The sequence below is a fragment of the Dermacentor variabilis genome, chromosome 3, assembly GCF_050947875.1.
Source record: "Dermacentor variabilis isolate Ectoservices chromosome 3, ASM5094787v1, whole genome shotgun sequence".
NCBI lineage: Eukaryota > Metazoa > Arthropoda > Arachnida > Ixodida > Ixodidae > Dermacentor > Dermacentor variabilis.
Window position 1 is genome coordinate 132,653,491 of NC_134570.1, and position 144,179 is coordinate 132,797,669.

Here is a 144,179-nt window from a genome sequence, read left to right on the forward strand (position 1 = left end):
CAAGAGTCTAGGAGCACTGTTAAGAGAAGAGGGTTCGATGGGGCAGAGCCAGCACAATAAAATATAGGATGACGAGGGTGGTGCCGGCGTCTGCGATTTGTCCGCGACCCCTTACTTAGCTTGCGGTGGCAAGCTAAGAAGGGCTGGCAGAGCTATGTCATGCGCGGGCTGAAATGGCTCGGTAACGTTATACCGCTACTCGAAAATTCTTCTTATACGTTAAGAAATCCATGCTCCCCAGCAGCTCCGAGCAACTAGTGCTAGAGCGATCGGCGGGCAGCCATATTCTATTACTTTCGGAAGGGTAGTCTCCGGCTATTAAAAAATCTAATTGTGTTCGGCATGGGTCTTTGACGCGTACACCCCACTTTGATGCAGTGAGGTTTCAAGAGTTTGTGACGTCGCGTGACAAACAGGTGATGTGGGCGAAGCGCAAGAACGTTTGTGTTCAGTCTAATCATGCGAATGAATGTGCACATGTAATTTCAGATTGGTTGTTTTCGCGGTTTACGGGATTTCACGTGAAACACAGGCGAAGACGGGGTGGCCTGAAAATTTTTGGACCTATCGTGGTTGGCTGATTGAGGAATGGAAGTAGACAAGTTTGAAGTAGCCTTACATTTAGGCACCCCTTAAAGCATTTGTGGTTATAGCGTCCTATGATAGGAGAATGAAATGCTAGCGTATGCAGACGAATTTTTTTTTTGCCAGTACAAAGAAAGCATTGAACAAATTGTAACAGCTGTAGAGCAATTTGATATTGTTTATGGTGAACTACTGAAAAATATTCGGGAGGACTCATTAAGCTGCGCTGTCCGTACGCAATTTCTTAGCCCAAGGGTACGTACGCTAAGATATGGGAGCAACCCAGGTAGCAGCACATTAAATGACGGCATCGTATGACAGCGAGGTAGAAGAAAAGCTCGGAATAAAGGATAAGAAACGAAAGAAGCGGGGTAACTGATTGCTTGATTGCACATCATGTCTCTGTAGTTGAGGCTATATTCTTACGGCAAATAACTTCCCACCCCTATTCGACAGCTTCTTTTTCGAGGCGTCTGCTATAGCAACGACAAGCGCAACCGTGCTCGCCCTTTCACCGCACAGCAGTAAAAAGAATGACAATAGTGGTGTCGCGCATTCTTCTGAATTTCTGCGTGAGACAGGACTGATGGGTACATGGTGACATATATTGCGCAGAAAGAGGCGAGCAATTGCCGGCCGGGTCTGCCAAGCTGTAAATCCTGCCTGTAGCAACATCTCCACCTCCACTACCACCATATTACAAAGGGACTACATGTCTTTATTTTGTACTAATTACGAAATTTAAAAGAAAGCTGCATAATAAATAGTTCATATGGTCTGAAGCCAAGGCGACCAGCATGCATTTGTTTATTGGTATTGTATGTGATCGCGTTTCGAACGGCTGTAGGTGTGGTTCTAATGCCGGGAATAGGCTCAGTACTACCTCCCTCGCCAGCCGGTACAGTCTAAAGTGCTGGTGGGCACTGTCGTCGAAGGCCAACCGACGATGAAACCTGTCTAAACGTAACAAAACCTGTAGGATCCCTGTCAATGGTACGGAGAGCTATGAAAGCACAACTGAAAAAGAAATGCTGAAAGAAGCCATGACTATACGACTAAAGAACGTTACTACGTAACACTCGCGCGTGCATGTTGCGCTGCCTATCACACTTCCATGTCGTATGAGCGTTGATCGCTTCTTCTTGGCTTCTCCTCAAATGATAAACCACGATGATGCCTCGCACCAGGCCAAGAGTTTGTTTTGCAGGTGGAGGCGGCTGTATTCCCACAGACGCGAAATACACAACGGTTCACCTAAATTTTCGAGACCAGTAATCAATTGAAGGTTGAATACGTCAGGGCCTGAAGCCCCTGAGTACGCTGTCTGCCAGAGCCCAGGCGGCACCTCATAGAGGTCACAGCTAATCAGTCAATGCCACCACAATTATTAGCGCCAACGTTTCAATAAGTTCACCAGCCTCATAAGAATGCATGCTGAAGTGTACGTGATAATACTGTGCACCACAGTACGCAAGCACATAATGCTTAAACATTCAATCTGGTCTCCGATCAAATTGGATCAAGTCGTGGATCTTGCGACACTGACGCACTTTGTCCGGAGCCGTCACTGCACATATAGTGCGAGGACAAGATGGGGGTCGGGGTATCCAACAGGTGACTGGCACCATTCTGTAAACACGCGAATGCGACCTCTCACTAGGAAGCAAACTGTGCCTCAAGAGCAGCAGTGCGTCGAAGTTCTGTAGGAATTTTGGATATTGTTAAATGTCATCACTGTATATTTTTGTTTTCTGCAGGACGAATGCCTCTGCCAGCGATTATCCTAGACCTGTGCTAGCTGTTTCCATGTTGGGTCTGCAAATTTTCTTATTTCATGACCCCACCTAACTTTCTGCCTTCCTAAGCAGCGCTTCTTTTCACCCACTCTATGTTTCCAATAGGCACCTGCTCTACGAAAAACAAGATCTGTCCAGCTCCAATTTTCCTTCTTAATGTCAACTACCGCTACCCCCGTTTGCCCCTGATCCGCACCGCTCTATTCCTGTCTCTTAACGTTAGCTAACATATTTTGTTCCATCTCTTGATGGAAGGGTGCTTAACTTGTTCTCAAGCTTCTTTGTTAACCTCCAAGTTTCTACCCCATATGTTAGCACCGGTAGAATGCAATGATTCCATCGTTTTTTAATGACAGTGGCGAGCTCCCGGTCATGATTTGGTATAGCTGACCGTATGCCCGCTCCGACCCATTTTCATTCTTCTGTAAATTTCCTTCTCATGATCAGGGTTACGTCTGAGTAATTGACCTGGAGAAGCTTACTACTGTACAAACTCGAGGATGAGTGCCAATCATGAATTCTTGTTCGATTGACAGGCTATTCAACATTAGCTTTGTCTTCGGCACATTGTCGCGGTTCAAAGTGAACACGAGACAACAACAAGTTGAGCAAGACGGTGGTACAGCCTGCTGCAAAACCACCAGAACAAAGATGTCTTCTCCATCTCAGCATTTCCTCAGTCCCACTACACGGAGTCCGGTAAAGCACTAGCCTCATCGTCGTCTACATGTCTACATACAGCACGCATCGTTTGCCCTCTCTCTAAAAGAGCATCTCCCTGATGCTAAACAATAAAGTTCGCCTGGTGAAAAGGAAAGTCCATAGTACAGTCACTCGCTGACATAGGGCTGCATGCGCACGTAGTGCGCAAGTTCAGCACGATGTTGACGGCGCCTTGTGCAGTAAGAACTATCTGCAATGGCGTCATATGGGGCGTCACTTAGCCGTCGTAGCACTTTATAGAGTCTGAAATATTGTCTGAGGAGCTTATCAGATAGCCCCCGTTTTCGTACAAGTGTCCAGACCCATACTCGGTCACCGCGTTCGTAAGGTAAAGGTCTATGATATGCATTATAGCAACCTGTGCCGGAGTCTCCTGCTGCCAGTGTATTCGCACACGTGCGATCTGCCTGGCTTCTCCTGCACGTTGCGTAAACGCGTCGGCATCGTGTCAATGTCGTCAGGTTCGTGTGGTAGCATGGCATCGAGCATCGTCCTTACTTCATGTCAGTTGTGTCATCCGTCTGGTTTGTTAAGCTGTGTTATAAGCAAACGTGATTTAAGGCAGAATCTCGTCCCAATCTTTGTGCTCTATACTCACGTGCATTGAAAGCATGTCATCGAATGTTTTGTTCAGGCGCTCTGTTAGTCCATTTTTTTGTGGATGGTAGGCTGTTGACTTTCAATGAGTCGTGCCACTGAGCATCAGCACGTGGTCTAAAAGCGCGGCTGTGAATGCGGTGCCTCGGTCTGTTATGACAATGGTAGGTGTGCCACGTCTCAGGACAACATTCTCAGTGAAAAATCGCGCCACCTCTGCTGCTGTTGCTCTCTGGATAGCTTTTGTTTCGGCGTAGTGAGTAAGATAGTCAGTTGCTACAATAACTCAGAGGTTACCCGTAGTAGAGGTAGGAAGTGGACCCAACGGGTCCATTCCGATCTGGTCAAATAGCGTTTGCGGTACTTGAACGGGTTGTAGCAAACAGGCCGGTTTTGTTTGAGATGACTTGCGCCGCTGACAATGTCGGCAGGTCCAAATGTGGTGTTTCACGGCAACGCGCAGTTCAGGCCAATAGTATTTTCATCGCACTCGGTTCAGTGTTCGCGTGTATCCTAGATGCCCAGAATTGATCTCATTTTGACATGCTTCTAGTACTTCACAACGAAGAGCAGTAGGAAGGACGAGCAAATAGTTGGATCCGCTGGAAGAGACGTTCATTTTGTTTAAAGCTTTGTTCCTTAAGCAAAACGATGACAATCCTCTTGCGAAAGCCTTAAGTGCAGTCGGAGTTTGTCCGTCCCAAAAATAATCAGGCCAAGCAGCTCAGGGTCCTCACGTTGTTGTGATATGGTAGACATGTTGAGAAGACCTAGGAATACTATCTCCTCTTCACCGGAAGGAGCCGGCTCTATGGGCGACCGAGACAGGCAGCCGGCATCGGTATTGCGTTTCCCCGACTTGTACATGACCGCCATATCAAACTCTTGCATTCTAAGGCTCCAACGTGCTAATCGCCCAAAAGTATCTTCAAGGTTTGTGGGCCAGCATAGCGAATGATGGTCGCTAATAACTTTGAAGGGGCGACCATACAAATATGGCCGATATTTCGTAACCACACATACGACGGTGAAACACTCCTTCTAAGTTGTATAGTAGTTTGTTTCTGTGCCTGAGAGCATTCTACTTACATAAGCGATCACTCTTTCTGTGTCCTCCTGGCACTGCACAAGCACGGTTACGAGACCAACATTGCTGGCATCAGTGTAGGAGCCGTCTCCTCAAAGTGGGCAAAGACAAGAGGCGTTTGTAAGTGGTTCCGCAAATCGGTAAATGCAGCTTTATGTTCTTCGCCCCATACAAAAGCAACGTCATCCCTCGTGAGGCGAGTTAACGGCAAATGCAGTGCAAGCAAAGTCTGCAATAAAGCGCCGATATTATACGCAGAGACCCAGAAAGCACCTTACAGCCTTGTTATCTATGGGTACTGGGAAATGTGCGAACGTAGTAGTTTTGTTAGGATCCAGGCGGACACCTGCGAGACTGATGACATGGCCATAAAACTCTAGCTCCTCAAAGCAAAAATGAAATTTCTCCGGCTTTAGGGTGAGGCCGGCGGACCATATTCACGGAAGAACAGCTTTAAACCGGTCAAAGTGCTCTTCAGACGTTGCGGAAAACACTATGATATCGCCGGGATAGACTAAGCAGGTTTTCGATTTCAGCCACGAAAGCACGGGGTCCGTAAGCCGTTGGAAAGTAGCAGGTGGAGAGCACAAGCTGAAAGGCAAGACCTTAAATTCGTATAGTCTATCTGGCGTGAGAAAAAAGCGGTTTTCTTGCGGTCCCTCGTGTCTACCTCAATTTGACAATATCCACTATTTAAGTCCATGGAAGACAAATAACGAGCGTTTCGAAGCCTATCAAGTGAACCATTTGGATGGGGAAACAGATACATGCCTTTTTTTGTCACTTGATTTAACATTGAATAATCCGCACAGAAACGCAGGTTGCCATCCTTCTTCTCGAGCAAAACTACAGGTGATGTCGAAGGGCTCTCGGAAGGCCTAATCACATCGTCTTCAAGAATTTGATTTACCTGCTGTTGTGTTCCCTTGCGTTCATCTGGGCCACACGATAAGGGATTTGATGAATCGGTCTCGATGCGTCCTCTGTGATTATTTGGTCTTGGCTAAGGGCGTCCGACCAACGCTTGAAGTCGATGCAAAGAAGTCAGGGAACTCTGCCAGGAGTGCAAGAAGCCGTTGTCGCTCCTGTTGCGGTAGTGTTTGCGCCAAACACAGGTGCTGGGTCTGGTTTAGATGGTTCCTCGACTACAGAAAAGCAGCCAGAAACAACAGCGACGTCGTCAAAATAGGTCACGGCCATGCCTCTTGGTAGGCGCCGTCGCTCTGTACTAAAATTGGTTAACAATAGGTTCGTTCGCCGATCGGTGACATTTACAGTGCCTCGTGCAACGCTGATTCCGTGAGTAAATAATAAAAGTGTTACTTGGTCTGCAACTCGTTCGCAATCAAACGGTACGTCACATGCCGCCGAAACAATGATACATGACCGAGGTGGGATGACCACGTCGTTTTCGATGAGACGAAAAGAGTTGTGTTGCGGCGATCAGCAGGGAAATAAACCATGACTCTTATAAAACGTAACCTAGCGGTCCGGGACGCTGATTATGGAACCATTTTTCAGTGGAAAATGTATGCTTATGATTGAATCTTTACAACACGTTGGAAGAACGACGAAAGTGGCCACGCAGGAAGAAGCTCCGATGGCGATTCTCGCAGTAAAGCTTCCAGCAGGCTCGTGTTTTTGGCCACCCCCAGTATTTATGTGGGGTCCCGTCCAGGACGTTTTTACTTTCTTAAGGGGAACGGCTAGACCTTGACTCATTATGGAATAATCGGCACCAGTGTCGACTAGTGCTGTCACTTGCTGTCCGTCAAAGTAAACAATGAAATTTGCACTAAGAATTTCGTCGGTATTCACAATTTCGTTGGTATCAGGGTTGTCGGATTGACGCCGCTGGTGTGCTCATTGCCGATGTCCGGTGCTTCTGAAGTTATTCGCGAATAAACTCCCGAAGTAAGCCACGGAGGGGGAGTTGGGATCGCTAACAGTCGTTGCGGCGGCGTTGATCGGAATGTTGGTGGGCAAGGGATCGTACTGCTTGCATCTAGATGGAGTGCACCCTCAATACCCGTGGCATCCTTTGTAAAATCAGCCACGGTGCTCGGGTGATTGCGCACAAGTCTGGCGAATAGTTCCTCTTTGACGCCACGCATAAGGTATCGTAACTTCTTTTCCTCAGGCATGTGAGGGTCAGCTCTACGACACAAGCGGGTCATGTCCTCGGAGAACATTGCTACGTTTTCGTTCGGTGTCTGCGTGCGCAACTCAATTAGTTGCTGGGCACGGTCCCGTCGATCGGCACTCGCAAATGTTTGCATGAGCTGACGCTGGAAATCATTCCATGTAGTGATGTTGGGCTCATGGTTGTCAAGCCACGTGCGAGCACTACCGTCAAGGGCGAAATACACCTGGGAGAGCTTTTGTTGAGCAGTCTGCCCACTGACGTTGACGACAGGTTCGTACTTGTCAAGCCAGTCTTCAGCGTCTTCATGTGCATCACCATGAAAACAATCGGGAACTAGTGGTTGCAGGAGGGTTACCCGAGGCTGACTGTGAGTAGAGCTGTCTTGTGAAACTCGTGGAACCTGTGGCGGGCTGGCGGTGGCCATTGTCAGAGGCATACAGCGCCCAGACGCGTACCTGTAGGGTGTGGAGCTCGGGAGCAAGGCCTAGCAACCGTCGACTGAACCTATGCACAGGGAGACGGGCTCGATGAACGGCTTCTAGGAGGAGTTCGGATCATCAGGCGAGGTTGTGTACGCGGCACCTCCACCGGTGTCGCGGTTCAACGTGAACAAGAGGCAACAACACGTTGAGCAAGACGCCTGAACAGCCTGTTGCAAAACTACCAGAACTAAGACGTCTTCTTCGTCTCTTCATTTCCTCAGTCCCACTACACGGAGTCCGTTAAAGCACTAGCCTCATCGTCATCTACATGTGTATATACAGCAGGCGTCAATATTAATTTTTAAACTACAGTTGTACTTTGTCGGTTAAGGTCCTCAGTCAATTGTGGCAATATTTCCCCGGCATTGCTGAAGAGTACAATGTCATCGGCAAGCTGAAGGTTGTTGAGATATTCGCCACTGACTGTCGCTTCTAATCCTTACCAGTCTAACAACTTGAGTATTGTAACCATTCGGTAACCTCACTGGAGGGATTGTGTCTTGTTGCCTGATTGCTTTCTTCAGAAGTATTTTTTTCATCTTTCTTGTGGATAGTTAAAACACGTGAAGCCGGAAGTATCACTGAGGCAGAGTCGAAGCGCGTCAGAGGATTTGCAGAGACGTGCCCTGTGGCTGAACGTAAATATGGAAGTTACACATAAACTAAATATTTTTTTTTCAATTGTCTGCTGAATGGTTCAAGCACCGCTGCTTTGTTGTGAAGTTCGTTCAGTCCTTCCGTGCAATCCATGCGATATGCATTTAGATCGCTAAATACAAACAGATGTGGTAGCTTTGTCGAGATACACTGAATGAGGTAATCGAAATGTGGCACTGCCGTGAGAACACAAAAGACAGCATTATTCGAGCGGCGCGAATGCTGATCTTGCCGACACGACGCATTTTACTGACGGCGCTTAGTGTCTTGCACAGTTCACATTGTTCACTTCGCGATACGAGGCCACTGTGGCCGAATTATTCATGCCCTCATGTTGACCTGCCTGTGGCGCAGCCGGCGCGAAGCACCGTAAAACCGTCGCCGGCTGGGCGGAAATTTTCGCACTAAATTTACAAACATCTACGAGGGGTTTCTTAAGTTAGAGGAGGCAAAGATAGAAAGAACATCTCACGAAGTGACTGAAAGACATGAGTGACGTCATTTCGCCAAGAACTGATGTTAGCCGGGGGTTGAGGATAAAGATCTCCAACGAATTTAAGACGACGATGAATTTTTCAGTTGATGTTCCCCCGTCCTGTTGCCCTGTCACTGGCTTTGCGCATGCAAAACAAAAACGTAGAGATCTCCAACGAATTTAAGACGACGATGAATGTCGTGTGCTCTCTTTTTATTTTTCAGTTGATGTTCCCCCGTCCTGTTGTCCTGTCACTGGCTTTGCGCATGCAAAACAAAAAACGTAGTGGCGTCTTTATAAGCGTTATGCTTCACGCTTTTAGACCGCAGCTCTTAGGCGCCGGTTCCTGCGGCGAGCGTCTGCGTCCCTCGTAACCGAGCAAACGAGCACAGCGAATGATGAAAGAGAGAATTCAGAGCGCTGCGGGGGATGAAAAATGGTGATCGCGAATAGAGCGTGAGGAGGAAAGCGGTTGAGGAGGGTGCAGCTGAACCATCAGGCGGAAGGCAGAGGAGGAGTGTAAGGAGAAAGCGTGAGAAGAAAAGCGCAGTGGCGCATAAGACGGGCCCTGCAGCGATGATGGCTACAAGATGGCGCCAGAGTAGCTCGCGTGGTCTGTTCACCGATGACGCCACCGATACGATATATGGAAACAAGGCGCTGCATGAGCGGAGGGCTGCCTGCAGCGGCTGTGGTGAATCACGCCCACGCGTCACCGCGTGCTGCCTCGCGATCTCCTTATTAACGGGGCCGCGCACCACACTTCGCTCCGTTTGCAACGTGTCACATGAGAGAGGTTGTCAGCGCCAGTCAATACAACGCGAATGCGCTCAAATTCCGCGAAGATATTATTATCATCATCAGCCTATTTTATGTCCACTGAGGGACGAAGGTCTATCCCTGCGATCTCCAATTACCCCTGTCCTGCGCCAACCGATTCCAACTAGCACCCGCAAATTTCCTAATTTCGTCGCGCCACATATCTTCTGCCGTCCACTACTGCGCTTCCCTTCTCTTGGTACTCATTCTGTCACCCTAATGGTCCGACGGTTGTCTAATCTACGCACTACATGACCTGCCCAGCGCCATTTCTTTTTCTCTTAATGTCAATTAGAATATCGTATATACCCGTTTGATTTCTGATTCAAACCGCTTTCTCTATGTCTCTTAAAGTTATGCCTAGAATTCTTCGTTCCATCAATCTTAGTCAGCTTCTTTGTCAGTCTCCAAGTCTCTGCCCCATATGTCAGCACCAGTAAAATGCACTGATTGAATACCTTCCTTTTCAATGATAACGGTTAGCTTCCAGTCAGGAGCTGGCGATGTCTGCCGTATGCAATCCAACCCATTTTTATTCTTCTGGGAATTTCCTTCTCATGGTGAGGGTTCCCTGTGATTAGTTGAGCTAGGTAAACGTACTCTTTCACGGACTCTAGAGGCTGACTGGCGATCCTGAACTCTTGTTCCCTTGTTCGGTTATTCATCATTATCTTCGTATTCTGCAAATTTATCTTCAACCTCACTCTTACACTGTCCCTGTTAAGGTCCTCAATCACTCACTCGTCTGCAGTGTTGCTGAATAGAACAATGTCAGCGGCAAACCGAAGGTTCCTGAGGTATTCGCCATTGATCTTTACTCATAAAGCTTCCTAGTTTAATAGCTTGAGTGCTTCTTCGCAGCACGCAGTGAATAGCTTTGTAGAAACTGTGTCTCCTTGTCTGACCCCTTTCTTTATAAGTATCATTCTACTTTTCTTGTGCAGAATAAAGGTGGCTGTGGAATCTCTGTAGATATTTCCCAAGATGTTTACGTAAGCGGTCTCTGCACCTTGATGACGCAATGCCTCTACGACTACTGGTATCTCTGCTGAATCAAATGCTTTTTCGTATTCCATGAAAGCCATATAGAGAGACATATAGTGCTCTGCGGATTTCTCGATAACCTGATTAATGAGATGCATGTGATCCATTGTAGAGTATTCCTTCCTGAAGCCAGCCTGTTCTCCTGATTGACTACTGTCCAGTGTCGCCCTTATTCCATTGGAGATTGTTTTGATAAGTATTTTATATATTACCGGGAGGAAGCTAATGGACCTTTAATTTTTCATTTATTTAGCGCCTCCCTTTTTGTGGATTAGTATACCGTTTGCATTCTTCCAGTTTTCTGAGGCCCATGCAGTTGATAGAAACTTCGTATACAGGGCTTCCAGTTTATCAAGCATTATGTCCCCTCCTCCTCCTCATCATCATCAACAGCCTGGTTTCGCCCGCTGCAGGGCAAAGGTCTCTCGCATACTTCTCCAACTACCCCGGTCCGGTACTAACTGTGGCCATGTTGCCCCTGCAATCTTCGTAATCTCTTCCGCCCACCTAACTTTCTACCGCCCCTGCTACGCTTCCCTTCCCTTGGAATCTAGTCCGTAACCCTTAATGACCATCGGTTATCTTCCCTGCTCATTACATATCCTGCCCACGTCCATATCGTTTTCTTGATTGCAACTAAGACGTTATTAAACCGCATTTGTTCCCTCACCCAATCTGCTCTTATCCCTTATCTTTAAACCCATCATTCTTCTTTCCATAGCTCGTTGCGTCGTCCTCAATTTAAGCAGAATCCTTTTCATAAGCCTCCAGGTTTCTGCCCCATACGTGAGTACTGGTACGACACAGCTGTTATACACTTTGAGGGATAATGGCAACCTGATGTTCATGATCTGAGAATGTCTGCCAAACGCACACCAGCCCATTATTATTCTTTTGATTATTTCAGTCTCATGATCCGGATCCGCAGTCACTACCTGCCATACGTAGATGTATTGCCTTCCCACTTCCAGTGCCTCGCTACCTATCGTACACTGCTGTTCTTTTCCCGAGATTGTTAAACATTACTTTAGCTTTCTGCAGATTAATTTTTAGACATACCTTTCTGCTTGGCCTCTCCAGGTCAGTGAGCATGCATTGCAATTGCCCCCCCCCCCCCCGAGTTACTAAGCAAGGCGATATCATCAGGGAATCGCAAGTTACTCCATTAACTCTTATCCCCAATTCTTCCCAATCCAGGTCTCTGAATACCTCCTGTAAACACGCTGTGAATAGCATTGGAGAGATTGTATCTCCCTGCCTGACGCCTTTCTTTATTGTGATTTTGTTGCTTTCTTTATGGAGGACTACGGTGGCTGTGGAGCGCTATAGATATCTTTCAGTATATCTACACACGACTCGTCTACACCCTGATTCCGTAATGCCTCCATGACTGCTGAGCTTTCGACTGAACCAAATGCTTTCTCATAATCGATGAAAGCTATATATAAGGGTTCGTTATATTCCACACATTTCTCTATCACCTGGTTGATAGTGTGAATATGGTCTATTGTTGAGTAGCCTTTACGGAATCCTGCCTGGCCCTTTGGTTGACAGAAGTCCAAGGTGTTCCTGATTCTATTTGCGATTACCTTAGTAAATACTTTGTAGACAACGGACAGTAAGCTGATCGGTCTATAATTCTGCAAGTCCTTGGCGTCCCCTTTCTTATGGATTAGGATTATGTTAGCGTTCTTCCAGGATTCGGGGACAATCGAAGTCATGAGGCATTGCGTATAGAGGATGGTCAGTTTTTCCAGAAAAATCTGCCCACCATCCTTTAACAAATCTGCTGCTACCTGATCCTCTCCAGCTGCCTTCCCCATTTGCATAGCTCCCAAGGCTTTGCTTAGTTCTTCCGGCGTCACTTGTGGGATTTCAAATTCCTCTAGGCTATTCTCTCTTCAATTGTCGTCGTGGGTGCCACTGGTACTGCACAAATCTCAATAGAACTCCTCAGCAGTATGAACTATCTCATCCATATTAGTAATGATATTGCTGGCTTTGTCTCTTAACGCATACATCTTATTCTTGCCAATTCCTAGTTTCTTCTTCACTGCTTTTAGGCTTCCTCCGTTCTTGAGAGCATGTTGAACTCTACCCATATTATACTTCCTTATGTCAGCGGTCTTACGCTTGTTGATTAACTTCGAAAGTTCTGCCAGTTCTAGCTGTAGGGTTAGAGGCTTTCATACATTGGCGTTTCTTGATCAGATATTTCGTCTCCTGCGATAGCTTACTGGTATCCTGTCTAACGGAGTTACAATCGACTTCTATTGCACACTCCTTAATTATGCCCATAAGTTGTCGTTTATTGCTTCAACACTAAGGTCCTCTTCCTGAGTTAAAGCCAAATACCTGTTCTCTAGCTTCATCTGGAATTCCTCCATTTTGCCTCTTACCGCTAACTCATTGATCGGCTTCTGATGTACCAGTTTCTTCTGTTCGCCCGCAGGTCTAGGCTAATTCTAGTTCTTACCATCCTATGGTCACTGCAGCGCAGCTTGCCGCGCACGTCCACATCTTGTATGATGCCAGAGTTAGCGCAGAGTATAAGGTCTATTTCATTTCTAGTCTCGCCATTCGGGCTCCTCCACGTCCACTTTCGGTTATACCGCTTGCGGAAGAAGGCATTCATTAGCCGCATATAATTATGTTCTGCAAAGTCTACTATAGCTCTCCCCTGCTATTGCTTGTGCCTATGCCATATTCCCCCACTGACTTGTCTCCAGCCTGCTTCTTGCCTACTTGGCATTAAAGTCGCCCATCAGTATGGTGTATTTTGTTTTCACTTTACCCATCGCCGATTCCACATCTTCATAGAAGCTTTCGACTTCCTGGTGATCATGATTGGATGTAGTGGTGTAGACGTGTACAACCTTATTTTTGTACCTCTTATTAAGTTTCACAACAAGACCAGTCACCGTCTTGTTAATGCTGTAGAATTCCTGTATGTTACCAGCTATATTCTTATTAATCAGCAGTCCGACTCCTAGTTCTCCTCTCTCCGCTAAGCCCTGGTAGCACAGCACGTGCCCGCTTCTTTTAGCACTGTATATGCTTCTTTTGTCCTCCTAACTTCACTGGGCCCTATTATATCCCATTCACTGCCCTGTAATTCCTCCAATAGCACTGCTAGACTCGCTTCGCTAGATAGCGTGCTAGCGTGAATCGATGCCAGGTTCAGATTCCAATGGCGGCCTGTTCGGATCCAGGGATTCTTAGCACCCTCTGCGGCGTCACAGGTCTGACCACCGCCGTGGTCAGTTGCTTCGTGGTCAGTTGTCTCCTCCATCTTTTATTAAATCGACTGTTATTCCATCCTCTCCTGACGCTTTTCCCCTTTTCATGTCTTGCAAGGCCCTTATGACTTCATCTCTATTTATAAGATGAGTTTCTGTATCCTGTTCATTATTGTTTGGAATGGAGTTCTCCCGAGTCCTCTGGCTACTGTACAGATCAGTATAGAATTCTTCCGCTGCTTTTATTATACCTTCGACATTGCTGATGATATTACCCTGCTTATCCTTCAGTGTATAGTTCTTGGTTTGTCCTACGCCAAGTTTCCTCCTTACTGATTTCAGGCTGCGCCGATCTATTACGGCTTCTTGAGTCTTTCTCACGTTATAGTTACGAATATCTCCTATTTTCGCCTTGTTGATCAGTTTTGACAGTACTGCAAATTCTATCTTATCTCTTGAGTTGAACACTTTAATTCTTTTTCGTTTCCTTATTAGGTCCTTTGTTACTTGGGAGAGCTTGCCTACTGGTTACCTTGGTGCCTTGCCTCCTACTTCAATTACTGCCACTGAAGCCAGTCTCGTTACGGTTTCATTCGTTACCTCGATGTCATAATCATCGTCTCTCTCTTTTGAGGCTGCATATGTGTTTGAAGGTAGAAGCCTAAATTTTTCTGCTTTTGCGGTTATTGCCCCCAAGTTGACCTGTTTCTTCTTGACCAATTTTACTCTTTCTCTGTTCAAATTGAGATGAATCCTAGCCCTCACTAACCTATGATCACTGCACTTTACCCTACCTATCCCTGCTACATCCTGCACTATGCTTGAATCAACAAAAAGTATGAAATCAATTTTATTTCTTGTTTCACCATTAGGGCTTTTCCAGGTCCACTTTCTCTTGCTGCGTTTCCCAAGAAAAGGTCTTCATTATTGCCAGCTTATTCCTTTCTGTGCGCCGTGGTTGCTCACTGGCTACGGTGTTGAGCTGCTGTGCACGAGGTCGCGGGATGGAATCCCGTCCACGGCGGCCGCATTTCGATGGGGGCGAAATGCGATAACACCCGTATACTTAGATTTAGGTGCACGTTAAAGAACCCCAGGTTGTCGAAATTTCCGGAGTCCTCCACTACGGCGTGCCTCATTATCAGAAAGTGGTTTTGGCACGTAAAACCTCATAATTTTGTTTCCTTTCTGCGAATTCTACCAGCATCTATCCTCTAGCATTTGTACAATCGACGCCGTAGTTGCCAATCGTCTGTTTACCCGCCTGCTTTTTCCCCACGTTTGCATTGAAGTCACCCATTACTACCGTATACCGAGCTTGCACGTTTCTCATCGCTAATTCAACATCTGAATAAAATTGATCTACATCCTCATGGTCGTGCGTGGATGTTGGAGCGTAGGCTTGTACTAGCTTTAATCTATACCTTTTATTAAGTTTGATTACGACTACTGCTACCCTCTAATTATTACTGTAGCATTCGTCAATGTTACCCGCTATGCTCTTATGGATTAGGAATCCTACCTCATATTGCTTCTTATCAAGGGAGACCTCTATAGCAGTGGACATGGCTGTTATTTCGCAATGTAAAAGCCTCACAAGTTCTTGTAATCTCTATAAGGCCGATAATATCCCACAGAAAGTCTGGTAGTTTCTCAAAGAGTCCTGCTTAGCTAGCCTCACTCGACAGAGTTCGGCTCTTACAGGTTGACAGAGTCAGTTGCCATTGGCGGCCTGTCCGGACCCAGAGATTCTTAACACCCTCTGCTGCGGTACAGGTCTGACCGCCGCCTTGGTCAGATGCTCCGCAGATGCTGGGGACTGAGGGCCGCGGGTTCATTGAAGACATATCGTAATCGGAGGTAATTTTTTTTTACCGAAACCGATATGTATCCCGTGACATGCGTCAGTGTGGTTATTTATACAAACGCATATGCGCGCCTGTGCGTGTGCGTGCGTGCGTGCATTTGTACGCATGTGTGTGTGTGTGAGTGAGTGTGTGTGTGTACGAGGACTGACGCTGCCATTATTGACTGCGTTAGTGAAGTGTATTTTATTTCATAGCATCACTCTTGTTTGGGCAGTCTACATGATTTTCGTATGAATGGTGGTAGGTGATGATATTCGCGATTTCTGTTTTCTCTATAAGTCATCGTATTGATGTCCTACTTGGTGTCACATACAGGATTGCGATAAGTTTACGCATATCACAACAGCGGGAATAGACACTACGCCCCTTCGACTTAGTGCTGAATTGAAACTACGGTTAACTTACTTTACTTATGGAGTTTTACTTGCCAGAACCACGATCTGGTTAAGAGGCACGCTGCACTGTGGGACCCTAGAATAATTTGTACCACCTGCGCTATTTTAAAGTGCACCTAAATAAATGTTAAGCACTTTACTTAATCCATGGTTGGACGGCAGCACATAGCCAACTAAAGTTATCTTGGACAACCATTCCCTTTCTGGTGATCACCCTGTCGAGGCTTTTCATAAATTCTTTACGTCCATTGAATAGAGCTCGCATGACAATAATTTTAGGTGGTTATGGGCACACAAATTAGTCAAAGTGCATTTATGCTTCTTCTAACTACACCTGAGGGTACGGCTGATTTTATGTCGCCAAAGAACAGCAGTAGCAGTTGTTGTGATGCAGTCGGCCCGGAAGCCCGGCCAATTAGACATGCTATTCACATTGTAGCATTTGCTTTAGAACTTGTCATTAATTTAACCTTCTCGTTAGGCACTTTTCCCAGACGTCTTCCGATAGCCAAATTTTCTAATATTTTCAAAGGTGGAAACAAATATAGCATATCAAGCTACAGAACCACTTCAGTTCTGGCGGTATTTTCTAAAGTAATTGAAAAACCAATACATAGAACTGTGGTGTAATTCTTAACAAGCCCCACCTTATGACGCCTCAGTTTGGTTTTACAAAGCAGCGTTCAGCAGAAACTGCTCCACTATTCCAAAAAGAAATCCTACTGGATGCATTCCAAATGGAAATGTGCACCCTTGGAATTTTTGACTTCTCGAATGGATTCGACAGAATTCGCCAAGTTAAAGTAATTGAAAAATCGGACCACTGTGGGTGGATTTCGGAGCAACTTCTTAGCGTTCACGAAATCCTATTTGTGATACCAGCTGCACAAAGTTGAAATTGACGGCTGCACATCTAGTTTTAAAGGATATCACATGGCGTTCCACAAGCCCAGCATCCTGGGTACGATACTTTTTAATCTTTACGTTCGCAGTTTTGTTTTTATCTACTTGCTCTCGGCTCAACCGTTTGCGCGTGACCAAGTCAGATCGTTCGCGATACGTTGTCTGGAGGTACAGGATGTGCTTCTGTTCGTGAATTCAATCCGGAATCTTGATGTCAGCTCCTTCTTGCAAATAACTGAACTGTCGTGTGGCCTCTTTCTCTACTTCGGCAAGACTTTTCGAATCTCATTCGTTTTTGGACAGCTTGGACTTGTCCCCTGTTCTGGTCTTGACCTGGTGGCTCCTGTCGGCGATCACCTTCTCGTTCAGGAAGAACTGACGCTGCATCTTCACGTCGGTCTGGAGGTTTTGTTGTTCTACGCGCGAAGTCAGTTATCTGGCGTTGGCGGTGACGTTCACCTGCTTACCGGATCGACAGACTGGATGTACTACCTACTATCTTAGTAGAGGGCGCGCGGCTGTGGTTAATGATCCAATGTCGGAGCGAGAATACAGACGAAAACGAACCCGGCTGACGCGGTGGCGGATCTTTTCATGGTAATCAAGTACCACGGTGAATTCGGCATCGTGTTTGTCATAGTCGGTCACGAGCTCTCCTATGTTGACGTTAATTACAGCGAGGCAACGGTCTTTGCAATCAAGTTTGTTTAAGGGAACATGCAAGTCGGTGGTTGTCAGTTCCCTTCCTTGCAAGGCTTCGTTTGCGGCGACGATGGCACGGGTAGCGGCACTTCTAATGACACCGCGCTGACGGCGTAGTTGGTCCATGACCAACTGCGCGGATGGCAGCTTCTTTCCCGGATGGCGGCACCACAATGCAAGGAACGGAGTGACTGCTCGTGTATCGGTTACGGCTGGCTGCTACGACTGCTTTAATGGATCCCAGCTTTTCCTGGCCCCTGCCTTTCGTTTTCGCGCACTTCTACTTCTGTTCGCAACACCATTACAGTTACAGAATGGGTGCCAATGAAAAGTAATCGCAATCCAGGACGCCCCAAAGTTAGGTGGGGCTATGAAACTATGAAATTTGCCGGTGCAAGGTGGAATCAGCTAGCGCAAGACCGGGGTAATTGGATGTCGCTCGGAGTGGCCGTCGTCCTGCAGTGGACATAAAAATAGGCTATTGATGATGGTTATGTCATGTGGCGGTTGGTATCTCGCTGCTTTTATTTCGTGACGGTGCTCACCCTATAGACGGAGCTTTCTTGTAGTTCAACCTGGTGCATGCTTGACCAAACCTCGTGGTTTCATCAAATTCTTCTTTGCCGCCATGTCTTTAGGGGTCTATACGTTAAGTGTACTTCCCGCTTGGCTTTCTTTAGATTGGGCCGCAATCGTACGTACACGTTTCTCGCGCCAACACAAACTGCTTTAGGTGTTTGCAATGTGTTGATTTGTTGCCATCATTTTCATACTATGGTACAAACCCACAACGGAGGATCGACAGCGAACCGGGTTGTGCATATCAAGCAAGCGCCAGCTGTCTTTCTTATGTGACCGCCACGTATTGATAAAAATTTCAAACTGCTCGCTACAGGCTCCTGATATTCTCAAACATGATAATTTCTTGCTTACGAACATTAGACAGCGTTCAAGCGCAGGCACTCGAAATATGCATTGGCTTGCCTCGGTGTTCCTCCAAAAAAGGCAGAATTTAGGAAGCCCGTGTCGTCCCATTATCGGTATACATGTCCCACGAACCGCTTCGTGTGTATTCGCGCTTACTCACGCGGCACCGTTACCATTCACTGATGTCAATTCTGCATAGTGGCCGGACAGCAGATTGACAAGTGCACTCCGCTGCCATCTACCCGACAAAACTTCAGGCTATGCCCTTAAATATCACCAGTCAAACCTCCCTGTGTAATGATTGAACCTTCAGTGTGCGTGCATGTCCCCGGCATCATAAAGAAATCATTCGTTCCCGTTAGCGGACTGCTGCATCATACGCTGGCATACATCTAGTCAGAATACCAGACCTATGTTCATGTGTGCACTGACGGGTCCGCGTCACCAAAGGCGTCGACACCAGCTGTGGCGATACTCGCCTAGCAAACGACTCGAAGTTTTGTTTTAGACCATAATTTTACATCAACCGCTGTAGAGCTTGTGGCCATTCGGGAAGCGATTCGCCGATTCTGGGGGGAACGACCTCAAGAGTGCTGCATCTTCATGGGCTCGAAACCCGCGTTGCAAATTTTGGGGTGCTGCCTGCGCCACACCGCCTGTCAGGCTCTGGCGCTGCGGATCACCGAGCTCCTTTTATGCACCGAAGAAAAAGACCACCGAATAGCGTTCCAATAGATCCCGGGACACTATGTGCTCAATGGTAATGAGACGGTCGATCCTGAAGCAACGTACGCCCTCAAAAATGGCTTGCGAACTGCTGTGCCGTTCTCTAGACCGGACATCACGTGCCTCCAGTCGGAATCAATGAGGAGTGCAACGAGAAGATACTGGGCACAGCCAGACGTTTGCCACGTCCGCCTTAGAAAGGCTGGATCCCTCTATGCATTTTTCTGTTCCGAGTGCAATTCCACACCCTCATGCCTGCCTGATACACAGCGTTGGCGTCGCTTTCTTGCGCAGGTACTTGCATATCATTGGACTAGCGGGCTCCCTGGACTGCTCAGCGTGTGGCGTTGTTGAGACTACAGACCATGTGCTCGTGGAGTGCCATGTGCATGCAGGCGAAAGACTGACACTTGCAGCTACCCTGCGGCGTTTAGGAACCAGAAGACTATCGGAGGACCTACTGCTAGGCGCATGGCCAGAGTTTTGGCCGAGGATAGAGGTAATGCACACTTCTTCGCGTTTCTTAGGCCACATGGGCCTGGACTGGCGCTTGTGATGGTAGCGCTTATGCGATATGTTCTTTCATCTTAGTACTGCCATCATCATCGCCATTGTGAGCCTCTTTCTTCTGCTCTTTCCCTTCCCTAGCACAAAGTAGCAGGCCAGATGCTCCATTTCCCGGCCGACCTCTATGCCTGTTCCAGTCAGTAAACTTAATTTTCATACTAGGGCACATACCCGCAACGGAGGACCAGCCAAGAAGCGAGTCTGCTTATTGATTATGATGAAAATTTACTTTCTGTGGCACATACTTACAAAGGGCCCAAAAAGCGGGCGGTCCATATCTTGAGAACGCCACGTAGCTCCGCAATGGTCGCCGTCGTGTTGATGATAATTTCTATACTATTGCACATACCTACAATGGGGGATCGTTCAAGTTGTTGCTGGTACATATTAAATAAACGAGAAACGAAGAATTACGAGGCAATCTTGACACGTGCAGTTGTCTTTCTCGGTTGAGCTCTTTTCACAAGACAACAAATTTTAAGCGTTACTGCTCATTGCAAGGCACGCCTGCATGAATCGGAAGTTGCTTGAATATTATCGATGTCGCTAACCGTTGTCTGTCATCACCAAACCTTGTGTATTTCTGAATGTATACGCGACGCGAATCGCGTAGTACTCTTTGAAAGGCACGCGGGCATCAGCGATTGCTCTGGTAGCTTCGACCACTGATGTATAAAAGCCGACGCGCTTGATCCACCGATCAGATTTCGATGATCGCCGACTGTGTTCCCGGCTATCGGTGTGCTTTTAGCGTAGCCAGTTTTTGTTGGCTCAGGTTCGCCTAATAAAACTTAGTTTCGTCATTCACCGCTTCGCTACTGTGTTTTTCAGCGTATGTACGTGTCACCTGGTGGAGCTGCTTACGCGTTCATGTACTGGACGCTTCCACAAAGCCGCGATTCAAGACTGAAACCAGAAAATAACACCAGCGCCGCCCCGGATCATCTAGCAAACAGCGGACTACAAAACGTGCCCCCGGAGAACTGTCTTCTACCTGAGCAAACTAGAAAGATCAACGCGAAGTCAGCAGCAACGATGGCAACAGCAGCACCGCTATCAGTGATGGTGCTTCAGCAACACATGGAGTCACCTGCATTCCGTAGAGCTTCATCGGAAGACCCGGAGACCTGGCTCGAGAAAATGGAGAGGCTGTCAGTCTATAACAAGTGGAACACTGAAGAGCAGCAGCATTACGTCTATTTTTCATTAGGAAACTCCTCCAGGACATGGTTAAAAATCGAGAGTCCTCGTTGACGACATTACACCAGTTCTGCAGCGAGTTCCTGAAGGCTTTCACAAGCGTCGTCACGAGAGAAGGCCCCACTTCTGCTACAAGCCCGAGTGCAGCTCCCTAGCGGAAACGGAAAACATGACGTGGTGTAAGATAGAAACTATTCGCCAAACTGATGCTCAACCCACCCAAAACAGTAGCAGAATTTTTGTCAGAGGCAACGAAGATTCAGAAGACGTTAGAACTGCGCTCTAGGCGATTCAATCGCCGCTCAATGCCAGACTCAACAGTAGTTCAAGCCGTCTGCTCCGAGGTCTGGCGGGAGACAATAAGAAAAGTTGTGCACGAAGAACTACGAAAGTTGTTTCCTGCGAGTCTGTCCCAAGTGGATTGAATTTCTGACATCGTCCGCCACGATCCCCAGCAATCACTGCGAGTTCCTGAACCACAGTATCCCAAGCCAGAAGCAATGAGCTACGCCGCCGTCGCCCGCCGTGACGCTATCCCTCAGCGCCCGTGCCATGGGCCGATAACACCACAGTTCCATCGTTCACTGCCACCGTCGCCGCCAGCGGGACAACCCGTCGTTCACCGCAGCCTTCGATGGAAGACCGACGTTTGGCGCGCCCCTGACCACTGTCTGCTGTCCTTTCACTGTGGAGAAGAGGGTGACGTCTACCGCCGGCGCCCATACCACAAAATGAGATTACGAGGGTTCGCTGTCAAAGCTCCGCGCCCACAGCTAGGTGAACGCGTTCGTAATATGGCCGACTACTTCGCCGCCATTCAGTGAAGCCCTCGACGACCGTCCCGTTCACCGTTACCAAGCCACTAGGTATCGCCGTGGCGCTGTCTAGTGGCTAATAACAAAAGGAAACACACAGGAAAGGCGCGGTGTGTTTCCTTCTTGTCCTTTGTTCTTTGCGCGGTTACATGATGCATTCCAATATCGACCACCAAGTAGCCCACTTCTCCCTGTTAAACATACACTGGCACAGCCCGGGTTAGTCCGCAAGCCCTTATGCGGAATACTTAAAGCAGCAAGCGATGGAGGTGCAGTATCTCTACTTTGAAATGCCGAAGATCCACCGCCGACAACGACGATTCTTCAATATCTAGCTTAATGACGTAGCGACGATACGCTGCGATCCCGGCGAAGACTAGAGGCACATAATACACCGACAAAAGAACATCTGACGCCGTGACCTACCAGCCACAGGTCAACACGACACAGCCATGACCGACACCAAGACCAAACTGCAACGCAAGACAAGGAGCCGCCGACCTCGACGGAATTCTTGCAAGCCATGCAGTCACCGCCTAAGTGGGCACTGGAGCTGAATACTCCGTCATGAGTGTACCCATTGCCGCCTAGTTGAGAAAAGTTAAGACTGCATTGGAAGGCCTTCAAATTCGGACAGCTAGATGACACCTAATGTGTCCTGGCCAGAAACTGCACGGGAAGCATTACCGTTAATGACCGAACCTACTCTGCCGCATTTGTTATCCTCCAACAGTGTTCACGAGACGGCATTCTGGATGTGCAGTTCCTGAACCAACACGGCGCAAGCATTGACCTGAAGTCGAAGTCGATAACGCTATCCACAGACCAAGCGATACCACCGGAGAGCCCTCGTAGTCATCACGCCTTGAGTGTGCGCGAAGATCAAGTGAGCATCCCGCCTCGCTCCATGATTGTCCTTTCCGTCGGTATCAAAACTCTCGCAGATGCAGAAGGCGTCATGGAGGGCGATCAACGTTTACTACTTGATCGTGAAATTCGCGTCACAAGAAGGATTGCTTGACTGCACGGAGGAAAAGCGGAAGCGATTCTCACCAACATCAGCCAGGAGTTCAAGCACGTCAACAATGGCACGGCGATCGCATATCTCGACGAAACTGTGGAAACTAGCAATGCGTTTGAGTTCTCTGATTTGGCCGCACCTACTTCGACGACCATAGTTTCCGAAGCATGAATCCAAGCCTACCTATGAGTAAGCAACATCTGCTCGAAAGTCTTCTCCGACGACGCAAAGACGGCTTTTCTACTTAATCGAGGATTCAGCAAACACCAGTTGCAAAACATCGCATAAAAACCAAAGAATCCGCTGGATGACTCCACCAGAGTCCCTGTCGAGTGTGGACAACAGAGCGAGAAGCTATAAGGGAACAAGTCGACGAAATACTGCGCGATGACATCATTCAGCTGTCGAAAAGCCCGTGGGCGTTTCCTGTCGTCTTAGTGAAGAAGGATGGAACTGTACGCTTCTGCGTCGATTATCGCCGCTTAAACAAAATCACCAAGAAGGACGTATACCCCCTCCCAAGGATAGATGACGCATTAGACCGACTCTGCAATGCCAAGTACTTTTCGTCTATGGTCCTCAAGATTGGGGTTTGGCAAATTGAAGTCGACGAAAGCGATCGATAGTATACCTCGTTTATCATGCGAAATGACCACTTAGAGTTCAAGGTGATGCCACTCAGACTGTGTTCTGCACCTTCAACGTTCCGGTAGGTGGTGGACCCAGTCTTGGCAGGACTGAAGCGGCAGACTTGTCTCATCTACTTGGACAACGTTGCAGTCTTTGTAAGGAATTTTGACGATCACATTAGGCGGCTTGCGACAGTACTAGAGGCCCCCAAGACATCAGGGCTCACTATGAAACCGGAAGAGTGTCGTTTCACTTACCTCGAACTTCTGTGCGTAGGCCACGTCATCAGTAAGCCTCGAGTCCGCCCCGCTCCGCAGAAGACCGCTGCCATCGCTAAGTTTCCGCGACGCGTCGACAAAAATGCAGGGTGCAGATTCCTTGGCCTGTGTTCATATACAGGTGCTTTGTAAGAGACTTTTCAAGCATTCCAGAACCATTAACACATCTCGCGAAATACGACGTCGACTTTAAATGAGAAATACGACAAGATGACACCATTGAGGAGCTCAAATGGCGGCTACGGTGACCGCCGATGCGTTCACACTTCGACGAAGAGGCCAACACGAAAATCCACACCGACGCAAGTAGCGTAGACCTCGGCGCTGTGCTAGCTAAAAGGAAGGACGGGGTTGAAAGCGTCTAATAGCTTACGCTAACCGATCACTGTCAAAAGCGGAAGCGAATTATCCTACGACGGAGAAAGGGTGTCTTGCGATTATTTGGACTACGGCGAAATTTCGACCTATATATACGGCAGGCAGCTCAAAGTGGTAAGCGACCTCAACGCATTCTGTTGGTTGGCAAACTTAAGGGATTCCTCTAGCCTCAGGCTACACGAATTTGATATCATCGTGGTGTATAAGTCCGGGAAAAAGCATTCTGATGCCGAAAGCTTGTCGTGCGCTCCTGTTGACCAGCCACAGCAAGGCGAACTGGACGACAACACCTTCCTAGGAACAGTAGAAGCAGACGAATTCGCCGAATAGCAACGAACAGATCCGAAGTTACGCAGCCTTGTGGAGTCCTTAGAAGGCAAGGCGGACGTATTTCGACATGGACTGTCTTTGTTTTCTTTACAGAATAACGGCCTCGTAAAAAAAGGTTTTCGCCAGACCACCCAAACTACATCCTCGTGCTGCCCGCGGCACTTCAGCCAGAAGTCCTACATGCCCTGCGCTAGGATCAGATAGCCGGACGCGTCAGCTTTTCCCGTACGCTAGCAAGAATACAAGTGCCCTTAGCCGCGCCAGTTCACCTACGCCGTCCGTTAGGTAAAGATACGCCGTGACTGCCAGTGACGCAAGACACCACCGAAAAGGCTAGCGGGATTACTACAGCTGATCGAGTCTCCTTACGTACCGTTCCAGCAAATAAGAATGGATTTGTTGCAACCATTTCCGGCACCAACATCCTGAAAAAAGTGGATCTTCGTGGCGACGGACTACCTGAATCGCTTCGTTGAAACGGAAGCTCTGTCGAATGGTACTGTATCCGAAGTGGCGAAGTTTTTCAAGAACATCGTGCTGCGACATGGTGCTCCAGAAGTCCTCATCAGCGACAGAGGTACAGTCTTTACAGTAGACCTCACCCAAGACATTCCGCAATACAGCCAGACAAACCACAGGAGGACTACTGCCTACTCTCGCAGACGAATAGTCTTAAGGAGCGGCTGAACAAGGCCCTCGTCGACATGCTAGCAATGCACGTCGACGTGTAGCACAAGACGTAGGATGCCGTCCTGCCTTACGTCACCTTTGTTTATAACACGGCAGTGCAAGAAACAACGCAGATCATGTCGTTCAAATTGGCTTACGGCAGGAACCCGACGAGGATTTTGGACGCCACTCTGGCACACGTCACCGACGGAGAGAATCTAGGCGTGGCCGCCTATCTCCAGCACACCGAAGAAGCCCGACAGCTCGCTCCCCTGCGGATCAAGAACCAGCAGAGGACCGACAGTCGACACTACAACCTTCAACGACGCTACGTGGACTACCAGCTGGGTGACCGTGTTTGGGTCTGGACTCCGATAGTCCGACAAGGACTCAGCGAGAAACTGTTACGACGCTATTTCGGACATCACAAGGTCATTCGACGTATTGGTGCACCAGACAATGACGTCGTGTCAGATGGTATTTCGTAATCACAGCGGTGCCCAGCACGATCTAAAGTCGTGCACGTGGTGCGTCTTAAGCCTTCCCACACCCGCTGACAAACTGATGAACTTCGCTTCTTTGTTGCTTTATTGCTCTTCTTTCTTCATTATGGGTGCGTTTGTTCTCACTTTCGTGTCTATTTCTAGCATCAGGGCGATGCTTTTTAAAAAGGGGGCATTGACACCTGTGCTCGTTTATCTTTCTCGGTTGACCGCTTATTGCCAGCTAACAAACGTTAAACGTTATCGCACAGTGCAAGACGCGCCTGCATGTATCGGAAGTGTGTGGTTTCATCATATTCTTCAGTGCTGTCATGTCTGGGGCTCTACGCGCAAAGTGTACTTCCCGCGGTTCGCTTTTTAAGATTAGGCCACAATCGCACGAACACGCTTCTCGTGCTAAGACGAATTGTTTTAGGTGGTCGCGATGCGTTGATTTATGATGATCATTTTATACTATGGTACATACCCACAAAAGGGGATAGGATAACGAAGCGGATTGTACTGTCGGCCAGAAAAGCAAGCAGAGCAACCGAACGGTGCACTAGAAATTTATGAAGCGTGATGAGGCCCGCGTGTGAGTGAAGGCGAAGTCTGACGTCACGCTGGGCACTCTTGTTGTCAGCGCGCTGAGGTACGCTGAGCGAGATAGCAGCACCCCGGTGCGGCCCCGCAGCCACTCCGGCCGCCCAAGCCGTGGTCTGTTTACTTTTTGTGGCCGATAGTATGTATCGGGTGAGCGCCAACAAGGTCTTGGACTGATCGCCGCGTGTTGATAAAAATTTTCATACTATGGCACACACCCGCAACGGAGCATGAGTTAAGAAGCGCGTCTTCGTATTGATTATATTGAGGTTCCGAGCAGTGCAGACGTATCCACGTCGGCTCCCGCGTTCTTAAATATTTTTGAGCGTCTTTCCAAGAAGAAGCCTGGATATATATACCTCATCGGAACCACCAAGTTTCAAGGAATCCAACGATGCCAGATTTTTATCGGTGGGTGGACTTTTCGTCATATTCTGAGGCTTTTGCTCTACGATCACGCCGACGAGCTAGCTAGCCCTAACGGGCACAGCCTGCTCTCGGTGCGGCGGTGCAGGCAGGCCTGCCTGTACAGGCAGTCCCACGCTTGCGTTTTGCCGTCTCTGTGCTCGACTGAAGCGACGACACGTGCGTTCATCGAAAGCGACGCCATGCCCGAAGTCGTAACTGTGGAACGCATGGACGTAACCCAAGAAGATCTCAACGGTGCGGGGTGGATCACTGCCCTCAGCAACCGCAAAAAGCAGGAGACGAAGAGGCCGCCATTGCGAGATGGCCAACGTGGTACCGTGAACAAGACGGCTGGCTACCGCACTGTCAAGGGACCGGCTAAAAGTCTGTTGTCACAAGTAACGGCAGCTTCGCGACTTCCGAAGCTCCCGAAGGAACAGATCAAGGTTATCGTTCGCCCCAAGGGAGGCCTCGACGTATCAAAAGCCGACGTAGTACTGCTCGCTCAAGCCCTGGCCATGGCGGCGGCCCTGCCTGAGCATCAAACGAAGGAAGACACCGTGTGCCCAAACAAGGTACAGAATATTTGAATCATCGCCACTCCGCACGCCTCTAATGCGAGGGCCTATGCGAGACTAAATAAAATCCATACCAAGTACGGCGCCTACGAAGTCTCGGCGTACGTCGCCGCCCCCGAAGATACGTGCAAAGGCGTAATAAGACACATCGACCCCTGTCACGATGAAGGCACGCTTAGAAACATGATTGTCAATGAAAGAAATCCCACGGCACTAGAAGCCAGACGAATCAAGGACTCGCACGTAGTCGTGATTTTATTCAGAGGCATGCGCGTGCCCAACCACGTCATCTGCGGCACAGCCTTGTTGCCATGTTCTTTATACCGACGCCAAGTCGACGTTTGCCATGCTTGCGGCCACGTAGGCCACCGTGCCGACGTCTGCATCAGCAGCGAGGAAGAGAGAAGTAAATGTCGCGGTTGTGGAAAAGCAAAATCGGACAACGAAGAACAACATCAATGCACCCCCAAGTACGAGGCGTGCGGCGGGCCCCACGTCACCGGGGACCGAACGTGCAAAAAGCGCTATCAAATCCCATACATCGTACGACGCCGACGCCGAAGACGCCGACAAAGAGCAAGGAAGGCACAACTGGACGAAGAATCCGACGTCACCGACGTAATTGGCCACATCTCGTCGACTGCACCAGCTGCGCGGAGCGGTTCCATCCTAGGTACCCGATCTCTATCCGGAGGGCGCTCACGCTCGAGAAGGAGAGAATCCAAACCGAGGCAAGGCTCCTCCAGATCGAGATCCCGGTCTCGCTCTTAGTCCGTCAAGCGGGCCACGTGGGCCGACAAGGTCAAGGGAGCGACGCAGCCGCCTGGGAAGAAGAACGCATCAAGCAAAGAAACGACAGGTGAGGCACAGCCAGAGCATAGGATCGATCCCCGTATCCAAGCGCTCGAAGCAGAAAATAGGGAACTCAGACGCGAGCTCGCAGAGCTTGAGGAATCCTTTAACAGCATGAAAGGAAAACTTATAAACCGGCATGAGGTTAGCAACAGCAACCCAGGCCCGTTAGCCGGGCAGTCGAAACGCAAGGCGCGCAACCCGGAACCTTTTAGCGACACAGAGGAGGAAGAAGAGGGCGACATAACTGAGGTCAACGAGACCCCGTCCGCCGCCTCGGCTTCCCCCGTCAAAAACGAGGGTAAACTGGAAAAGACCCTGAGTAGGATTATGGAAATGCTCTCCGCCATAGAGTCGAGAGTAACGCTATTAGAAAGACGTAGGGCTCAGCCCAAAAGCAGACAAACAACACATACTGAACCGCTCCCGACCGGATCAAATCCCGACGGGGGCGCCAAAGGTTTCTAAAATTTCACAGTAAACAAGATGGCTATCACAAATAACAATACCGTCAAAATTTGGCAGTGGAACTGCGCTAGCTTTCAGAGGCGCAAGGCTGCGTTAGGTCAGCTCGTCAGATCGGTGACAGACAAGCCACAAGTCATTTTACTGCAGGAGACGCTCGCGGAGAGGGAGATTACTCTGTCGGGGTATCGTGCAGTAGCGTACAAAGGCGAAACGGGGAGAGGCATCGCCGCCTTAGTTAAAAAGAACGTTTCTTTTGTGGAGCACACCGTTCCAAAATATCGTAGCGGACTAGAAGCACAACTGATCGAGCTCGTGCCCAGTAGATCGAGCAACGCGAATGTCTTTATTCTTAACGTCTACAGTTCGCCTGCAGATAAGAACAGGGACTTTAATGCACTATTCCATTCCGCAGTCAGGGCAGCCAGAGACGAGCCCCTCTTAATTGCGGGGGACTTCAACGCTCTGAACACGGAATGGGGATACGGGTTTAACAGCAAGAAGGGCACTAACTTAGCCGGATGTGCAGCCTATTTTAACCTCACGCTTATTACAGATCCTAGGTTTCCCACTAGAAGGGGTAATTCGGTCAGTAGGGGCACAACGCCAGACCTCACATTCTTCCGAAATATCGAGGGCACGTGGGATAATCTCCAAGAGGACTTGGGTAGTGACCACTACGTTCTCGATATGGCGGTGCGGGTCCAACCCAAACCTCCGGTCAAATACGAATACGTCGATTGGGATCTTTTCCGGAAAATTCGAGCCGAAACGGCCCCCTCAAGCGAATCCTACAAAGAACTAATTACCAATCTTAAACAGGCCGTCAAAAACGCGACCAAAGAAATTAGCACGGAACTTGAAGTCCCCAAAATGGACTCGCGGTCAGCGCATCTCCTGGAGGCTAAGCACGCTCTTAGAGAGAGGTGGAAAGTACAGAAATTAAATCGCCGACTGCGAGCAAAACTAACGGCACTAAACAAGGAAATAGTGCTATTCCAAGCAACTGGCCCTGCAACAGTGGGACGAAACGTGCAACGAAACGGACGGTCGCATGAGAAGAGGTAGTAAGTGGAATCTGCTTAAAAGCCTCCTAAACGACAAACAGTCCCGGAATGCGCTAAATCTTGCCGTCGATAGGCTCATATATAAACAGGTCACCTCGGGCCTCACAAACGATGTAATTGTCAACGACCTGGCGCGAACTTACCTACCCGTCAAGGAAGGAGATTCGCAAGGCATAAGCGCGAGAGCGATTTACACGGGGCTAGACAGGCCAGAATTAGACGAACCTTTTACGATTTCAGAAATCAGAGACGTACTCTTTAACCTAAATGGAAGATCGGCCCGGGTCCAGACGGGGTCACCAACAAGCTCCTCCGGAACCTGGACGACAAGGCCATCGAAATCCTAACGGCAGAGATAAACGGCGTGTGGAGCTCGGGGCAGGTCCCATCGGAATGGCGCACCGCCAAGGTGGTGCTTATCCCCAAACCGGGAAAACCTCAGCACATAAATAACCTGCGTCCCATCTCTAACATCGTGCATTTGCAAAGTGGCAGAACATGCAGTGCACAATCGAATCGTCGAACTTGTAGAAAACCACGAACTATTTAGGCATAATCTAATAGGTTTTAGAAAGGGACTCTCCACACAGGACGCAATGCTCCTCCTGAAAAGATCTATATTCGATAACGAGACGCGGGACGTACGAGGTATCATTGCACTCGACCTCGCTAAGGCTTTTGATAGGGTGGCTCACGAACACATCTTGACCGAAATTTCCAATCTCAACCTCGGGCGGAAATTCTTTAATTTCACCCTCTCGTTCGTATCGGAAAGGAAAGCGTTCCTTCGACTGGGCACGATCTCGGGCGGTCCTTACGAACTGGGCAACTGCGGAACCCCTCAGGACTCGGTCCTATCCCCGCTGCTGTTTAATATCGCCATGCATAAACTCTCCGAAAGGCTGGCCGCACTCCCAAAAATAGGCCACGCAATCTATGCAGATGATATTACAATCTGGTCCCCGGGGGGATCTCTGGCCGATCTAGAGCAATCTCTCCAGGCGGCCATAGATGTAACGGAAGAATTTCTTACAAGCACGGGTCTCAAGCTGTCACCTACCAAATCCGAACTCCTCCTCTACAGACAGTCGAGGCAGGGCGTTAGGAACCTCGAGCCTCTGGAAACGCTGCCAGTCGAAATTACAACACGAGAAGGGCACCCCATTCCGAGGGTGAACTCCATCAAAATTTTAGGACTTTTAATCAACGCCAAAGGCTGTAATGCAGAAGCTCTAAACAAGCTGGGTGCGCAGACGAAAAACGTATTAAGGCTCATAACTAGAATCGCAAGCAAAAGGGGGTGACTCAAGGAGGACAACCTACTCAGGGTCTTCCAAGCTTTCTTCATCAGTCACATTACTTACACGGCACCGTACCTCAAATGGAGCAAAATTGAAAAGAACAAACTCGACACGCTCATCAGGTCCGGCATCAAAAGAATACTCGGTACTCCACAATTCGCTAGCACAGTAAAAATACTTCAACTCGGCATTCACAATACCACAGACGAATTAATTGAAGCGCAGTTTATTGCACAGATCTCCAGGCTTTCGTCAACTAAGCCGGGAATTTAGATTCTTGATGAAGCTGGTATACTCCCTATACAGGCACCGCTCGACAGACACCCCCTGTCTAAATTAGCCCGTGAAGGTATAAGGGTTGAGCCCGTGCCGAGGAACATCCACCCAATATATAACGAAGGTCGCAGAAGAGCGCGGGCTAGAAGCATCCTTCGACGAATCGATCCTTACGGGGCAGATGCATTCTTCGTCGACGCCGCCAAATATGGCAGCGAAGACAGGTTTGCAATCACGGTCGTTGACGCGCGCGGAACACTCATCAGCGCCGCATCAATTTACGCGAAACACGCGAACGAGGCGGAGGAAACCGTGGTAGCCTTGGCTCTTCAAGCCGCAAAAGGCCCGGCGACCATTTTCTCCGACTCGCGCACGGCGGTCAGGGCTTTCTCGTCCGCTCTAGTTTGTAAACACGCAGCCGACATCGTCAACAGATCCTTTCGTATTACTACGCGAGAAGACATTGGAGGTCATACATTAGCGTGGTTCCCGGCGCACATGAACGATGTAACTAACCATGCGGGTTGCAACCCTAACGAGCGGGCCAACTGCCTGGCGCGTGAATTCACGAACCGCGCCCGAGCTAACGGTCCGGCTCTCCCGCAGGATTGCCCCTTCAAAGATAATCTTACGACCTTTCATGAAATTACATCACATTACCGACACAGCAGGAGAAAATTCCCTCCCCCCAGCCCGAAACTGAACAGGGCTCAGGCTGTTACTTTCAGGCTTTTACAGACGAGATCCTACCTCACCCTGAGAGCGCTTAGTTGGATAGACCCGAACTTCCCTCAATCGTGCTCCAAATGCGGTCACGCGTGCTGCTCCTTCGACCACATGCTCTGGCTGTGCCCGTACAACGCGGGCTCCGACTTTCATAACAAGTCCAAGTGGGACGCCCTGCTGAAGAGCTCGGATTTCACAAACCAACTACAGGCCGTCCAGAGGGCCCGCGACGTCGCGGAGAGTCACCACCTCTCTGTCCCGTCGTGGGCGGAGCCACCAACTTGATCGGGGAGCCTTCGGTCCCCCCAATCGAGTTCCTCAGGACACTCTAATAAAGTTCTTGTCACTGTCACTGTTACACTATGGAGCATACCCGCAACGGTCCAAGAAGGGAGCCGTATATATCGTGCAAACATCAACTAGCTCCGAGGTGATCGCGGCCGTGTTGATAATTCCTGTACTATTGCAAATAGAGACAACGGGAGATCGACCAAAAAGTTGCTCGTAGATTTTAAATAACGAAGAAGAACTGAAGATATGCGATGCAATACTGCCACGCTACTCGTTTATCTTTCTTGGTTGACCGCTTTTCACCAGCCATCAAATGGGAAGCGTTATACCTCAGCGCAAGACGTGCCTGCATGTATCGGAAGTTTCTTCAATCTTATCGAGGTGGCTAACCATTGGCAGTGTTCACCGAACCTTGTGTAATTGGATTGCATTCGCGATGGTAATTGCGTAGTACTGTCTGGAAGACACACGGCCAAGAGCGATTACATTGGAATCTTCGACGACTCATTTATAAAATCTAACGCTTGACCCGCTGATCATTTTTGTACGATCGGCGACTGCGTTAGCCACTATCGTAGTGTATCCTGTTTTTGTGGGCATACTTCGCATTATGAAAGCTTAGTTTCGTCCCGTCCCCCCCCATTCACAGTTTCACTACTGTGTTCTTCACTGTCACTACAACGGGAAAATAAAACGTTTGTCATACGATGTAGGACTAATACGGGAGAGAGCACGCGCGGGCCAATTCCGTTTACGCCAAAGACGCAGGACAAATCTATACCATTTCATTACCGTCTTCACAGAAGCTTCGCTTCACGTAGCTTCCAAGATGTGCGAAGGGCCGGATATTTGTTTCTTTTTAATGCGGCTTGATGCATTTCACACTCTTCCTGTTACAACCACAATGAAGTTAAACGAATGAACTTAAGGCTGGCTACAGCCATGCATTAAAAATTGCAGCTCTATATTCTGGGCCAACTGACAGTCCGCGAGCTTAAGGTGCGACTCTTCGTCCAATGCTGAATATTAGATACGTGATCGTAAGGGTTTACAGAAAAAGTGTGTGCTAAACATAAGTTACCGATGTGAGGAAACTTGATCGTGCGCCCATATGCGCGCCCTTATAAGGGCGCACATATGGAGGCCCATGTTACCGTGTGTGGGTGTGACGCTCAATTTTCTGAGACTACCATTCTCGGCAGGAGCAGAACACCTCTTCCAGACTTGCACTGGAGGCCTTCTTTATCAAGAAGAACAGACATCGGTGTTTATGTGAGCCTTCTATGTCATTACTTGGTGCTGAATTTGACTTCTTGCTCAACCGCCTTTGATGTACATGGGCCCAGTCTTATTGCTCGGTATGCGCATGCGTGAGAAGAGGATATATGTATAATTCTTTCCTTCCGTTAAACAGTTGTGAGTAGCGCTTGTCTTTGTCCACCTTTCTTGTGTCTGTGGTTTTTATTGCGCTGAGTTACTTGTTCAGTTATGGCGACAAGAAGAAACCGCATTGCGGTGGCATCTTACCATTTCAATACCAGAGATCAATACATCTGGATGATCGTTACCGGTAGCTTTACCATCGATATTTCGAAGCGACAGAAAAAATGGTTTTCGGTGTTTACGAAGGAGACTCTGGGACCGAACCTCGTAAATTCAGACACAATATAAACAACACGCACAAGTGGTGTCATTTATATTGTGGACACAAGCAGAGTTCACAATGGGAGGATCCACGGCTACATTTCCTACTTCAGGGTTCAGAGGCCGCTACACTCGCACATTTCAACGCAGCACCCAGCACCGCACCGTCGACCTGTGTATCTCAATATGTTCGCGTCGAGTTCGTAGCGTAGACATGACAACGCGTTAATAGAGAACGTTTCAATACATCAAGTCTGTAGTATTTCAGGGGCTCTCAGGTAAAGAAACACGTACTGACGACATCAGGCTTTTCCGTTCTCCCATATCTTACGCAATTCCGACAGTCAAGTTACTTTATTTGGCATTCCTCACAGCATCAAAACCAAATGAATGCGAGGAGAACAAAAAGCTGCTAACTAGCAGCTTGACAAACGTTCTTGCACCTATCCTAGGCATTGAAACACTCGCATACAGACATGTTATACAAATACGTAGTTATTTCGTGCACATATAGATTAAGCGTAGTTTTCTACATTACTTGTCGGCGAAAGAAGCATTGTTAATTGCATTTATTCACTTGCATTGTACGGGCAAATGCTCGTCAATGGCATATCTTCCATAGACGTACTGCTTGGCTTTTGGCAAGTATTTTTCCAATCGCAGAAAGAACGAAGTCGGCCATTTAGTTCCCGTGCGTTTTTGTTTAAATGACTGCGTGCGCATTTTTTCAATAACAGGTTTATTGGCGCAATGCACTCATTCGCCTCCTGGTATTGTACTCTATAGAGAAAAAGGTGAAGCCATTACAGAATTGGAGATAGCATTGTAGCCAACGAGAAGCTACGCGGTTTTTTGCGGATGCATAGCGTTTTACCCATTGTGACATACAGATGTGCCCACATTGAGCGCAATGAAACCATCTGTAGATGTGCACATCGCGAGTGGGCGCAGCGCGGCAGAAGCGAAGGTCAGGGACAGCAACCGACCGGATGTACTTTATCATTGGTGTGCGACGAAGTGACTTGCGGATATTCGGTCTGCACAATTTCCCGTACGACCTTCACCAATACCACCGCTGTCCGCCTGTGTTGAAATCAACTTGCTTTCTACATGTGCAGAATTTTGCTGCTGCGTGTCTGTAGCCGGGTACAGGGACGCGCCAGAGAACGTTGACTGCCATGCCGCCGGCGTACTTGGCGCACAGCTGCGCGAATGCCTGAGGTTCGCAGCTATCATTCTGTTCTACAATTACCAAACATAAAAAAGGCTAACGGCACAGCGGATCACATCAGCTAGTAGAGAGAATTACGTGACCGCATGCTTTGGTCAGACCACTGCCGTGACACCGAGTGCTACAGAATCGCGCACATAGAGAGTAATTGGGACAAGGCAACCGCTCTTGCGGTCTCTTTACTAACTTGTGCTGGTTTAATGGGATCTTTCACTTGGCAAACGTTGATGTCTCGACAAAAGCGTGTTTCCGCAAATATCACAAATTAATCATATCTCATGGATGCGGCATATAAGGTTGGTCGAGGCGCTTTAATTTGTGACGTTGCAGTCTAATCATCAAACCCGAAGAAAAAAAAAACTGTTTATTTTTGTATTAACCGGTGATGAACCGGAAGGTTACGAATTGTCTCACTTGGAAATGAAACCGAATAGAATATAATACATCTTTTCGTTCTAGTTGGCTAATGCATTTGGAGCTTTTCGTCCACACATCCACAGTACTTGTCGCTTGAGCGCGCCACTTCATTTCTAAGTTGACACTTCCGTATGACTAATATTTTTAAAGGATAATGACAGTCAGTGCGGTTTGTAACGTAATTACGGTCAAATAGTTCTCCGGTGGTGGGAGGGTCCTATGAAATCGTTTAAATCTAGACGCCCTTATTGCTAGGCGTTCGCTTTTCATTACACTGGTATGAAAATTTCAGCAAGTGCAATAGCAATTACATAAGCCTTCTGAAGTATTGCTTCTAAGGAGGCACCATACCGTGACAGCTTGCAGTAAGAACTCACGAAACAGCAGACGAATCCCCTGCCATGGCGGTTAGAGAGACCACCCGTGGCGGGAGCGCAAATTTTAGATATAAATGCCGTGGTTGCGATCACATCTGATAATTTATAGAGCGATATAGAGCTATATTCTGGAAGCCAGAAAGTTAAATTCGGTGGTTCGTTATCTTCTTACCCAGGTGACTTATTTTCCCTTTACTCATAGAATTTAAATATATTACGAGGTTTTACGTGCTAAAACACCATCGGGTTATGACGCATATTGTAGTGAGGGGCTCTGAATTTATTTTCAGCACAAAGAGGAGAGGGGGAAGGGGCGTGCCATTATGCGCACCTAATGCACGGTACACGAGCGCTTTAGTATTTCCCTCCCATCGGAATGTGGCCGCTGAAGCGAGGATTGAACCCGTGCCTCGACCTCAGCAGCGCAACGCCAAGGCTGGGCGCTACGCAAGTGGGGCTCGGGCTAGACGTTGTTCTGGCCAGCCAGCCAGCCAGCCAGCCAGCCAGCCAGCCAGCCAGCCAGCCAGCCAGCCAGCCCAAAGAAAAGCTTAATTCTTTGCAAGTGACATCTTTCTGTGAAAAAGAATGAAATTAACCTTACTGTATTTAAAAAAAGGTTGCTTTACTCGCGTTCCTATCCGCACGCTTTTGTCTCCGCCTCATACCGACGGCTTCTGCACATTAAAGGAAACTAAGAGGACATTGCATCAAAGTGAAGGCAAAGTAACTGTGTCTATTGATCTGCTTTACGGCGATGGTAGCTTACTGTGCAAGAGAACAGAAGGAAAAGTGATAACTATTCACTCATAATATCGAGCGCGTTCGCTTCTAACACGGCGACAAAATTGTGAGCACCGATAAGGTTTTGCGGTGCCCTTACGACATTCGTAATTATGGCATTCCGGGGACGAAGATCTAGAATATCAAAGGCCATGCTTTTGCCGTGCTTCGGGCGTCTGAAAACCGGCAATATCATAGCCGCCACGCTTTGGACACCTATTTAACTATAGAAGTACTACTACAATAGATTTCAGCATTATTTTGCGCTGGCCGCCATGAAGGAATTTTTTGTCTTCGAAAGCGGCTAGTGCTAAACGATGTTTTTGTGCAAAGTATAATAACCACATAATTCACCCTATATGATCTTATTTATCTATTTTTATCACATTTGGAGAAAGGAGTCGGTTGTCAGAAAAATAATTATCTCGAAAGATTAATTTATACAGCCCCTAACGGCACTACAAAATCAAGCCGGCTGTCTTGTCAGGTTCTTTTTCAACCACGGCCATACGGTGCATTCCTCCCTGTAAGTGCAGTTCCAGGACGGGGATGCGCACACAAAGGCCCGCCACATCTGTCACCGAGAAGTGATGAATGTCTAGGTGTCATTCAAGCCTCACAAGGTATGGGAGATGGGGGAGGGTGCATGGTTCGGCGGTGGTCAAGGCGATGCGGGTGGATGGAAAGAAGGTCACATGCCTCGCTCGCGCATGCGCACAAACTTTACAGTGGTCCGAGTAGAGGCGAACAAGGATACCATCGCCATTGATATTAGTTCCTTTGAGACGCCGGCGTGGTTTGGTGGGAGCGATGGAGGTGTTTGGTCGTGTATTGTAGAGGCAATCTAGCTATTTTTGCTGCTCTTTATGCTTATGCTGTGTTGTGGCTGATTCAGCGATACAAGCCAACCAGCGCGGTGCTTGCGAAGCGCACGGCGCTTTCTTCGTTCCGTGATGTGAACGTTTCTGCAACTTGGTACTATATATTGGTCTTGTCCGTGTTTTAAACTGCACTCTGAACAAGTAGCACACTGCTGTTCCTCAAGACAGCACTGCGCCGAAGTTTTGTCTGTGTCCAAATTATAATAGAAAGGTATGTTCTTTTCCATCATTTTTCATAAACATAATATTTTGAGATTATTTTGATTTAAGTTTCCTATGCCACATTTTGGCAGGTTAGTATAGCGCGAACTGTAATTACGTGAAATGTTTTAAGAATGATTTTCTTACACACTTGAACTATGCCGAGTCATGCGGTTCACTTGAAGTTGCTACAAACACGAAGGGTACTGAACACACTACGTTTTGAAACACACTACGTACAAAAACACTACGTTTTCAGAGCGGTCGCATTCACTTAATGTGCGGTTAATATTGTCTGATCATGAACACATTCTTTGCTCTTTTCTACTCCGGCTGCACAGGATGAGAGGCAGTGAAATATTCAGCGTATAGTTTCACGGTTCACAATGACGCAGGTTGCAGCCCACCGGTTCACAATGACATAGGTTGCTGTGGTTAGACAAGTGCGAATGTAAAAGAAAATAATTCGCACTTGTCTAACCATTGCAACCTATGTCATTGGGAACCGGTATTTTTGACACTGATATTTTGTTATCGAATAAAAATAAACGAACACGTGAAATTACAGAAGCGTTCCATATAATAAGACGTGCTTAAAATTGCATCAGTCGGCCACTGGTTGCTATCACTGAGAAATAATTTGTATTCTTGAATAATGCTTCAAGCTTTGTAATCTGTGTATATAAAAATTTATGACTCGTTTTCCACATGCTCGCTGCAGTAAGCTGGCGCTTTTATGTTCTGTTCCTTTCCAAAAATAAACAGTTGTGAGTAAGCGCACGTGTGTCAACCTTTCCTGCATCCTTTTCTATTGTGCGCGCTAGAAATTCCACCATGAATAAACCACGTAATTGACTTTTTGAGGGTGTAAATTATTTACGCAGAAAATTGGTTAAGAAGACATTTTGGGAAAGTGAAATTGTTCAGGCCAAAATTTTGGGGGCAATAGCAATACCTTTAGGCTGTTCCCCTTTTTTTGCGGAAACGATCTTGCGCACAGCGCAGCAAAGGATAGCATTGCAAAATGGGCCCCATCTTTTCCATTTCTTCTGCAATTATACAGGAATGACGGCTACAATTCATGGGAATTTGCATGTTAACTTCGTTAAAAAGCATTTCTATATATGTGACGTGCTATCCTGAACATGATTTTAACATTGGTCATCTTTTTTTCTGTGCAGGATTCACTCTGCAAACATTCCCAACGGCATACAGCTCAGAATATAAAAGAAATAAATTACTATCGATGTTTGGTAGAGATTAACGACAGCTGGCATGCCGTAATCAACTAAGTGATTGTTTATTTATTATTTTTGTAATTCCTCTAATGCCTTTTTCATAATTTTCTGTACATATTAGTAGGTGAATAAACTTATTTTAGTGCAAACTTGCATCTGCTCTCTATGTACATGCACCTACTAGGTTGCATATTGCTTTTTACCAACATGTTCACACATAATGACAAATGTTTACACTGTGCTGCTAGGTCGCATGTAGGAGAAATGTTACTAGGGGGCTAGTAAAACGTCAGTAGCAAGTACATAAGCACATGTATATAAAATGTTGCCTAGTGCTACTACACAGCCTAAAGACTTGGATTGGTTGACGGTTACTAGAATGTTTACAGACTATCTATGAACATGCTTTGATTGAAATACGGTGTCTGATTGTTGCGAGGATGTTACTAGGGTGTATAAACACAAATGTTAATAGGTGACTGGTAGGAGGTTCGCAACGTCTACAAATATTGTTCTATTTGAAGAATGTTAATATAGTACATAAAGACCTCTAAACAGAGGGTTTGTAGGAAGTTGGCCGAACGTTTACAAACATTCATTAATTGGAAGAATGTTAACAGGTGGTTGGTAGGAAGTTGGCAGAAGATGTATGAACATTCTTCTTTAGAATATTACTAGAGTCTATGAAGACAAATGTTCATATGAAATTGTTAGGAAGCTTGAAGACATCATATGAACACGTTGGTGCTCATTGGGAGTTGGTGGTCAATTGTTTCTAGGGTGTTACTAGAGCGTTGTTAGGATGCATAACGACAGTTGGTAGGACTTCAATTGACTGTTGCTAGGTTCTAGTAATAATATAAAGACAGTCTGAAAATTTTTGCTAGAAATTTTTATAAGGGCTTTGCCCTGTTCCACATCAGGAATCGTTGTCCGGCCTAACCCCAGCTTTCAAAGTTCCCACCCTCCTCTTGCAGATCAAGGCTTTCATGCTGGAAGAAGTTGCTCGCCACCTGTCTCTCATATATAAACCGCCCTAGTCAATTTCGTCCCTTAGTGCTACCTCACGACACGTTATACAAGAACAAGTGTCCCATGTCCTTCCACAGGAGCGGGTACCTCAGGTCACCACCCGATTGACTTACGCCGCCGCCGTCGCACGACCACAAAGACCGACATTCCGGGCTCCACCTCGGATACCTAGCCCTGTTTTTACCGGCACACCGCCACGACCACCAGCCCATTGAGTAATTAATCCCTGACGCACAGCGCACAATCAGCCCATCTGCTATTCCTGTGGCCTTCCCGGACACGTTGCACGCCTGTGCCGCCGCCGTACACTTGATCCACGTGATGACCCACGCACAGCTGCGTACGACCATCGGTTGTCTTACGCTCCTGACCGCGAATTACAACTTCCCCGCCGAAGCCTTCGACCAGTTTCTGACCGCCGTTCTCCTTCTCTCCGTCGGCACTCGCTCTTACCGATGCGCTGACGTCCCTCTACCACTGGCACGAAAAACTAAGCGGTACAGTTCCCGAGGCAAGAACTGCGTCATCGTCGCCAAGCACAAGGCCTCTTCTTCCGCCACCAAACATTATTGATGGCGCTGTTGAAGATGTCTCTGTGCTTACCTTAATTGACACAGGCGCCGCCATAATTCTAATTACCGAAAAACTAGGCCACTGAATACGAAAAGTCACGGTGCCTTTCTTTGGTTCATTACTCCACACGGCCACAGCTCTGCACGTCCAGCCGATGGCTGCTTGTATCACCAGATTTTAAATTCAAGGAATAGTAGAGTTTGTCGTTCTTCTCCACTGTTCCCATGGTATTATTTCAGTTTTTGATTTTCTCTTCGATCACCAAGCTGTCATTGATTCCTCCAGTACAGAAGTCGCCTTCTCTTCGTTTGTCAATGCCATATCTGACGACGTTTCACTTTCCTGCGCCAAGTTATCTCCCACTGACGACATCTCCGCATGCCTCCGCATACATCAGTTTTGGCACCTGTATCCTGTTCCGTTGCCTCCGACTCTACCACACTCTTCACACCTTCCACTGCTTTCATTCATCGTCAGCTCTCACCGCTCCCAACTGCACTGCTTCGCCTTCAAGCTGGTGCGACTCACCTTCCTCTGTACAACCACTTCCCATTCCCAATTACCTTGCTTAGCGGCAAATATCTCGGAACTGTGGAGCCTTACGATACCCTTACCACATTTCAACTTTCTGTTGAATCGTCAGAGGTCAACACCTCTACTGTAGTCACGTAAGTGCTACATCGCCTGAAGACGTTTTCAGCCACGTCATCGACAAAGCCTTAAACTCCAAGCAACGCCATGACCTTCACCGTCTCCTCGACAATGTTCGACCTGCGTTTGAGACCGATACCACTTCTCTGGGCGGAACGACGAATGTATGTCACCGGATTGACATCGGTGCGCGCTCACCGCTACTACAGCGGCCATACCGTGTACCGTCGACAGAGTGCCGCGCCACTGATGAGCAAGTAGGTGAATTGCAAAATCGTGGCGCCATTGAACCATCCGACAGTCCATCGGCATTGCCATTGTTTTAGTTAGGGAAGAATGGCTTCATTCGGTTTTGCGTGGATTACCATGTAAACAAAACAACCCGAAATTATGTTTATCCATTGCCGAGTATCGACGCCCTAGAGTGCTTACAAGGCGCAGAGTTCCTTCCTCGATGTATGCTCAGGTTACTCGCAAGTGCCTATGGCTGCAGACGATAAGCCAAAAACTCCTTTCATCACACCAAATGGCTTATACGAATTTCGTGTGATGTCACTCTGCCTTTGCAACGCGCCCGCGGCCATTTTGCGAGGCCTCAAATGGAACACGTGCGTGTGTTATTTAGATCATGCAGTAATTAATGTTCGCACTAGATTTCCCTACTCACCTCCATCGCTTGGAGCAGGTTTTAGGCTGTCGCAGTGGCGCTGTCCTCCAACTAAACTTGAAAAATATGCCACTTTGCGGCGCGCAAGCTGACCATTCTCGGACATGTCGTGTCGAAGGACTGCGTTTTTCCTGGTGACGATAAGCTACGGTGCTGTTAAAGAATTCCCGAAGCCCACGTATCTACAAGACTTGCGCGATTTCATTGACCTGTGTTTGTACCTCCACCGCTACATTCGAAATTTCGCCTCGATTATGGCACCGCTGACAGAGCATCTTCGGTCCCTAATCGTTCCACGTGGTCTCCGGCTTACGATGATGCCTCTGCGACGCTACGTCGGCTGCTCACATCACCACCAATACTGCGCCGTCTCGATGCAACTGCTCCCACGGAAATCCATACAGATGCTAGCGGTGTTGGTCTTGGCACTGTGCTCGTCGAGCGAAAGCCCGGCTAACAAGAATATGTTGTTGTTTAGACGAGCTGCACTGTCACGAAAGCTGAAGCGAATTATTCAGTCACGCAAAAAGAACGTCTTGTGATCATCTGGGCCATACCGAAATTTTGTCAATACCTGTAAGGCCACCGACCACCTAGCCAGGTGGGCACTGAGGCTCCAAGAGTACGACGTCCGGATTGTCTACCGCTCAGGCAAGAAGCACACCGATGCCGATGCTTTTTCGCGCTCGCCTGTCACCTATCGATTGTCAGTGTCTCCGTCCTAGACGACCCGCTTCTTGCCTTAGCTTCTGTCGACATGACTTTGGAGTAGCGAAAGGTCTTCTGGATTTGAACTTTGTTCGATTACCTCTCTGATACGCTTGCACGCCCAGCATCTCGAACGCTACTCCAACAAGCTTCGCATTTTGCCATTTGCGACGGAATCGTCTATCACCGTAACTACCGTTCAGACGGCCGCAAATAGCTGCTAGTGATAGCCCGGCACCTCCACGCTGATGTATGCGCGGCTTTCCACGCCAATAATCAGTGCGCACACACTGGTGTCTTCAAGACCTACACCAGACTGCCCAATATGTTTTATTGGCGTGATATGTACACCTTTGTGCAAAAGTACATTCGCTCTTGCACAGATTGTCCATGCCACAAGCATGATCATTGGCGCTCTTCGGGACCAATGCAACCTTTGAAGTACACTTCGCGACCCTTTTACCAGGTTGCGATAGTCCTATACGGGCCTCTGCCATACACAACGGCTGTCGATCGCTGGGTCATTGTGGCTATAGGCCATCTCACGAGGTATGCAGAAACACCCGCTCTGCATGCAACAACGGCTCGTGACGTTGTCTCCTTCCTGCTTCAACTCTTCGTTCTACGTCATGGCGTTCCCCGCGAACTCCTGAGACATATGCCACGTCTTTCTCGCCGATGTCATTCAAAAACCTCTCACTGAATGCCGCGTTATTCATCGCTGTACCACCGCATATTACCCGCAAACAAACGGCTTCACAGAGCGCTTTAACCGAACTCTTGGCGATATGCTTTCGATGTATGTCGCCTCCAACCACACCAACTGGGACTTCGTCCTTCCCTATGTCACGTACGCCTACAATACAGCACATTAGAGAACGATGGGCTTTTCTCCCTTATTTCTACAATATGACCGAGAATCATCTACCACTGACAGTATTCTTCCTTACCGTCCAGACGTGTCAGAAGGTACACCAGTTTCCGAAGCCACCTGGTATGCAGAATAACGTTGACAACTAGCACGCTCACTTACAACGCAAGAACAAGTGCTACAGAAATTTCGTCATGACAACGTGCTCCCCTACCACCAGTTTTCGCCGGACACTCTGGTTTTGTCGTGGGTACCTCCTACTTCGACACCAGCTGTCTCCTCAAAGTTTGTCTTCAGATACCAGGGACCCTACTGGGTCCTACAGCAAAATTCTCATGTAAACTCCGCCATCGAACCTCTGACGCCCCCTGCGGACCCGCGTCGCCGAGGCCGCGAAACTGTGCACGTAGAACTCTTCAAGCTGTATCAGGAACCCTTCGTCCTCACGACGCCTTAGGCCACCTGTGTGGCTCCGTCTTCAGCGAGGGAGTAGCTGTAGTGAAGAAGTGCGCTGTGCAGAGCTCCGCAGCCGGATCGCCAGCGCTACGCAAGTTGGGCTTGGGCTAGACGTTGTTGCTGGTGTGACAGGCTAAGCCTACGCTGTTGCGTCTTCCAGCCGGCGTGATTTGTGTCGTCCACAGCCATGTCGGACTTTGTCATACCAGCAAAAGTTGGCTAAAGATTTGATAATCTCACGGTAAGGTATATGGTCTCTCATTTATCTGGATTTTATGTTAGCTCGTAAAGTCAGCACCTGTTGCATTCGTTTTTCACAGCACGCGCTCTTTGCACCAGAGCACTGCAGGGGCCTCTTTCTTTTGCCCGACCTAGGGCAGACCCCTAAAATACCATGTGTACCCGGCCCGGTACGGTCCTTCCTATTAGCCTCTGAAAGCATTATTCTCCGTTATTGTGCATACCAGCCACACAGGTATACCTTCCTAGAGGTAGATATTGCTGTCATGTCTTTTAATGGGCTTGTTGCTGACAAATCACAAAAAGAAAAACTCACAGGACGGTTGCGAGTGTGTAACTAGAATGTTTTACTGTGAGCAGAGTTTTGGGATAGGTGTTTTTGATCACGGTCTCGAGCTGTAAAGGATGCTTTATAACGTTCATGCTTAAACTACAGCGCTCACCTCCAATGCACCAGTGTCGGCACTGGCTTTCTAAAGATGCACTGAGGCAGCTGGGTGCGGAGCAACGCGCTGACTAGGACACCACTCCTGCTGCCATTTGTTGGCAGTTTCTGCCAGGCAACTGCCTACTCCCGAGTGAGGGTTGCTCCCCTAAGTCTGTCTTACTCTATACAATCCACCTCATCCTCCCACAGGTGTGCGCACTTTGCAGTGTGTGCCTCAACACCCTCCCCTCTACCCCTGTACTCTCACCTGGCTGTACCATACAACCCCCTCCCCTTGCCACCTTCTTGTACACACCCCATGCATGCACGCTTAGGCTTGCTCCAACGCTCCCGACCGTCCCTGAATCGCGAACCCCTCCCCCTCATAGTGCGAGGCTGTCCTGTCCAGCTCAAACCCGCGTGACCAGTAGCGGCTTGTGGGCGGCGGCAGGCGTATGATGCCTAGAGTGAGGGGTTCCCTCACTGGGACGATACGGAAGCGGAAGCTCTCGTCGCCAGTTTTTCATTTCATTAAATAAATGTTTTATCCTCCTCTTCTTCCCGCCGCCGTTGTAATGCCATCGCCGTGATACAGTCATCGCCTTGCATTCGTTGTACCGTCGTCATAATAGTATTGTGTTCGTTACATCTTGTTCACTGCAGTTTCGTCATCTGACGTTTCATGTCGTCATCACGACATCATCGTCATAGATAATTGTAACGTTATGGTACACACCGTCATCATCATTTTAGAATCATCATAAAATTCTCATTAAACCGTCTTAGATGAGAAGCATCAGATTGACGTCATTTGTATAGATTTTGCAAAAGCCTTCGATAAGGTTCCGCATAATAAGCTGATCTTTAAACTGAGAGAAATAGGTATCGATGAAAGATTAGTGCTATGGATAAAAGAATATTTAAGTCATCGTAAACAGACTGTAAGTTTAGATGGCAGCCTGTCGAGTCCACTCCAAGTGCTTTCAGGTGTTCCTCAGGGGTCAGTCTTGGGCCCACTGTTATTTCTTATATATATAAACGATATCTCTTCTGTTATTGCAGAACCGGTAAAAATGAAGCTTTTTGCAGATGATTGCCTAATTTATTCTACCGTAACCAATGTTCAGGATCAACTCAGAATTAGTCGTTGTTTAGAAAATTTCAGCCGATGGTGTAAATTAGGGGGTATGAATATAAACTACAATAAATCAACATACACACATATGACTAAGAAAGTAAACGTTCTGCCTTTTAACTATTACATCGATGGTAATTTGTTAGTTCGTGCTAACCAGTTTAAGTATCTACGTGTTACAGTTACGCATAATCTGACATGGCATACGCACATAGAAAATGTGTGCTCGAAGGCGAATCAGAGATTAGGTTTCTTAAGGCAAAAACTAGGTCAAGCTTCGCGAGATGTAAAGCTGATGGCTTATAAAACTTTTGTTAGACCTTTACTTGAATACGCCTCAGTCATCTGGAGCCCTCATCAGAAAGAAATGACTACAAAGTTAGAAAAAGTTCAAAGTCGTGCCGCGCGCTTCATATGCTCAAAGTACCGCCGTTTAGAATCCGTTACACTGATGTTGCAGTCTTGTGAACTGGAAACACTAGAGGTACGAAGGCTAAAAAATCGTCTGAAAGTGTTTTACAGAATACTACATGGACATTTAAAAATCAACAAAGATGAGTATGTGCATCTTCCAGGAAAACGAAGCAGTCGTGTTAACCATCAATATGTTTTACGTCCATACTTTGCTCATAGTGATGTGTTCCGCTTTTCTTTTTTCCCTGCCGTGATTGAACTCTGGAACGCAATACCAAGCTTTGTGGCAGAAGCCAGTGATGTTTGTGAATTTGAAAAATTGTTAAACATGTATTTTTGTGATTCCGCTGCCACTTGATGTACCTGTATATATGGTCTGCCTGTATTTAAACCCTCCCTGTAAGAACCCTCAGCAGAGGGTTGACAGTATGAAGAAATAAATAAATAAATTATACTACCTCCATTGTTCCATTTACGTCATTCCTTCGTCATTTCGTCCTAACGATACTGTCGTCATTCAGTCGTTATCATGCCGGTATCGTCGTATCAAAATTGTCATTGCTTCGTCGTGATGCAGTCACCGTCAGACCATTGCCGTCATAAAGTTGTCACCATGTTGCCACGCTCTCGTCGTACCATTGCCATCATTTCAGAATCGTCCTTCTATTGTAATCAGTATGTAGAACAGCGGCAGCAGTAAGGGACCGATGAACTAGTCAGCCTGCTGGCAGGCAACCTGCTCGATCCAGGCATGGTGGACACGCGAGAGTTCCCATGCGAACTGAGCTCGCTGGAGTCAAGCTACGGGCCGTCAACGGCTGGTCTTCGGGCTGCTGCCTGGTCGCCGCTAGGAGCTGGAACAGCTTGCAATGCTGCTGCTGGAAATGGCAAAGTGTTGCCCTAACACAGGATGTCAGGCTCGTATCCACATTCGGCGTATGTGGGTCAGCCCCCTTCATCCTCAATTTGAGTTTGTACACGCATCGTGCTCGTAACCGGCTGCTGCTTTGTTAACGCCAACCCCGCCTGGAGCGTGCAAAAGCTGATGGGCGAAGCACTGGCGCAGTATGGGCTCGGCAAGAGAGTGGGACATGCTGCTGTGTACGCTTCAGTGGTGGTTGTTCACAGTTTGCAGACGTGCCTCCTCCCCCCACCCCGGCTTTTCGGTATGTGAAGGTGTCCCTTTACCAGGGACAGCAGGCACTCTGAAAGCCCAATGGTGACTATATAGTTTTTCTAGGCAACCTGCTAATCCAGACTCTAAGGACCTTGGACCACTCTTTGGGAAAGGTTTTGGGGGCTTTGCAGAAGTGCGGCAGACTTGCGTCGCTGATGGTCCAGTTAAAGACCTTCATCTTCAGACAGCGATCAACAAAGTTAGCGGACTTGTTGAGGAGCTAGAGGCCTGCCATAAGATACTCTGGATTCAGTCCGCCAAGCAGTCGAGTCCAGCCACTCTACATGACACGGGCAGTTGCGTGTGATTCGCGCCACTGCCTAGTAACACCTTCAAGGCTAGTGACCTGCACCTTCTCCGATCTTCACGCCAGGCAACTTTGAGACTTTCCAGGCAACGGCCCGAGCTCATCGAGCCTTTTGAAGAAGCCTTTCACCTCAGCCATGGCGAAAACCGTGTCACAGCAAGTTATGGTGTGTCTTGGAACTACGCACTGCGTGCGCACCTCAACGTGACTTGGCCTTTCCCGCTGGCGTCAACTGGAACTGGTGTCAGCTGGTGTCAGGCCTGCCCGGCTGGTGTCGCAGCTCTCACCCATCACCTAAGTTTAAGGGAGTGGCGGAGAAAACCCGCATTCCCCATAACTCCTATATCGAATAACACATATGACATATAGGAAAAACGGGTTTTTGTTTGGGATCCTATGTTTCATATCGGATTGTTAGATATGGGAGTTATGGGGCATATGGATTTTTCAGTAGGGTTGCTGGATTCGCGATTCATCTTTGCTGGTGCTCGCAGGAGGAGGAAGAGTAGCAGAAGTCAGCACTACGAAGCACCAAAGTCCAGGAGGCAGACTGCGACCGAGACATTGAGTTGCCAGCAGAGGGTGACCGAGCTGCGTGCGAGCACCACTAGAGCAAGTTGCTTCGCTATATGAGCACCAGGGACAGTACTGAACGTTGGCTCAGCTAGGCCTCTGGCTCCTCAGTATGCTGGCAACGGCGGCATACGTCCTCCATATGTGCCGTGTACCACATGCAAATGAAACCGGGGTCTCAGGTACTTAGATCCATCATTGCTTTTTGAGTGCTTCGTTATTTATTTCAATGCATGCCAAATATCTCCATGGTGTCCGGTGCCCAATTCATCGACTGTAGCCCAGGATCCAGTCACTGCGTCACAGTCTACTCGGCCTGTTTTCGTTTCGATGCTGAGCCAACGGGAGAGATTGGGTTGCGTCCATTGCGCAAAAGCTGTGGCTAGATTTCATATGCAAGGTAGCGACGAAGGGTGTTTATGCATACAGTGTGAAGTGCGCTGTTTGATAGAATACTGTGACACACCTTTGAGTTGATAGGGAGTACAGTGTTTTTTCTCCCTTGTCCATTAACAGGGCATTAAACTGAAGAAAACCAAATCCTACTTCACAACACGGTTAGGTTGCCTGAACACAGAACGTTACCACAGCCTTCTAGGCCAAGTCCTGTGAGTGTTGTTCGGTGTCCTGGCAGCGCTGAAATTTTTTTGCCCTAGTCATTTCAGCGGACAGCAAATGACGTTGTCAATAATACACTACAACAACTTCAGTGTATCGCTCATCGAGCGCTTTTAATCGGTCTGATTGCACGCCCATGTGCCTAGGGCCTGCCCATTCTCACTAGTATGCCTATTACTCTAGAAGGATTCCAACATTCTTTGTGCGACCAAAATTTTGTAGCAGATAGGCTTTAATGATTGCCAACAGTATCAGCAGTGGCATTTGCGTTTGTGTGAGAAAACTTCGCTATAACGAGGGCTATGCAGCCCCGCCTCGCTCGCTCAGAGCTTCTGATAACATTACCTTAACGAGCTTGTAAACTGAATGCATAATGAAGAATTAGGGGAGCGAAAAATAGCTACTAATACCAGCCCGTCTGTGTCTCCTGGTAGCTTTTGTCGAAGGCAGGGGTTGCTATAGAACGATATGAACATCTATGGCCGAAAGGGCCTTGACACTCATACATGCGCGACTCGGGGTAACGCTTTTCATATGAGTACACTCTAAGAAAAGTTTACACCTTTTGAGTCATATCTTGCCACAGAACAATAAACGTCTTCCGTCTTGTCAACATTTCCTTTCTTTAACGCTGCGAGCCCGGTAATGAACGGCATGCGCGTTATCAGCATGACATAGCGCTGCCGACAGGAAAGTAGCGGGCGCTGGGTTTTCATGAAAGTAAACGCAAGCAAGGCAGATGGCGATTATTGTTGTGTGGAAGATATAGACCCCAAATGGTGTTTTTTAGAGTGTATACGATCTAACAGTTGCATGGTTTATATTATATCTGAAGTGAATTACAAGCCTTGGCGTGTCGATGTAAACAGATGCGCCGTTCTGGTACTGGCGCTGGCATCCGGGCTTGTCCGGAAAATTTGTCTGCTATGTAAACAGGTTTTGAAACACGCAACGCTGTGTTTAAACATTTGTTGCTGCGAGTATGCAAAATGTTCTTTGAGAAGGTGAAAACCACACAGAAAAGAGAGCAGCACGTCTAGAAATGAGCAACAAGAAATATCATGGCAGTCGCGTTGTTGGAGGGCCGTTTCAGTGTTACAGCAAAATCTTCTGCCTGGCGATGAGTCCATTCCTGCCGACGAGCTGCAAACGCGGCCGTCGCCAGACCGTCTGCAGAACGTTGGCGTCGCCGCAATGTGAGGTCTGCAGGAGGAGGGGACGCCGTTACCATTGAGAGCGCTGTAGCCAGATGTCACCAGGGAGAAAGCTGCGGGTTCTTGTACTAAATACAACATTCTGGGATTTTGGTCGCCAATACCACGATCAGATTATGATGAACGCCGTATTAGGCGCTACGGATTAAGTTTGACCACCTGGGTTTCATTAACGCGCACTCAATGCAACGTACACGGGCGTTTTTGCATTTAGTCCCCATCGTAATGCGGCCGCCGCGGCCGGGATTTGATCCCCAGACTTCGTGCTTAGCTGCGCAACGTCAAAGCCACTAAGCAACCACGGCGCGTTATTTCAAACAGATCTGGCAGCACGGACATGTGCGTTGAACAAAAAATGCCGAAATTTTTGGATGAGAGCTTTGCGGAAAATAGCTTGGACGTCTCAGGTTAAAACTGAAAGAAAAAAAATTAAGGGACACCGTCGGCCATCAAGACAAACGTATAATCGTGTTAAATTGAGCTCCATCCGATACACTAACCGTGGTGGAAGAGGCTTTAAGGCTGCCCGGCTACATTTACAAAGGCTATATTCATTTACTAAATTCCATTGATCGGGAAACTGTTTAGCTCTCGAATTTTTGGCATGTCAGTGCCGCCATGCAGTCTTGGCGCTACTTCAGCCCCGCGCACCATGGTTCAGCTAATGTTTAAGGCAACTGTACTACACCATCTTTCTTCTAATGACATGCCTTCAGCATTTCACCACCGTTAGAATGTTATCGCTTGGCGTAAGACGCGCGTACATGTTCAGACTTGTAATCTCTATAGATATAGAGTACGTTAAGCAAATGTCTGGACAATTAACTGATAATTATTGGTAATTTATTTTTCGATAGCTCCAGTTAAGTGCCTGCACTGCAAAATCAACCACGCGGCCACTAGGCTCTCGCTAGCTGCTCTAGATCTTCCTTCAGGACAAGCTGCAGCTTCTAGTGGCGCTGCCCAGAAGTCCGGGCGTTTACCTTCGAGACAAGACGCTTGGAGTGCCGATGCGTGCGACCGTACGGATTTTGACGCAAGGTGCGCAGATTTGACTGTGTCTGAAGCGATATCTCGGGGTGTTAATCTGAATACGAGTACGGCGGAAAACATCAAGTACGTTGGACGAACGCGTGAGATGGCTTTCGAAGGTAGCGAAAAAAACTAAATAACTTCGCCCGGGTAACAAAAACATATCAACCATTTGAAGCCTGGAAGGAGAGAGTCCATCATGTGCTTGAAAGTAGCAGGAACGTTACATGGGTGAAAGAATAGCACTTTGAACTTATAGAGGCCATTAGCAGTCATGAAGCCGTTTTTTCTCCGCCTTGCTCACCCGGAGCGATTTCTCAGTATCCTGAGCGCAGGTCGATGGACGAGAAATGCATGGCGCCGTTCAAGCACTTGACCGCTTCATCGATACGTGGGAAAGGATACGCATCCTTCTTCGTAATTCGGTTGAGGTGGCGGAAGTTCACACAAAATGTCCATCAGTTGTAGCCCGTTTTAACAAGTACAATGGGCGAGGCCCAAGGGCTTCAAGAGGGCTAATTTACGCGTTTCCCTAGCCGTTTATCCTCTTCCTGCTGTATAACGGGAAATTCAGGTGCTGACACGACAGTGCCTCCAGCGAATAGGACTCGCATCGCTGGTATGAATGCGATGGCTAACGAAACAGGTTTCGCCCAAAGGACACTCGCTAAAGACAAACATATCCCCGTAGGAAATGAAGACGTGGCGAAGGGCGGCCTGTGCCGGATCAAGTTCGTTTGATATCATACGTGTGAAGCGGCCACAGGATCACTTTGACTGTGGTAACGGAGATGAAGCACCCTATCGAGGCTCTGTGTGGTCAGGGCGGAAACCACAAACGGTCGGCCAGTGAGGTCAGATGCGCAAGTGACATGGCGCAGGGAAATTGAGGATGGGAAAGGAGGTTCGGTTCTTTGTGGCTGCCACCATTGTGTTGGAGAGCGCGAGATTGCGTTTATTGACAACCTAAGGAACAGGGAAGGCAACGTAGTCCTCATCGGGCAGGGGCGGAAAGTGTTAGAGCTAGGCGTATATTATGGCTTGTGGCGGTATTCAAAGTAACTCGACAGAGTGTAGGCGGGGTTGGTGGGCAGCGACGTCATTGAAGCACGCAGGGAGTTGCAGCCGTAGAAATCCCGCGAGGCATTCGGTAGGGACAGCGTGAAGGGACCGATAGTCAGTTCAAGTAATTTTTTCCACAGCGCGGTTAAATTGTTCAATGCACTCCTATCTTTGCCCACACACTCCCATATGTCAGGCTTATGGCACGAGGCACCGTTGTAAAAAAAAAAACAAAAAACGCCAGAATATATATCTTGTGATGAATGTCGCCTTTATTGCGATTAGCATTAAAGCAATGTAGCTACAGGTGGTAATTCCGCAGCAGAGACGCGTTATGTATGAGGCGTGTGTAGCCGCATTCCACTCTCGCTCCCCGCTGAACACGCTACGTCATTCAGCGGCGCCGCCACGAAGTGTGCGCGTGGCGCTTGCGTGAATAAACATTCGACTAGTTTGGGTGAAATCTTCTGACAAAGCAGCGGAATAAATTTAAATTATTCTTTTTTTTTGCACTAGGAGACCGTTCAGCCATGTATAATAAGTGGCACGTAGCTACCCAAGTTGGCTTCAAAGAGGTTTGTTGAAAAGCGAAAGGCACATAGCGAGTACTCCCAGTCGGCGTCAAAGAGATGCACTTGAAAGCGACACACGCCCAATGTCACATACCCAGCTTCGTATCTCTAGTGACCTATGCCGGCGTGAAAGAGGTTCGCTCAAAAGTGGCACATGCCACATACCCATTGAACCAAGTTGGTCCGACGGTGGTGCCGAGCCGTTCCTTCAGCGCAGCAGCCCGATGCTTTGAGCATTCGACCACGCCCTGCCCAGTGAACCAGGTTGGCGACAAAATGGTCCGATACATATATATACAAGCAGGCAGGTAGACACTTAGTCCCCGGAATGGGCATGAAGCAACCGGAGATGGCTAATCGCAATAGAACAAAAATTGACCATCGCCCAAACTTCCGGTCCACGATAATCAAGACGTATGTCATACTGCACATGTGTTTATTTTGCCATTAAGCCTACAATGCTCAACGAAGGTACCACGTAGTATGCCCGTCCTCCGCCATACCAGTTAACGGTTCTGGTCGGTTCACCTTTGCAGAGGGAACTATTGGTCGAACATTTAATTGGTTTGCAAAGTGTTGTATTGGTCCCTTTTTTTACTCCCGATTGTCAAACAGACCAAGAGTACATTTTATGAAGAGCGCAAGTCCATCAAAAAATTTATGCGTGGCTCTGCTATTGCAAACACCGGAGACCAGTCGAGCTGGGGTGAAGTCCAGTGAAGTAGTGCCAAACCGCACACTTACTCTAACTTTTGCTGTCATTCCCCCAGCTCCGCTAGTGTCTGGTGTTTACGATAGCAGAGCCACGCATAATTTTTTCCACTGCGTGAAAAAGGACCGCCGAAGCGAGCGTACAGGTTTTTACCGGAGAGCAATGACATCATACCACCTATCTCCGCCGCGCCGCTCCCTCGCTAGGCTCCACCTACCCTCGCCACGTCGCTATGCTCTGCGATGCTGTTTTTATGCTCTGTTTTCACTCTATCTCAGCTCTCTCTCCCCCAGCTCGGCGAAGCTGCTAACGTCAAGACAAATCCAGCGAGGTTCTAAGATCTCCACGGTAAAAAAGTCGCAGTTTGGGAAGATTGGGACAGGAATTGCGATAGCGGATAATCGCTGTCAAAACGCTGGTGTGAACAAGCGCAGCAGCAGCTGCGAGCAAAGCGACTTTCGTGCGGTCTGTCGCTTCCACGCCAGAGCGGCGAGCACACAGCGCGCAGAAAGCTATGAGCCCGTCTGCACATCCCTTGCAGGAATATTCAATATACGGCACGGGCGACCTAACACGGCCGTGTAAATTACGCACTTGTTGGCGGAGTCGAAGCCGTCACCCTCTCTTCCATGCTGCCTCCGGGCTTTCCTCCATATATGGCGCGCGAAATTGACCCGTGATCGTCAGTTGCCCTTGTACCCGGTCGCGAAATGCGCAGTTGCTGCCGCAGTACAACACCGCCCCCCTCTCTCCCTCCCATCCCCTAATGGCCTTTCGCGCGACGGAACACATCGCGTTTGCTTTCCACTTTCTTCCTTCGTGCGCGCCGGATCGAGCCGTGATCGTCAGTTTCCCAAGCGTACTTTCACTCGCACATACAGCGCACGACGTGCGGATGCGGTGTTATCGCTCTTGGACTTTACACGGAACATCATGACGACGGCGACGCAAAAATGCGCCTGGAGTGTCCATATAATTGCTATTGCAATAAATTTGCATTAACTGCAAGACAGATGGCTTCTTTGGAAAATGAAGTTGGCAGTGGTTTCCCTAGCTATTGCACTGTACCCTGGCAGTACAAGCACTGTACAGCAAGGCTACACTCTTGGCTGCTCACGCAGTCTTCTCGGTGTCCAAAGATGGGGCGGGATCCGACACGCTGGACAGAAGATGGAAGCCCCCATCGACGGGCATCGTGATTCCCGTGATGAACGCCGAGTCATCAGATGCCAGGAAGGCGATGCAGTGGGCCACTTCTTCCGTTGTAGCCAGTCGTCCCAGCGCGTGCATAGCACTTGTCCTTTTCTCGAGCATCTGTACAGAGGCAAAGTCCAGATAAAAGAAAAAGCCGGAGAAAATCATCATTTACTGGGAATTTCAGCACGAACATTAGGTGACTCTTAAACGCAGCGCATACGGTACACGAAGAATAAGATAAATATAGCAGTCGAAGCACCTCAAAATCCCAATACTAAGGGAACACCTGTGGACGAAACAATTCCTGCCTCTTTCTGCTACATCTGACTCGATGAACCTGCGATCTCTGCCATGGTGCAAACCGCGGTTCGTATACTTCAAGGCACAATTCTTTTCAACTCATCCACACATCCCCCCCCCTCCCCCGCCCCATCTTTGCAATTTCATTTCGGACTCAACCTGCCCATCTAGTGAGCGCCATATCGCGAAGGAGCAGACGACGAATGATATTTTGCTTGGAAGATAAGAGACGTGCGCCTATATCAACGTTTGCCTTACGCGATGCATTCAGACTCCGTGGTTCAGCGTAAGTGCGGCCTTGGCCATGCAAGTTGCGTGGAGCACATGCACTCTTACGCTCCAGAAGTCCGGTATATAGTCGGATAGACAGATGCGCTTTGAGATGAGTGGTGAATTAGGCCATGCAAAATCGCAACATTTGCTACTGGAAACCGTTTCTTCTGCTAGGCTGTGTGCTACGCCACTGCTTCCGGCAGGTGAAGTTTTCCCTTCTAGTTGTATATAGCGTCTCAAAATTGAGGTGCTGCCTCCGCTGGACGCGCAAAGTCACGTTTACGTCGCGCTTCGGAAAGTTATCGGTAAATTCCTAAACCGCCGCACAGACAGCTCCTGAAATTGCTCCACAGGCTGCAAGCTCACCCCGCTTCCCGCGGATTACTGCTTCACCTACGCGAGAAGCATAAAAGTGAAGCAAAAGTTCAATGCAAATAATTAGTGACGAGGCCGCTGAGCTACGTCTACAAGGCGTAGATAGTAACAATGCACTCGATGAGTGCGCTTTGTCACCCACGCCTCCACCTGAAGTCGCCAGCACAGCACTCGACGTATCTGACCCACTGCGAGAGGCGAAAGCGCCGCAAGCTGCCACTACGACACTCGGCGTGAGAGCTTTCTCGACTGTGCCACCGACGCCACCGCAAGCGAGAAGTGCAATACTCGCCGTGTGTACTCACGCACCTACGGCACCACCGCACTCTGCCTTGGAGTCTAACACCGAGGTTTCCTTTGACTACTGCTCACCGTATAACAAATGGACTCGTCCTAAATTGACGCCGAGAGCTACGCTCACATATCTCCGTGACGCCTCCCGTCAATACTACGGATACCGAGCACGTCATGCCAAAAACCTGGGAGGCCACAAGCTGACCATGCTGAACTGCTACTGGACCCCTTCGCAAACCACTTGGACCCTCCTGGAGCTCCGTTTACTCTGAACGGGCCCTAAGAATTTTACTCTACATCTCGACAGTCCCCACGCAGCATGGGACAATTACCCATGCCACGTGGGAACTTGCCGCATTGCCGGAAACCCAGGACCTTTAGTTAGCGTCATTAAAGCGAATCTGGAAGCCTATAGTTGGTCGGGGTTTTTCGTGGGCTCGTACTCAGCCAAAAACAGTACCGCCAATCCGTCACCTAGAGGGCGTGGCCTCTCATACAGATCTCAAACGGCAGATGGAAAAGGGCTTTGTATTTGACTTTCCGGGTAAGAGAATTATGTTTTCTTGTGCATCCGAGTTAGAATTCGATGCTATAATGTCTGCGACTTACGTGTAAATCCTATTTTATGAATTTTCTGACGCAATTTCCTTTGAAAACATTCAGTTGCTACAATAAGGCACTTTCGCTTGGCGGATGGCCTAGAAGAATGAGGATGTATGCTGCACTGCCACACACATGCGTGCGCGTGACCTACTTTGCTTGTGGCGGTGGTACTTGTTTAACGCCGGTTGTCCTTGTCTAATGTCGGCAATAGCTTCGCTGTACATCCACTTTCACTGTGTGGAAGGGAGGAGGTTTTTCTTGCTTGCTACCTTGCTCAGCGATACCACACAACCTACGCCCATATACACAGCCCAATAACTGTACTCGAACCATGACATGGCGTGGTACCATGGCTCCCTGCGAGCTCTATCTCGGAGTTCCCCCTCATTTGGGCAGTGTTGGTACCCAGTTTGTCAAGAACTACCGCGAGACCCACCTGAACTATTACACAAAAGTATGCAAGATAGCTGATTCTCAAGATGAACCCCATGTGACTATAGCGTTTCATGTCAAGGATCCAACGAACAACAAGATTATTCCAAACATAGACGATCTTGGTGTCGAACTGCACCTTCTAGCCCCAGGGACCAAAAAGAAACAAAAAAGCTAGCGGGAAGAGGTCTGAAAGACAAAAAAAGAACGACTAGCTAACACGCACTATTTCCACTTCTACATAAGAAAGTGAAATTTAAGCCGCCAACTTGGCCAAGGTGCGTTGAATGGAGAATTGCGAAAACATAAACGGACGACTTCATACATCTCGAGTTTGCCAGCTCTTCTGTCTCTGCTGCTACAACCTCGACCTCGCCGTACCCGTCTAAATTATCGATTTCCACAAGGTTCATTTGCGACGATACTTTTCGAGAAGCTCCACAAAGTTTATGTGCCCGTCATCTAATCCACCGCCCATTCAGACGTCCCTACTTGGTCAAACCTCCGACTAGGGCACCAACTGCTCATATGCTACAGTGTAACTGCAATGTGCCCTAGTTGAACTACGCGGCAGCACAACCCCAGGACCTGACCGCGTTCACTACGCTATCACACGTACATTGCCTGACAAGCAACTGCAGAGCTTCCTCGGGATTAATAACAGCGCCATGGGAGTGCAGTAACATTTCCTATAGCTACAAATGTGCCCATTTACAGGAAACCACGTAACTTGAGCGAAACATTAAAATAAAATGCAAATGCCACGTATCTGGACTGAAACAATGCAATGTTGTAATTAATAATAATTAGATAATCAGCCTTAATTATTTAATATACTTCGCAATTATTAAAATTAAATGAAAAATGTTATTGAGAAAATGGTAGAGCAACATGACAAACTCTTGACACAGCTTTCTGTTGCTCAATACGTGCTACATAAAAGTGCTTTTTCCGAGCGTGAAGGAAGCCCGGGAATACACGCAAAGTTCCTCAAGCGTCTAGTCGCGCGGTAATCTTGCCTGTATTCGCGGGCTTCTTTCACGCTCCGATAGACACTTTTATATAGCACGTAGTGAGCGACAGAAAGCTGTGTCAAGAGTTTCACATGTTGCTTTACAATTTTTTCATTAACACTTTTAATCTAATTACAATAGTTGAGAAGCTATTTAATTATTTAAAGGTGATTATGCAATTATGCAGAATATAGCAGATAATCTGAGTATCTCCAAGAGATGGCAAACAACATTTCCTTGTTCGGTCCAGCTATATAGCTTTCCCACATTTTTTAAAAAATTTCGCTCATCTTAACTGAAACACGCCGTACTGCTTCTCAAAACGAAGAAGCCTCCTACCAGTCCACCAACCCTTTGGAAAAATTTCACTAACATCTTGCTTGGACAAATTCATAGAAAAGGAGGTGATGACTAGGCTGAAATGAGCATCTTCACTTTCATAAGGGTCTTGTCCATACCCTTATAAGATTCCTTCGACATGTATGTGCGCAAGATGTCACTGAAACGGCACCAGAAATGTTTTACAATGCCTAGCTCAGCGCAAATTGCGACTATTGTGGCGTAGACATCAAGTAGACGTTAGACCGTGGCCTTCACCAACCAATCATTGATCGACTCGCTGCTTCGCACACAGGCACACGCATAATTCACTATGTGGAGGATTTCATAACGGACCGTAATGTGCGTTTCGTGGGCCCGAATAGGGAACTGTCGGACCAATGCCCCGTTCAACGAGGCACGCCACAGGGCTACATCCTATGACTCACACTTTTTACCCTCGAAATGCAGCGCCCAATTTCCAAACTTGGCAAGATCTCGCACCTTAAGTAGTCTATTTATGCGAATCACATAGCGCTATTGTGTACTTATGGCAGGCCAGCTGAACAATTGAGTTTTATCCCGGACGGCCGGCATGCGATCCATTGCTACATCAGCTGCCTAGGCCTCGCGTGCTGACCTGAAAAGGCTGACTGCGCTTTATTTCTCAACTCCAATCGCAAAACAGCGTAAACTGCACGTGATTTAACTAAGCTCCATATGGCTGACCAGCCTATTCGCCCACGCCACTACATCAGGATCCTTGGACTCATATGGCAGCAGCAAGGGGGACACGAGCCACGGCTACGACAGCCTGTGAACCAGGTAAAACAAATCTACGTACTATATCTTGACCAGCGCAACACTCCACACATCAAGCCTCAAAGCGCACGAACAGGGCACGATTAGCGAAGAAATTAAATGCTCATAGATAATGTACAAATATCCTTACCGGAAACTCAACGCTACTTTACGCAATAAGGTCCAAGTAATGAAATGTAACTACCAGCGAACTGAAATCGAAGTAGCTGCTTACGCTCTTGTCAGCGATGTACATAATAACATTTAAAAACATTTAACCACGGTCCCTACCTAATGCATGTACGATCGTGTCCGATATGAACCACAACATGGTGTTCGTGGTGGAAACGGGCTTCAAGGCAGTGTACGGAGGAGTCGACATGCAAAAGATGGCAGAACTAAATGCCATTATAACTGTGCAGCTATTTATTAAACCTTTTTTTTCCAATGTTAGCACTGCTATGCAATTGTGGTTATCCTTCGACCACGCGTACCGTGCTGTGGCTCATATTGAACATGACTGTAAACTTATAAAAATGTTTATTTAAAACAGCGCCAAAAAACACGGACAAGGGAGGACACAGGACGTCCTTTGTCCTGCCTTGTCCGTGTTTTTTGGCGCTGTTTTAGATATGAATGATCCGCACCAACTAGCTCGCACACAAACCCTTCTGAGTCATTATAAAAATGCTGAGCAGAAATATAGTGGAAGCGTGCTGCACAATTAGGCATAATGGACGAATACTGACAAATTGGTAATTATGAATAAGAATCTAGCATGAATAATACTGTTGAATTATACGGCTCTTGCCTCCATGTGTTCCTCGACGCTGACCTCAGGTCTTTTTCCAATAGTCGTCTTGACACCACCCGGGCTGCAAAGAAAACGCAGGTAGTTCGCACTTCGCTTTGCCTGTCATCTTAGCCTATTTGCATGTCACCTTGATACTTGCTAGTAAGATGGAACGTGCCGCAAAGATCATCATTATCAGTTATGAAAGTTCACTGTAGAACGCAAGCCGTGCTTATTATCTCCGGTGTCCCGTTCTGTGTCAGCTAACTCTATCAGCCCTACGAAGCTCTTCGGTATTTACATAATCATTGCAACATACTTCAAAGAAAAAGTCGATTCTTTGCATCCGCTGTTTTTCTTTCGGTTTGCGGCGTTGGAAACACGTTGAATATTGCAGTTGCACGCCTGATGAAGAACGCATACAAAGGGCAGACCCCATGCTTATGAATCCTTAGGCACCGGGATAGCAGCGTGCCTCATTGCTATCGGGGAAACCAATTACAGCCTACGTCTCACGTGTCGGGACATGTCACGGCCTCGGTGCGATGCCGCCGTTCTTGCCACATTGTCGTCACACTCTTTTGCAGCACCATGACCATACTATATAAGCAAAGTAATTGAGGTGTTCACATCAGCGTCAGAACACGCGCCCAGTAACTGTTAGCTGCTCCTCGTACATTCCTTCAACGTCGATAGGTGGTGCAACAAGGGGCCCCTCCCACCAAACAGGCGCAGCGCTACTGGAGGTGCTGCTGGATCGTTCATGGTCGTGGCTTTTGGGAATCAGGGATTCAGCGATAACGCCGATTTCCTTTTTTCAAAATTCAGGAGCGCTGTCCATGCTTGACATCGCAAACTTCCCAGTGCATATGTCAATTTCAGTTTGCGCGTCTGAATTAAGCATTAATTCAGCATTTCTTATGGCCGACCTGTGACCTGCATATTTTCGCTCACAGGTGTGCGTCCACTTTGCTTTTAGTCGACAAATTACCCAAGTGTTCCAGAGGCTGTTGATGCACAATCGTATAACTTTGTGCTCCATTCAATTGAATGGGCGGGACAGCATCGGGGAGGCGACGCTGCAGCGCGGGGTGCCCCACTCGGAGAGGAGCTGCCCCTACTGCAGGGGACACTCCAGAGTCAGCCCTCTACAGAGTGGCCAGTGAGTGCCAACACATATTCTTCCATACACGGGGGCCATTACCAGCGGCATGATGCCCCGCAAACTCACTCCGCGCACGCCATCACAAATGTTGATTAAACTACAGACGTGGCGTAAAGCGCGCAGTCTTAAAGGGAAGCTGAAACACTTTTCGAAAAAAATGAGTTCTCTGCGGCATTCTACAGTTTTGAGTCCCCTGAACACGAATATCTGGTTAAAGAAGGGCGGAAACAAATGCAAGCGGCTGTTTTTTCAAGAAAACGCGCACCAGCGCCTCATAGCATCGCGTGAACGCCGCTGTTCCCCGTGATTGGTTGGGGCCACTGTGACATCACTCGCGGCAGTCGCCGGTCGGCGCCGCCGTTTCAGAGCGTAGCACGCTGTTCTGTTCTGGCTTCATAGCTGAGTTGTAAGAATTATGCAACGTTCTCGCCGTCTCGGACAGCTTGTATTTTCGCCGTACATGTTCGAACCGACAGCCGATACGGACAACGATGGCGGCAACGGCGGCAACGCCGATGTTGAGCGTGCCAACATCGAGAGCGATTTGTGCACCTTCTCGCGCGTTGGAAATCTTAGCTGGTACGTACGTTCTTTTTTCATGTAGCTGCACGTTCCAATGACGGGAGAAAAAATGCGCTAATGTGTCACTGGGAACTTGCTGCTGGAATAATGCCGAAGCACTAACCTCACATTAGATTGTAAACGCGGGTGAAATTCCGCGATGTCAAGCACCTAGCCGCTGCTTGTCTAAAGTCCCGTGGTTTTTTGAGTGTTGATACACGATTGCGAACATAAGTGCCGCGTTTCAAAGCGCGCACATGCAGTGCTGCGAGGTACAGTCACGGAAGTAGCTTATCATACACATCCAGAGATGGCCAGAGGTATTATATGTGCAATATTCATTCTATGGTTCGACGACTTTGCGATTCTGGCTCGATCAAGAATCGGTATGCGTGCTCCATGCTAGTGTTGACATAAAGATATTAGGCAGTTTTAGCACCGCCGTGTGGTAAACACTATAACTGCAACCATACGTCGAAGGTCACTAGGCAAGCCTATACTCCATTTCATACCTCAGGTGCAGCGCTGTGGTAGCTACGCACGAAGTCCGGTCACCAAAGTTTATTACTGCGCACGTTTCCGTCTATGCTTCGCAGCGTGCCAGCGGCGTTTGCTCGCGCGAGCATGCACGTGAAGCTGCCGCGACGGGCAGCTTCACGAAAGAAGTTTACGAAAATCGCAAAAGAAAACAAACATGAGCGGCGGCGGCGGCAGATCTCTCGTAGCGTCGTTCAGTAAAGCGCAGGACGGAAAGATGCATGCCAGCACATGCCAGCACGCCGGTACAGGCAGCTCGGTCCCCGCGAATGACGTCACTCTCGCCGGTTCTCTCCTTTGGCAACTACCTCACCCGGCGCTCCGGGAAGCGATGGGCGCGTGTCCACGGGGGTGATTTTGAAAGCGATTTCCGCCCCTTATATTAACAAAACGAAGAAAAAAATTTCGGAACCGTAAATTATTAGGTCTGTTCTTCCCAATCCCAGCAATTCATGGAAATTGAAAACCGTTTCAGCTTCCCTTTAAGGCGCGAATATAGTGCTGTGTAAAGGTACGACTTGCGGAAATAAGCGCGCGCAAGGCGGCGCGCTTACAAACGCGCGCCGCTAAAATCGCTTTAGCGGCAAGAGTTCTCTTCCGCGCGAGGGTGGGTCCCGAACCCATTTTTTCGCGGCCTCTCGTTTCCGCAAGCCAGAGCGAGCCAATCACAGGCGCCGAAGTCGTCACGTGGGCGGCGTGGCCAATGCTCTCGTCGGCGAGCCCGACCGGCGCGCGCGCCGTATTTTCTCGGCGGGCTTCATTCCCGCGCTGTCATTTCCGAAGCATATCGAGAGAAGGCGAGAACTCTTGCCTGCCCGCCGCTTTCCGCGATCGCGAAACCGCAGTGGTGTGGCCTTCGAAACGCGCCGCGCGTTTTTGAGCCCGCCGCCTTGTGCGCGCTTATTTCCGCAAGTGAGGACGTACGTTAAGGCGGACACACGCCACGCTGACCTCACGCAAAACTCGCTATTGGCGGCGAGGAGTTACGGAGTCGCCATCTATCGGAAGCGCCTCGCTGGCGTAGTATGAGGGATCACGTGGCGCGCTCCTCATGGGTTTTGATGTCAGCGCTCACTGAAAACACCACGCGCGAGCTCTCCCGGACATTTCTGTAAGTACTTTCGAAACGAGAGAAGTTTTTTACTGTCTAAATAATAATCTTGGGCAAACTGAAATCACAGACTCGTTTACAGACGCTATCTCTTTACCGAATACGTACTAGTGAACGCCACTGCGCGCGGTCGCCGCGATGGAGACTTCCGAACCGGCTTTCTTACGTGAAAGGTGGGTAAACGCTGAGAGCAAACTATGTGAAATATGTTCTTATAGTGTTTGAATAACTAAATGTAGCGTAATAGAATGAAGCCTCAATGCAGCAGTCGCACAGATTCGCAGCGACCGACTGCGCGTCTGCATGCTTGTCCGCGCACTGTTTCGCTTTCGCCGCGTGCGCGCTTTCGCACCGTGCCATGAGCTTTAGGCCGCAGAATATGAGCATTTGACAGTATACAAGCAACCATTGTTGCGTGGGCGCTATCAGAGCTGCTCAAAAATAATTTCATTGTAGAGACTTCAACGTGATGTGCCGTCATGACGATTCAATCTTTTTTTTTTTTCTTCTAAATTCTTGGACGTTTCAATATTATTTCTCGAGTTGCGTCGCACCGTATGTTTATTGGTGTTTTCAGCGTGCGATTTCCCGCTGCTTCTTTTTTGTAATCCAGTGCGCAGAATTCATAACACGAACATATGACCATATGCCATGCTTTTTTTAATGTGCTTCTTACCGCTCCCTTTCCACTCCAGTGAACTTGCCAGTATCTATAGCATCGACAAGTTCATAGACCAAACCGTCATGACATTAGTCGGGCAGCGGATTCGGGCGAGCGTCTCAGCGCGCGTTTTCTGAACATCGCAGACCCGGCGCCGTAGCAGAAATCTTCCTCGCGTCTGTGCTCGCTGCATACCCGAGTTGTAGCCGATTACTATTTGCCAGTTTTATGTTTCGCGAGCCAAGCTTCACGCAGCTTCTTGTCCTGCTGCTACGTATGAATGGCTGACAGCGGGCTCCGTTGCGTACGTCCGGCACTGCGGCACCGAGCAGTAGCCTACCATGTTGCGCACCTTCAAAGGCAGCCACTACCTATTCTAGTGCTTTCAGTCGTTGTAAAGGAGACACTCGAAGCGGGAATATCTCGCCACTAAATGAGGACCGCAGCGTACAAGGGAATTTAAAACTCGTTTTCAGCTCGCTTCGGCACTCCCGAAGCAGCCGACGCGTCCGCTATGTCCACGTGATCCCTCCTAGCACGTCACGCCGACGGTGGCGCCAGCTTTTCCAGTGGTGGAGCTCGAGGCCAATACCCGAGCGTACCGCGCGCTATCTTGGGTGGTCGGCAGCAGGCTGGCCTACAGTTCACGTACACCGAAGCGACCGTTGTACCCCGTCTGCGCCTTCGGCAAACAAAAAAAGCGCTCGCTCACCCCGCACTTGTGCATTCTTGTGCGCTGTGACGATAGCTAACCGCCGCGTTGCTGTGAGCCGCGTGCAACGTGCTGAACTATAACGTGACCTAATTTCGGGGATCCTGACGTTGCCGACATTACGTGTCGGACTTCGTCGGCCGCGGCCTGGAACACTGGGAGTGCCGGACTACATCTGCGCCTTTAGGAGCAGGCGGCCGGCCAATATGCTGTAGTATGCTACGTCAACGCACCAAGGCTCCTAGAGTCGAAACTCTCTCTGTGCTATTAAAGTAAAGGCGTCTAAAGTGCTGACTTTCAGTAACAATGATATAAGTAAATGTACAATCAAGGAAGCTGGAACTGAGTATTTTTATATAACTGTGTAAATAATAATTTTAATTGCAGTGTTTACCGTCCTGGGACTACGCAGTGGGTTATGACGGGTGCTGAGAAAAATCTTTTTGAGCCACCCCGGCGTGAGTTTCGCCTATGTTGTATCCTACCACAGTTTCAGCGTTAGAACGTTGGTTTAAGAGAGCAATAATACATGCGCGTTCTCAGCGCTGCGATTGTAGCGTGCAAGCGAGTAGTCTCTTGGGTTTCTTCCATATTTTGCGACGTGTCTCTCTTAATCAACATTTTTTTGCAAGGAGACGAGGACAGCTAGTGCGACGTAGACATCACTAAGTGCTTTGATATGCTTTGATACGTCTCCCTTTTGTCCGTGTCTGCTTGTGCAAAAATATTATTCAAATTCGCATGCCAACACGCCCAACACACAGCTGTGCTTCAATTTCTTTGTTATATCCGATATACATAATTTAACTAAAGCATCTTGTAAAGCATCTGATAGACATCAGATGTTTTACAAGATGCAATTTTCTCACTGAAAATTCTGCCGTAAATTCAACACTTGGGAAGTTGGCTACTCTGGAAGTGCAGACAAAGTTCCAGATAAATGAAAAAAAAGAAAGAAACTGTGCGCTAATATTTCGGGCCAAGCAGAAAACTTTTGTACAAAAAAACAATAAAATGTTGCTTGAGTAAACATCTAATACTATTTAATTAGTATTTATTAATAAATTTTCTGAATTGTCAAACACTGGAAATTTGCTTCAGCGTATCAGAAACACTACGTAGACTATGGGTCAAGTTTTCTGCACTTAGCTGAAGCATTTTAGGTGTGAAATTCGTCTTTGCACAAGCGATACGTTGCACCTTACCGGGATAAATATTCACTTAATCCGCAGAAAGAGAGGCACGTACTCTTGGGTCGATTAGGCTGCTTGTTCTCAGTGGCTATGGTGTTGGGCTGCTGAACACGAGGTTGCGGGATCGAATCCTGGCCACGGCGGCCGCATTTGGATGGGGGCGAAATGCGAAAACACCTGTGTGCTTACATTTAGGTGCACGGTAAAGAACCCCAGGTTGTCGAAATTTCCGGAGCCCTCCACTACGCCGTGCCTCATAATCAGAAAGTGGTTTTGGCACGTAAAACCCCATAATGTTTTTTATTAGGCTGCTTGTTGATTTCCACGGAAAGGCAAATGCAGTATGATGAGTGCATTGTTACAACGCTTATTGACGGTGCTGAAACGTTAATGCTAATAAAGACACTAAAATACCGAGATATCATTATGTGCATAAACATATTAAACTCTTATCGAGGCATTGCAAAGCGATTCGTCTACCCTTAAGTCGCAATGCAGAAGCGCTCCAACTTTCCGTCGGCAATTTATCATTTCACTAATGCATCACATATTGCGGTGTGTTGTGATACCACTGAATAATTTGTAAACCCCGTCCAATAAATTTCATTCTCATCGTGAAAGTTTATCATTGCTCATTATTATGCAAATTTTGTGTTCATGGAAACAAAGTATATTCAATTAATAATAATAATAATAATAATAACATAGCAGAAGCTAAGGACCGTTCAGGGACCAGTTGAGCGATAAATGACAGGTGTGGCAGACACATGAAGATAGCAGTACAAATTGGAGGGGGCCGCTGATGGTAACTTGGATCCCAAGATGTGTCATAGTTAAGAAGATTCTTTCTATTCGTTATCTTTGTTAATCACCGTGTCTTTGTAAATCACACGGCCTCCCGGAGGAGGCCCTCATGCCTCCAATAAGCATACGTTAATCTGAGCTACAGCCTATGCACGATGCTTTCGGAGCCCTTGTAAATTTGCCTAACGACCACGAAGCCCGCATCTATATTGACAGCTTCAGCGCACGTAGGCAGCTCAAACACTCTGCGTGCTTGTAAGCAGATTCGTCTTGTTCTGTCCTCACGTGCAAACGCAACCATTCAGTGAGGGAGCCACATGGTCATGACCAGAGCAATGGCCCTGTGGACCTCAATGCCGACTTTCTCGCCGTCTGCGATCGTTGACCTTCCCTCTGACCTTCACTCTATTCTCGTTGCCAGAACATCTATCCTGCGATCGAGACACGTGTTCTCTCGACCCGCTCCCCTTCCCCCGCCCGTCTGCTCCTTCTCCTCAATCTTTCTCCCGTGAAGAGCGGGCCGAGGCGGCTATTACACCAGGCATCACTTGCACTTAGGCTCAACTATTGGGGCGAGCTCCACCACGGGAAAAGCTGGCGCGATCGTCGGCGTGACGTGGCATGACGGATCACGCAGACACAGCTGCCGTGTCGGCTGCTTCGGAAGCGCCGAAGCGAGCTGAAAACGAGAGTTTAAAGTCCCATCTGCGCCGCGGTTCTGATTAAGTGGCATGCAGCATGCATGCAAGGCGTGCAGCATGGTAGGCTACTGCTCGGTGCCGCAGTGCCGGACGTACGCAACGGAACCCTGTATCAGCCTTATTCACACGTAGCCGCAGGGTGAGGAGATGCGTGAAGCTTAGCTCGCGAAACTTAGAACCGGCCGACAGCTACCGGCTACAACTCGGGTATGCAGCAAGCAAAGACGCGAGGAAGATTTCTGCTACGGCGCCAGGGCTGCGCGATATTCGGTGAATAGCAGAAAACGCGTACTGAGAGGCTCGCCCGCGCCCGCAGCCCGGCTAATGTTATGAGCGTTTGTCTATGCACTTGTTGATGCTAGATACTGGCAAGTTCACTGAAACGAAAAGGGAGTCTGCAGCAAGTTCACTTTCGTCGCACACGATCTAGGGGTCCGGCCTAGCAAGACGGAGACCTCCCTAGTAGAAGTCATCCCAAGTCAATCCAACATCTCCAGCATTTCTATACTTAACGTATATAGCAGCACGAGCGATCACAGACAACGTTTCAAAACCATCATCACTAGGGCAACGAAAATCGCCGGAAACTCTCCACTGGTTGTGGCCGGCGATTTCAACGCCCCCTTTCACGCGTGGAACTACACGCACGACACGGTCAAGGGCAGAAGCCTGTGGCAGGAGGCGGGAGATGCGGGACTCTCTCTATTGACGGACCCAGCCTTTCCCACCAGACGTGGCACCTCCTCGACCAGGGACTCTGTCCCAGATCTCGCCTTTGTTAAAAACGCTGGCTCAGCCGTGTGGTCGAATCTGCTCATAGACCTCGGTAGCGATCACTACATCACGGTCACCAGCTTACAAGTGGAGCAGAAAAGAAAGAAGGCCTTCTCGGTCCCTGACTGGGACAAATTCCGTGAGGTTCGCAGGGCCCGCGCCGCCCGTGGAGAAAAGCCGGAGAGTCTCGTCCAGTGGTGCACATTAATTCTGCAAGATGTCTGCTCCACCACCAAAACCATAGAGACGGATCTACAGACAGACAAAATGGATAGCAGGCTAGCACACCTTCTCGAAGCCAAGCAATCACTTCTCAAGAGGTGGAAAAGCCAACGCTTAAATCGCAAGCTCAGAAAAACATAGCCGAGATCAACAAGCAGATCGACGAGCACTGCCAAGCCCTGTCTAGGCAGCAATGGGACGAAATTTGCAATTCAATCGACGGGCAGATGCGCACGGGAGGCAAGTGGAATCTTCTCAAACACTTGCTCGACGACTCCGGCACCAAGTCAAACCAGAGAAGTGTCCTCGCTAAAGCGCTCCACGAAGCCAAGAAGTCTTCTTCGGAAAAGGACGTGCTGGAGATGCTAGCTAAGAAGTACCTGCCGCTCAAAACTGTGGCCGATGATGCGGCATACCCAGTATACAAAGGGAAGCCGAACTCCGCGCTGGACGAGCCTTTCAAAGCCAGTGAAATCCGTCGTGCCCTACACGATCTCAATGGCAGGTCAGCGCCCGGCCCGGATCACATTAACAACAAGGCTCTCAGAAACCTAGAGGACGCATCGATCGAGTTTCTCACAGATGAGATAAATCGGATTTGGGAGGAGGGAATCGTACCGGAAGAATGGAAGTTGGCGAAGGTCATACTAATCCCAAAGCCTGGTAAACCGCCGAGCTTGGACAACCTCCGCCCCATCTCACTGACGTCATGCGTAGGGCAGGTGGCCGAGCACGCCATCTATAACAGAATTGCCGAGTATATCGAGACCAACGACCTTTTCCCTCACAACATGATAGGCTTCAGGCCAGGCCTCTCCACCCAGGACGCCATGAAGCTTATCAAGATACAAATCCTGGAACGCTGCACTCGGGACACGAGAGCCATCCTTGGTTTGGACCTGGAGAAGGCCTTTGATAACATCCGTCACGAGTTCGTTCTCGACGCCATCTCCAAACTCGACCTAGGCTCGTCCTTCCATGCCTTCGTCAGATCTTTCTTGAGCAAACGATGCGCCATCCTTAAGGCTGGAGATATGGAATCGGAGAAAATGGAGCTGAGCAGAAGAGGCACCCCTCAGGGGTCAGTCATTTCACCGCTCCTCTTTAACATCGCAATGGTCGACCTCTCAAGGTACCTAGGCCAAGGTCCAGGGCATCGGTCACACGATCTACGCAGACGACATCACTGTCTGGTGCGCGGGTGGCAGTGAGGGACAAGTCGAAGCCGCTCTCCATGAAGCTGTCGACACTACAGAGCGCTTTCTAACCGACACGGGACTCCGGTGCTCCCCAAAGAAATCGGAGCTCCTTCTCTACAGCCCAACTAGAAAGGGCCACAAGTCACATAACTGGAAACCCCCCACTGAAATTGACATTAATCTCTACACCAAGTGCGGAGATCCCATTCCCAAAATCGCGTCCATTCGAATCTTGGGAATGACACTCGAAGGGGCGGGCACGAATAGCATCACCATTCACAAACTAGCAAAGAAGACGCATAGCGTCATCGGTCTAATCAGACGGGTGGCTAACAGAAGGAGAGGCCTGAGCGAAGAGAATCTGATAAGGCTAGTCCACGCTTTCTTGTTATGCCATTTCACGTACGTAGCGGCCATGCACGTCTGGAAGAGGGCCGAGCGAGACAAGCTAAATGCCATGAGAAGGAGGAGCATCAAGAGCGCGCTCAGACTACCAAACTACACACGCACCGACCGACTCCTGCAGTTGGGTATTCATAATACCCTGGAAGAAATTGCAGAAGCACAAGAAAGGGCACAGATTCTCAGGCTCTCCGGCACCAGGGCAGGCAGACGACTCCTAACAGAGATGGGCGTCCCCCCGGCCACTGGCGAAGACGCCTATCAGGGCCTTCAGAAAGAGCAGAAAGATAGCATCCTCATATCGCCCGCCCCGCGCAATATGCATCCCCAGCGCAACGTAGAAAGAAGGAAGGCCAGGGCGGTGGCGCTCCTACGCCGCGCGACAGAACTCCCTGGCGGCAGCTGCTTCGTTGACGCGGCCCAGTATGGCAACAGCAACAATTTCTCGGTAGTGTCGATCAACCACAGGGGTTCGACCGTTAACGCCGCATCGGTACGAAGCACGTCGTCGTGTGCGGCCGAGCAAGTGGCCATTGCCTTGGCCCTCCTGGACGACAAACATGCCCATATCTTCAGCGACTCCAGGGCCGCCATCCGTGCCTTCAGCGTTGGCGTTGTGTGTAAGGAAGCCTGTCGCATCCTCGACGGCAAAAGCATCGCTACCCACACCCTCACGTGGTTCCCCGCTCACATGGGATCGATCGTGGGAGGCCCCACAAACCTCAACGAGCTGGCCCACTCCAAGGCGCGAGGTCTCGCTTTCCGCGACCATGGAGAACTCCAACGCCGGCCCGCAGTGGTGGAGAACAGAGATCAACCGACCACATACAATGAAATTGCGCAGCACTTTTATCTCGGCAGGAGAGACTTTCCCCTTCCACACAAGAAGTTAAATAGAGCGCAGGCATTGACCCTCAGATTGTTGCAAACAGACTCGTATCCCAGCCCAGCTTTATTCCACAAGCTTTATCCCGACACCTATGCCACTGATTCTTGCAGGCACTGCAATGACATCGCTAGCCTAGACCATATGCTCTGGCGTTGCCCCTCGTTACGAGGCACAGAACAAATTCATGAGGACAAGTGGCTCTCCGCTATCAAGAGCCCCGATGCCGGGGCGCAACTATGGGCTGTCCAGAGGGCCCACGGTGCGGCGGTCGGGTATGGCCTCACTGTCCCAACGTGGGAGCGGCCCGCAGCGCGCTGAGTCGCGTACCTCAGGACCTTCATTAAAGTTTTGCATCCATCCATCCATGGCACATGGTCATGTTTGTGTTATGAATTAATGAACTGGATTCCGAAAAAGAAGCAGAGCAACATCGCAGCCTGAGAGGACCGATAAACATAGAGTGTGACGCAACTTAGGAAATAATATTGAAAAAAAAAAAGATTGAATCGTCGCGACGGCACATCACACTCGCCGTAGGCGTCGGAGTCTCTATAACGAAATTATTTTTGAACAGTTCTGATAGCGTCCACGCAACAATGGTTGCTAGTGTACTGTCAAATGCTCATGTTCTGCCCCCTAAAGCTCACGGCACGGTGCGAAAACGCGCTCACAGCGAAAGCAAAACATAGTGCGCGGACATGCATGCAGACGCGCAGTCGGTCGCTGCGAACCCGTGCGATCGCTGCTTTGAGGCTTCATTCTGTTATGCCCCATTTGGTTATACTGACAGCCCACTACCAGAACATATTTCACATAGTTTACTCTCAGCGTTTGCCTACCTTTCACGCAAGAAGCCGGCTTGGAAGATTCCATCGCGGCGATCACGCGCAGTGGCGTTCACTGTATGTATTCGGTAAAGAGATAGCGTCTGTAAACGATTCTGTGCTTTTAGTTTGCCCAAGGTTATTGTATCGACAGTCAAAAACTTCCCTCGTTTTGAGAGTACCTACCTAAATGTCCAGGAGGGCTGCCGCGTGGTGTTTTTATTGAGCGCCGTGAAAGAAACCTATTAGGAGCGCACCGCGTGATCCCTAATACTACGCAAGGGAGGCGCTTCCGACAGATGGCGACGCCGTTAGACGTCACCCTAATACGAAGCCATTCCCCGGTGTTCGAAGTGCTCCGCTCCTGCACCTGCAGTGGAGGCCTCCCGTGTATCGTACTTTTGACGTGCACTGCGAACGTGTATTTCGTGATGTGAAGTACGGAAGTGAGCAACCTGAACACTGCGAGAAATGCCTTGAGGACAATGCGTTTCATTTGTCGCTGTAGCAATATCTGCATTTAACTAGCCTGCATGCTTACATGTAGTTTATTTTTGACAGCAGTTTGCATCGTAACTCCGCCTAATAAAAGAGTTAGATGCCAAAACGGTGCACTGCTGTTCTTATTAGCATCAAGCTAAAGAGGTTTAGCAGGTAAGTCATGTAATGCGGTACTTTGTTGGCGGAACGGAATGGGTGCTAAGAAAACAATAATGCAGTCGACGAGGGCTAAGGGTTAGGCAGTGTGAAAAAGTTAAGAAACTGCTGACAAAGAATCAATCCCGTTACCGCAATACAGCGGTATGCTGTAATGCTGTTTTCTGTCGTGATCTTACACTGATTGTTTCGTGCCATATTCCACAATTCTGATGGCTTAATATCTTTTCCTTTCCGGGAATTTGGTCGGACAACATCTGCTAAACGACGTTGTATTCTCATCACTGTTTACTATCGGCGACTGCATAAAATTGGTGTCACATTCAAATTATCTGCAGAAGAAAATAATGGATGGCTTGCAAATTATGCTGTAAGGATCCAGAAAGGCAAAAAAAAAAGAGAAAAAGGACGTCGGGGGATGTAAATAGTAGAAAATGAATGAATTATTTGTAAGTCCATTGCGACAGGGCGTTAGGACAGTTTCTTTGGGTGGTGACGTTGAACGCGTACAAAACACCATGAAGATTGTTAATAACGGAGATGTCAATTGTGATACCTGTTTTTCGTGCTGTTGCTCAACGTATTCCAGTATTTCTTAGCCCTTTATTGCGGCATATAGAGTCCCCGCCGCATTTTTACGATTGTTGATAAGTACAGCGAGGTGTGGAATTTCCCGAGGCGCCCGTTTCTACGCAGGCGCGAGTAAGAGCGGGTGCGAGAGAGAAAATCTGGAGGTTTTCGTTCCTTGAATATCTGACTGTGCCTAGGCACTACGGAGAAGTTTTATTGCGCGTGTTGTACGCGTTTTTCCCTAAGTGCGCTGGCATTGAGTACTGGAGTCGAGTTTGTTCACGCTCCGACGCTGGGTGCCGGCGCGGTGAACCAGGTGGAACAGTTGGCGCACACGGCGTAATATATATGAACGACGTATTATATTTTAAACTAATCTTGAACGGAGCAATTATTCACATGCAGAACTGCTTAAAAAGTATGTAATAAATGGAGATAGTGACGGTGAATTCGAGAGAGCGTTCGCAATTTGAAGGAGAGCTTGTTTTATAATCTGAGAATCCTATCTATATTTATGTGCCGCGCCGTAACCCACACTCACGAGAAGTAATTTACTCGGGCGGAATAAAGTGAGTTGTACACTAAAAGCTTCTGTCTATCATGTCATACATACTGATATTTGCACAGAATCACAACTCTTCTAGTAAGATTGCGAGGAATACGCTTAATTCAAGAATTCCAGAGTAAGTACTCATCGAATATAATGTCAAGAACTTTAGTTTCTGACAGTAACTTAAATTTATTCAGATGGAATTTAAGGTGGAAGTTAAAGTTTAAATGTTGCTGGTATGACTATATATGTCTCTCATCATCGATCCTCCCTCCACGTGCATCACAAATATCCCTTAACTTGGCTGCCTCGACGTCTCACACTGTACATCCACTAGATCTGGCGCATAAACATCGGGCTCGCTCATGAAAGATGTACTGTATAAACGTAAACGTCACATGATGTTGAGGTTGCATCCTGTGCGGAACTGCACCATAATTTTTTTTCTTCGGCGGAGTAGAAAAATATTAGTCATTCTGTCAACGTGATATGGTGGAACCGTCGTCGTCGACCTGCGGCTGTCGTCACACGCACTCGTGTATCTCCCGCAGGAGCTGGCCCTACACAAACGTACGTGCCCTTTGGTAAAGCGTTGCAGAAGCGCAAAGAATTCACGATAACCAGCTACCTCTCACATTTTTCGCATTACATAAATTACCACAGTCGATGAGAGGCTCAACAATATTATAATAGTTGTGTTCCTCGGCTGCAGCAAAACCTGGAAATACCAGACGCTTGAATCCGCAAAATCTAGAGGCAAACTGCACAGCGCTCTTACCTGATAGAGTTCACACGTACGCCATAAGGTGCATTCTCTGAAATGAAATAAAGGAAAAAAGAACATTCCAATGAGTTGCCTGAGCAAACTACAACACTGACTACAATGTGATGATGTTTGTAGGTTTAGGCCCTCTGGCTTGAGCCATCTCTTATGGGAGACTTCTAATCAAGGCTGAGGATTCGCAACGAACAACCCTAAGCTCAATTCCATTCGCTCTGAAAATTCGTGAAACTTAGCTACGCCCAGTTCACCGCTAACCGGTTATCGGGCAAAAGCCCGCTCAGCACTTTCTGCTCAAGGCCTGCAGCATGCGCGTTGTGCAAACGTGTGTACCGTCACGAAACGCCTACTGTCACGTGATGCACCAAACGTGCACCGTCTGAAGCAAAGCGTGACGTGGATACACCGGTTGCTTCATCGGTAAAAAAAAAAGAATAGAGTGGTTCCTGAACTTGAGAAGGAATGGCTGCAACGGAGCTAGCTATTCTGCCTTTGAATTATCGCCGATTGTCTATTTGCGCATAGCCCTGGTAGTTTGATAATATGTCCCAAAACATTTATTCGACCTTTGCAAATGTCATATGTAGAACTCGCAAGTACGAGAGCCCTGCTAAGTTTGCATCAAAATTTTGATACTTATACCACGTGTCCCAGCTATCCTTAGCCAGGCTTCTCAACGAAAAAAAAATGGCTAAGACACGGTTCAAGATACAATGATTAGACTTACGCTCTTTGTTCTTGGGAGGCCTGTTGTGACCGAGCACCGTAGGTCTTAATACTGCATCGTTTAGCGTGTTTAGTAGATCATTTGTTTTTTCGTTGAAGAACTTCACTAAGGCTAGCTGGGCCTCTATGTTAACTTTTGGTAATCGGTGCTGCAACGCACCCTGCAAATTGTTAGCTTGCGAGCACGCAATCTGTATATCGGCATCTTTGTATCGGCGCTACAGATGCGACAAGCCACCGCAAACCTGCGGTCAGGAAAAGCAGCCAAATGGCCAACAAAAATATCTGCTAGGTGCGACTGCATCATTTAGCTCGTGACATCAGTTACGCAAGTTTTGGCCTTGGAGTCAGATAATACCCAGCGGGACATCAAAAATGGCTGACAAAAGCTCTATAGCAAGAAGCCTTTGACGCCGCAACTGCCTCATCAGTTGCTATATACACATTCACTTACACAAAGTGAAGTTGTAAAATGGCATAAGGAATCTGTATACTTCAATGCCATTTGAATGGCTGGTGCGTCAGACAAAGTTTCACATTGTCGTGTTAATGATGAAAACAGAAAAAAGAAAGTTTTACTCAAGTTATCGCAAATTGCAGATAGTTTTCGTACTGCCAACAGCCCTCGGCGCACAGACGGCCACAACAAGCTTTCGCTACCATCGGGAAGGAGAGACGTGTGTGCGGTAGCAGGATGCGCTTAGAGATAGTTCATGAGCCGCTAGCTATATTGTTGAGGCATACATGTGCGTAGCTTGCTCACTGAACATTATGCCCTAGCATGACATGTGAGTGCGGTCACGCCATAGACTCACTCTATCTGCATGTTGGCTCCTCTGATTGCTTGAAGTGGCCTTTAGCTATGGCTGCACTGCAAATACATTATGAGACGGTGCACAGCGATATCACCCTCACGGACACTCTTTGTTCACCGCTGGCTCGCTGCATTTTGCCTCTGACACATTAGACGCTATCTGATGAGTTTGTCACAGCATTTACAGCGCCCTCACCAAGTGCGGCGCATCGTGTCAGGTGGTCCAGGGCTGCTTTGGAGACAGCGTAAGGCAGGCCGACTTGAACCTGTCGTAGAAGTGGCAGAGAGGTCGATTGTTCAAAGTGAAGATGATGTCTATTAGTTGTAGTTGCTGAAGTAATCCTAGTTTCGATTGTCAGGTAAGCAGAAATAATAGCTGAAGTAATACCCAATGCTAGCGTACAGCACAGTCGTACATATAGCAGTAGTACTAACAGTAGCAGTTGTTGGTGTCATGCTTAACTGCAGGTGCAATCAAAGTGCTGAGGATAATGCATTTGCTATCAGCTGCCACGCAGCTTTTGTGTGCGCTTCGCAATATGCAGTGTAGGCAGAAACCCATGTGACTTGCTAATTTCATTGAGGATGCCCTCTCCCCTCACGTAACACCGTTCCGCGGGCTCTCATCTGTCGAGGTGCAATCCGGACGTGGCCACCCAATGCAAACATAGGTGCCGTTTTGCAGCTACAGAAACCGGTTATTTCGCTCAATGGGCCAGTTGATGCTTTAGCATCAAAATTAGTCTTTATCTGAACGTTTTAAATATTGGTACACTTGTAGTAAGCAAGCAAAAGGCGAGGGCTATCCGCACGACATGTCGGATGTGCTTCCTAAGAAAGGCGAAGACGACCTACGGTGGAATAGCATGGCTACGGGCTATGGCGATAATAGCTGCCGAGAAAATGCATTTAAGAGTGACGCAGAGGCCGTTGCTGTGGAGATGCACTTAGAAATGAGGAGGCAGCTCCGCACAACTTGAGCTTGTAAACCATGGAGCATGCTGTTGATCGTCTTACTGGTGTTACCTAGCATGCGCGTGCTATGAAATAAAAAGCCTATGAATGGTGAATTGCATAGCTGTAGCGTTGAATGTACAAGTACATGCCACAATTTTTCACGCGTAATATAAAGGTACATCCTATCTACCGTTTCTTCGTGTATCACAAATGTGGTGTGTATGATAAATCACTGTCGAGTACGGCTTAAGAAAACGACACGTTTTTATTTTGCACGGAACTCGTCGCTCGTTGATGCATGTAAGTTATGGCATAATTAATTTGCTTGTGTGTAGGACTTCGTTTCACACAACCACAACCACATTTATTAGAAGCGACGAAGCGGTCTCGACGTGCCATCTGTCCCGGTCGCTGGTTTGTTGAACTACCTCGCCTTCATCATAATCTTCCACACTACGAGATTTAGCCAGTACCAGCGCCGCCACAAGGGCCCTCCCCATAACGTAGAGCATGACATGCATTTGCTACAACGGCTTGTGATGGCTGAATCTAAAGAGCTAAGTGGAAGTCCATGCCTACATTATGTGGAGTATTTACATTAAGTATACTGTACACGGGGGCACTAAATCTGCATTAACGCAGAGAATTCCGCAAAGTTCAGGGCCATCAAAAGGAATATCCGACTGCAAAGCTTAATAATTGGCTAAGTGACATGTTTCGGTCAGGCCCACCATGCCCTCTGAGGACAAATTGATGCGCAAATTGTCTCATGCGGGCGAGAATAGAGGATGTCATGAATTCGGAGGGCGTAGGTATGGCGCAGAGAAACGGCGTTATCTCATGGTCAAAGGTGCTGCCCTGTTGGCGCCTCGTAGAGTTAGTGAAGTTGATTAATCGCTAATTTGGGGGTTCTCGCGCATGTTCTTGATCATGACATCCATGTTCTTGACAGCTCCTGTCGCAGAGCTTTTGTAGGCGTTCAAGGTTGCTCTAAGCTCAGCAATGTTGAAAGAACGGGTATATGGCTCATTTAATTCCTATGCATTTGCGGTCTAGTGTGTTGCGTTCTTCAAGTTCTTCGTATTTAAGGAATGTCTGTGAATAGTGCTCAGAGCTAGACCTATACCTAAAGTGTTCACAAAGAGCACCTGCCTCGTCTTTCAATAGGCGTCCTCGATTAGAGTTGAAGCCCGCATTGGCACAGACGACAGGGAATTGGACATAGATAAGCGCTAACTTCGTGCTAAGTTATTCAGAGAAATAACACGTACATATACAGTGGAGTACCATAAAAATCTAAAGAAAGAAACAATAAAACCAAGAAGAAGCAACGAGAAGTGTGCACTACTCAGCACTGCTGTGCAGCACCTGTATTCAGTATAGTATTAAGAGTAAGCAGTGAAGTGAACGGGAGAGGGCAGCGCTTGCGCTTTCGTCGCGCAAGCGGTTAGTTAGGGCACGCGCAACGCCATCGGTGATATTCGACCGCTTATCAGTCAGCCGAATCGGGCTGAACCATTGCGTGTGATGAGGTAGTGATAACGCGGCCTAGGACGGGCGCTAATAATCACAAGGTTTATCGCGTATGGTGTCTCAAGGTACAGAACAAGCGCGTTGGCGCCAATATACGACGACTCGTTCTATCTCTCGGAGACACGCATCCTGGCTAATGAAGCAGACGATGGCTTGTACACAGCAAACGACGGAAGCGAGAGGCGTTTTCGGCGGGATAATCCAACGAGGTGAGCTAGCTGCTTTATTTTTACTGAGGAGGAAAGCTGTTTTTATGTATCGAGAACCTTAGGTTCATGGCTTGCTTTACGGTTTCTTAGGCGAGACATCAAATTTACATAGCGTTATAAGAGCGAATCGGGGCCATCAGCGCCATTTTGTAGGCGTGTCGGCTACGTGACGCCTAGAAGAAAAATGCCGGAATGTGTCCGGAATTCACCCCCAGGGAAGAACGGACTCTGGGAAATGAATGGATATGGCTGACTTTGCAGTCATGGAAAGTCATACTCGTCTTTGCAGTCATACTCGTGTAGCAGCGATAACTTCAATGCCTGCGGTGAGTACTTCTGAGGGCGTGGCCAGTATGCAAGGTGATGGTGACGTCTAGAATATACTGCGAAGAATTCTGGGATATCAGCTCGTGCATATATAAAAATCCAATCCCTTGCCACGGCCCCAATAGGCCGCTCAACCATCCCCAACAATGGGCTGAAACAGACATCACCTGTCTGTAAAAGTTAAAGATGGAGCGAATTTGCCGTGGCACTGCACTACACATCACGGTGGCCGCTGCTAGAAGGGATAATTATACTGGGTAGAAGTAGGTACGCAGCGGCCTGGCAAATTATTAGAGGCTTTTCATATTTAAAAGCGAGGTACGCTATCTGTCAGCGACTCGTCAGTTGCCCGCTTTGCTTTGGAGACATGATTTATCGAGAGCCCAGTGGCAGTATTGCGATACGCTTTTAAATATAAGTGTGCTGCGTAGTGCATATTTTTATACACTGGGCGTCATCGTAAGCTGAATAATTAGTTCAGTCAGTGCTTCCTTGGTTTTTTATTTTTGAAGGTTTTGCGCTAAATGGGCCAAGAGTTTTAGTGGTTAAAATTGTTCAGAATAAATCGACCAGCTAAGCAATGCGCACTTCAGAGTCCTCTAAATCTTGGAACAAACCACTGGGGAAAGAATTTGGCACTCTGGTATTCTGAGAGGCGTAATAGTTAGGCATCAGGCCTTATAGTTATCAACTTGCAAGCTGAACTGTACTGTCCACACGCACAGCTCTGGTATTCTGGCTGGTAACGGGCACTTGATCGACAAACTACGTCGTTAGCCAGCCCGTTCACCAATCTTCACCAAGTTGGATGGTGAAGGCTACGCTCTCTAATAGCGTTGTCACCTGGCGATGGCGCGTGGGGCCATCGAAGACAGAACGTAGGCTTTTTCCTTCTTCGCCTCCTATGCGCTGCCCAGTGACAACACAAGACAATGTTGTTTTAGCCGCTGAACAAGAAGTTGTCGTATATCTCAGTGGACCGCATACTAGCCACTATAGGCTATCCGTCTAAATATTGTCAAGTGGTAGAGACGTATAGAGAACACAGTAGCAGTACTGTGGAAAACGAAGCTAACTTTTATTGGTCAAACCTGTGCCCGCAAAAACAGGCCACACTTAAAGAACGGCGACAGCGGCGAACACAGTTGGGCGATCGTCAAAATCTGATCAGCGGATCAAGCGCGTTGGCTTTTATACATCAGTCGTCGAATGTTCCAGACTAATCGCTGAGACCCGCGTCTCTTCCACAAAGTTCTACACCATTCGCGTCGCGCATACATGCAATCAGATTACACAAGGTTCGGTGACAGACAGCGGATGGGGCCATCGATAACATTTCAGAAACTTCCTATACATGCAGGCGCGTCCTGCGCTGCGCGATAACATTTGTTAAGCGGTGAAACGTGGTCACCCTATAGCGATAAACAAGTACACATGTCAACATTTTACTTCGACAGGAGTTAAGAACTCGAAAATGGGTTCTCCGTGTAGCATTCACAGGGTTAGTTACGTCATACTACGAAACAAACTATATTGTTACGGATTAAAGGATTCTTTTATATTTCTTGTTATTTGCTTATGTGGTCGATCACAAACTGCTGTGCTCGGGCAAATTGGTAGCCATTATCTTCTTCCTAATATTGGCATACCTCAGGGCTCTATACTGGCGCCTCTCTTCTTTAAGTTTTACGTAAATGATTTTTGTAATAACATATTTCACATTGTCCACTGTTGCAATAGGTCGAAGACTCGCACTCTGCCTATATCTAGGCATTCTAACTATAATGATGCTATGGAGAGCGTGCAAAATAATTTACATGTTGGAAGTCGGTTTCACAATCAGTTTAATTTGCGCAACAGTAAGAGAATGCTGGTATGCTTTTGCACCTCTTTTAAAGACATTCATAGCAATGCTTCATCTATTATTTCATGGGCCTAGTGGTAGCAATTGTGCCTGTCTACCCATCTAATTTGTGTGTTATGTGAAGTAATTGCGATTTTTTTCTTACTGCGACAGCAGTAAGGAACTCGAAATTGGATTTGCCCCTGTCCTTACCACTGCTAGATGCTTGATTTTTACTGAGGAGGAAAATTATTTCGATGTATTGAGAACGTTAGGTTTAGGGCCTACCTTACAGTTACGCAAGACGTCAAATTTATTGACATCAGCCCCGAGGAATGTCAATCCGCCCATTTTGTTGCATTTACGACGACTGTTATTGTCACGACGACTGACAGTGAAGTTTTCCGCCGTAGTCAGGCAGCCTCGTCATCTGCAGCATCGTCAGTGTCACAGCGAGAAGAAAAATAAAGCATGTCCACCACTGGCTCTAAGAATGGGAAGCCATACTAGTAAGGCTGTATGCAATAGGGCGACGAGCGCGTTAACCACAGAGCTATTGCCCAACAGCGGAGCAGGACAATTGAGGCAATGTATTGCGCTTCCCACAGACTCCGAGAGCAGTGGTACGTGTGCATGTATATTAAAGTCTATAACGGGCAATACTTCACTAGGCCAGGAGAAAATTATGAGCATCGCGTAAAAATTGTTCTTTACAAGATAGCGGTGTGTCTGCGAGCTGATTTTCGTTGTCATGCTCGTGAAACCAGCGTTCAGCGGCATGAACAGGCGTCTATTAGAATGATGATAATCCTCGAACCTTAAGTATACCCACAATAGAGAATGCACCGAAAACAAAATTGGTTGAAAACAACGTCGAACACATCTGCAACGTCAATGCCAACAGCGAAGTCCCAACGACGATGCCACTTAGTTTACACAGCGTCTCGGTGTTTAAACAGCAACACTGCAAATGTAGGGAGAAAGCGAAATCTTTAAAACATTGTAGACGACAATGCGTCATTTCGCTCGTGACATCAGTTGTTCAAGTTTTGTCCTAGGAGACTATTTGAGTGTCCCAAGTGCGACAATAATTACGGGTCATTGTGCCTTAAAGGGATGCATCCTTTAAAAGCGCAACCACCTCGTGACACGCGGCTTAACGATTGATTTGCACAAATATGTCATACAAAAATTTGTCTCAGAATACGAAGTTTGAAGGTTATCAGAAATACTTCGCCACAGGGAAGCATGTAAGTGCTTCTACGTTGTCCTGCTGCAAGATGGAAACAAAGACACGTGAGTGCTTACATAAAACAAACAATTAAAGGTAAACAAGGTGTACCATGTGTATCCCTTTGAAATATACTTAAGTTGTAAAAATGTTTACCGACCGCGAGGAAAAAGAAGTACAGCATAAGCATTAGGACAAATGTTTGCGAATAAAGTCTTATAAAGCTCTACGTTTTAACCAAACAAATATAGCCTACATAGAAAAGGGAAATTCTGAGAATGATAGTCTCTCATGCACGTAGTCGATTTTTTAACACGTTTTACTGTGTCTTGCAGAAAGGAGGCCGCCTATATCACACTGAAGAAAAGGTAAGAATATTCCACACTATTCTTTTTGCACTGTCCCAAATTCTAGTTAACTTCCAAAGGTTACAGTAAGTATTAGTTTCATTGATACCTTAAATGGGAAGTTTTTATTCAACCACACCCCTTCCCGCCAAAAAAAGACCAACCTGATCACTGGAGTCTCATCCAGACCGACGTATTGTGCGGACGTAGTTATTTGAGAAAGAAGTAGGCAGCAAACAAAATTAAGAAACACAGAATAAGATGATCTTCTCTTTAGGAAAAGGCTGCTGTCGCCGTAAATGAGGTAAATGAGCTTCTTTGTACACTCGGAATGGAAAGCCTTCAGAATAGAAAATGTGATTTCGGGTGTCTATTTAGTTAATGAGAGTACCTCCAAATGTCCTTTGCTTGAAGACATTAAATGAGAAATTCCAGAATACATTAAATGAGAAACTGATATTTTACATCAATTAAAAACTCAAAGAGCTTGGGTTCTGAATGTCTCATTGACGCAGCTTTCCTGCGTCGTCTGGAAGTCAAGGCTAAATGATGTGTGTAAGTAGTAGTCCTATAATACTTAAAGATAAATGTAGTCACTACAGAATTCAAAAAGATATAGAGCAGCACAAAACAAAATGATCGCGCCGTACACCCTACATTACCTCTTTGGACTGTCATTTGCTTCAGAGACAGTGGACTGTGTCCGCGGGCAGTGTTGGCTAAAGCTGTGGTGGCGTGGTACGACGGATGCGAGGGCACATAAGTTTACACATAGCTACGATGATGTTTGATATTTTACTCACTGCAGTGAACGCTCCCACGGTAGAAATGTTCACGACGGTGCCTGAAACGTTGAAAAAATATAAAAGCATGAATCACTAACAACTCAGAGGACAATGCCAGACTTGGGCGCCGTATATCACTGCTTTGCGTGTTCGTTTGGGCCGCCCACAGCCAGAAACAATACTCCAGCCAAATGTTAGAGGGCTGTGCCGCCTTTAGCGTTGGTGGCGCCCGTGAAAGGACTGTAATTCCAATCATGCAGAGCATATATTACTGTATCCATTACCAGAAAAAAAAATATATAGATATACTGAGGTAACGGTAGTATACATCTAGTGCTATAATGTAAAGTTTCGCGTTTTGGATTCGGCCGTGTCCACGGAGAGCGATGTCGTTCAGCGAGCACCAGACAGAATTGAATTCAAAGCGCACCTTTGGTTTGACGCAAGTACGGCACAGCATTTTTGATCATGCAGAGCGGACCACAGAGATTGGTCTTCCAGGCTCTTTTAAAATCTTCTCTCGAGGCACTTGCAATGGATCCTGTCACGGTAACTCCAGCATTGTTCACCTGTGATAGACATAACGCAGCAAAACGGCAACAGTCTAATGTTAGAGACATATTCTTCTTGCGATTTAGGATTACATCGATGAAAACTTGACATCTAAACTTATAATGATTACCTTGCTACCGAATTCATAACCTGTAGTAAAGTCCTAATAACGTAACATGTTACTCGGCAAGTAGAGTCAGCGCATCCATCTGAGCATAAAGTTAGTAGCTATGATTTCGGAGGCCGCAACTACATCGTGCTCAATCTACAATGCCGAGGCAAATAATTATATGTTGTAACACTGCCGTACGGCCTACAACTTCACCATTCTCCTCAGGGCATCCATGTTGGCTGCAAGACCGTCAACATAGCAAGTACTAAATATAGGCATTAGGTTCCCTGCCATTTTTTTTTTCAAAATTTACAGCTGCTTGTCTTTGGCAGTATATATCCGCTCTGGAAACCATCCGCGTCTGACGATGGGGCACAAGTCCCAACCGCTGCGTTGAAAGGAGTAATACAGATGTTTATCTGCTTTGACTGACGTTAGAATCACAAGTTCTCATAACTTGTATAGTACTCATCGTAGCCGGCCATTAGATCCTGCTGTGAGCAAATACTGGAAAGACCACCAAAACGAGCGCTCTTGAAATTTGACGCCCTTACCATACAGGTGAACGGATAATTTCTAGGGGATTGACTTGCAAGGCGCACAAAGAAATCGCTTCTGGGGAAATCAGCAATGTGGAGGAATTTCAGTGAAAGGGTACAATTGTCATTTACTCGACAGCAACCCGAAGCTGCAAAAGAAACCCAACAAAAAGAAAACAACTTGCCCCACCTGCGGCAAGTTGTTTTTTCATCCACTTTCATTTCCAATAATTATCGTTTCATTATTTAATTTTATTAAGCGCAAGTGATTTACCCTATGTTGTCCTTGGTATCAGTGTTTGTTGGCTTCTTATGATATCACTAATAAAAATCGGGCCCCTCGGTTAACCCCTTTTCTTCTCGTTTATTGTAGTTGTGAGTGTGAGTTATGCGTATGATAAACAGTGGTCCAAGAAGAGATGAAGACTTGTCTCCTTTGCCAAAACGTTGGCTTTTGAGGCATACTTTATTCGACGACTGTTCACATTGTGAAGCCTCTATTTTTTTCTCAATTCCTGTTGTGTTTGGATCTCGCGTGGATAACCATTTCTCCGTTTCCTGCATGCCGATCCTTCGTGATGAGCAAGACAGCACTTCCTGAGAACGGACGCTGCATACGAAGTTGCGCAGGTATACTTTAGCAGCCGGGTTCTGGACCATTCAGTACTCTCGCACCCGAGAGGAACAAATGAATGAGGCCGAGTGTGGAGCTGTGCCTGAACTGATGTGAAGTTTCGTGCGCGATACGTGCTCAGGGAAGTGCACAATGCAAACCTTGGTGTCGATGCTCACGTATGCAACACTAGGGCTCAGGTATTGTAAACAACTTGTGCAAGGTTACGCTCGGCCGTAGCAAGCAAACAATCGCATTTCGCATTTGCCATCGGTAATTTATTTGTACACACGAGAGATGACTTTTTATACACCCAATAGAAAGAGCTAATGACATTAGACTGTTTCTCTGTGACTGCGTAGACTGCTTGACTGCTTTGTCAATTGCGCATGAAAATGCCAACTCTGCATGCTTGAAATTTCGTGTCGTTCTCCAGCTTTTCTCTATCTATTCAATCAATTTATATGCTGTAGTATAGTATTTAGCCCATGCTAATTTTTAAAGAACTGCCTTAGGCAGACAGCAGCACTTGAGCTGGGATACTCTAAGTGAGGGACATTACTTGAGCAAGTGATCAAATTGCACGCTAAGCGACTAGCGAAAACTAGCGAAAATGTGGTTTAAAAGTGCTTGACCAGTTACTTAACGGCACATATTGAAATTTTCGAATTGTAGCCGCTGATCTCGCCTAGCGTATCCACCATGAACTAATTATCAGGGTGACACTTCTTTAAATATATCTTCCTAAATTGTGGGACGAAATGCATTCGCGTTACGCTTTCTTTCGTGCTTAAATGGATAGAACAATGCTTTGTTGAAATGCACATGAAAGTAAAGTAGATTTTTGCGGTAAATTTGAAAGCGCATACCTCGAAACCAATGCCATCCACACATTTTGTGCCATGTGGATATGCCTTGATAACTCACCGGATAGAATTAGCAAATTGCAATATGCGCCATAAATTGATCGGTTTAAAGATTTATTAAAGTTAGGACGCATCTGAATTTTTCATGGAAATATTGGTAGATATTTCGTCCAATCTATCTCATGAATTATGATTGTTCTATTGCTCATAGGTAACTGAGAAATTCCGTAATGTCTATAGATTACCTTGTACATGTTACAGTAATTAGAGTGGTACACTCAAGTCTGGTACACTCTTCCGCTGAACTCAGAATTTACAAAAGTTCACAACGACTCATTAGCCCAAACTAATGGACTCCAAGAAAGCCTTTCGTATGCTATGCAACGCCCCACATAGCTGCCAGTCACCGTCGACCAAAAGCCTGTTTACAGAGTCAGCACTGAACGGCAAGTTACTGGCTATGGAAAAGACTAATACTTTTAAGGAAGTTTGATTCTTGCTGCTGGTTAATTGAAAGCTTAGAGCATTATGTTCATTTAACAATACCTCCAACGTTTATTTCAGTGACGATAGCAGAAATTTCGTACGTTCTGGTGGAACATTTATTGTAACCCATTAAATCCCATTTCTGAGCTAGAACAGTAACGTTATAATTGCATTTCTTTTGCTGTATAATACAGCTGTGCTCAGCGGAGGAGCATCTGTGTCACAGCCTTGGGGTTCTTTGTTCAAACACCACTACTTAGACGATCTTGTTCTTATGTTATTAACTTTAGTGAGGCGCTCGACTACGATCGTACTTGATGTTACCGAGATAGCCCTATCTTTCGCTGTTAATTGCTTAACGCACTAAAATGGCCAATAAGTACAGTGTGTGCCGAAGGGCAGCCCGAGGAAGTTTGCTGCAGGTATATTGAATCCCAAAAGAAGTATTTTATAATCTATAATGCTACCTTTAGTATGTGACTCGTTAAATCAATTTCGTGGCTTAAAAGTGTAAGGTAATAAATAATGTTTTTGTTTCGCGGTCAAGGCTATTGCCCTAGGAAGCAATAGTGAAGAGCAGGTATAACGGCTTTAGGATTCTTGCTTAGAATACAAATAATGAATACGACAGACAGAAAGACAAGGAAAGTTAGTTGATCCTGAGGAGCTACTGTGAGGACCACCTAACGGGAGGCTGCAGTTTTTTTTTTCTGGAGACGCCTTTGAAATCGGTCAGAGAGGGTCGCTTGCTAAAACCGCATCTAACAAAAACAACTTATGCCACTCTATCGCTTATACCTTTACAACCCTACTAACCATGTGCGCCACATTGGTATCCTCGTATAGAGCGGGTCAACTATTACTTGATGCACACCTTGTCACATAACAAATGACGCAATCGCAGCTAAATTTAGTCTCTCATTCGGCATTCAGAGAGGCATAGCTCGCCACTGCGTTTGTCCATCCTAGGAGGAATACTGGTGTTTGAGAAAGCTCACTACTATATAGCATGTATTGCAGGGGCGGAGACAGGGGGGGGAGGGCTTATGAGGCTTCGGCCCCTCCCTCCTTCCGCCCCCCCCCCCCTCCCGAAATGTTCTCGTGCTGTCATACACCGCGGACCAAAACAACGCCGGCGCCGGAGATGATGCTACATTTTGTCTAGGATGTCCTTTTCATGCTCGAAAAGACATTTGGGCGCGAACATTGCAAACTCTGGCTCGATTAATTCGCAACACCCAAGCACCTGAGTTACGTAACGCAAGGAGCCCCATCCAAGCACAAAGTTTCAAGGGCGTTTTGATGAACAGCGGGCACGTCGCGGCATCTCGCGGAGGTCATGCATGTAATCTACGGAGCTCATGCATGCCAATTACAAAACTTCATGGGTTGAAAGTTCTGAGAAATTTTCATGTTAAAGGTACATTGTCATTTCCAGACGTGCTTTAAATTTTCAATTCGGGAACTTTGTGGGTTTAATGTTCTTACAAATATTTGACGCCAAAGGTGCACTGACTTTTGTAAATTCGTACATTGGACCATACAACGAGACAAGCCAAACCAACACACTATCAGACAAGTTATATTCCTTCGGTAGCCTCATTAGGTGCCCAAAATAGCCATTCACTAGTGTCCAGCATGCTTTCCATTGCGGTTTTTGTTACCATGCCCCCGCCCCACAAAAGAAGGAAAAAAAGACATTGTTGCCGTGGCCGAAATTGTCGCATGGTGAAAGTTCGATTTTGTTACTCCTTGTTATGCGGAAATTAATGGGCCACTGGATGCTTCAGTTGCCGGATACTCTGATTAAATTACTGCGGTAGCAATTATACGGACACTCCAGGCACATTCTTGCCATCGCTGTCGCCCTCATGTTCCGTATAAATTCCATTGGCGATAACACTCTGACAGCGCGCCGCATGCTGTATGTTCGAGTGAAAACGTAAGAGTGGGCGTGGGACATGGCATCGGTGAGCCGACGATGGTGGCTCAGTCTCGTGTGTTCAATGCAGAAAAGCGGGGAGCAAGCTCGCCGCCTCCTGTCGCGCGCGATGCACCAGGGGGAGCGGAGGGAGGGGGTACTGTGGTCTGTGAATATGTGGTTGCACAACATGTCTATTTGCTTTGTTTGACGCATTATATACAGTGACTTTTTCTTAGATACGTAGATTTATTGGAGACTTATACTTATATTTAAAAATCTTGTTGCGAGGTTATGTGTATACGTGCAGTGAACTGTGTTTCCAGTGACACTTTTTTTACCCTTCATCAAGCTGTGTTTTCGCATTTGTATATTCCATTGTATCTTTGCATTTATAATGTACGAGGGCGAGTCAAATAAAAGGAAGCCAACCCACCCCGCGCATTAGTGGTTTGGTTCATTATGTGCGAGGCATATGCGTAGCACACAGGCATCTCTCATTTACAAAAGCGACACGCAGGTATGAGGATGAAGGTTCTGTAATGCTTTCATACACTGGGTTGAACGTGGTTGTGTGACATGATGGACTCTACGAAAGTTGAACAGCGTGGGGTCGTGAGGTTTTTGACAGCTGAAGGTGTTTCAAAAAAAGAAATTAGTCGCCGTATGGCTGCCGTGTTGTTGAACATTGCATTTTATTGGCCACTGTGGAGCGTTGGAGAAAATGGCTCAAAGAAGCACGAGAAATTTACAAAGGTGATCCAAGACCGAACCAAAGCCACCTTACAATCACCCCCAACACAATTGTAAAGGTTGATGAGCTGATTAGACAAGAACGCTGGATAAGCATCGGTGAATTGGCAGGTTGTGTGAACATAAGTCACGGTTCGGCTCACAGCATAATTCATGAACACCTCGGTTATTGGTTCTTGAGTGCGCAATGGATGTCCAAGATTTTGGACCACCGCTAAAAGGCGGAAAGGTTTGGCGCTGCCTTGACTCATCTGATCCGGTATCACAATGAGGGTGACGACTTCTTGTATGCAATTGTGACCGCGGACAAATCATGGTGCCACTGCTACGAGCCTGAAACACTACAGCAAAGCTTACACTGGAAAAATTCGAATTCACCACCACAAACGAAAGCAAAAAGGCCGTCAGCCGGCGGAAAGATGTTGACTTTTTTTTTTCGATCGTCAGGGGCCATTACTGATCGAATTCGCTAAACCTGGAGAGATTATCAATCGTTTCTGATATAGTGAAACGCTGGATCGGCCGCGCGTCGCAATCAAGAACAAACGACGTGTGAAATTCATGAAGGGGGTCACCTTTCTTCATGACAATGCCTGGCCCCACGTCGCTGATGTAGTTAACACAAAACTGGCAAAGTTGAAGTGGGAAACGCTGCAGTGTCAACCATACAGCCCCGATATCTCGTATAGTGACTTCCATATATTGGGGCATTTGAAAAAAAAAAGAACAACTCAAGGGAATCAAATTTGTGTCGAACGATGACGTGAAAGTGTCAGTCACAGAATTTTCGACGTAACAACTTGAGGAGTCTTATGAGACGGGAATCACGCGACTCGTTAATCAGTGGGACAAATGTATAAATGCTCGTGGAGACTACTTTTAAATAAAGTACCCCGTTCATCATAGGTTCGCATGGGCTCACTTTCATTTGACTCGCCCTCGTATATTTTGCAGAACTCCTGCTTTTTATATGTGCTCTCTGTTGCAACAATAATTTCGGTGCAATGACTGACAATATACTACCGGAGACGGGTGCTCCTGCGCAATGCATTGTAAAAAAGGACATCGTCATTTAGATTTTTCCAGGCTGTTACATATGCGCAAAAATGCAAACAAAGTTCATGAATGACAAAGTTTCATTGAAATATTTTTCCTCAAATTGTTCATTTCATGGATTTTATATTTTTCATATCAGCGGCATGCATTGCTTTGCTGGTCTCAAGCTGATATGATTCTAAAGTTCGTATGATACTTTCTTATGAAATAGACAGAAAACATGGAAGCACTGATATCAGCTATTTCGGGCACAATATTCGAGACATACGAGTACATTCTTTTATGAAAGAATGCATATTTTACTTATCTTAACATTGCTTACCGTTCAAGAATTCGTTTGTAGCATCTTTGGCAATGTCAATGCAATTAATATTCATGTATTTGATCCCGCGGCAATTTCTATAAGGAGGAGGCCAAGCTGTAACGTGAGCCCCCCCCCCCCCCCCCGGCAAAAAAAAAAATTCTGGGTACACCATTAATGTATACTTCATGAAACTCAGACTCGTGCTCAGAAAGAGTTATAAGGCGTGCAAATGCGCCCTTCGTTGCAGAGATTTCACGCTTGTTCGGCTACGACGGTGGCCCTGAGTTGTACACGTACGCCCCAGAGATGACGTGGAGACACTCGGGACAGCGAGATAGATACCCAACCCTTTTCACCGTGGCGCAACGTGTCGTCTTCACAGGGAGTGCAAGCGCAGGGGATTGAGGCAAGCGATGGAGCCCCAACCATCTAGGAGTGCGGCTGGCTCGAAGGGCGCAGTGCAGACTCGGGCGCAAACAGTCGGTAGGACATTTCTCGATTCTAGTGCATACACACCCTCCGCGGGAACAACGGGCCCACTAGGAATATCGAAGGAGCAGGACTGCAAAATGAGACTCTGAAATACCCAATAGCTGTAACATACGTTAGGTACGTAAACCTTGCTATGCAGGAATAAATGCAACTTGTGTATTTTGTTGTCATATCCGTATTCCCAGTGCCAGCACGCACAAGAATTCGCAGGTAGTCCGCTGCGGTTGCCTCCCTGATGCAGGTATCCGAATGTTTATTTTATTTTTCCAGATGTTCGCAAGTAATGCGAGAGACATAGCTTAATGTTTAAGTAACGTATGAGTATGCCATTGAAAAAAAGGTATTGTATTATGTAGCGACGCACGCATCAGGCTCTAGACCGCAAATGTATATTCCTCTTATCATGATTTTAGTGGTAGTAAAGAAGCAATATTCGCCTTAACAGTAAACATAGTTGCGATAGCTAATTCCTTGGTAAAATATTTGTCATATGATTGACTGTTATACAGGACAATCGGCGCTAAAGCAATAGCCGAATAGGGTTAGTTGATTTTCGACAATACCTATGACCAATTCGTTCTGTGCTCTCCTTTATGTTGAGTCATAAAGAAAACATCGGACTAGAGTGCTGTACACGGTAGATTGATTTCATTGTTTTTATCAAGAATATATTTTCTTTTCTTTTGTCAACGTTCATCAAACGTTTATTCAAAGGTTAATAATGGGAAACAGCTTGGAATTTAGCCACGTGGCTGTTCCGAAATATTTATTTCTTGCACTTCCTGCATGATACTAACTGCATAAGCACGGCATGCCTTAAATCGTATAATAGTCGTTTACGCAGCATTGAACTTACGAGAATGTCAATTTTGCCGAAGTGCTTCGCTGTCTTGTGCACCACATTTGCGACATCCTCTTCCACCGCTACGTCACCGGGTACGACAAGCACCTGGAAAGAATTTGGAAGCAAAGTACTAATGAAGTACACACGGTGTCACTACCGGAGAGTCACGCCGCAGAGCGCTTGAACAGTTGTGTGAATACGACAAATACCAGAAATGGCCACATTGATCTGTAGAAAGAACAATCAGCGACCCAAGGGTGCTAGATCTCCATTAATACGTAAATTTTAAATGTGACAGGCAGCTAGTCGTCGATCCACAGACATGACATTCCAAGCTGGAGGCTGTGTTTCGGCGAGGGGACATGTTTCAAAAGTATCCTTGTCGAAATGTTTTCTCAGCCCTTAGACGTCGATTTTCTGGCCACTATTCGTCGCATCTAGCCTGTCCTTGCTTCTTCGAATTTGTGGGTTATATTGTTATGTATGTTTCAGTTACATACAGCAGAAAACAGATGGTTTCACAAATTTCGACATAGAGCGAATGCTAAAGCATCAACACCGCCACAAACATAGTAGCGCACTAAGAATAAGGGGAAATATGGCATGCAACATCCCGAAACCTTTGAGAAAGCTGCCATGTTTTTTCCATATTACCATGCATTTGTATCCCATGGGGTCAGTTTTATCCTCTTGATGGTTCATTTCTACGTCTTTCGGCCTCGATATAGTCATACACAGAAGTAATCAACATAAGGGACTTGATCAGAACCAGTAGAATAATGCATGTAAAGTGAAGTTGATATTTCGACAAGGAAACCCGTCTTCGTGAGGACAAGGGTTGCTTTCGTCGAAGTAGTTTTCCTTAAAAGGAAAACATCTTAAGCCTTTGCCAAAACAAGTCCACTGGTCCAAAGCGTGGCTCTAGAAGCATCCTTCGGTTTACCATTGTTGACTATTTGGAGAAGTAAACAATTAACGTTTACCCCAGCTCAGGTGCCGTGAAGCTTACGGCTTTTTAAAAAGCTGCTCTCCTTTACATCCTTTAGTCGATAGATTTTGGATGTTAACTAACTATACCGCAAAACTACGCCCGGTACGAAGGCAGATCCCGTGTACTTCAACGTACTTGTACGTATTGTAGTTCAATTTATTGATGTATATTTATTGGCATCCCCTTTGGAACGGGGTGGTGACAAATAGTCACTTAGCCTGCTTGAGTTCATCAGGTGCATGGTTTTTGTTCAAGCGTTTTGGTACACATCTTAATGTTTCTTGTCTTCCTCAGAACTTCTCGATGTATGTTGCACCGCTACCTACGCCTGTAACGGATCCAGGCTTATCAATCCCTATCCTGTTTGTTTTCCACCAATACTCTAAACGTATCTTGCTTATCTCGACTGCTGACCGGTTGATGCTTCCGTCCACTTTAAATCAAAGCGCTTCTGGAAGGTGTATGTTACCTAGGGGTGTCACTGGATGAATCCCTTTGCATTTCATTAGGATGTGCCGCGAGTGGTCTTCGCATTTTTGCTGTTGCATACACATGCCTCCCTGAAATTCCCTTATAGCGCTCGGCACGATCTAGCGCAGCCGCCACGAAGCTTGTGCGTGGCCTCCAAAATGCATGGCACACCGGTGCGGCGAACGCTGAGAAACTGTGGAAACCGCGTTCCTATTCCGCTTTTTATGGGAACGTGCTGCTCCATCTCGGGGCGCTTTTGAGAAGTCTGCGCGTGGTCCCCGGTACAAGAAGACTGACGTGCCGGTGCCTGTGAACGCTGAGAATGGTTTATTCACGGTCCACATACACAGTGGCTCATTCTCAGTGACTCAAGTTGGCGAGATGTTCGTTGAAGAGCGGCCATACCCAGTGCATTCTTGACGCCGCTCTCTAAAGCGCTGGCGTGAAAAAAGTTCATTGAAAAACGGCGTAGTCTGCTACAGCGTCGGGTTGCTGTCTTTGAGGAACACTTGTGACGTGGTTTCAATTCTACCCAGCATGGGAGAAATTTGAAGATTATTTTCCGTCAGTATAGCATGGCACATTTCCCGTGGCATGCACTTAGTTACACAAGTTGGCGTCACAGAAGTTCGTCGAAGAGTGGCACACACCTTGTGACACATACCCAGTGACCCGAGCAGGCATCACAAAGGTTCATCGATGACCAATACAGACTGAGTAGCTCGTGTCGCGTGCTTTTTGCAATTGTATAGTGCAAAAGTATGATAAAAATTTATGGACACTCTTGCTATCCGGTATTTTCCAGGTTACCAGGTTTAGAATTCTTGCGGCTGGTAAACATTTATTTAGGAATTTTGATATGCTTCCAGAATAAAGATTGATCAACACTCCTTCGTTTTCCAGCGGTTGTGTTTTGTTGATTTCTTACCTTATATCACAGTTCACATTCGCAATAAGGTTACTCAGTTAGAAAGGTGGCAGTTTGGTATTGCATAGTCTGATAAGTTTTTCTCTGTAATAAGCGTTTGACTCTGTTTCTTGTCGTGTCTTCTTCGTTCGCGCTTTAAACTTATTAGATCAATGAATATTCAGGTACATGCCGCCGTGTCATATACGTATCGGAGTCTTCGTTTCGCCACTTGCCTGAATAAACCTGTTGCTTGGCACCGCCACCTACTTACCTTGTCCCTAGGAAGCCCTTGCGCGCAGCAAGCCGCGGCTACTCTCTCCAGATTCGTCGTGCTTCGCGCAGTCAGGGAGAGCCAGCAGCCGAGAGAGGCGAAATGCTTGGCCGTGGTTTCGCCGATGCCCGACGAGGCACCTGTCGCCCGCAGAGGTAGAACAGAATGCGAGAATTGTTACCGAAACGAAACTTTAGTTATGAAGGGTTCACTATAAAAACGATTGCACGAACAAAAATACGCACATCATCTTGTATGTACGAGTGCATTTCATTGCTCATTGCATTCTTAAAGCTATGCAGCGTAACTTGCCTTCTATGGCTGGGAAAATAGCTAATCTTTGACGACGTTCGAATACTCTTGTATCAAGGAAAACTATTACTAGGCATGTATTATGAAGAACGGGAGGCGCGAGTGAACCCCTAAATGTCTGTAAGAACTTCAAAATGTAATTTAGCTGATGCTCGAATCGTAACCCGGCTTAAGAGGAAGCTTTAGCTCGAGTGCTCCTATCTAAATACATGTAAAAGGAGAATTCGTTTTTCTCGGCAACCACTGCACCAAATTTGACGTGGTTTGTTGCATTTATAAGACAAACTTAAAATCTAGTGACTGTTGGTTTCGAGTTTTCGAGTTAGATCGTCAATTTTTTATTAAAAATTGGCAAAAATCGAAAATTTTCAAAAAACGAAACTATCAAGTTTACAACTCCGTAACTCAACCACTAAAAATGATAATACAATTGTGTGAATTGCATCTAATAGTACATCTAAAGCGGACAAAATTGATATGTTGCACATGAATATAAAAAAATTTAATCATAGGGAAATACAACTTTTGCAAAACCGTTGTAACCAACGTAACACATTCACGTAAGATGTAAAATGACATATTGAATTTGTCCGCTTTGAATGATATAATGAATGCCGTTTACATAACCGCGATATCTGTTCTTGATGCAAAGCTATGAATTTGTAAACTTCGTGCTTCTATTTTTTTCAAACGGTCAAATATTTGAAAAACGTTTTAAGAAAATTGAAGCGCTAAATCGAAATTCCGCTTCCAACAGCAACTAGAATTTAACTTTTTCTTTCAAATGCAACGAATTTCATCAAAATCGGTCTAGGGGTTACCTCATAAAAACGTTTTTGCGTTTTACATGTATTTGAATGGGCCGCGTCGGAGTTGGGCCCGAGCTAAAGCTTCCTCTTAATGGAGTCTGCAGAAATTGGCATAAATATGAATAGAAGGCCGAGAAAGGACCTGCCACAGCGACCGCTCCGTCTGACCACGCTGATTACAACATTAATCATTGTTTAGGAGTGTGACGGTGTTATTAGGTAGAATTAGGGCTCACACTTGTACTCGAATAACATATCTTTTTCTAACACAGTTGTACCTCAAATAAGTCCTGTGTGTGCTTGTGGTGACCGTTAAAACTAGCTCGCAAACGTGCAAATGGCCTACCGCGGCATCCGTTCTGTACCGTGCCACGTGCACATTCCGCGTGGTCATGAACCACTTGACTACTTTGATTTGTTTGTGTTCGTACGTGCACACATGACTTAAATGGTGAAGCTAGTATAGGTGGGCGATAGGGTTCCCCTGCGATGACAGGAATGTCAGCAGGGCATGGATGATATTTGTTACAACATAGGCGGAATGTAGTGGCTGAAGTGACTGTACTTAATTATACCTAAGTTATTGTACTTGACTATATTTGAAATGTACTAAACGTTCTTGCAGTCGTACTTGTTCCTTGTTCGCAATAAGAGCGATGGGTAAAAGCCAAGCCTTATAAGTTGCAAAAGATGTCCGTTAGATAAAGAGTGTACCGAAAAGTGTAGCTTCTGAGAGACCGAGTAATCGAGACTGAACAAACGCTTTGTCTTAAAACGCGCTAACGGCAGGCCATGACGACGACGAAATGTGGCCTACATGAATGATTGTGTACTTTTCAAAATGATGACGCCAGCAATTGGCGTAGAGGTAGAGGCATGGTAGAGGCATGACATATCTATAATGGTGGAAGTGCGTGCGTGAGTCAGCCTTCGATTACTTTACGTAAGGAAGATATGAAGTGCCTTAATAGTTATCTCTCCCGTAGACCGGCACATGTACTCGACTGACACGTGGTGATAGGATTCCTGAGCTTGCGCAGATGAGTTTTGTGCCTTTTTCCTTTTTCGCCTCAGTGCTCCCTTCAGTTGATAGTCGGCGTTCATGTTGTGCACTTCTCTGCTATTGTGTCCTGCCTGCACGCCTCACCTCTTTTTTTTTGTACAATGGAGCAACTTAGTTTCTTTTTTTTTCGCGCATAGCAGGAGAAGGGTGTGGAGTTTTCCGAAATTTATGTAACTAAAGGAATTAGTTATTTCCGAAATAACAAAAATAATGGGTTCGCGTATGACTCTAAAATTTATTATTTATGTCTGGTTGTGTAGAAAAATCACGTGAAAAAAATGTAGGATACCGACAAAAACAACAAGGTTAACATACAGCCAGGATATATTCTGCCAGGTGCCGGCAGAGTCGCTTGCAAAAAATTTTTGCGGCAGTTCGTCCTCACATGCTGGCTTCGGTCATGTGCCCAACGCTGGCATACGGCTGTCAATACTCCCTCAAATATTCTCACTGCAGCTTAGAGTGTGATAGTGGCTAAATTTTCAGGTACAAAGCAGCGTGTCTGTAAACTTTGCCAACAAATGAAAGTAGGCACAAGGTGAGTTAATAAGTTTAACCTCGGCGTGCGAAAAATGAAGACGAACAGGACTGCGATTTAGAGCAATAAGTATGCTGCCCGTGCAAATTATGGCGACAGTGGACAACTAAAGGATGAGCACCAGAAAAAAAAATGTGTCCGGCGATTACGATACTCCCTGATGGGAAATTTAAGCGCAGCTCTATGCGTGTTTTCAATCCGTGATATATTGAGGCAAAATATTTGTGGCCGAAATCACCGCAACAACTGGCAGCGGGCCAGTGCAGTCAGCGCCCTAGCAGAAGGAGGGGCAATATGGGAACGCTGGAATGAATGATGGGTGGTATCGGATCCGGCTGTGGAAGAAAACGACGACGAACGCGCGAGCAGTGACACGAGCGCGTTCGCGTGCTGACATCGTGGTGCGCCGACACTCCACCAAGGAACGGGTGACCAAGAGTTGCGCTCTAAAAGAACTATGGGGGTACTTAAGCAATTATTAGGAAGTGTAAGTGCGAGAGCAAAACTTGTCGACGAGTGTCTCGCTGAGTTATGTCGCCGAGTTTAGTGTTGAGGCGCAATGTATCGGAATTTAGTGCTTCGGTGTTGTGTTTCCGAGTGGAATGTTGCTGCTTATGATGTTGCAACAATGGAAGACGACAAACCAGCCATATTGGGATCTCTCAGGTGAGTTTTGTTTGCGAAGTTCACATTGAAGGAAAGTTTGGTTGAGTTTTCTTTCTCGATGACACCGCTTTTTAGCACGCTGACATCACTTTGTCGAGGGATCACAATACTTTTACGAGCGGCACCATGGTGTTGACGTTACATTTCTTCATCGAGTTTATCGGGTTCGTAGGAAAACTCCATCTCATACTCAGGGGGGATATTCCAGTCGGCGTCCGACGTGTGCCTGAAGCGCGTTGCACCTTATTTGTCGGCCATTGGCTCCGGCGACGGTGTCTGCGGATCCGAGTTGATCGTCAGTGGCATGGTCTTGTGATCGGAGTAGTATTTTGATGCGTACCTTACTTCTTGCAATGTGGCATGTTTTCGAACGCCAAGTCGGTTCCGGTGCCTCGCGAAGTCGTGATTGCATCTATCGGAGAGGCGAGTCAAATTGAGATCGGCACGCATTTACATTTCCTTATTACGTAGTTCACAGTGCAGTTGTAAATACTGTGGAATTCCCATCTATTGTCAATACATGGGCTTCTACGGGAGGGAAACGGACGGACCCACGTTTGTCCGCTGGAACAAAACTCTAGTCGTTCCAAGTTTCATCCATCTAATTAACTAGGAAGTATGCTCAAGGTGCAGAGGTGGCGTAGAGGTAGAGCATCCGCCTCGCGTGCAAGAGGACCGTGGTTCGAATCCCGGTGCCGCGCAATTTTCCACCGGATTAAAGAAAAATCATCGTGTTCATAAAATTGCATAAACAGGCCTGGAGTGTGGTCTGATCCCGGTGACCAGAACCGGCAACGCACCTCACCAGACCAGGATTGGCCACCCTGGTGCAGTCCTTGGCCACAACCTCCTATTTGACTGCAACAATCAAACCCCGGCCCTCAGTTCCCAACAGCTGCGAAGCAACTGACCACGGCAGCGGTCGGAGCTGTGACGCAGCAGAGGGTGCTAAGAATCCCTCGATCCGGACAGGCCGCCATTGGAATCTGAACCTGGCAACGTTTAACGCTAGAAAGTTATCTAGTGAGGCAAGTCTAGCAGTCCTATTGGAGGAATTAGAGGGAGGACAAAAGAATCATATACAGTGCTAAAAAGCGGGCACGTCCTGTGCTACCGGGGGTTAGCGGAGAGACAACTAGGAGTCGGATTCTTGATTAATAAGAATATAGCTAGTAACATACAGGAATTCTATACCATTAACGAGAGGGTGGCAGGTCTTGTCGTGAAACAATAAGAGGTATAAATTGAAGGTCGTACAGGACTACGCCCTTACATCCAGTCATGATGACCAGAAGGTCGAAGGCTTCTATGAAGACGTGGAATCGGCGATGAGTAAAGTCAAAACAAAATAGACTATACTGATGGGCGGCTTCAAGAAGCAGGCTGGAGACAAGTCAGTGGGGGAATATGGCATAGGCACTTGGAATAGCAGAGGAGAGCTATTAGTAGACTTTGCAGAACAGAATAATATGCGGATAATGAATACCTTCTTCCGCCAGCTGGATAGGCGAAAGTGGACGTGGAGCAGCTCGAATAGCGAGACTAGAAATGAAATAGACCTTATACTCTGCGCTAACTCTGACTTCATACAAGATGTGGACGTGCTCGACCACATCTTGCGGCCGAGCACGTCCACATGCTCCAATAGTCTAGGTGAACTCGAAATCCCACAAGTAACGCCGGAACAAGTAAAGAAAGCCTTGGAAGATATGCAAAGGGAGAAGGCAGCTGGGGAGGATCAGGTAACAGCAGATCTGTTGAAGGATGGTGGGCGGATCGTTCTAGAAAAACTGGCCACCCTGTATACGCAATGCCTCATGACCTCGAGCGTACCGGAATCTTGGAAGAACGCTAACATAATCCTAGTCCCTAAGAAAGGGGATACGAAAAAGATGAAAAATTATAGACCGATCAGCTTACTGTCCGTTGCCTACAAATTATTTACTAAGATAATCGCAAATAGAATCAGAAACAGCTTAAACTTATGTAAACCAAAGGATCAGGCAGGATTTCGTAAACGCTACTCAACAACAGACCATATTCATACTATCAATGAGGTGATCGAAATATATATATATATATATATATATATATATATATATATATATATATATATATATATATATATATATATATATATATATATATATATAACCACCCCTTATATATAGTTTTCATTGATTACGAGAAAGCGTTTGGTTCAGTGGAAACCTGAGCAGTCATGGAAGCATTGCGGAATCAGGGTGTAGACGAGCCATATGAAAAAATACTGAAAGATATCTATAGCGCCTCCACAGCCACCGTAGTCCTCCATAAAGAAAGCAACAAAATCCAAATAAAGAAAGGTGTCAGACATGGAGATACGATCTCTGCAATGCTATTCACAGCGCGTTTACAGGAGTTATTCAGAGACCTGGATTAGGAAGAACTGGGGATAAGAGTTGATGGAGGATACCTCAGTAACTTGCAACTCGCTGATCATATTGCCTTGCTTAGTAACTCAGTAACTGCAATGCATGCTCACTGACCATGAGAGGCAAAGCAGAAGAGTGGGTCTAAAAATTAATCTGCAGAAAACTAAAGTGATGTTTAACAGACTCGGAAGAGAACAGCAGTTTACGATAAGTAGCGAGATACTAAAAGTGGTAAGGGAATACATCTACTTAGGGCAGGTAGTGACCGCGGATCCGGATCATGAGACTCAAATAACCAGAAGAATAAGAATTGGCTGGGGTGCGTTTGGCAGGCATTCTCAGATCAAGAACAGCAGGTTGCCATTATCCTTCTAGAGAAAAATGTATAATAGCTGTGTCTTACCAGTACTCGCCTACGGGGCAGAAACCTGGAGCCTAACGAAAAGGGTTCTACTTAAATTGAGGACGACGCAACGAGCTATGGAAAGAAGATTGATGGGTGTAACGTTAAGGGTTAAGAAAAGAGCAGATTGGGTGAGGGAACAAAGGCGAGTTAATTACATCTTAGCTGAAATCAAGAAAAAGAAATGGGCATGCGCAGGATATGTAATGAGGACGGAAGATAACCGATGGTCATTAAGGGTTACGGACTGGATTCCAAGGGAAGGGAAGCGTAGCAAGGGGCGGCGGCAGAAAGTCAGGCGGGGGGATGAGAATAAGGAGTTTGCAGGAACGAAATGGCCACAATTAGTACATGACCGGGGTTGTTGGAGAAGTATGGCAGAGGCCTTTGCCCTGCAGTGGGCGTAACCAGGCTGGTGATGATGATGATGCTTATGATGATGATGGTGATGCGCAATGGCAAATTACGAACAAACGTGTTTTGTTTGGGGTACTCCTTTGGAGTGCCCCCCGGTCTCGCTCGCGTCGAGGGTTGGTTTAACGGCCACCTGCGTCTTGGCGCGGTCCGTCGCAGTTGCTTGAGTACTTATGTCTGTAGAGCGTCTTTAGAGAGTGTTTAGGTTGCTGTCGTTTGTGCTCGAACTCTTCGGGCTACAGTGTTGCTGTGACGCCAAAGTGCCCACGACGAAGCGTCAACGTTCGTGTATAGATTTGACAACAGTCAAGAGCCATTGGTGGTGTATCACAGCGACCGCAAGGCCATGATTACTTGCGTCACAAGACAAAGATAAAATAATCAGAAAAGAGCCAAGTTAACAAATGATTGTGGTATTCTCTGTATTTCACATAAATGTCACATACGTAAATATATATATATATATATATATATAGCGTAGTGCCTCAGGTATTGTCCACCTTTTCACCATATTTAGATATGAATAAAACTCAAACCCAACATAATTTATTCCACCATGGGAGGCCGCCCTACGCAGTCTCGTTTTTGAAGGCCTACTATGGGCAAACGGTTCACGGCGTGGAGGAGAGGCTAGGCCTTTCCGTCCCGACGTCGGAACGGCCCGCTACGTGCTTCTGCACGTTGCGATGGATCTCAATAAAGTTTTTCCATCCATCCATTCATTGCCACTTCGGTAGTTAAACACCTTCACAGGGTGGAATAGTTCCTTAATTTTTCAGCAGCATTTGGCTATTGGCATATACTGACAGTTATCGCTGCAGCCTTTGCACTGTATTCCTGCTCCTCAGTTAAGAAAAACACACTTATCTTTCCAATTCAATGTAGTTGATAACGAAGCATTGAAGCGCTAAAGAAAAAAAAATTACCAGCTTCTCCTGAAACCTGAAAAAGAAATATTTAATGCCGCAGCAAGGCTTAGTGTTGCGATGTAGGTGTGCTAGAATGCTGGCGCGATGAGGAGCTCTGCCAGCGGTGCCGCAGGCATCGCATTTCGGTGGTGACCAAATGATGACTGCCGGTATTTATCGGCGCCCAAATGCAAGATAACGTTTGCTTAATGTACTGGTAAGTCCAGTGCATGCCACTCAGTAGGAGCGCTAATGTGCGCGCGCACGACGTTAATGCCGGGACCGGAAGTCAGAACGTTGCAACGGCTCCGACAGAGTCGGCATTGCGGAGCATGACGGTGCGGCCGCTCGCATTCGTCGCCTTAAAGCCGAACGCACTGTCCGTCTCTCGAGACATTCGCACACTCAACGCGTGAGTTGTGCATGCGCGTCACTACCGGGCCAGCACGGCGGCGCCAACGCGAACCACGCTAATGCGCCTGGAGAATCCGTCTCATTGATGAGGAAATCCTTCCTTCGTGAAGCAGGTCTTTCTTCAACAACCATGTCACGTTCATGAAACTATTTTAATTACTTTGGAATTGTGTTTGCTCACATCAGCTGTCCAGAGTTGGTACGATTTTGAGGTAGCAACCAGCGTACATTTGGGATGTAGTAGTTGTGCCTGAAAGCCTGCCATTAAGAGACTCATGCGTCAGATCTGCCAACTTATTTTCTAACGGCGGAAACTACAAAGTGAGCAGTTTCGGGCGTGCGTGCATGTTCTGTTGCTGGTGTTTATTTGACTGCGCATCTGTTTTTGGAAACAGCTTTACTGCTGCGCTGCGGTAATCCACCTGATGTTAACGTACTTTAGAGTAGAGCGTCAAGCAAATATAAAATTGGACAAAACATAGCAGCCAACGAGAAGCTACGCGGGATTGTTCGATTTTACAGCATTATACTCATTCTCACAACAGATGTGCCCAACACACTCAAACTTTCATTAAACAAGGCCCTCGCGACTGCGCACTGCGCGGCAGAAGCGAAGGTCAGGAACCGCAACTGACTCGAATTGTGCGATAAAACAAGCCGTGCGTGTTCGGTGTTCACCATTTCCTGTGCTACCTTTACCTCCATCACCGCCGTGTGCCTGCGCTGCCAGCCATCTCTTTCTACATATGCGGATTCTTATTCCTGCGTGTAAGCAGCAGGATGCAGGTACGTACGGCGGCGTGAACGCGTGCGGTAACCGGAAAGTTTGCGTTCAATAACCACTCGAGATCAAAAAGCTGACGGCACATCAGCCCCCCTCCCTCTCTTAAAAAAGAAAATCGTAGCAGCGTACTTTGGCCAGACCACTCCCTCGACACCGAGTGCAGCAGAATACCGTAGAGAGTTGACACGGGACAACCGCAGTCACTGTCTCCTAACGAGTACTACCCGGCTGACAGTTAGTGCAGTCGATTCGGTGTCTCAACGAAAGCGTGTTTTCTGCAGATAGCATAAATATAAAAAAAATATCTCATGCGCGTGCCATGCAGAGAAGATCGAGCCGCTTCAAGTTGTGACGCACTGTGGTCGTGATACCGCCTTGCAGTCAAGGTATCAAAATGAAGCTAAACCAAGAAAAACAAAATGCAAACACCTTGCTTTAAGGTGAACCGCGACTATCTAGAACGTTACGTATCTCAAAGCGGGACGAAACCGAGCTAAATATTTTATGGTTTTATGTTTTGATCGGCTATTAACGCCTCTGGAGCTCTTCATACATAGGTTGAACTACACTCTTGGCTCTCCCATGCTACCCCATTAGTAAATTCTCGCGAAGGCACTGTTATTTTAGAAGCCGAAGCAGAATCAGTTCAGTTTTTGATGTATATAACGTCGAAGAGGTGTTTAGAGGCAGGAGGCCTTTTTAAATCCCAGATATTAAAAACGCCTTTCGCGAGGCGTTGGATTTTCATTATACTAGTAATAAATATAAAATAGGTGCAACAGAAGTTATGTGGTCTGCGAAGTTAAGAGAAGTTAAGTCTACGTGTAGTAGCGGGGTCCTTACACGTTCGAAAACACGCATTTACGTAGCACGTATTAAGCAAGAGAAATTTATACCCACAGCTTTTTGTGTTGCTCTGTTATTTTCTCACTGACACTTTTCATGTAATCGTAACATTTGGGCAGTTGATTATTTATTCACCGCTACTTATGTACTTAGTCAAAGTAAAAAAAAAATATGAGTATCTGCAAGCGACGACAAATAGCATTACCTTTGTTCTTCACAGCTACGTGGCATTTGCACACTTTTAAAGTTACGCAAAAGTTACCTCGGACGCTCTGAATGTAGCCGTCTGTACTAGCCGCAAAGATGTACCGGCAATGGGTTCTGTTCCCTATTGAACCACGTAACAAAACAATAAAGTACAACTAAGTGTCCACGCTGCAACCAATATAAACCATAAAGCGCGCATTCTTTTTTATTATAGCGCGACTTGCTTGTCTTTCTCTTGCCAGGTCTCGCGCGTTTGCTTGACCGCTTTCTGGCTGAGTAAGGGGGGGGGGGGGGGGGGGGCTGGCCCTAGAGACAGCGCAAGAACAAATTCCTGATACAGATTCCTGATATGGCGTTACGAAAAGTTGGATGATCACTGAGGCGATGTAATCTGCGGCCCTGTGGGTCGCTTGGTCTTGGCGTGATGCAGTGCAGGCGCCTAACCTCTGTGCTGCAAATGCGCGGCACAGAATATGAACTGCCTTGTAACATTGATTCACCCACATCACGGAGGCTACGTTTCGCATAAATTACAACGTGGTCGTAGGATCTGCAACTTTTTACTCTCGTTTCGTTGTTCTTTTCTTCATGCCGAATTATGCTCGTCAATAATCCGTAATACCTTCAGCTGAAAATATTAGGTGCTTATATCTCGTAATCTTCACGCATACGGCTTCTCCCGACCGGCGGTTGGACTTCTTATGCATGGGTTTGGCTTGCCGCGGCAAAGAAACTCTTCGAGTAGAGTGACTTTTCTTGTGCCCTGCGGGCGTGCTTCAAATTATATATTTTGGGAAACTTGACTGCTAATGAATGTAACTGGTTAATTCGAAATACCTTAAAAAGTGTGCTACCAGCGAGTCACACCTGAATACATGTTTTTGATCAATTAGGAAAGCACGATTATCTACCATGCCACATCTGTTGTAACATGGTAGATAATCCACTCACTCCACTCACGAACGTTTTGACGTAGCATGAATAAGTACACAAGATCATGATAATCATGCAACGTATTACGTGTGAGCCACGTGTCACGTTGCCTTCTATATGTCCTCGTGTATGCCATATCTATATATTTAGCCTGCACGCTAACGCGATTATAATAATTACGCACTAAGTAGAAGTACTCATCCCAACCTACCAGTTATGATGGCCACTTTTCCTTTTAGGTCCGGCATTATGCGCTAAAGTGCACGGGAGCCTTTGGTGTAGCCTAGATTCGGGGACGAAGCGGAGCGCACGGCTGGGTCTTGCCACGTATAGACTGAAGCGTTTGCGGTGCTTCCCATTTATCTGCAGCATTATGCTCCTCCCTTATCCTCTTTCCAGGTGTGTTACAGATGTCGACGCCGCCCAGCGTAGGTTTTTAGTCTTTCCTCCTTCAATTTCGAAATTGTCTTCATAGCGCTACAGCTGGCGCTATGAAGCGCCTATCTCCGGGACCGCCCCACTTTCGTAGCCGTTTTCGCTACGTAAAAACTGCAACGTTAGACTAGATTCATGACGGCCCAAGTTCATAACGATATATTTCTTCGCCGGTGTACAAATGCCATCGTCGTTTTAACATACACGAGATGACATAGCCATTGGTACGATCCAAAATGAGCCCGTTTCGGGGAGCAGAACATTGCGAAATTCACTTGCAAACACGGTGACTACGCGCATGTGGAGTCCCCCAAAAGTAGACAAGGCGGCAGCGCGGCCCGCGATAAGACAGGCGCGGACACTCTACGACGCTACCTTGGAGTATCGGACGCGCTCTGGGAACCGTAGGATGCAAGCGCGCACACGCTACAAACATACATGTGTGAAGTCTTCGAATTTCCTGCGACGTACCCTCTGTCCGTAAAGCAAATATAGTTTTTTTATACAATGTCCGTGGTACTAGAGATCAAAGAACGAACGCGCTTTGAGATCGCTGCGCGAAGCCGCTATAACCATCGACTTCAAAAAGCATCGGATTCAGAAACGGCCGCAACAGTATTACAGCTAATTGCTGTATCTGAGGCTGCTCCCGACTCTCGCCTTGCAAGTAGCACGCGATTTATTTGAGCCTCGCCGAACTGTCGTCCTCTCCCAAGCCTGCAGGTCTCGTATGTTCAGTTAAATAGAAGAACACCAATGGGAAATGAAAGAAATAGACGTAACAGACTCTTATCATACCTTACTTGTCACTATGCCATCTGCAAAGGCATAACAAACTATTTTAGAAGCGTTACATTTGTAAAAATAGCAAAATTAGTAGTAATTTTTATTTCTAAGTGGCGCTACAAACGTCAAGGTAGCATTCGGGTGTATGTGTGTGCGCACGCACGCGGTTGCAGCCGTTGTAGCTTCGTTTTGCGCACACTTTCGCAATAGTAGACAGGATTACCGCTAGTTTCGTAGTCGCATATTTTGGTCGTAGTATTTATTGTTTACGCTACAAATTAGGTTGTTCTTAAAAATTTATTAAGGTTAGTGGTTGAGAAATTATTGCTAATTATTTAGTGGTTTTTCAGTGCCGTTATTTCATGTTTGAAAGGTTTTTATAACTCAATACGATAGTGAAGCTGTGAACGGCTTTCGGACTGAATTAATTGGTTGCAGTTGTGCGGTGGTTCACGCCTCGTGCTTCTTGATGAAAGTATTCTTTTTTTTTCGGACATCATGCAGCACATTTTAGTGAAATGCTTTAACGACGATAAGTGGGACGTTTCTCTCTTGAAGTCGTTGGCTCACCCAGCTACTTGTCTTCGACTGATGTGCGAGCCTGGTTGTTTTGATGAGTTGCGCGGCAGAGGTCATGATGCCTGCTGGAGAGAAGGCACCCCGAAACAGTCGCAGCCGAACTTCTACAGATAGGTAAGTAATTTCGTTTTCTTGAGCGCGTAGCCTTTTTTTTTTCTATTTTGACATTGACAAGCGCGAGATATTAAGCACACCGTTCACTTTTTTCAAGCAAACCGCATGCCCCGGAGCAAAAGCGCGCGATACTAACTCTCGCTGCCGCCGTCACTTCGTTTGAAACAATGGTAGGCGAAGAGGCAAAATTGCATTGCTTCATTTGTTCCTGTCTAATAACGCTTCCTTAATTTGTATGAGAGAACACAATTGGAACATAAGGATCGGCTTCTCTGCGCAGTGATAATTTTGTACAGTGGCCACGTCATCTTTCATGGGGGCTCACGTGGGCCGTCTAAGCGCTTGTTATCGCGTTTCGATACGTGAGAGGCGCGCTGCCTTTCAAGGTATTTAGGCAGGCACTACGAGCTTAGGAGAACCGCGACAAATAATTGTGCAGCAGATGTGCCGCTCTGCTACGCTTGCACCACACTCGTACCGGAAGGCAGTGTTGCACTTCACGCTTACGCATTTCGTAACTATGGCGGCCGCCATGGCAATTTGGGGCTCGAGGTCGTGGATACGATCCCTGTAGCGGCCGCATTCCAAAGGAGCGGAATGCAAAAACGCTCGTGCAATTTGCAATATATGCACGTAAACATTTCCAGGAAGTCAAAATTAATACGGAGTCCCCAACACCTGCCTCATAATCAGATCGTTGGTTTGGCACGTAGGACATCAGAATTATCATTTTTTTAAATCCGTAGTGGCTCATCGTATACCATACGGTTAGTGTGATCACCTTTTATGCCGCAGCGGTTAAGCGCGCCTCGATTTAGGTTGCGGCTAATGATGCGGCGCACCGCAAAATATATTTCACCTCTTTGGGATTTGCGGAGAACGGCCAACCGATTAGTCACAGCTTCCGCGCGGTGACTGTACACGGATACACAGCGCAAATCAACAGAGGTGTGGTGACGACGTCGCCAAAGAACACAGCCGCCGACGGGCTCGCCTTATCGCCTATCACCACCAAAATTACCGCAGTAAGCATCTTTATCTAGCGCGGCGGGTTGCTGTTGAAGGCGTACTGTAAAATTTTAATAGGCGATAACCGAAACATGCCACCATTCTCTGCTGCCTCTTTGAGTTGGACCGATCAGAATGTGCTTTGCTTGCATAATCGAAAGGAGCGCCAATCGGCGCGTTGTCGCCTCGAGCTAAGCGTCGCACTCGAGCACCGTTTGCGCGGCTAAGAATGACTCGTGCATGAAGCTAGCTCACTGCTACGCTACCGTACAAAACGCGCAAGGGCGTGTACGCGACGTTCTGCACACAAATCACGTGGGATGAAAGGAGCCACACCGGAGCGGCTAGCTTCAAAGAAGGGGTATGCACTGACATGTTCTCACTCGTACAGGCACGCTCACGCTCGCATCGCTCTCTGCGTATCTTTAGCTCATTCCTTCTGCTGGACTTCTACTCAACGATTCGATATCTGCTTGGTATCGGCTATGCGCTGTCGCGTGGTCTTTGGTTCTGCGACAGAGCCGGGAATATTTTTCCCCGCTGTGAAACACCGCTGTGCGTGTTTTAGCTAACATTTACCGTAGCAACCCATTTCTTCCTTTTCTCAACGGCACTTGTAAACAGTCACAAATTTTTACTTGCCAGTGTAGTGTGTACTTCTATTTCGTGCGTAGTTATATGCAGTGTGTGGCAGATTCTTAATCCACGTAATCTCATTTTCTGTCCGCATTCCCTTCTCACAGGTTACGCATGCAGCGAATTCCCAGGTGCTAAATTGTTCAACGTCAACAGCACCTTGACGTCGTGCAAGAGACACCCGTTGATATGTGGCTGATTCACTAGCAAGCTCGCATCTCTGTTGCCACTCTCCATCAAGTGGGATTTTCCACTATTTTTTGTGCTGCTCTGTGGTGTACTAGCTGCCGCATGGACGCTGTGAAGGCTTACTTTCGATTTGCTCTGGTGTTTAGTAGTAAAGGATGGGCTACCTTGTGAGGGGAGGCATTTACTTTTGTTTGTGAGAATGTTTACCAGCCTAACCAAGTGATACGTGCGTACTGTAAAAGCAGCGCGAACAGAGAGGACGACGGACGACGAAATAGGTAGGAGCACACACGAGCGCAAGCTCAGCTAAAAGCCTACTTTTGATGACAGAGGTCTTAAAGACGCTGGTCAACTTGACAAAGGTAAAAAGCGGTGCATGCGTGGCAGAAACAGCCACGTGTGACAAGAAAGAAATATGAAAAAGCCATGTCATGTAGAATAAACGTACATGAAAAACGAGAACTATCGGACAAATCTTTCGAAAAAGCGAAAGATTTGTCCGATAAGTGATACTACCCAACGAGAAATACTCTTTTGAGAACTGCAACGTTTTCCCACTAAGGGCATCAGAACAGTTGGTTATGCATTTGTTTCGTTTGTGATCAATAAATATTGCTTCTGGAACTCCTGGTGTTGCGGTATAGAGCAGAAAGAACAATTGTTTCATCACAGAGACCAGAACACCAGAGGACTTATGGAAGCATTATTTATTGATCACGAAGAAAAATTCATAAGCAAGATTTCTGTGACCCTTAGTGGGAAAGAGTTGCTGCAGTACTTCTCGTTAATATCACTTATAGGACAAACCTTTCAATTTTCATGTTTTTGTTAGTGTTTGACGCACATGTTTATTCTACAGGACGCCTTTCGGTCCTTTTTTGTTGTGCCGGGCTGTTTCTGCTGCGCATCCATGGCTTTTTCTTTGTGAAGTTGGCCAGTGTGTTTAAAATCTTTGTCTTCTCGAATAAACGTCTAGTTGAGTAAGCGTTCGTGTGTGTTCCTACCTTAATTCACCCTTCTCGTCTCTGTTTGGGTGGTTGTCAAATATAAATGTACACCGAATTGGCGAAGTGTCCATAGAATTGCTACATGAACTTATTTTCGCTGTTTATTTCAGGAAGAACGCTTTAGGGTCTTATCTTCTCTTTGTTTTAACACTGATGTACATCTTCTAGTTCAACTTCAAGGAGTGTCTTGAGGAAGTCAATAAGAGTGATGGTAACGTTGTGTGTAAGATTTATGAATTTCATCCATTCAAGGCATGACATGTGACATGCCTGTTTGTAGGTATGCAAGCATTCGTAGTTTTTAAACATACTAAGCTCTACTTTCCGGTTCTCATGACGCTGCTTTGTACTGTGCTGCATTGTCCAGGCGCAGCAACCTTTCTTATGTGGTAAGTGCATGTGTTCTTTTTGTATATATTGGAGCAAAAATTGTCGTGAGCTTAAATATGCATGTATATCACTTGTCATTTTTTTTTCAGCACGGGTTCTGTATCTCACTCCGTCTTTGTTACTGCTTTGTCCTAATTGTTATCAGAATCAGAATCAGAATCGGTTTTTATTGAGATCATTAGAATGATTACAAGTTGTTAATATTCAGGAGGAGGTCCCGGAGTCAAAGACTGCAATGGGACCTCCTTTACAAAGTAAACGTAATAAAACAAAAGTACAGCAGTTTTCAACAAATAGTTAGAAAATTACAGGTTTTAGTATAAATACCATGATTGAAGAATTACATATGCATAAATGTCATGAAAAAAAGCTCAGTAACACAATCTCGTTGACAACTGATGAAGTAACTGCGTAGATGACGTGACGAACACAGTAGAATTTGTTAACTCGAATGTATATGTGATGCAAAAACAGAAGCCTAACGGTATGGCAATGAAAATGAAATGAAGGGACCCTGAAAGAATGGTTATGAGTATGGACTAGGCATCAGTATTCGACATAATGTAATCTTTTAGTTGTTTCTTAAATTCGTGAATTTTAAGTGTTTTTATGTAAACTGGTAGTGTGTTCCAAAATGCGATGGATGAAAAATGAACGCTCTGTTTGCCATAATTAGTATGGATTTTAGGTAAAATGAAGTTCCTATTTATTGCAAACCTAGTGCTATTAGTATTTAATAGAGAAGACTGTGGTAACAAGCTATCACATCGTGTGTAATTGATTTGGCGGAACAAAAAGGTACCTAGATTATATTTAACGAGTTGTGTGACTGTAAGAATGTGATTAGTTCGTAAAAGATATGAGGCGTTGTTATTATATGGGCTAAATGTAATTATCCTAATAGCCTGATTCTGTAGAATTTGCAATGAGTTTAAATGGGTTACGTAAGTGTTTCCCCAGCAAGTAACGCAGTAAATAATGTGGGAATGAATAAATGAAAAGTATAATGATTGTAATATTTGATGGTCAAATATGTTTCGTGCTTTTAGAAGTACCCTAATCCCGTAGGTAATCTTCTGTTTTAGTTTGGTTATGTGTTCAGTAAATTTAAGATGTTTGTCTACTTCTATGCCAAGATAATTGCATGAAAAACTTGCAGGGATAGGACTTCCGCCTAATAAGATAGGAGGAATGGAGTGAAGTGTTCGTTGGTGGGAAGTGAATACAACAAATTTTGTTTTAGACGGGTTTATCTGTAGCTGGTTAGTTTGGCACCACTCCATCAGGCTGTGTAAGTCGCTATTAAGGTTAGATACTAAGGTTGTAATACATTTATTGGAATTAATAATAGTAGTATCATCTGCATAAAGTATACATTTCGAAAAGGACAGGCAGTTAGGCAGATCATTCACGTATAATAAAAACAAAAGCGGACCCAGTATGGAACCCTGGGGCACACCAATATTAGTGAACATGGTTTTAGAACGAACGGCTGAAATGGTTACTACTTGCATTCTGTCTGTTAAGTAATTTTGTAGTAACAAGAGCGCTGGGCCGGTGATTCCCAATGATTCAAGCTTACGAAATAAGATGCGGTGATTTATTTTCTCAAACGCTTTGCTTAAATCTACAAACACTGACGCTGCATAATTCCCTTCATCGATAGCTAGTTTTAGTTGATCGGTTAGAGCAACGAGAGCCAGTTCGGTCGAGTAACCCGAGCGAAAGCCGTATTGGAATGGTGAGAGAATGTTAAATTTTGTAAGGTAATTAGTTAAACGTTTTTCTATTAGCTTTTCGATTACCTTACTAAAGAATGGTAATACACAGATGGGGCGATAATTGGAAATTAAAGAGCGGTCACCTTTCTTAAAAATTGGGGTGATCTTGCCTTGTTTTAGCTCTTGTGGGAAACTGCCTGATTTAAACATGACGTTGATTATGTCAGCAAGGACATCACTTATTAGGGGTGCAATTAATTTTATATGGGAAGGGTGTAATTTATCGATGCCGGCGCCGGTTATTTTCATGTTGTTTATAATGTTTAGAACTTCCTGAGATGTAGTTGGAAATAAAAAGAAAGAATGTGGCAGGCGCTGGGGCACGGGATTGTCATGCGCAGGTGGCTGTAGCTCGCTGCTAAAGAAGAAATCAGCAAACGCATCAGCTATTTCTTTGGCGGTCTTGTATACCATACCCTGATATGCAATTTCTGTTATATCTTCGCGATTATTTGCCCTGTTTAAGAAGGAGTTAACAATTTCCCATTTCTTTTTTACGTTTTTATCGCATTCCAAAATTTTCCTTTCGTACCATGTTTTTTTAGCTTTTTTCAATGTGGCAGAAAGGTGGTTAGAAAACTTTTTGTACCGGATGGCTAAATTCTTGTTAAATGGTTGTCGTTTGGTTTTCTTATAAAGATTATCCTTTTTGCGCATTAAAGCTAAGAGCTTATCTGTTATCCATGGATTTTGAGGGGACGCGTACTTCTTCTTGCATTTAACTTGAACGGAATGACGATCAACACATGACTTAATCATAGAGATAAACAGTGCAAATGCTTTTTGTGGATCATTTGTAGAAAAAATGGGGGACCAGTCAAGGTTCGACACGGCTTCAAGGAATGATTGTTTGTCTAATATAAACTTCGTGTACGTGATTTTTTCGGAGCCATGAGTGTAGTGAAAATTTAGAAATATAGGATAGTGATCAGTTATGTCGGTCATCATAACACCTGCGTCTGGTGGATATGCCAAATTTGATAATGCATGGTCAATTAATGTACCTATGGGGTGGTTAGCACATCGTGTCGGTATCTTAATTAAACATTCATAACCAAAGCTGTTAAAACAATCAGAATAATGTAAAGCATTAGTAGACGTACTATCAGCGAGGTTAATGTTGATGTCGCCTATAATTATTACATTTTTGTTTTCATCTGCTAGCAGTCTCATGACTTTATGGAGAGCAGTACAGAAGTCTATTGCTGATGACGAGGGTGAACGATATATGCAACCAATTATTAGGTCTTTGTTGTCCATGTTGAGGAAGTCATTTTTAAGTTCAATCCAAAAGTCTTCACAATTAGTTACATTAAGTTTAAGATCGTTTCTTCGGTTGTAAGTAATATCTGAATAGATGTACAGCGCTGCGCCGCCATGGTTGCTGAACGGACGATTGGAGTATTCAGGAATAAAACTAGAAAAACAGAAAAGGTGTTTATCGTGGTCGCTCAACCAAGTTTCAGATACTCCGATGATTGAAAATGGGAAGGTGAATGAAGAAACGAGATCGGAGAATTCATCGAAGTGCTTGCGCAGACTGCGCGCATTCAAGTGCAAGACAGATCACTGATGATTTGAAAGAAGATTGTTTAACTGGTTAGCTGTGAGATAGGTGGAAATTGTGAGACTTGCCTACAGGACAGGCGTGGCGCAAAGGTGGATTAGAGCTAGGTTATTACTGAAAGGTCGGATTCGGTTGCGATGCGAAAGACGCGGCTTTCAGTTGTTTTCCGGGCCTTGATTTGACAGTTTTCTGTCCACAGAAATCTCCAGTTCTTAGTTTTTTTCAGACTCAAGGCTTTGGAAAAGAGAGCTTTGTTTTCAAGTGTTAAATGTTCATTAACGAAGACAGGGTTCTCTTTTGCTGTTGCGAGGCCAATATCGCTCAGGCAGAGTCTAGCTTTTCGTGCTTTCGCGACGAACTCGGCTTTCTTCGTTCTCGAGCAGAAGCGAGCGATGATGTTTTTATGTTCTGTTTTAGTAGGAACACGATGAACAACGTCGAGGTCACTGGCCGTTACTGGGCAACCAATTTTGTTGCCAATAGTTTGTATGACTGTCACACAGTCCTCTCCTTGCGTGCAAGGGATGCCCTTAATCTCGACGTTGTTTAATCGAGAATATTGCTCCAGTTCGCCAACTTTCTTCTTGAGAGTGTTGTTGTTTGCTTGTAAAGCTTTGTTTTCGGATTTCAGCTCTTTGTTTTCGGCGCTCAGCTTTTCGACGAGTTTGCTTAGAAATTCCACGCTAGTTTCTAAACTATCAGTTCTTTGCTTAAGTTCTACGACGTCTATGCCCGAATTGCTCGCCCTCAGCAGAAATTTCCCAAAAATGTCATCAAGAAGTTTTTCGCTTACGTTTCCAAGCTTAGATTCAATGTCATCAATTCTTTTGGCAAGCTCCGCATTAGTAGGCATTGTTCACCGACCACACCCGGAAGGCCGCACGAGACGACGCAAGCTTGGCAGTACAAGTTAACACAAATTCAGCAGCAATGTTTGGCAGCGGCTGCAGCAATATTGGAATCACAAATGACAATGATACAAGCGCATATGACTAACCTGCGGATACAAAGAACGCTGGTCAGTCTGTGTTCCTGTTGCCACAAACGCTGCCAGAATAAGGTACCGGTACCGCTGCGCCTCCTTATATCCTTTTCTCACGGTGGGCTGGTGGCGCAAGCGCAACGCTGGTTCCGATAGCACCGAAGATTCTTGAGTGGCGCAGCTGCTGTAGGCCGGGTGGACACACGTGGAAGCAGATAGCGGTACGTTGGTCACGGGGAGTGGAAGACGACGACACAAGCCTGCGGATACAAAGAACGCTGGTCAGTCTGTGTTCCTGTTGCCACAACCGCTGCCAGAATAAGGTACCGGTACCGCTGCGCCTCCTTATATCCTTTTCTCACGGTGGGCTGGTGGCGCAAGCGCAACGCTGGTTCCGATAGCACCGAAGATTCTTGAGTGGCGCAGCTGCTGTAGGCCGGGTGGACACACGTGGAAGCAGATAGCGGTACGTTGGTCACGGGGAGTGGAAGACGACGACACAAGCCTGCGGATACAAAGAACGCTGGTCAGTCTGTGTTCCTGTTGCCACAACCGCTGCCAGAATAAGGTACCGGTACCGCTGCGCCTCCTTATATCCTTTTCTCACGGTGGGCTGGTGGCGCAAGCGCAACGCTGGTTCCGATAGCACCGAAGATTCTTGAGTGGCGCAGCTGCTGTAGGCCGGGTGGACACACGTGGAAGCAGATAGCGGTACGTTGGTCACGGGGAGTGGAAGACGACGACACAAGCCTGCGGATACAAAGAACGCTGGTCAGTCTGTGTTCCTGTTGCCACAACCGCTGCCAGAATGCAACTTGTATGTATTTTATGCAATAAATTCTGGTAGCATTTTAATAACATTTTACCTGCGCAATTGAGGTCATTGGTGTTTCGTATACGCATTTATTTGCGTTTTTCTCTGTCTCACCGATCTGGCTGTCCAGTCATTGGAACCTTTTCTCATCCTTTATGACTATTTCTGGGGTACTTGATACTGCAAGTGCCAGTGACCATTTATTTGGCTGTTTGGAATTGTGTTAGCCGTGTGTTACTACCAATTTTCTTTGCTAAATCATAATTTTTTCTCTTATCGCTCATGTTTAGCCTTGCCTTGTCTCTTTACTGACTGAGGCATCACTTAGTTGCTGGGTATCGTGAAAAAGGCCCCAAAAGTGCTCTCATTAGCTTTGTGCAAACTGAAAATGAGCTCACTGAGCAAATTCTTCTGTACCCCAAATTATAATGGTGTACTGTTTGTTCTTCACTTGTGCCAGGGAGATAAGCTGCATTCAGTACACAAAAGGTTTACAAGTTTATTTCTGAAGAAAGCAAACCTGGGGGGCTCGTCAGAAACATGTGATTGAGGTGTTCACCATGCCCGACAATTTTCTAAATGATGTCTCGTCAATTAATAGCTAAGTTGTGTGATGTTATTTTATAAAATAATTGGGCAACATGAAAATATATGCATCTCGAAGACAAAAAGCTCAGGCAAGTCTATTTTGGTACTTCATTTAATTTTAATCGCGGTGAAAGACATGTGCTATAGCATGTAGATATTTACGTGAAGTCATTTGTTTCAAGTCTTATTTTGCCTTCTCACAGTCAGCCGCAGCTCTTCCTGGGATGTGTTAGTGTGCGAAACATATTAATGTAACATATTCATATGTCTTGTGTATTCACACGCAAGCAGGTTCAAGTGTTCATGTGTGCAAAGTTGGTTGTTACAAGGGTATGCTTAAGCCAGCCTTTTGAGTCGCTTTGCCTTCTAGTCATAAACTTAAGTCGGAAGTGAAGACCACAATGATTGGTTTTATTGAAGTCATATGTATAGGTTTTTTCAGATGTATTTACACTGCTAGAGCGCTGTAGGTACTAGCCTATGTCTCCAGGTTCGATGTAGTGGTGCCTTATGTACTATAATAATGTTTCATGTGCACGCATCTTTAGTGTAAATAAAGGTACTTTAAATTGATCACTCTCCTTTGCTTTTGTTTGTGTTTGGGAAAGTTATGAGCAGGCACCGGGGCCTGCAAATGTGAACAGGAAAGCAATTTCAATATATGAATAAAAATCCATTAGCCCAACGAAACGTCAATCATATTTCAAAGACGACTTCTGAAATCTCAATGCCATACCAACTGGGCCACAATGTACTTTTCACTGCTGTGGTTATTACTGCTGGTGGCAGTAATAACTCAACAACAGGCCAACAGAACTACCACAACGTCAGTTCAACGTAGAATCAATGGTAACCCAATCACCATTCAACAAAACAAACACAACGGGCCGTCTAAGCACAATGGACTTTCAATGGTAACTTAACAATTATTCAACAGTGAGATACCCAATGGTGTTTCAATTAAATTTCAGTGGCCAATATTCAAGAGCGGTTAACACTCAACCCAACAATTCTCCAACAAACTCTCAATAATTCCTCAATAAAAACTCAACATCGACCAACAATATTCCAATGCCTTCCCAATATTTTTTCTACGGGTAGGCGCTGCTTTGTTCCTGTTTCAAATATTGCCTGCTGCATTTGAAGGCGCTGCGATTATTATTGACAATATGTGCTAGATGTGCGTGCCCCTTAAACCCCGTGCAGAACACAAAGAACCTGGCGAACGGAAGAAAATGCTTGTGAGGGATCTCGCAAGGTTGTGGACACAAAAAGTGAACCTGCTGAGCCAAAGGAGAACAGGTCAACATCGTAGTGCGAATGTGAAGTGTTTACTCGGCCTGCTTGAGGTTTACGGTGCAATATGTAGAGGCCTATACTGAAAAATGCATAGATATGCTGTGACTTTTACAGTAATGCCATAAGAAAATTGATGCTCTGATCTGCTTTAGCTTCTAGCTTCTTCAAGCTCAGATAGTCAGCTTCCTAAGCGGAGCTGTTGTCTACACCGTTGGCTGCCATAGCCATTTCTTCGTTCCACCTGCGAAAGATGCCTGCAACATTTTGTGTGCCCATACTTCATTATGTGAAAGTATTATATACCGGTTGACAGAGGATCTTGCGTCCTAGGCGCCGACTACTAGATAATTCGGAGGCCCAAGACTTCACTTAACTTTCTTGGAGGGTGCAAGAAAGTTCAGCGCCTCGCCCGCCCGTTCTCCTACCCACGTCGCAATTCGACATTGCCCGGCTTTCTTTTTAAGTTTGTTTATTTTTGGATAATCATGTACAGAATTTCCATGGACGCTGGCGAAAAGGCAAATGAATGCCTGACAAAGCGCCAGCTACCCATAAGCACAAACACTCAGTGAGAATAACAAAAAAAAAAAGAAAACAGAACAGTAAAAAAAAAGAACCTAACTTGCTGACACTTGATGCTTCGTTTAAGTTGTCACATCTTTCACTGTTTAAATGTTTGAATTGGCTAAAAGCATCTTATAATACTGTTGATGCGTGCGTTCTCCGCTTTTTGTTCACAAATGTTCGCGTAATTTATACGAATGCTGACAATAGAAGGAAAAAAAGACTTCAGCAAACTAGCGTTCATTTCTAACTGTATTGAAAGCTGTTATAAAGCAATATTATACTGCGAAAATTTCACAATGCTTCCACTATTGCTTTGCAAGCTTTTACTGTGGCGCTATTACGTGGACTAGAATCACTCGAAAGCGTCATGTGCACTAATTAACGTTGACCTGGGGGAACTAGATAATTCACAGATAGAGATGCCTACGTCTGTGTTCTACGTCCCATGTTCGCGTACAAACCTGCACGCTTATTCTTTCCTTTTAAGGATAGCGACCAGCTGTTTCATCAACTTTCATAATCGCGATTTCCACTTATTGTATAGAGATATACTCCTCGTTGTAACGCCCTATGTGAAATTCAGAGTATTGAAATAAATAAATTAACAAATAACTAAATAAAGCAAGGAAAGAAGTTAATCCATCCTTACGCAGTTTGATATTGCTATCGCGATCGTTACGCAAACAAAACGCCAATGGCAGATGAAACTGAAGCGACACGGTTAATTACTAGGAGCGCCTCACAGAGTCAACTCAGGGAAACCTTCATAATAAAAAAAGGTGCTACCACGTGCGAACGAGCTAATCAGCACAGACGTTGCGTCGTTACAGAGCTGAGACGTGAAGTTGATCTTAACAAAATACTAGCATGCATCCGTCCACATGTAAATAAGCAGAAGGCTAATAAGCCGTCCAAAGATTTCGTTATTACAACAACATTTATGGCACTGCCAAAAACAACACCAGCCCTAAAGATATGCGTGTTAAATTTAGAAGCGCGACGAGCCATCACGTGCATAAAGTTCCCCGATCGCGAGGCAAACGACAAAAGTTCTGCTATTCCGAAGGTACGCTGTCTTGCGATCACTTTGCCAATAGCGGTTGCGTAAACATAACGCCTAGAGCACAAGTACCGAAGTCTAAGCGACACGGTTATCACTATGGCCACGTGAAAGAAACAGTCAACTGAGAAAAGGTTTCCCTGTTACATACTAGAAAATACGACCACGCGCGAACGCCCAGTTAAGTCACCGCAAATGTTTCGATCGTCCAGGACAGCTAATGAGTAAGCTTCACTTGATGTGACCAGCACACTGGAATCCGATTACGTCTAAGTAAGCAGAAGTCTAACAAGTCGCCCAAAAGTTTTCATGTTCCAGGAAACGTGCATGGCACTGTTTGGCAGAACAATATGGCAGCCCCAAAGACAGAGGTGCTAAAATTCAGCAGCTTGGCCGGTCATAATGTGCAGCAAAAGCAAGTGCCTTGACCGTGATACACATGCCTATAAACGTTTAGCTCTTCCAACCGTAAGAAGATGTACGATTGCTTTGGCAGTCGTGGTTACACAAACAAAACGCAAACGAAGCTCAAGCAAGGTAATTTCGGACAGTGCGTGTCGGGAACAGTTATTATTATTAATTTTTTTCATTATATTTCGGCACTGTTGAGGAAAGACACAACGATAACTCTCGCGGTTCCATCTTCTGGGCTACGTGGCAGGAGTTAGCGGCTCTTATGTTTCTGATTCAGAAATTTATTTTTGGCAGATCACAACCCTGCACAGCAACCATATAGGACAGAGTAAGCACGGAAGCTTACAGAAAAGCAGTACGATGCCACCAAACGCAGTATGCAGGAGCACTACGGATGGTCAATCGCCGATTAATGTTACCATTGCCGCAAACCATGGGGATAGACAATGCCCCTGCATTCGATTACGCGCAGACATGACGACACCCTAGTCGAAAAGATTACAGGGCTACTAAAAGAAAATAGAAAAACATTGACTCCATGAACTGTCACCCTTTGATAGGCCTTGAGACGTACAAGCGCCTCGGAGATGGAACTCGAAAGCGCGCGATGTAAACGTTCCCCAGGAACTGACAGACGTTCAAGCTGGAACTGATAAGCACAGGACGCAACCACCACATTGTGAGAAAACGCGCGAACTGAGCGTGTGTGAGCGCGGAGTGGCACCAACCCACAAACCTTCAGGCATTCCAAGCCTACAGAGAAGGGCGCAGAGATCCAATAAAACAGTAGCGTTAAGTCATGTGACCGACTACGCGCAAAGCAACCGAAAGCGTCCATGTAAGCGGCAGTGGCGATCAGTGGTGAGCGAAACGGCTAACTTCAGTGGCTCATTTCACTGAAATGAACCGGTTCATCTGAACAGCTCAGCGGTTCATTTAAACGTGTAACCTGTGTTATGGCGCGCGGCGCCTACGACTCGTCTCGTTTCCTTTTCTTTTTATGCCAACTTACGTTCTCTGCTGCGCGCAACTTTCGTTTTTATTTTCTTGAGCGCACGCGCAATACTGGCGATCGTTCCGTCATGAGCGAGGACAAAAAAAAAAGAAGGGGTCTGAGACAACACATCATTGGCCTCTTTTTATTGACGGGCTAATGCCGCAGTCTCAGAAAAGGACTACACTGACGACTACACTAACTGCACAAATGAAGACCAGGACGTAAGCTGTACGTTCACCTGTGGCCTTTAAAGGGAGGAAAGGCTTAGTCTTCGGCGTATTCTTGCACCATCGCATGATGCGCAATCGGTGAGGGTCGTGAGACGTCGTTCGAACAGCAGCAGGCAACGAACGGCGCCAAGTTTTGCCAATTTGTTTGCATCGGGCAACTCACTACTGGCCGTGTGATCGAGCGGAGTCGCCGCCTGTCGGGCACTGGTTGAAGCCCGATAGCGTGGATGGTGCGTCGCATCATCTGCTAGTCGCTACTCGTTAACATCTGCGCGTGCGGTGCAAATCTCCTCTAAATCCTGTTTGTTCCGTAGTTGTAGCGCAGTCATAAATGGCGGTATGCATTTTTTGACATTTTACAGGCTTCTTTGGCTTTGCAGTGTAGTATTGGCACTGCTATAACATCAGTGACCGAACGCGTCGAGCGTGCGATGCGCCCTGCATTCGTCACCATCATTAAAGTTTTATGGTTGCACTGTGATTCAAGCATTTCTCAATGAGCATTTGACGTGGTTATAAAGAAATGAAGTGTAGTCGCTGCGATACCTGAACGCAGCGGTTTAGCGATTCCATGTGGCGATGTGTTGATCATTCCGAAATGTTTGTGATATCACGAAATACTAAAGAGATTGTGAGATATCATTCAGCAGTAGGAAAGGAAATCTCAAGGGCTCATATGAGGCCGCAGGATACAATTGACCTTAGGCGTATAACGGCATGAATGTGATTTTGGTAAGCAGTTGCGCAACCATTCTTAGTTGTTTGTGAGTTGCCTGTATCGTTCGATTCAAGCAAAGCCACCACACATCAGTAGGCTAGGCCAGGAAAAAGAACCGCCGGCCGTTTATTGCGCTTCGTTTTATAGCGGCGGCTGCAGCGAGGGAAAGGGAAAAGGGACGCTGGCTTGTTATTGGGCTGCTCGCGTGATAGCTACACCCCATATAGCGCCCTTTTATCGTGTGGAAATGCCACTACGCAGAAATAACGTTGCCTGGCAAGTCAATTTTCGCGCTTTGGTACTTTGTGTATCCATTACAAAAAAGATGGAGAAAGAAAGTACTGCGTGGAGAACACATTGTGGGGATAGTTGGTTCATAGCTTTCAAATTACGAAGTGCCTACAGAGACAGCACACCAATGAAGAAACAGCAATGACAAGGCGGCTTGTCATGTCATTGTTGTTTCTTCGTCGGTGTGCTGTCTCTGTTGGCACTTAATCTTTTGAAAAGTATCGCAAGATGATCAAGTGTAACAATGCAGTCATTAAATACAGGACGTCATAAAGCTTAGTTGCTGGCGGCTAACAGAACACGCACTTTAGCGGGTTGCTGTTAGTTTTACGGGAGGTAGTAAACATTATTTCCACAAAAATGAAAACAACGCGATATGGTTGGCATCTAGGATAAGGCAAAATTATTCGCACCATTCTCATGAACGTGAGGGTACGTGAATGGTGCCCTCGAACCATTCTCATGTTTCGACGTTGTGCAAGGGACCATCGCGATGCAATACTATCTAGCTTTTACCTCGAAGAAAAGAAAAACACGGGAGGGAAGTCACATGGCGATGCTCCACTGCACTATCACTCACAGTGCCGTATGTTGTTCTACTAAAATTATTGAGTATCTTGTATTTGACAGACAATACACAAAGAAGTAAAAGTTACTTATGTATGCCTTCGTGCGGTGAAGTAGAGTAACAATAGATGGCTGCTTTAACTTCACTGTACAGGACTACAGGAATTCTTATAGCAGTGCAAGAACAGAAGAAAGTTGAGTTCTCCAACGGCAGCGCCAACAGAATAGGCTGAACGCAAGCCAAACGCCAACAAAAAGCACCATGCGTGTACAGGGACTGAAACTTCGGTTTGCGCTCCTCCGATGATTAGTAGGAATATTCCATATATTTCCTGCAAGAAGGTAGCATTAGAGGGCTACAGATAATCAGTTCAGTGCAGTCAGGGCGTTTCATTGCTCACGCATAACCGCCGCCGTGTACATTTCAGTGCGCGCCGCTATAACCGCCCATCCGCACTAATGCGGTGACGGTGCTGCCACCTATAACCCGATCTCGCGGCCAATAGGACGCACATAAACGAAAGGGGCTGCCGCGAACATAGAACGCATAGAGCAAGAAAGTCCGGGTAGCGCGAGTCTGCCTACGCGTGCCACCACTCCTCGTCAAGTAAGCGAAACCATGAAACCCAGCAAAAGAACCGGCTCTGACGAAACAGTTTTGTACGACTCACTGAACGAGGGAACTGGCTTGCTCTCTCTAAAAGAACCGCCGCTCACTTTTGCTGAACCGCGGCTCACTCGGTCTTAGAAAGAGTGATCGAAAGACAGCCGAAGCGACTCTTGCGAGGAAAGGTCGAGGGGGGGGATTGCAAATGCTTTCTCGCACTGCTAATAGAAGGCGCAGAAGTGGCGTCCACCAGAAGACTCGGCTCCGACGGAACTGTAGAGTTAATATAACCAACCCAAGAGGAAAAGCTGGCTTGAAAAAGGGGCAACCGCTAGGGCTCCGCCCTATTGCTACTTGTCAATATTGGCCTCGAGCTCCACCACTGGAAAAGCTGGCGCCACCGTCGACGTGACGTCCTATGAGGGATCACGTGGGCATAGCGGCCGCGTCGGCTGCTTCGGGAGCGCCGAAGCGAGCTGAAAACGAAAGTCTAAATTCCCTCGTACGCTTCGGTCCTCATTTAGCGGCGAGATTTTCCCGCTTCGAGTGCCTCCTTTACAACGCTTGAAAGCACTACAATAGGTAGTGGCTGCCTTGGCACGCAACATGGTAGGCTACTGCACGGTGCCGCAGTGCCGGACGTACGCAACGGAGCCCGATGTCAGCCTTCACACATACCCACGGGACAAGAGGCTTCGTGAAGCTTGGATCACGAAACTAAGAACCGGCAAGCAGCCATCGGCTACAGCTCGTGTGTGCAGCAAGCACTTCCGCGAGGAAGATTTTTGCTACGGCGTCGGGGCTGCGATGTTCGGTGAGTAGCAGAAAGCGCGCACGGAGACGGTCGCCCGCGCGCGCTGCCCGGCTAAAGACGCTTATCACTCGCAGGCTGGAAAAGGCACTGGCTTTTACGAGGTGCGATACCATCTCGGAACCTTCCGGTGCGACCTCTTGATCGTCCGCTCCGTCCTCAGCGTCCGCAAAATCGACTGCAGATACGTAAGTCATTGTTTAGACTCGTTGAATGCAATATCTACACGACGTTTGCTGGTGGATGTGCATCGCGAGCTAAACGCTGTGGCTGCGGCTCATTTGATGTGTGCTGCATTTATTGTAGCAATAATTTTCTCTCAACCAAGCTTGCGTTCTTCTGACGGAAACGCTATGCGCTAAAAAAACAGCGAAGTGCTGTGCGAGCCGAGATTCACAATCAATACCCTGCCTACGGTGGCGGTTTACTTATGCGTAAATGTTCGTATTGCTCCTGGTTTTATTGACACGAAGGCTCAAACATTTGATGCACATGTGTACCAGTATTGTAAACAGGCCATTTAATTGTAATTATGGCAGCGAGAAACGAACAACAGATAAGCCCTGTGAGGCATGTTTGATCTTTGCTCGGCCTTCCCTGGTTCTCGCATTTCGAGGGTATTTCAGCTAAAAACAAGCATTTTTGCATCATGCTTCATGATACTTGTAATCTTCCGAGACTAATTTCTACTGCGCATGGGTATTTTATTTACTTCTGCTCGATCAGAGTCCATTGCAGCTAGAATACATGTTAAGTTTCAGTGTGTGGGCAACAAGAGAGCTTCATGCAAGCACTATGCCAAACTGTAAACGCAAGTCATTGTCGAAGGGTAACAGCACCTAAAATAACTCATTTTTCCCAATATGCAAGATCTGCTGTACAGTGCATGACCAGTTCTCATGGTGTCAGCATATCAAGAAAAAGGACCTAGCTACAACTGTACATTATAATAAGCTTAAAGTAGTATGTAAGGAAGTGCTGTTGCCAAATCTTGGTTATGATGTAATGGTGAATCCCAATGTTCTGATAGTTGTGCCAAGATGCTGCGGTCTTCACCAGACTTGGAGTAGTGATGCAAAATGTGGTCACCTGTACTGTAAGAAATGTGGCCGTTAACTAACCCACTGGAGGAACAATTTGTGCACATGTCTAAAAAAGTACGCACGAACTTCAAATGGTTTATAACATGACTAGATGAGAATGTGTAAAGTTATCAGTAATGATAAATACTATGTCAGTACCTATAAGAATTATTTTCGTAAATCAGTTCTGCAGAAACCTGCAAGATGGAGGAAAGTAAATAAATATTTCCCTCTAAAAAATTGTTTTGTATGCGATGAAATAGTATGATAGCAAAAGTAAATGTCACCATTCTTTGCAGCCAGTTGTGAAGCATGCAAAGTAAAAAAATCGAATCCACACAAACCAAGTATTGTTAACAGTTCTAGTTAGAAAGGAAAGAATGTGAACATCTCTACCTTTAGCTTGAAATGTTGTTGCTGTGCTGTGGTAATACATGCTCTTCTATATACATTTAGAATTGGTGCTTAACCAAGTCATTTTGCTTCATATTTGTTGTGGGTAATATGCTATGTGCTTTAAGTGTGCACAGAGGACAGACCTCTCGTTTACAGAGGACAGACCTCTGGCCGAGACCTTCCGTAAAGATGATCCTGCAACACTGGCTGTTGACCCCCAGGCCAGCACCAGCTCACCCCCCATTCACACTGATGAAGAACAAGATTCCAGTGAAACCTGCAGCCAAGGTGCGCTAAGAACAAAGGTTAATCTGTATTTTTAATTCATGGGAACACCCATAATAATTATTATTTTCTACTTCAGCCATACCTTCCGAGGTCTTTACAGTTACGACTGACATTGGTGTCCAAGTCAACACCCTTGACGTAGTGCGGAGCCAGCCACTAAGCATTGCTGCAATCCAAGATGAAAAAGCCCTCAATGTTCTTACTGGTCTGCCCTGCTTCCAGCTTTTCTACAACTTGTGTGACCTATACACAGATTGTAGACTACTTTCACATGCAAAGGGATTTTGCATCTCAAATGAAGACGCTGTGCTGCTCACGTTTATGAAGTTGCAGCACAACCTGACATTTTCAGTGTTAGGTGTACTCTTTGGTGTTCATAGAACCACTGCAGCCTACATCTTTAAAGCAAGTGTGACAGTCCTTGCAGCAATATTGCGAGAGGCAGTCTATTGGCCAACAAAAGAAGCTGTCGTTGACAATATGACTGTGTACTTTAAAGATTACACCACTGTACGCGCAGTACTTGACTGTACTGAGATACCATTGCAGAGGCCCAAGGACATGGAGTCTCAGTTGCTGACTTACAGTTGGTATAAAGGTACATGCACAGCTAAAATTCTTGTCTGTGAGACACCAGGAGGACACATCAGCTTTGTCAGCAATGCCTATGGGGGAAGGGCATCTAATTCCTTCATAACTAAGGAATGTAGAGTGTTGGAGAAGTTTCTACCTTCTATAGACAGTGTTATGGTAGATAAGGGTTTTCTGATTGACAAATTATGCCTTGAACACCACATTAAAATGGTGCGTCCACCTTTTTTGAAGACCAAAAAGCAGCTTTCAAAAGATGATGCTGAAAGAAATCAAAGCATTGCTGCAGCACGAGTTCCCGTGGAGAGGGCAATCCAGCGAATGAAAGCATTCAAGATTTTGGGAGGAAATGTAGGAATAGAACTTTTTCCTTTTATTGATGACATTGTGCAGATCATAGCTGGAATTGTGAGCCTTTCTAAGCCAATTTTCAGTGATGACAAGTTTTTAAATTAGGAAATTATTTAATACGACAGAGCACGCAACAGAGAGGCCACGTAAACAAGCCTGCATTTATTTTTGGTCATTAGTCGCACCGTCTAGAGAATCTGTAGATGCTGATGTCCTTAATTTTGCTAACAGTGGTTCAGAGGTGAACATGTATGTGCATGAAAACACTTTTTTGATGTAAAAAATCCTCTCTAAGCAACGATCTTATTGCAGATTACTCACAATATAGCTCAATAGTGCAATGAATGCGACACTAGGGTTGTTTGTACAGTCTGCACCTTTGCAATCAATTTTCTGTTCATTATTAAAAGCAATGTTCACATCTTGAGTTTTTTAACGAGTTACATACGGGAGCACATAAGACTTAAAAAAATATACAGCTCGCTCTGCAACAGTGCTGAAAAAGTCTCTATCAAAATTAGCTGTTAGCAGCAGCACATTCTCGCTGTCCAGAAAAACAAAGAAATCAGCCATCTCTACTTCTAGAATACCCATTTGCACTTGAATTTGGCAGAAATATCTACTTGTTTTCTTAAGGCTAAGGTTGCCGTTGCTCAGTGTTGTTAGCTCCTTAGCCTTAAACCTTTCCAAATTAACTGGGCATTTTACTTCTAGCACTCTGGTAGCACAGCAGCTACAAGTAACAAGTCCATCTGGACTTGCTCCAATACAAGGGTTTTCTTTGGAAATTACAAGGCCTATGCTTTGTAGTTGGAGATTTTGGTGTGTTGTTGTGGCTAAGTAGAAGTCTTTTGCTGTGTTCTCAAGCAAGGATCCTCTTGACATAGCTGGAGTTTGCACCGTTTGTTCCTTCATCACTGACTTAAGCAGAGGGCGCACGTCATGAGGGCCCATTCTTGTTTTCAGTGTATGCACTCGCGTGTACACAGAGTAAGCAATAGATGCTGTTATAAGTCCTTTCCTGTAGAGCATCCAGTGTTGTGAGTTCACCTGTTGCTCTGTCAAATGTGTGATTGTCTGAATGTTTGATTGTGTGAATGTCTGCTGCAATTGTATATAAATGTCTTCTGTTGAAAGTGCCCCCGCTTCTACTGCTTTGATGACGGCTTCTGTCAGTGCTGGTGGCCTTGCTACGCAAGACTCTTCCTTATTGTGCTCCAATATTTCTCCACATGCACTGTGTTCATTTGGCATTGGGGTTGTATTTGCTGCATCTGCAGCTCTGCAGTCTTGTTTGCCACTTGAAGATGAGCGGCTGGCTACATCTGCTGGATGCGTGGGGTTTCCTGGAATGCAAGCACATTGTGTAAGTGCCAAAAGTCATGACCGCAGCTTGACAAAATGCCGCCACATGAGCGTATGGTATATTGTTGTGCTGTAAAGATGGCAAGCATAAGTACATCAACACTAAAAACAAGAAACAAATACAAACCGTGCTAATGTCATTTGTGTGCCACCTTGTGTGTGCAGTGCAACAATACCGCATACAGTGATGCCATATCAACTAGCCCCAATCGAAGCACTTCTGACAACACATGTACAGTCCAATTTTGCTCATTGTACATAATCTGCCTTGTATTAATGTTTAGACTCTATGACTGTGACTGGGAATTATGTCCACAATTTGTATAAGTAGTTGCTCTATTGTTTTGATTTTATTTACACCTGCAGGTTCTAGTAAAAGATGAGTACATGTAGTGCATTGGTCATAAATACAGTTGGCTCATTACCAAAACTTCATTTGTCTGTGTTTTCTTGTAAGCATGTGCTCTAATGTGAAACTGTCAAAAAAGTTTACAGGCCATGGAAGCAGAGATTTAGTTGTAAAATATTTGTTTTAACGTCTTCCTGCAGCTTAAGTGGATAACACAACACAATAATCTTGCAATCCACTACCCATGCAAGTTATGTTTGCAGCAACCAGCACCAAAGTGTGTAGATAGCATTAAGTGGTGTATGTGGAAGAATCTGTAGTCAGCCTTACAGGTTCAATGAAATGTACATTGCAGTCCACTGTTAAAAGGAGCAGGAATTTTAGTGGTGCTACTCAATTGCATGTCACTGCAGGTTTCAAAGTAGCTGGGTTTCCTGTTACTAGCAAGCAAGGTGAAGCAGCAGCAGTTCCTCTCTGAGTGGTTGCACAGTGTGTTAACAAGAATTGGCTAGTACGAAGAGCTGGAGTGCTTCTATAATGAGCGCTTCTACCAAATATGTTCTCTCTGGCAGTGGGTTATACATTTCTTGTAGTTGGCATTATCTGTGCACAAATGGTGTTGGTAGCCAGTCATGACTTAATGGTAGTAAAGGTGTACTTACTGCTTTCACTGTGCCTGAATGCTGTAGAACTGTAGGGCAAAGCATGCAGCAGCCTGTTTAAGGTGTCCTCAGTGGGAAGCTTCACGTGGTCGCTCTTCGCCTGAAACATTTCAGGAATAAACATCTGTATTTTACTTGGCTCTGCTTTATTTTACTGCTGCTATAACTTTAACGTTCCATTAACCAAGTTGAAAGTAATTTTTGTTTACCTTTTTTGTACAAGGAAGATCCACAATCTTCCTTGGCACATATTTATCTTTGACACCTGCCTTGAGCTCTTTGCCCCACAGCTGAGGAAGATCAGTCGAAGACAGGATGTCAAAGGTGTCCCTTGCATTAATGTGCAGGAGGAGTGCAACCATGTGCTTGCATTTGTGCAACCTGAATGAAGACATGCAGAACCAGCTGTTAGCTTGGAGTAATATACATGCTTACTGAATCAATCGATGCCATACTAACAGCCATATACACCCACAGAAATGATATTCGGTAATGTACATAGAGTGGTACAATACATGGTTATATTGCGCTCAGTTTTACAAACACGATACTAAGGAAGGACAGGACGTGGACGGACGAAGCGCAAACTACCAACTGTTTGATACTGTTAAAGAACGCGCTTATATACAAGGAGATATGGTGCGGGGGGGGGGGGCTACATATAAAAAGATATGACAAGGTGACGACATGTGATTATAGTTTGGGTCAGGCATACATCCTTCACATGCACCCGTTCGCCCTGGCTAACTCGACCTCAGCTTTGATAAGCACGATGGACGGAGTGCTTACGCACGTCTCTTTTTCTTTAGCTATCGCAAGCGCCTCCCATATTTCTCGCTCCGTTTTTGTTTTTGATGTTCCGATGACTGTGGTGCTTTCTATTAGCGGGGAGCATTTGCACTGTTTGCAATGTGCGGCCAAGTTGCTAGGTGCTGTCAGAAGCTGGCACGTGTATTTGTGCTCCCGTAACCTATCGTTTAGACAACGTCCAGTTTGCCCAATGTATACTTTCCCGCAGTCTAGTGGGATTTGGTAAACAACTGAAGTAGCGCATTCCACGTACTTTTTTGCGTGCTTAGTCTGACAGACCGTACCACTAGGGTTGGCCTCTTTGGATCCTGCGTTCACCTTCTTGCACATGCCTTTTAGTTTTTGCGGGGCGGAGAACAGAACTTGAACGTCATGGCGTTGGGCTGTCTTTTTTATCCGATGTGACAAGCCATGGATGTAAGGCAACACCACGCGTTTTTTCAATTTTTTCTGTGTTTTCTGCCTTTTCCTGTTGGCTCTGATTTCGGGCAACAAGTTTTCACAGATTTGCACCACCATGCTGTTCGGGTACCCACTGTTTCTCCCCGCTAATAGAAAGCACCACAGTCATCGGAACATGAAAAACAAAAACGGAGCGAGAAATATGGGAGGCGCTTGCGATAGCTAAAGAAAAAGAGACGTGCGTAAGCACTCCGTCCATCGCGCTTATCAAAGCTGAGGTCGAGTTCGCCAGGGCGAACGGGTGCATGTGAAGGATGTATGCCTGACCCAAACTATAATCACATGTCGTCACCTTGTCATATCTTTTTATATGTAGCCCCCCCCCCCCGCACCATATCTCCTTGTATATAAGCGCGTTCTTTAACAGTATCAAACAGTTGGTAGTTTGCGCTTCGTCCGTCCACGTCCTGTCCTTCCTTAGTATCGTGTTTGTAAAACTGAGCGCAATATAACCATGAACGTTCACCAACTAGCCCCCTTCATTGCTTTACTAAGTGGTACAATAGAATGCTGCTAGCTAATAACGTAGCGGTGCTTTCTTGTGCTCAGAGACATGCATAGGTGTGCGGTCATTTTACTCACGTTTGTTGAATACTTCAATTCTAGTTGAAAAGAAGGGTAACTGAGGAGGCTAATTTTGTTAGTGACAACCATATGAAGCCAGTAGATAATGAAGTCAAGAAAAGCAGGGGTAGTAATTTGTAGTTTTTCTGGTTGGATTATAACAAGAAAGTGGTCAAATTATTCTATAAGATTTGTAATATTGTTTAAATATACGCTGAAAGTGATCAAAGGATTTCATAAAAAAGTACTTTTAAAATGTAATGCTTCAAAAAATTTGCATTTTAGTATTTACACTTTGTTTTTACCCTGCTTTGCAGCTGCAAGTTGCTGCAATAACTTCTCTGTCTTTCACGGAAATTTCCAGCTCATGCGGGTCCTTGTTTAGTGCCGACGTTTGGAGAACAAGCCCAGGAAACGTTATTGTGGCATCTTTCTTCTCCTTCACATTGCATTCTACCACATGTTTCGATTCGTAGACTGCTTCTCCTTCCAACAGCAGTCGCGAAGTCGTGAAGCTTTGGTCTATGAACGCGGTGATGCTCGATAACGGCAAGTTCACTGGAATGGAAAGGAAAGGGTAAGAAGCACATCTAAAAAAGCATGGCATATGCTGATGTTTGTATTAGCACCAAACAATTAATGTACTGTATCAAGAAAAATAAGCAGTGGGGAATAGCTCGCCGAAAATACCGATAAATATGCAGTGTGACACAACTTGACAAATAATAATATTCAAATGTCCAAGAATTTATAAGAAACGAAATATAAGATTAAATTGTCACGACGGCACATCAGCTGGAAAGGCCCGTAGGCGTCGAAGTCCCTAGTTATAAGAAAAATATTTTTGAACAGCTCTGACAGTGTCCAGGCAACAAAGGTTGCTTCTGTACAGCAAAATGCGCATATGCAGCGGCCTAAAGCTCGCGGCACGGTGCGAAAACACGCTCGCAGCGAAACCGAAACTTGATGCGCGGGCGTGCATGCAGACGCTCATTCGGTCGCAGCGAACCATTGCGGTCGCTGCACTGTGGTTTCATTCTGTCATGCTCCATATCGTTATACAAACAGCCCACTATCAGAACATATTTCACATAGTTAGCTCTCGGCAATTGCCTACCTTTCACGCAAGAAGCCGGCTCGGGAGATTCCATCGCGGCGACCGCGCGCAGTGGCTGTTCACTGTTGTATTCTGCAAAGATATAGTGTCTGTAGACCATTCTGTGCTTTCTGCTTGCCTAGGATTATTATTTAGACAATAAAAAACGTCTTTCGTTTCGAAAGTACTTACAGAACTGTCCGGGAGAGCTCCCGCGTGAGTTTTCAGCGAGCGCTGTCAGCAAAACCTATGAGGAGCGCGTCACGTGATCCCTCATACTACGGCAGCGAGGCGCTTCCGATAGAGGGCGACTCCGTAACTCCTCGCCGCCAATAGCTAGCGCAAATGCTATTGAAAGAGCTTAAAACAAGTATAGGCCACCTTATGCTTTGGCGCTAAAGAAAAGTGTACCTGTTGGCTTGATGAAGGTCATGCGTGAATACTAAGCTTACAGAAAACGCTTGATAAGAACGCATTTGGTGTAACTCACGAAGTACGCATTCATTCAATAAAGCATGGCGCGTGTTCCGGTTTCGAATCTCTTTTATTTGTGTTTTCCTGGTCGGGATAGTTTCGTTTGGTACGCGGTAGGTTTGACGTGTAATCGCGCGACGACATCGGTTGACGCGATGGCACCTTCTTGCCTTTTGTGCAGGATCAAAGCCCAAGACGCCTCAGGGATTTCCCTTCACATGTGAGTAAACGAGTGTATCTTCTTGTTCTGAACAACACGCCAGAATACACTTTTCGTGATGCATCGCAATCATTTGAGTAGTATCACAGGGTAGATATTTTTTACCTATCGCTTTGTCTGCAAAGTATAAATAAAGAAGAGAATGAACATCCTGATCGGTGTTTTTATTTGCAAGTTTCCCTTCAGTAATATGAAATTGCTGGGCAGGTGGATCAGCGCAACCAGAATTGTGCTGGCGAATCCAATAGGAAGTCATAGTTCATTGCACTGTAAAGCATCATGCTTCTATAAGGCCCACAAAAGCAGGACACTGAAGCCTGATGCTGTGCCGAGTGTTTCTATGCCAGGAAGCACTCAACAGGTGAGTACCTAGTACGGATAAAATCGAGTGCAGGAACTCACATTATTATTATTATTATTATTATTATTATTATTATTATTATTATTACCGTATTAAAAGTGTGGCCTTTTATTAACAGCGCAATACTTTCAATACTTCCTTGCATGACATTTTATGTGACATCTTTTCTGGTCACAAATGTGTCGAGCGCATCTATTTGAATGATCGACTCGGGGCTTGTGGCATCATTCACTTACAATATATGCGATATGCTATGTCTTTTACATATGTATCTATAAACTGCATATATGCACATGAGACCGCTACGGACATTTTCAATGTTCGATTTCTTTTATATAACGTGCACATACGTAACACTCGCATCATCTCAAATACCACTAAGCAGCTAGCTGGGACACTAATTTTTGTTGCGTAGACTCACAGGTAAAATTAAATAGATCCTGAGGGCAGCTCCAGCTCCTTTTCCTTAAATCAGTGTCTACATGGGGTACGTGACAAAAAGAGTTTTCTCGCGCACTGGTAATTTTGGGGTAAATTTATGCAAGAGGACCCATCACAATGATGTATCAGTGTATGTGTTGTACGTCATAGTAAAATGTGCTTTAATTTATCAACTGGGGATGAGTTACTTTTGTGGCTCATTCACTCTAACTTCAGGGCAAGCTGCATTCGTCAATCATCTGTTCTGTATTGCAAATATTCAACGAAATATGTTTCCTTGTTGTTATGGAGTAGATATGCAATGACAAGTCCTTGTGTATGCTTCAAAGGTCAAATTTAGGGTCTAAATTAAAGGAGACATCTCTAGTCGCAAAAAAAAACAATCAAAATCGGTGAGTGCCCAATTTCAGAAGTGCATGGTAAAGAAATTGTGAGACGTGTCAAATGATTTTGTTTAAAGAAAAATAAATGCTATTTCAAAATGCAAGAATCTGTAGCGGACAAGCAAGTCTACATAGGCAGACTAAACCTAGATAATGCGAGTATTGGGAGGGCGCACAATGGGTCAGGAAATCTTTTGTTTTTCTGCGAAATGAAAGCTGATGATTGTCATGACATGGAGTCACATAATCATCGTGGGACTGCTGCTTCACACATTCATAAGCAAACCAAAACATAAGCCGCGCATGAAAAAAAGAATTTGATGATGCTGTCTCCCCACTGGGGTCAATGAAAATGCATCACATCGAATGTATACATATGAGACACCTTGTGAAACAATAAAGGAAAAATTCAATTTAAAGCTATGGTATTTGCCGCATAGTTGAGGGAGGCCTTGCACCCGTACAGTAGTTACCAGTGCATTTAAGAAATTGAAAGCATCCGCGATGACAAGCATAATTTTTAATATTTTTTTCTACCACTTCAAGTGCATCTACCAAGTGTTACAATGCTGCACGCATACATACCAATGATCTCGCAGCAGCACCTGCAGGTGAAAGCCAAAATCAGGTAAAGTGCTGGCGTATTTTCCGAAACCGTCAGTCATGAACAGTGCAAGAAGCAGGCACGAGAACTGCATTTATTTCCACAGTTCCCCGTTTGGATTTTCTTTTCTTCTTGATTAGACGATGCCTATACCTAGACAAAGCAGCTTCGTCATGCTTGGCTCTTGGCTTGAGCAGCTTCCTCAAGCCAAGATGCTATGGAGGCACATGCAGGTAATAAGTAAGAAGCAATGACATTGGTTTTGAACAGTCAGTGTATTTCTTCTCTTACCCTTAGGCTGCCAGCACACCTCAAACAGCCACCTTGACTGCGGGTGTGTCACGCATGTCAGCAAAGAAGCTTTTGAGAGTAAGCCGCAGGAAACGAAAACCGCCGCTTCTCCGTGTAAACGATGCTCTTTCTTTGATATGAATCCTGCACATCGTCACGGCAGTTCCCCTGTGCAGACTCCACCAACAAAGACGCCGCGGAGGCCCATGCTAGTAAGAGGCAAGGAGCAATGGTACTGGTGCTGACAGAACTCCTTTTTATTTTTTCAAATCTTTTACGCTGTAACTATAGGTGAGAATTTCACAGAGGAGCCTGTAGTTAAGCTACTGTTGAAAATGCTTGAGCATTACGGGGCAGTACACTCACTACAACATGTTATCTGCTTTTAAAAAAAATGTGCTACATCCCGGTTGCACCGATACCTATGGTGGTGAAACTTCTTTCATTGCAGGCAGCAGCACCTCCTCGGCATCTCAGACGGAGTGATGATCATATGAATTCCACTTTTCAGTCTCCAAGGACAAAGCTTATCGACACAAGCAAGACATTGTCTGAATCAAGACGGAAGCTGAAAGGAACAAAATATAACGTTAAAAAAGAGCGAATAAGTAGTAACCCTTAAATGACTTACCAGTGAGATGAAGGAAAAGCAGCTGATCTTTCCTGAAGGGGAGCTGGTACTGGAATAATTTGATGAGCTAGCGACGGAGCTAATTAAATATTGGAGCACCAACACCAGCCGAGCAAAGAGTGAATAAGTAGTAACCCTTAAATGACTTACCAGTGAGATGAAGGAAAAACAGCTGATCTTTCCTGAAGGGGAGCTGGTACTGGAATAATTTGGTGAGCTAGCGGCGGAGCTAATTAAATATTCGAGCACCAACACCAGCCGAGCACGAGGTTGAAGGCACTGTAGCAAAAAGCTTCGCAAGTTAGCAACAACATTGTACTGCCATTCACCCAGTACCTACAATTGCGTCTCAAGCATCTTCTGCATGCTGTTACGGTTGGCGTGTACCACCTAGGGCAAAAAGGATGCTGAAAGACCATGCCTAATCGAAACGAAGGATGGATTCATAATTTGCTATGGTTGTCTCGAGTGTTTGCTGGTCTGACAGGCGCCCCGCAGTGGTGACCAGCCCCTTTGTGTGTGCGACTCTTGGGGAAAACCCTTTCCGCGAACTGTACGACTCTAGGGGAGACCCTTTCCGCGAACCAAACAGAACCTGCGGGTTGCCGCCAAAGGAGGCAAGTACGTGCAACGTCACCTGGGAGAAGGCATCAGCCGCCCATCCCTGATCAGACTCAGTGGGTTGCCGCTAGAGGAAGCAAGCACGTGGCACGTCACCTGGGGGAAGACATAAGCCGCCCATCCACAATCAGACTCAGTGCCTGTCACGTGACGTTGACGTGAGCAAGATCCCGCCTACGGTTTTAGTAGGCCTATTTAAGGGGCCTCGCAATGCACTTTTCAATTCATTTATTCTCTTCTTCCTATCATTCAGCAACAATTGAATAAACAGGGGAAGTTTCGCACTAGAAATCGTCTCGTCCCTGTCTGGTCGCCATAGTCTACCGGACGTCTGCAGCCCACCGACAACGCCACGCTACCCAATAGTAACGCCGGTCGAGGTTTGAGAAACAGGCGTCGCAACAATGCCCAGCGAACAGACAATCCGTACCTCGCTGAAAGTAGTTGACGCTTGGCAAGAGCTTACCCACTAAGCTTTTGAACACCAGAAAGAATTCTTCAAGGAAAAGGATGGAAGAGAGAAACTCTGCTGTGCGATGGCAGATGGCATGAGCATGATGAATTGATGTTGACACCACAAGCGGCTGGCTGATAGGCTACGGCGAATTGTGCAATGGCCAGACCCCAATCTGAACAGATTACACAAGCCTAGCGGAAGATGCACTTTATTTTTATGTCAGCGGGTGTTGCTTTCCCATAGAAATTACCATTTGCTTAGTTTTGGGCAAAAATACTCAGTGGAGAAATGCTAAAGAACGGTATTAATGAGGCCATTGTTGAGCTCACGAAGTGTTCACTCGATGCAGTTGCCATCTTATGTGATGCCCTTGCTGAAAATTTTGCAATGCCAAAATTGCTGGGGTGCCGTGTCCGTGAGACCAGCAGATACTTCGTCAAGACATCGTTCAACCACCCTGTGGAATCACTAAAAGAAATGTCAGTGGTGTTTTGGTGCAGTACATGGCCTCAAGCTGCTCAGAAATCTCATTGGAGACAAAGTTCTGGGAAGCGCCAAATACAGAGTGAGGATAAGGTATCTGGTGGACTATTATGCAGTCTAGGATATGAATTCTATTTTACAGAAACGTAAACGGCGCTACATTGAAAAACTGCTAGACTTACAAGAAACTGAAGGCCTTCAGGCAGATAACAAGCTCAGAAGGGCCCACATTGAGTATTATCACGAGATAATGAAAGTCCGACTGGCTGCGTAAACATTCAGTTGGTCGGTTACAGAAGCAAGGAGCCGACACAGCAACTAAACTTGCAACAGTTTTGGGGGTGCGTTGGGACATCAAAGGTTTTTGCTGGTGGCGATCGGTAAGTCATAACGGAAAGCAACGTTACATTTAACTAACAATCTGCTTTTTCCAGATTATTTGACATCCTGAACTCCTAGAGGCCAAGAGAATTGGAGTTGAGAGCTCTACCTGAGCAACAACTATGCTGCACCAGAAAATAATTATGCTGCATTTTCTCATCAATCTGATGTACTTGTGACAGTCATCTGGAGACTTAGCTTGCACGTCTGAGAAACGTATGTCAATAGTTAGTTTTGCATTCACCTTGAAAAGCGTAGCCGATGTTGCAGACAGGCTTTTCAAGTCAGCAGAGTGTAGATAAGTCCGGAACTTCCACTTTTCCGTGAAGTAAATGGTCAATGCACAATCAGACAACTATTAGGAAATGAAATGTCATAAATACACATTATAAATGCAACAAGAATAAAGCACAGTTAACTAAATTTGGCTGCTCACGTTGTTGCAGTTGGTGGTGCCACACCTGGAATCATAGGATTGATAGGGTGCACCAGTTAAACAATTTGTTAGGGATGGACAGTCGATGAATTAACCTGCCAATTAATCTATTAATACTTGAGAGACGAATTTTCAATCGCATTTAACCAGTCGACCTCACATGACCAAAATCAGGCGAGCGCCGCCATGACGTCCTCACTTCTCCCGCACAGCTGCAGGGAAGGAAACGAGATCCGACTGCACCCACAGACGCACGAGGCATGTGAGACAAAAATCTGCTTAAATATTTAGTTGTATTTCTGTTGATGTGGCCTAGCACACGTGCATGTACATCATTCTTTTTCATAGAAAAAAGACTGATGTGTCCCGGCAATACCAGTGCCATACAGGCGCATATCCTCCGCAGCTGGCATGACCGTTAATAAGCAAAGCAATTTTCTATGCCAGAACATGTTAACAAGCTTCTTTGCTTTACAGGCAGACCTGAAGGGACGTTTGCGTTTAACCTGCTTGAATATCTACTTGTACATAGTGTCATTCAAGCAATACCAAAGGGGAATGTCCGCTTATATAGCACATAATATTCATATTTCAAAGTGCATGTAGCACGACAAATCAGCGGCTTTGACTTTTTTAGCTTGTGTAGGCAAATCCATGGAGCCTATGAATATGTTCATAAATTACCAGATGCAGATTAAACAGTATAAATTTTTTAGTCGCCACCCAACACTAATATATTTGTTGCGGTCTTTTAACCTTTTACTTAACTTTATATGCTCACCGCACATGACAGATTAGTCATACAGCTAGCCCTTCATCCCTGGCATTGGCTGCTTAAGGAAAGCATAAGGAAAAGAAATTAGAGGAAAAAATAGTTGCGGGGTATATCCATTAAGTGTGCCTCAACAAAAGTTGGAATTTGAAGAATCAATACTTTCATAAAATATAGGACACGCATATGAACTGTGAAAATTCAGTACCCATGGAAATTCATTAATTCCGTTGTGTAATAAACTTGTAATATTCTCATTGTTACTGCGACATTTGCACATACCGCCTCAGCCAAGATCACCTAGAAAGGTTTTCCAGTTGTGTGCGCCATCGCGGACGGTGGAACAACAATCCTTTTGCCATGCAGCTTCGCTACCGTTATGGCAGCCTCCTCGTTCAAGCTGATGTAAAACCAGTGAAAACTGAAGATGTCGCTCCAGACCTAGAGGGCCTTATGACAGTGTCACATCAGAGGTTGCAGTGGAGCTAGGACGCGCGGAGTGACGAAGCCCTTTCACCAGAGGCACCTAATATTCTTGAGGTAGCTGAAAATGACTATGCAAACCTCAACTATGGCTTGACAAATTTCAGTAGTGCGGTGCAGTGCATTGGAGACCTCATTGTCAGATCAGTGGAAAAACGTGTAACGTGCTCTACTTGCACTGATATACTTGTCAAAGATCACATCACTAGTGTACTAATGTTCATCAGAAATATTCAGGGACTCATCATGCCATCTGCTCTGGTGCTCCATGTGCTTCGCATTTCTGAGAATGTCTTTCGTAATAAGTTGGCCAAAGTTAGAAAAATGACAATGCAGCGGATGGTGCTACTAAAGCTCCGCCAGTTTTGTGAGAGGCAAGAAAGTACCCTATCACACCTTGAACACTACAGAGGCAACCCTATGCATGTAATTGGATTAAGCTCATGCAAATACGTACTGCATAATTCACCTCAGAGAGCAGGAAAAAAGGTGACAGAACACTCAAGCCGTACTTATGTGTCAGCACTCCTCGCACAGAAGTACGGCTTGAGTGTTCCATACTGTTCCATACTGTTAAATACTGTTCCAGCACCAGTAGATGCTATGCCCACACGCAACTAATAGTAATTTCAAGCAACTATAATCCGTTTTATACAGAGCAGATAACGGAGAACTTGCGCAGGTAGTGCAGTGCGAGACGTTTTGCACTGCATGTTTCAAGTTCAGTAGCTCTAGATGTGCAATATTTCCTAAAAAATATTTTTCTTCATTTGTTACAGCTGCCATTTGTAGACGCAAGTTCATGTCAAATTATGTGTAATTTGTGCCCCTTAGCCCTTCCAGTTCGTGGCATACTGTACGTTTTGGCTGTGAGTGAAGTTGCTCTGGCCACTAGTCGCAGAAGTGTGTCACTCCGTTCATTTGATGGTAATTAGGTTCAGAGTTTTGAAGATTTTCATGTACTGAATACTACTCATTTCACTGCGTGACGCTACGAGATCAAATCTTACACTGAGTTGCATGGCACGTACTTACCATCTTTTTTTCCATTATGTGATGTAATTTTAGGTTTCTGATGTGAACAGTGAATGAAGCGTTTATATAGCATTCGTAGCGTTTCCTTCTAGGCATAAAATTGAGTATGTAGAAAATGAGTGTGCAAATAAGTAGACATTTCAAGCAGCACAAAATGTATTCATGTACAAATATGACACTTGTGTGAACACTATTTCAGCTTATGACAACTGCAAAGGCAGAGAGTTTGTGTATGATTTAAGTACACGAGCAATTTTATTAAGAAAAGAATATAAATGATGGTGTAGGCAAATAGTGACCAAGTGATAAAATGTGAGCTCTTAAATCTATAATCATGAACGCAAACTGATTGTATTTCCAGGCTCCTTAAGATAATTATTAAATGCAATGGAAAACGCAGCAAAAGGGAAACGAAAATTGAAGATGCCAGAATTTCTTTTGCGTAATTTAAAAAGTAGTTTTTTCTCACTACAGCACCTTTTTAAAGCATTACTTTCCTCATTGGAACACTTTGCTTATGACAATTTAATGGTCGCTCTGCTTTTATAGAACTCACAGTGCGAAAATGAAATATATATATATATATATATATATATATATATATATATATATTAAGCAGGAACTTGAAGGAAGTTCTGTAAATATGTGTGCGAATAAAATATGTGTACCATGAAAGTGTGAGAAAGCACCAATGTATAACTGTAAGATAACTTGCATTGACTTCATGAATTAGAATTCACAAATTTGTTTTCGAAAAGGGGAAAAGAACCTGCAGTTGCTCTTGCTGAGCGAAAAGTGCTGTAGTTGTAGCTTACAAAAGTACAATTTGAGCATCCTACTTTTCAAACATGCTGTTGGGTGTTAAATAATTTCAATGTGCATGATTTTATACAGAGGGTGTACTTTATGCGAGTCACCAGCTCCAACTTCGATGTGATTCTTAGAGCAAGATCGACGCTCTTGACATATTTAACGACTGTGCTCTGATTTAGCTTTTCTGAGTGAATATATTCTATTCAAATTACCCTCTGATAGGCTAATAACCATTCTTGAAGCATTGAAATGGCCTTTCTTGTCTGGGTTATCTACTGACTGCAGTCACAAGAATTAATACAGTATCATTTAGCTTGGCAGATGTTGGCTCAACTGTTATAATCAACAAATATGGTCATGAAAATATTATGCAAAATAAATCTTTTGATACGGGCTTTACTGAAGCTTGTTCTAGGGATCGCAAGTAGCTCCTAATGACCAGTCTTAGCTCTTGGTACAGGCAGCTCGAGCTCGGGTCTTGCGCCAGAACGATGGCAGTGCGCACAGCGCTACATGCATATTCCCCACTACAATTACTCCTGCGGGGAAGAGGAGACATACTGGCGACCTATGGTGATGCCACGATGAGGGGATCGTGGTAAGGCTTCAGACGGCTTACGTGAACCATCTCGCGGCCACGGCGGAACTTGTCCGAAAATGGCATCACTAGTTCGACCACATAATTCATAGGCGATGTACACTCGACGATACGTTAAGGACCCTGATATTTCGGAGCAAGCTTTGGGTTAAGGATTGAAGATGGGAAGTGAGTTCGAAGCCAGACGTGAGGATGCAGAGTGAAGGACTTTGTGGGCTGATGGTTGTCGTGGCGATCTTTTTGGATGCCTTGGGTGTACGACGTGAATGGTGGAGCCAGTTTGATGGCACTATTCAGCATGGCAAGCAACTTCGAAAAGAGGAATGAATCCAGAGAAATGCGCATGACATGGTAATACGGTGTCGAGGGTAGACGATGGTTCACGTCTACAAAGAAGAAAAAAATGGTGAGAAACTTGTGCTAGCCTGAGTGGTGGTTTTATACGCGTACGTTACAAAAGGGAGGACATCGTCCCAATTCTAATGATCAGACGCAACATACATCGTGAGCATGTCAACAAGAGGGCGGTATTTATATATATACATTTAGTATATATATATATATATATATATATATATATATATATATATTATATTATAAATTATTATATATATATTAAATTATATATATTATTATATTATATATTATATTATATTATTTATATATTTAGTATTTATGTATATATTTATTTGTTTGTTTCCATTGCTAAAAATACAATGGCGGGGGCTAAGATAAAAGCTGCGGTAAGGCAGCTTGAGGTGCCCTTAGACCGCGTGTTACATGGTGGTAGTGAGTCGCGCAATCAACCATATGCAATAACATTACACATAAACGTTAAGTAGAATAATAATTCAATCCAAGAAAATTTCCAATAGGGGAACGAAGAGATTGGATAATGGCAAGTAAAACAATGGAGATAGTACACGCCACCACATTACATACACTTGGCAATACGTAAATGAAAGTGAAAATTGCGGACACTTGACGATGCATAATTAAAGGTGAAAAAAAATGGTGCTCGATTAATACTGGAATGATTAGGAGAAAGAGTAGGATGAGCAAAACTTATGTCATTACAAACATTTAACAACAGGCATGTGTGAATACAGATGAAAAAAATTACGCTTGATTCAATAATTAGTAGAAGGTTCGGATAAGTGGCAACAGTCCTGACCATGTTACGTTAATGATGGCAACGCCGGCGTCATGAAATGAATTAAGCAATCTGGGTAACATTTTCCATCATTTGCCAGGCATAGTTGGTTCTTGAAGGCGATATAAACCAATATTCTTCATGATGGGTGATATAGGTAGGTGTATTTTTTGCAGACAAGCAATTTCATTAAATACGCTGTATTCAAAGTTTGAGTTTTAGTGCCATATACGAAGGAGAGAGCGACTATATAGGAAGTAGATTGTGGGTATGTTGTATTGTTTAAACTGGTGTTCACTGCGATTGTGATATCGCACGTTCGCTATGATACGTATGATCCTTTTCTGTAGTAAGTGTATTTTGCTGACGTTATACTCATTGTGGTGCCCCACACAAGGTGTGTATAATTAATGTGTGATGCAAATAATGAATAATAAATTAATATTTTCACGGATGTTCGTAGACGATATCTGCTCTTGTTTAACATTCCTGTGATACGGCTAAGCTTTTGCACTACAGAGTCTACATGTCGATCCCAATGCAGCGTGCTAGAGAAGTATGTACCTAATATTTTAATTCCATTGACTATTTCTGTGCTCTCTTTGTTCATATCTAAAGTGTGACTTTCTGGAATCTTTGCGCCTTTTGCATAAATAATTACGGCTTTTGTCTTACTTGAATTTATTTGCTTACACGCGCAGCGGTGTCTCGCAAGGTCGAGGTGTTTAAGGACAACTGCGGCCGTTACCTTTCTTTATTTGTATCGGTGCAAGGAGCACGATGAACCATCAGCACATGGAGCGCATCCGGTGCAGCCGCGAATGCGAGTCATGGCAGAGGTAGCACGTGTCGCCGGGCGTGTGTGTAGCTTTGCTGCTTGGTGCTATAGTGACCCTGGTAGTGCTTAAACAATACCAGTTAGATATATGAACTACATGCTTAATACGCTTTGTTACGCTATCTTGGGTCTAGGATTGGGTCTAGAGGACGTTTTCGATATTGCATGCGCTTGGTAGGTTTATTCGTGCCGTGTCTAACATTCCCCATGCTACACATACCCTTTCTTTTTATTTTATTGGGAAGTTGTCAACTTCTCAAAAAAACATAACAATCATACACATTACCGCATTGAACATAATTACACGATAAGATTGCCTACTTTTTTACTGTAACATTGAGAACTGTACGTAAACTATCATTTTGTGTTTGTGAGAAAAGCATAGGCCTTTCGCACATGTGGATATGGCAAGTTTTATGCAGTGTGCAATACACAAAGCAGCTGGTACGACATAAATTTCGACATTAAGGGCTAGAAAACACACATATATTTAAACTTGAATAACCCAGAGGGAAGCATCCAAATATGATCTCTGGTGCTGCAAAGTATGACATATATTGTATATGTACACTAAATGTTCAAAAAGCAATGTACGAATGTCACATTTGCCTTCAGGTTTATTATGAAGTTTATCCAAAGTTATTATCAGCAAATGTACAACAGATATCTGCTAGCTAACCTAAAATATGATGCTTTCGCATCAGCAGAGCAGTTAGTATAGCGCAATTGCAGAATAGGCTATAACATATCTTTTGCATTGCAGAAGAATATCTCCTTCAGGTGCGAATAAGAAAAATTGACAAGAAAATTATATTTCTGTTCAAAAGGAACTTTATCAAACACCCAGAATATAAAAAAAAGCTTCCTACAATTGTTTTTTGTTTATACAAAAAACATTTATTGCATCCACAATTGTGCACATCGCGTCTCAATGCAACCTTTCAGCTTTTGTGTAGGAGTAAGGCATTACGGTTAGAAACTGCTTGTTTCGGGTAATTTGTTTGTGCAAATAAGACATTTTTTGGAAACAGTTGAGCGGTACGACACAGGATTTCAGATTTTTGTATGAAATTCGTAAAAGCAGTCGTTTGCAACAGACAAGCAAAGAAAGATTTCACACTTGCGGCAGCAAACTCGGGACCTTGAAGTGCATCCGTGTTCTTTGCGTCGCTGCGCGAAGTTCGTAGCGACGTAAGGTAACATGACGGCAACATGATCGTGGATTGCAGCAAGAAGGGACACGGACACAGACTAGAAGCAGACACGACGAGCGCTAGCTCTCAACTAAATTTTTATGAAAACTAATAACGTATATATAGGTGATTGCAAATACCGCAGCATATGAACATGACATGGTCTAAAGACATCAGCTAAACATATCAAGAGGTAGGGAAGCCAAAAAAAGAAAACAACAAAACCAGCTCTGTTTGAAGGCACAAAAAGCCTTTCAAGACACAAATACCAAACCACACGGAAAATAATCGAGGCATTTCACATCAAAAGATGAGGAGAGGCTTGCGTTAGCCACCCATCTTTGTCTCTGTTAGAATGCGAATT

The 144,179-nt window shown here is 46.1% G+C and overlaps 3 protein-coding genes across 3 annotated transcripts; 1 reads left to right on the forward strand and 2 right to left on the reverse strand.

Moving 5' to 3' along the window:
* Positions 1 to 54,431: 54,431 nt before the first annotated feature.
* On the reverse strand, positions 54,432 to 105,006 carry LOC142574764 (meso-2,3-butanediol dehydrogenase-like). The gene is made up of 9 exons (XM_075683782.1): positions 104,906 to 105,006; positions 93,984 to 94,123; positions 91,353 to 91,445; positions 83,233 to 83,371; positions 82,821 to 82,861; positions 75,767 to 75,836; positions 74,028 to 74,064; positions 59,736 to 59,799; positions 54,432 to 54,632 (listed from the first exon to the last, which is right to left on the reverse strand). The coding sequence occupies exons 1-9, from the start codon at positions 104,940 to 104,942 to the stop codon at positions 54,432 to 54,434; spliced, it is 822 nt and encodes a 273-aa protein (XP_075539897.1). The 5' UTR covers positions 104,943 to 105,006.
* Positions 105,007 to 125,157: 20,151 nt separating this feature from the next.
* LOC142574192 (uncharacterized) lies at positions 125,158 to 126,124 on the forward strand. Its single transcript, XM_075683340.1, has one exon. The coding sequence runs from the start codon at positions 125,219 to 125,221 to the stop codon at positions 125,942 to 125,944; it is 726 nt and encodes a 241-aa protein (XP_075539455.1). The 5' UTR covers positions 125,158 to 125,218; the 3' UTR covers positions 125,945 to 126,124.
* Positions 126,125 to 127,158: 1,034 nt separating this feature from the next.
* On the reverse strand, positions 127,159 to 131,237 carry LOC142574765 (uncharacterized). The gene is made up of 4 exons (XM_075683783.1): positions 131,169 to 131,237; positions 130,357 to 130,609; positions 128,425 to 128,596; positions 127,159 to 127,185 (listed from the first exon to the last, which is right to left on the reverse strand). The coding sequence occupies exons 1-4, from the start codon at positions 131,200 to 131,202 to the stop codon at positions 127,159 to 127,161; spliced, it is 486 nt and encodes a 161-aa protein (XP_075539898.1). The 5' UTR covers positions 131,203 to 131,237.
* Between the last annotated feature and the right edge of the window lie 12,942 nt (positions 131,238 to 144,179).

What these genes read in the sequence shown, in the direction of transcription:
- LOC142574764 (XM_075683782.1), bottom strand. Translation starts at nt 104,942, where the DNA reads ATGCCGGACCTAAAAGGAAAAGTGGCCATCATAACTG. An exon ending in TCGGCAAAATTGACATTCTC is followed by an intron (nt 83,372 to 91,352) that starts GTAAGTTCAATG and finishes TGTCTATCACAG; the next exon opens with GTGAACAATGCTGGAGTTAC. An exon ending in GTACGTGTGAACTCTATCAG is followed by an intron (nt 59,800 to 74,027) that starts GTAAGAGCGCTG and finishes TTTTCTTTGCAG; the next exon opens with CCCGGGTGGTGTCAAGACGA.
- LOC142574192 (XM_075683340.1), top strand. Translation starts at nt 125,219, where the DNA reads ATGAAGTTGCAGCACAACCTGACATTTTCAGTGTTAGGTGTACTCTTT.
- LOC142574765 (XM_075683783.1), bottom strand. Translation starts at nt 131,202, where the DNA reads ATGGAATCTCCCGAGCCGGCTTCTTGCGTGAAAG. An exon ending in ACTTGCAGCTGCAAAGCAGG is followed by an intron (nt 128,597 to 130,356) that starts GTAAAAACAAAG and finishes GTCTTCATTCAG; the next exon opens with GTTGCACAAATGCAAGCACA. An exon ending in ATCTTCCTTGTACAAAAAAG is followed by an intron (nt 127,186 to 128,424) that starts GTAAACAAAAAT and finishes CTTGCATTCCAG; the next exon opens with GAAACCCCACGCATCCAGCA.